We start from the raw sequence: 144,179 nt of genomic DNA, 5'->3' as shown, positions 1-144,179 counted from the left end.
CACAACCCATTATCACCTACAAAAAATGGCAAAAACACTCTACAGAGGAACGCCGTTTTTCATAATGAGAGAATACACAATTCTCGATTAGTATCGGCCACAGGCCTTGCTAAGCACACACGAAAAAGTGACCAAACAATCTTTTCTTTAGGAAAATAAAGTTTCTCAAGCGGTTAGCACAACCCCAACAACTAAGCCAAGGGTTACATCGTATCCCTACCACACAGTGACACAATATAGTGTAACAACATGTCTGAGAGGAGGATGAAGAAGTCCCCAGGGAACCGGGGGGAAACACAACCCTCCTACTTTACCCTTAATACGGCCAGTTAAACAGGTAAACCTGTTAATATGTGAACACACTGTTCATTGTCATTACAGGCTGAGAAAAGAATCATTCTTTACTCATATGTCACTAAGCATAGCTTTATAGGTTAGTTTAACCCCCTTAGTTGTGAGTACACGATACATGAACACACAATGTGTCTCAACACAACAAACCAGATCATTTCACATCTGTAACAATAACCCGATTTGCATGGAGACCAGTGACAAGACAATTCACACATAACTCGCGTCGTATCCTAAATGTAGTGCAGCAACACTCGTTTTGGAAAACATCGTTATTTACAAAACATTTAGAAGGGAAAGCAAGAAGAAGTGTTCAAGGTCTGGTCAGGACCTTGCCTACCGGGAGCGCAGATCAAGCGAATTGCAGTCTCTAACATGGCACCGAAGTAAACACAGCCTCCTGTGTTTGACGACACGGGCAGCTCGCTGCTCCAACCCGCCGCTACGGTGCTCCTTGTTGACGCAGTCCTCGCCGGCTGGCCCCAGGGTAGGTTCGACGAACATCCTCTGTCAAAGATGACGTCGTAGTCAAGAGTGTTAAAAACATGTTATAGTCACAGCACGTTCAACAGTGTAGCATTAAGCTAACGGCCGCTCTCGGCCGATAGCAGCAAGCTAACGTTTACCTAGCCTAGTGACACAACAGGCTCCTGGTAAACACAGCGAGCTAGCGCCGCAGCTAACAGCTGACTGGCTAACACAGTAGGCCACAACTAGCACGCAAGCTAAGCAGCTACCACCTGAACTCGTACACAACGATACAACAAGTCACACTCAGACAGGCCGCCGTTCTGAAACCCTCCTCACCTTTTAAGAGAAAAGAGAAACGAGATGTTAACACAGTTTTACAACGGTGATTTTACCAACATCCGGCGGAGCCAGCACAATTCCCATCTGGGCTGTAGCTGACTTGAACATGGATTCTCCGATAACGAACATCTATGCTCACATTTCCTCGTTTAGGGTAAACTCTCATTTGCATATGAGAGACGGGGCCTATACGGTGACAGAGAAGTACCCACGCGTCCAGAGATCCTGGGATCACCAGTTCTACTGGCCGTGGCCCACTAGTGTCTATATAACGGGCTTCAAACCAAGGTCCTCCGTCGTCGCCTAAAGGCTGAACAAAGGACCCTAATCTGGGGCCGGTTTCCGCAACATTGTCAACTAGCCCCCATAGCACTAACAGACAAGTGGAGCTCGCAAGCAAAACATTACTCACCAACCTGGAACCCACCGCTTCTCACAACAGCGGCGCGTCCTACAGTCCAGCTGTGTCGCTGAAAGGTTTTACCGCAACCAGCCACAGCAAGGAAGACTGCAGTTGGGAGGCATGTAGCGGCATGCTCCCAATATGAAAACCGGTGGAGGTTTTTAGAATGATCACCATCTTCCAGACACTCCAGTGACGAAGACAATATCGCCGTATTTTCTCGAAAATAGTGAGAGAGAAAATAAAGATATGATGTCAACGTATCTCTTGTTTTCCAACTCTTCTCCTACCATCACATCACGTCAAGTGGGGATCTACCGAGGCACTTCCTTGTGGTGAAAGCGAGAAAGGAAGGAGGAGAGCAGGTGACCACACACCTGCTTATGAAGGTAAGCTAACGAGGGGTGTGGTCAGACGAATACTGGGATAAAGGTACATTGTGGAATTTTATTCAGTGCGCATGCACATATGCGAGGATAGTGCATGAGTGACGCCGAGCGGAGCCACTATGTATACAGAATCATAGTTACTAGTTTTATGTGAGATATACCCACAAACCATAGTTACTAGTTTTATGCTAGATATACCCACAAAGGTAAGTGGGAAGTAGACCAAGGATGGATTTATGAATAAATATGTCATGAGATTAAAATAATCTGATTACAAAAACATGGTCACTGTGAATGGCTATAAATTATTTTAAAACACAGTAATCGGACAAAACATATTATAGCCTTCTTCTTTTTTTGTTTACTAAGAAACATGTTTGAAGGTGTGTAGAGGCCTTTCACAGAATGTTTAGAATACTCATCTGTGCTCCATGTTGGAAGAAATATCAACAAATATCAACATAAATGCAATAATTTGATGCTTTTCCAGTGTTTTACTAAGAGTGATTACCAATGGTTACAGGCAGCCATGTTGGAAGGGAGACAGCTACCCTATAGGCATTTCCCTTGTGTGGTTATGGATCTAAACACATTTATATATAATTTGAAATAATGGTTAATCATGGTTAGAAGATGATAATAATATTACTACTGAAATTGCAGTGAAATGAGTTTGTTTAATTTGATATGGCAAACATAGTGAGTCAAAAGTAATTGAAAACAATTAGATTAACATTACTGAGTTGGTGTACATCAAATGGATTATGTTAGCTATAAAAATTTCAAGCAGGTAGTCGATAAACTAATGGGTTACATTTTGAAAGTATTCTTCTTTTCGGAGATTCTTCTTGACACTGGTAATAAACAAACAAATAGAAACACATGCAAATTATGTAAACAAACAGAAATGATAAATATTAGGGCTGTACCGAATGTCATTTTTTAACATTCAAAGCTTCGATTGAAGTATTTGAACGAAGCTTCGAATGTCTATAAAAAAATTTTTACTTTTATTTTATTTTTTTAAACTGAATCCTCAATTTGAATAAAGTGATTAATCTGATTAAATTAGTCTTTTTCTTTTATTAAATCAACTTTCTTTAATGAATATAACTCATCAGTTTTGTCAACATAAATAATCCAATAAGGGCACGGTTGGTATGAAAGTGATGGTGATGTCTTATAGTATAATATTATAATATTAGTGTAGCCTAATCTTTAACTGCAACTGTGAAGAAAACCCCCATTGGTTTAAACAGATTGAATAGACACACAAAAAAAAGATTTAAAAAAAAGAAAAGAAAATATATTTTTTTATAAAAAATAAAAAATTCGAATGTTGATTTAGAATTCGAATGTCAACATTATGATCGAAGCTTCAAAGCATTCAGTACAGCCCTAATAAATATGATAACGAAGACAGAAAAATGGCACAACTGATGATACAGTGTGAGGGTCGGCCAGGACACCGATAATACAATATCTAAACGGCGAGGTTGTCCTCATGAAGCCTACTGTACCAGATTGATGAATGCAGACATTCTAAATAAGGACATTTACAGAAAACATTGAGAACATTCTAGCTTCTAGAATCTTCAGACAGGTCAAAGGGGTGAAAATTCCAGCCTGCATTTTGTTCTGTCGGCTCGACGCGGGAATGTTCCAATATGCAGAGCTATTTCTGTGCTGCTACAAACATGACTGGGCAAATTGAATCCACGCCGCCCATGGTTAGGAATCAAGTAAACGACCCAAGGTTCATCCATAAATGTACCATATTTGACAGAATAGTGTTGATGTTTTTGTATTTAAACGTTATACATCATTTGAGACAATCAAAACACCTCATTTCAGATATTTGCCCCTGGGGTGTGATGGCGGGATAGCGTATTCTTGCTTTGGTTACATATATGACTCCATGCGTAGATCCTGAAAAGAGGGCTGTATAAACTAACTAATTTGAGCTGATGAGAATCATACACAAACCCAGATCCATTTCATGTGTTTTGGTTCAACGTGTTTGACCATATATATATTTTTGACCATGTTTTGTTTGACCATGTAATGCAACCGTAGAAGAACCTTGCAGCAACTTAGCCGAACCAAAGTATCTCCAGATGTTGGAAACCGCATTGCTTTCGAAGACATTATGTGAAAATATAATGCAGCCATCTAATGATATTAGGTAGGCATGGTTTTCAGAGGTTAATGTTTTCAAGGTCAGAGCTCTAGGATAACTGTATTTTAAAGGTAGAATCCACACACTAACTAAAGGCTCTTGCATAGCCTGGAAATACAGGGTGCCTATACTGTACCATATGGACAAACAGTCTGCAGTCCTTTGTTTTTTGTCCGTTGTCCTTTGTCCCTAGTCCAGCCGTACCAGCTCTTTGATCCACCAATGTAATTTGATCAGCATGCATGCCAAGTCATATTTCATATGACACCAATACGCTAATATGTAAATACCAGGGCCCTCATTTATCAACAATGCTTAGAAAGTGTTCTATTTTCGTTCTTAAGCCCAGAATTTAGAATGTCTCTACGCACAGAAAAATCGGGATTTATCAAACGTGCGTGCACAGGTCCTACGCACACTCCGTGTTGATTAATACTATTTGTTCTTAACGGCTATGCTCGTGCACGATTATCCATATATGGTCATGAAACACCCCCATGGGATGTGAAATAATGGTCTAACCCGAGCAAACTCTGAGAAACTTCACGAGCGAGATTGATCACGAGGTCCGTCCAACCAACAAATTGAACGTATACAGCATTTCCCATTGTGAACAATCTTATTTGGAAACATGACACACAGAATAATAGTATTTAGCGTTTTATTTTAAACAATATTTAATCGTATGATTATAGATATTTTTAGAGAATAAATAAATCCAATGAAGTTGCCAAGTTCACAGACAACTCCGCTGAGGAGGAGGGAGCGTGTAGACTATCTTCGGTGCCAAGGATGTTGACTGACCCAGTCCTGCTACAGAACCAGCACATTGACAGAAATAAATGACAAGCTGACCCGACATTAAGCACTGTAATGACTGAAATTAAATCAATTTCAGCAGGCCAACTCTGCGCTCTACAATGCCTATTGTGCGCTCGTGAGCCCGTGGTTATGGTCATTATGGCTTCAGTGGATAACCCTGATCTGCATTTAAGTGATGTTTTAATTATAGATACCCCAGTAATAACATTACAATTGAATTAAATACAATTAGGCCTGAATGAGACTCCGGCCACATTATCAGCCAAAATGCGCATCGCAGATTATCTGTACATTGACCGAGTGGAATCCCGTTCACATTACTGGATTTGTTTATTGATGGAGCTTTAAAAGCTACATGGGTACAGTCTATATATTGCTCCGATGATGTTGGGTAACCTGGCGTAAATTAGACATCCAACACTGCGTTTTGCTCCACGCTCCAATGTGGGTCTCAAATTGCGGTACAAATCAAGGAGAATGTGTCTCGGGTAGCGAACTCTACTTAATATTATTATGTTCTCTCTCTGCAAATAGACATGCCCTATATCTCTGAAAACATCTGAGCGCACACCGCGAGAAGTATTCCTATAATAACGCTAGGAATTATATCTGAATTCATTCGGAAATACCTATTCCACATGCTATTTAGGGTTTGACAATAATTACACTAATGTCGCTATTTTACAATGAACTATAGTGAATTACGGGTCATACAAAACACGTCATTGTTGAGACTAATGCATGAAACTAATGAAAGCATAATGCCGTCCGTCTGCAGTCTTCATATTCTACCGCTGGGCAGGTACGCATGGTCAGAGATGTGCGTATATATACGCACAAAGTCAAGCACACGTTCAAATTGATAAATCCCACACTTTGCTTAGAAATGATCGTAAACACGGGTTACGCACATATCTGTGCGTACGCACCATTGATAAATGAGGGCCCAGGTATGCACAGTCAGAAATAAATAAAAAAAATATCAAAAGGGATGGGGGAGGAGGGGGTAGCTGTAGCTCAGGCCCACATCACTCCTCTGCTAGTATCAGGGTCTGTCAGGGGGATAAAGGGTCACCAATAATTCTCAAACTTGGCTAAAGAGCCTTTCAATGAGAACCTTATTTCTGCTAGTTTTAATCCGACTGCTATGTGTAAGTAGGGAGTGGTTTCTATTGTTAACCCTTATTCAACCAGGCAAGTGAACTCTGAACACATTCCTATTTACAGCAACACCATGGGGGAGTAGTTGCAGATGGAGGGAGGGATGGTTCAAACAGATTAATGGCACACCGATTAGTTTTAGAGGGAAATAACTAACCTCTGGGGGAAAAATGATATATGCAGCCTTAATAAGTGTTATAAGAGAAGAACTGGATCCCTGGAGCATTGTTTGAAACTAGAAACGATCTGATTGGCTGTGGTGCACCTACCCTTCCACCACCTTTACCATACAAAGAAACATCCTCTAAGTGCCATTTTGATTCACTTGGTTTCAGTGGGTGATTTTTTTGTACTTGTGTATATTATTATATTATAATATTCAAGCATTTGTAACAAATTATTGTAGAGGTCATTCTTTCTTCTCAAAACTACCCGCTGCTGTTTTGAAAAGCTAGAGGGGGTTAGTTCCCATCTACACAGTACAGCCAATACAGTCTCTATCGTGCCGTTAGAGGCAGATTCTGAAAACTCCACCTGTTTTCTACCCAGAAGACAACACTGCTTCTTCCTCATTTGAGATTCAATGTTGATTGGAATTTTGAACTTGACACAATACTGCCACTTAGTGAAAATAGTGGTGGGTTTCTGTAACAGGATGAATCAGGAGCCTCTAGGTGGAGGTATAGACGTGAGGACAGTCAGTTTCTCCTACACAGTCAAATGGTGTTGTGTGGTTAAAAACAGGATATTTAAGTGCACTCTCTATCTATCTATTTACACACACATACACATACAACCAGAGGTCACCGGCATCAGGCAGGTCTTCACTGCTGGCCCTCTGACCGCCTTTGAGCCGCAGACCCTCCGCTTCAGGGATGTTCAATCCGGTCTTCCTCCAGAGAAGAATCAAATTCAGGCAGCGAAGCAGGGGGTATTTCAACTTAGGAGTTCACATGAGGGGGCTATTATATTACTATTATATTACAATAATATTATCATATAACTATGTGGTTTCAACCTCGTTGCACACGCACTCATACCTGGGAGCTGTTCGGTACAACCACAGTCAATACAAGCACTGTTCAGCAGGGAGGGGATCTGGGGGAGGTGGCGTGAGTGAGCTCAATGAATGAATGAATGAATGAATGAATGGATGGATGAATGGATGAATGAATGAATGAATGAATGAATGAATGAATGAATGAATGAATGAATGAATGAATGAATGAATGAATGAATGAATGAATGAATGAATGAATGAAAACTTTATTTAACAGATTGCAGAATGGGTGCAAAACAGTACGGCTCAATACATACAATTGTTAAGGGGATGCAGACCAGAAGACGTTTGTCTTGTTTACATCAGGGTCCCCCATTTTCAATTCATAGTGACAGGGAGGGAATTGTCATAACAACTTGGGGGATGGGAGAAAAGAAAGTGTGTGTTTGTGGACACAGTGGGTCGCCAGGTCTGAGCAGATGTTCTGTTAGTGCTGCAGTGATATGAAGCTCATTTGGATCATAACATTTGATAAAAAATATTTTGAATCCAACAAAATCACTCCTTAATTAGTTGTCAATGAAAGGTTCCAGGGTTTTGTCTCGCTGACATTACCGCTTTGGTTCTTTGATGTCTTGCTTTGGGAAAGAGGGATTTATTGACGTATTGGTTTATTTGTACCATGTGAAACACATTCCCCTGGGTGTTTTTAGTGTCACGTCACCTCCGTGCCGTCGTTCCTAAATCATGCTAGTGGAGCAGCTCTACACATTGCACAACACAAATCTACGATTTAACAATGTGGGAGAGAGTTGTTCATGTTCGCTAATATTTTTACATTGTCACAGATCATAGGAATAACATGTATGAATTCTTGAACGTTTCTTACTGGTTGTGGAGGAGTCTGTTAACACTTTGGGTGCCAATCACGTGTTAATACGTTTCTGGGTCGATATTTGTATTCATTATCCATCCAGGGAGCCTGTTGTTACCATAGGGAATGAGTCTGAGGTCGCCAAAGTGCAATACCGGCCGCATCCAGCTAGACGGCGGTATCGAGCACCCTTTGAAACCTTGTATCTTGGCCTGTGTGTCGATCTAATGTCTCCGGGTCGTTTTTTTTGTGTGCTCAAGCTGAGCGGTTATAACGGTCGGATTGAGAAGAATCAAATGCTTCCGATGCATGATGTGTGGTGGATTATGTTGGCGACACGATGGACATCAATACTTGGAATCGCGATCAGATAATTGGAATATTCTTTTTGGGGTACATCCTAGTCAAGGTAAGGGCTATATGATATCAATCTTGCGTTGATCCAAGCATGTCTTCACCTCGATCCGAACGTGTGTGTGTGTGTAACGTTAGTCCACAACGTATGCCGCTGGTGGCGATTAAAGCATAAAAAAACTACCCCCCCCCCTTTCATGCATTCATGATGAAACATAATACCTATGATATAGATTTGATTTGAGAATAATGGCGGGTCCAGGCAAGAAACGGAAACGGTTATAGTATAATACATGCATAAGGCTATTCCTCAGCATTTCAGGAATTACCCCGGACCGATCTAAAAACATACTTATATTCACCACGGTATAACGCGCGAATGTATGCATGGAAAAATTATCTCTTTTTTGCATCTTGACCGGAAGAAAGTCACTGTCAAATGATCATAGTATTGTATCCATAGCTATAATATAGAATATAGTTATAGCCAGTGGTGCAGTGCTGGTATAACTCGGTATAACGGCGTTATACCTCGGTCACTGAGGCTGAAGTACGCGCAATCGCTTTTTACATGGCATTATCCAACCGGACTCCCGGAGAAGCATGCAGCTGCAGAGCCGCAGAGCCAGCGGCGCTCTCTGGGCCGCGCGCTGACGGCCGCGCTGTGAGGCAATAGTATCCAGCTGCAGGACGAGAGCAGCCAAAAAAAACTGTGCGTGGAGCGTTTGACCTACTGTCAATTTGCCACTGCACCACTGGTTATAGCTCTACAAACAAGGTGATGGACTCCTATCTTTTAAAGCGTGGCAGTGAATAGATGGGGCCCCGAAAAAGGTGTGGCACCCAATGTGTTAATAACGGCGTTTTCAATTAGATTAGACACTTCAATTAGATTACATTCAATAAACTCTTTAATGTTCCCTGATGGAGCTGCTGTGGTTGTTGCTGAACAGGTATTAAATACCAGTTTCTAAAAATGGATGGTTCCGCAAATAAAGATCCAATAGAATTTTGTACAAGTACCGGCATGCATGACACATTATTAACTGTGTTAAAGTTGTTGGTTGGATGTTAGCAGAATATTCAACCCTAAGCGCAGGGATAGTGTATCATTCATCTTAAAGGAACACACCAACATTATGGGGAAATGCGCCTACGGTCTTCTCCAGAGTCAGACAAGAAAATAGATGCCAATTTCCTCTCTGTGCGTTCAGTAGAAAGCGGCTGCAAGCTAGTCTAGCCTAGTCTAGAACCAAACTGACGCACATTAGTCTGTTATTCCCTATTTGATAGGGTTTTATCTCTGGGACCCCCTCCCATCTGTGAAGACGTGTATTGTTACATATAACTCCACAATTCCATAGCTGTCTATAGTGTAGTTTAGAAGATCAGTGGATGAAGTAGAACCTACAATTAGAACACTGGGCTAACTTCTAGTGAATTAAATCGATTAACTTCTTGTGAATTAAATGGCTAACTTCTAGTTAATTAAATGAGCTAACCTCTAGTGAATTAAATGGATTAACTTCTAGTGAATTAAATGGCTAACTTCTAGTTAATTAAATGAGCTAACCTCTAGTGAATTAAATGGATTAACTTCTAGTAAATTAAATGGCTAACTTCTAGTTAATTAAATGAGCTATACATATATTTTTACATCTATGCAAATGCATATGCAATATGTATAACTTGAATAAGTAATACATACAGAAACAACATGTTTAACAATATGTAAATGAGTAGCTACATTTATTTTACATTACATTAACATTTATACGGTCTTTGGCCCTTTGAGTGCAACCATAATGCTGATGTGGCCCTCTGTGAAAATGAGTTTGACACCCCTGCTCTAGTGAATTAAATGGATTCACTTCCAATGAATTAAATTGATGAATGTCTAGTGACTTAAATGGGCTAACTTCTAGTGAATTAAATAGACTAACTTCTAGTCAATTAAATGGAATAAATTCAAGTTAATTCAATGGGCTAACTTCTAGTGAATTAAATGGGCTAACTTCTAGTGAATTAAATGGATTAACCTCTAATTAATTAAATCCCCATTTTCTGGGGGACCCCCAGGAATCCCCCCTCAATGGCCCCTGGGGGTCCACAGACCCCACGTTGAGAGGCACTGAACTAGACTTCAGTAGAACACAGACAGTGTTTATACAGTAAACAAACTCCCTGTAGTGGAAACACACAACAACAAACTTTTCTAGTTTTCAGGTTACGCAACATCCCTTTGTTTGACTCTTCCCTCCACCTCATCCCCCTATTCCTCTCTCCCCGTCTTCCTCCGTGCCTCCTCACTCACTCACTGGACAAGGCACCCCAGTATTTGTTGTGTGCGTGCATGCATGCGCGCGCGTGTGTGTGTGCATGAGAGAGAAAGAGAGAGAGAGAGAATGTGTGTGTGCATGAGCAAGTGTGTGTGTGTGTGTTTCTTTCTTTCTTTCTTTCTTTCTCTTTCTTTCTTTCTTTCTTTCTCTTTCTTTCTGTCTCTTGCTTACACATCTCAGAGGCTTTCATCTTTTTTATATTTCTTACATTTGCTCTGTCTTGTTCATTTCTCTTGTATTGCTGTGTAGTGCTGCTGACATCAGTGGCATTTCCCCGGGAGTACAGTAAACAATGTCTCTTTAAAGGTGCAATACGAAGCAGGGCTCTTTTACCTAGTAGCACTTTTACTAGTACTAATCGACCACAGGAAAAAGGTACATAATATACATTATGTTATAGCCATAAGAAATATATTTACGTAATGTAACATGTGTACGTATTACAAATAAGTAAATATATTACATATTCAAAGGTTTTTAACTTCCCCCTGCTGGGGAACCTAACCTTACTTCTTCTTGTCTTAACCATAACCGTTAAGATACTAACCTAACTCTAACCATAATCACAGTTAAATAGTGACTGCAATGATTGTTTGTTGTTGTTGTTGTTGTTGTTGTTGTTGGTTGGTTGTTGGTTCAACTCCTGGTTGCAATGTTTATTTTGGACTTTTGCCAATACAATACGTAAATATATTACTTATGGCTATAACATAACGTACATTATGTACCTTTTTTCCTGTGGTCGATTAGTACTTTATTTACGTTTTCTGATGAAATTGTGTTGTGCCTAGAGGTCACTGTTTGATGGCATTACAGATTCTACCTTTGAGTAACAGTATAAAAGGATTCCATATTAATGTTGTGTGGTTAAAGTTGACTTGAATGCGGCAAGTTATTTGATCAATTATTCACATGTTCTCTATGCTATGTACTAGGGCTGGGAAATTAATCAAACTCTATTTTCAATTATGATTTTGGCTTTCAGCGATCATGAAAACAAGATTAGTTAGGTCATGTTTTTGAGCCAGGTCATGTTTTTGAGCCAGGTCATGTTTTTGAGCCAGGTCATGTTTTTGAGCCAGGTCATGTTTTTGAGCCAGGTCATGTTTTTAAGCCAGGTCATGTTTTTGAGCCAGGTCATGTTTTTGAGCCAGGTCATGTTTTTAAGCCATGTTTTTGTTATTCAGTTGAATGATATTTAAAGATCAAGGAAATCCACTGTTAAAAAACATGTTTTTAAAACCTCTTAACATGCAAGCACATGTGGGCCCTTTTTAGGACGATTTGCCCACTGGCACTTTGGCGACCACTAGTGGCTCGGGTGTGCATATTGTAATACAATATAGATATGGAATTGAAGCCCCATTTGTTGCCTGTCGATAGCCCTTCCAGGTGACAGAATCCGTTCAGTGGTTCTCGAGTTACATGCCGGTATTTGAGGCTTGTGCAAAGTACACGGTATTGCGCAAAATACCACTCCCGACTCTTGGGGCTCTAGTTCCGTCAATCATCTGGCGATCTCGAAAATGATTGTGGAGGGTTGTAGCCAATGAGTGTGGCTTTCCATTGATACCCCACCTGGGGATGTATGAATCAGGGATCTAGGTGAAAAACTAACGAGCGAAAACAGGAAAAGAAAACAGCAGAATGAATTGAAGTCTAGTTTTTCTTTTGTACACAGTTTACCAAAATCACTCCTAATCACTCATTTCTGAATGGATCTTTATGAAATTTGGACATGTACTACATAAGGCTTCAGGCTATGGATCTCTTCTTAACACTTTGATTGCCATGGGTTAAATTCATGATATACCATAGATTGCCAGCTCTATTTGTCTATGGAGAAGTACCCCTTCTTTGCATGGCTATAACTTTTTAAATTATATTGCTACATTGCCATTATTAGGGCCCATTCAAAGTCCTATATGTATTGTTCATTGTGTAGCAACGTTAAACTTTTTCATTCACATATTCATAGTAAAGTATGGTCTAATGCAGGGGTCAGCAACCTTTTTGACATGGAGTGCCTGTTTGAAATATAGTTGTAACTAGTGTGCCTCAACAATATTCCATGCATCGTAAATATTTTTTCTCATAATCAGGTATTTTTAATGATAATTTTTACATTATTACATCATTATCGTTATTGTTATTATTAACAATATTATTATGATGGTTGTATCAACCCTAAATCTGAGTTGGGGGGGGGGGAATGCAATGCAGACAAACAGCTGCATACAGTGCGACCATTTCACTCACATTTGCCCATTCATTTTTGGACACATCACACACCATCGGTGTGTGTACTGTACGTGTGCTGTCATAGCTCCACCTACAGGCCTAATGGAGAATACCAGGAGAACACCAGGATGTGAATGGAGGGTGAATGTGAGGTATATCGTGTAAATAAGTTTTGATTGATCGCAAGACTACACTGTAAAAAATATATAATAATAAGTTACCAGAACTTAAAAATATTGAGTTCAGTTCACATTATTTCAACCTAATAAAACTATGTTTATTGTCATTGTTTTAAGAACACAAGTTGACTTGGTAATACTCACATTTTGAGTAAAAAATATGGCTTTTAACATGTGCAATGTTCAATGAAATAGAAAAATAAATAATAAAATTAGTTGATTAATCCCACTGGTCACAATGGTGACCATAATAATGTTTTTGTTATTATGCTCTGCAAATGTTACTGAATGATGTAGCAATGTATTTCCAGCTAAATTGAAATAATAAACAAATAAAGGGTCTCAATTAAATATGTGGTAGTAAAAAGAACCTGTGGGAGGATTTCAACAAGATAATGCGACAACAGTGCAAAATATTTCACTATAATATTTCAAAGCAAAAAAAAATATATATATAATTTTTTATTTTTTTTTAATGCTGCCCCCTGTGCCTATGCAAATGCCCCCGCGTGCCTATGCAGGCACGCGTGCCTAAGGTTGCCTACCCCTGGTCTAATGTATAAGTATGTTTTCATCTCTTTCTGCAGCTTTCTCCAGAACGTGATCTATAGCCCCAAATGCATTATATTGATGATGAAATACAGTTTGATGGCAATCGGGGCGATATAAAAAATTTCAATTGGACGTACTTCTAGAATGATCTACGTATGATCTGATGATGACCGGATGGGCGGGGGATAGTTTATAATTCCGTGGGCAGCGTTATATCATTCATCTAGTGTGGGTCATATGTTCATCATAAGTTTAAGTTTATATGGAACACGTTCAAAAATAACGCTGAATCTTACCGGATCTTCCTCGCGCCGTTGGACGATCAGCGTGGTGTAGACCGTTTTCGATTATGGGATGTTTATCCTGATGAACCATTTCCAGCTTGTATAATACTATATACGTCCAAATAACGTTGTTTATTGAGTTAGGGCGAGCGATTGATCATCCAGTGTGTTGAGATGGAGTCCGGCTACCGGACGCGAGTGCCCGGAGCTCATATGGATGAGCACTTCCTGTTTGGGGCGCTCCTCCCTCTTGGCCGATCTGCCGATCGGCCACCAGATGGCGCTCTCGAACCGTTAGACAGTTGGTGGGAGCCCACCAGCACATCTCAGGGCTCCGGAAAGAAAATATGATTTCGATCACAGATTTTTGAAATATTGATATCAAAGACGAGTTACGGCGTCCTCGGCACCTTTAGCATGGCTCTGAATGACGTGAAAAAGCGTTTTCCGGCAATCAAAGTGTTAAGCCATACCACCTTCTGGGGAAATACTACCTCTGGACTACTAACTACTACAGAAGAACTTGAGTAACAAGTTTTTCTACAACTCAAGTTCAGACCTATGTTACTCTATTTCATTAGCACTAAAAGTGATCTTTCTTTATTGTATCATAAACTTCAGAATGTTATCTTTCAAAGGAGACCAGGCCCATGCTATAAGTATAAAGTATAGTATTTTGGTTTGCAAAAAAAGTATGCAGTCCTCAAAAACGAAAACTAAAATGGCCACTTTTGGGGGCGCAGGTTAAGAGGTATTAAGTTAAGTATTTGTATTGTATTTGTATTTATTTATTAACACAGTTAAACAAAAGTAAAAACAATACATAATACGTTATAACCATTGTGAAGGAGAAGTTAGAAGCCTAGAGGCTTATTGAGAACTTCCCCTGTTTTATTAAATCAAACATACAAAAATATACATATTATAAAATACCAGAATACATTAAAAAGATACGTGTTAATACAAACATACATACACAGAGTACATACATGCATATACTGTATACTGCATACATAATAATAATATAACAACCCACCACCCACCTGCCTACAAACCTACCCACCCACATAACCAAAATCATACCTACATGTATGACCTATTTATCTATCTACTCTTTTTGGATATGAGAATTTTTTTGTAGTTTGCTTAAAAAATAAGCAGAGATGGAGATTTCCTCAGCATAGGATCAGCTGCATTCCAAAGATTGGACCCTCTATACCTCACTGAGAACTGCCTAAGTGAAGTACCACAATAAGGTATATGCAGGTCCCTGGACTGACGTGTAACATATGAATGAACATCTGAATTAAAAAGGAAAAAAAACTATTAAAACCATTTGGTAGATTGTGATCATAAATGCATTTGTACACAAATATACATATCTGTAAATAATTCACCTCAGACACAGTCAGAATGTTTAGTTTCTTGAAAAGAGGAGCAGATGGTTCAAATCGATCTGAGAGGGTTGCCAGTCACGGAGTTTAAAATACCGAGGCGCCTCGCCGAGGTCAATTATTTTGCGACAATGATCGAGTATAGCTATACATTATCCCGTTTATTACATGGCTAACTTACTAACAATATACCTAATTCATTTTACATCGACAAGACGAGATCAAATGCAGACGCAGTTCTGTTCTGTCGCTCCCACTGTCATCATCACACACACTCCGCTGTCAGTGCAGCCGGCAGGTGTGTCTGATTGGCTGCACTGATGCAGTGTGTCAGTGGGCTTGATTGCCCAGCGGTCATTATTGTTCGGCAGAGGTCCGTTATCGAGTAATAACGGACCTCTGATGAGCGCTATTGACCAATCACAAGCAAGCTTTTCGGCGAATGTGAAAACGCCATGTAATAAGTTACAATAAGATATGTAAGGAAAGATAAGACTATAATACAGGATTAAAAAACAACTTCTATTTATCAATGAACACACCTTCCTAATTATACCTACTGACTTCATTGCTTTTTTACAAACATGATCAATGTGTTTTTTACAATTGAGTTTATCATCAACCGATCCCTAAAAACTTTGTTGAAGTTACTTGTTTGATTTCGGTGTTACCGATTAATAGCTTTGCCTCCTTTTTCGAATAACTTTTACCTTTATTACAAAATACAATCAAATTCAATTTTTCTACATTTAACGATAGCTTATTAGTCTGGAACCAATCTGAGACACAAGATAAACCATCATTGGCTTCCCTAATTAATACTGCAAAATTCTCATGTGACATTATAATGTTGGTGTCATCAGCAAACAAGATCGAGAATACTCTAGGCGGAGATGTATTTGGGTGATTGCTGGACTGTGTTGATGATTGTAGCTGTGTGTTTCTTTGTAGAATAGATTGTCCCATTGAAGACATTAAGGTTTTCTCATTCAATCTAATCTAAACTCCCTCACTGTCTGTCTTTGTCTTTTTGTATCTATCTATACCTCTCTTCCCCCCCCCCCTCTCTCTCCCTCTCTCTCTCTCTCCAGATTGTCCTTCCTGCCCAACCGGAGTTACAGCGACAACGGACTCAGGATCCTGGCCGACGAGCAGGAATCACAGGACTCAGTCGGACCGGGACCGCTATGATATGACGGCAGCACTATGATGATGTCACCTCCTGCACACAGGGACACGCTGTGATGATGTCGCCTGACGCCTGTAACTCGTCCCCCAGGCGTTTGCGTGCTATGCCGACGTTGAAGAAACACCTTGCTATGGTGTTGTGGACATTATGGCCTCCTCTTCAAAGGACGTGTTGAAGGAGTTTGAAGAGGAACAGAATGTGTTTCCTACTGGCACACAGCATCTGCTTTAGACTCGTTTCCTGTGAAAAGCAGAAAAGGATATTGTTGGGCCATATGTTGCCATGGTGACCTGACATGTGCATCCATGAACCTGAATCCCAGGGTCTGCTTGGCCTGCTATGATGATGACATCATCACCTGACAATGTTTTTTGTCTCATATTTCCATGTTATTTGATTGTTTTTAACCTCATTGTCCTCACCTGTAAAAAGTAAATGAAAGTCGTCTCACTTGGACGACTGTGCTTCTGTGATGACGTCATTCTATCACGATGTTTTTTTATTTTGTTTATTCCCCCTGGGAACATTGCGTGAGCACATTTGCTATTTTTCAGAAACACCCCGCTTTATACTCATACTTCACACATTCCTGGGAGCTGCCAAGTACAACCACAGTCTGTCTACTGTTGGCCCACAGATAAGGTTGAGTGCCTTGCTCAAGGACACCTTAAAAGGTAGTTGCTGGAGGAAGGGGAGAGAGCCTCAGTAAGAGAGACAGCTGTCGATATAGAATCAGAACCTGCACAATGTGGTACAATTTAGACTGATCAAATAGCAAATCAATAAATAGGTCTGAATGATAACATGGTGTGCATGTAGTCAATCCTTTGCTTCATGTAAACATACTTGTTTTGATCATGAAAACGGCCCTATGAAGACGCACAGCAGGAAGTGAGGCGTGAGACGGAGGAAAGTGACTTCAAACGTGAATCTCCCACTAAAGGTGCTGTTGGTAACATACCCACGGGAAGATGTTTTGAGTAGGGGGTGCCGACCATGCAACCCCCGGCAGGGGGAAAAACTGTGTTTTGTATCTTGCTGTGTTGTATCACGTGGTGGCACTGTATAGAGGCTGTATACACTAGTATAAATGTGACCTTCAGCACCATGGACAGCATTCAATCTCAGCATCCAAATCATCCGTCAGAGTTAGCTGTTCTATTTCATGGTCAGGTTCCAACAAACTGTCTTCTTTAACTCCCAGTACATCCAATAAAGTGCTCAAGTGATCAACATTCGGAGTTTCCTTGTCAATTTCAATGTCCATCTGATTCAAAACTTGTAACGCCTTTGATTGCACCCTGCTTTTGTCTCATTCTTTCAATTTCAGTCCGATGTTCGTCTTCACCCATTCTAGAGCTATCCAAAACGCTCATATCTCCCGCCGGGTTTCGGCACCAAAATACTATTATAATAATGTGACATTTATTTTGCATCAATATCCGTTTGTGCCGCGAGGGGGTGCTGCACCTCTAGGTGGGGGTGCTGGCTCGCCCTCAGCACCCCTACTTCCCGCGGCTATGGTTGGTAAGAATAGTAGCCTCCTACTACTGTTGTACCTTTGGCAGGACAGGAGGTCAGCTTTGAAGTCATGTTATTCTGTTTCACAGTCACTCCTGTTTGGGTTTGTAGGGCAAGTGGACCAACGGTCTCTCGGAATTACAACGGACTACAAGCTGCTAGACTTTTGTCTACAATGGGAGACCCTGATGTAAACAAGACGAAAGTCTTTCTCTGGTCTGCAACCCCTTAACAATTGTGTGTATTGAGCTGTACTGTACTTTGCAATCTGTTAATTAAAATGTTCAATCAATCAATCAGGTGATGTTGAGCTCTTTGTTTTTATCTTTTGCCTCTTTGATGTCTCTCCACCAGATCTCAGTATTAAAATGCCGTCATCCCATGATGTCATGTTGTGAACAGAATACATACTACTGACATGAGCACAGCACACACCATCATGTTTGAAGGTGCACTGTAACCTTTTCATGGAAAAACTTAACCCCTTAGTTAAGTGGTAATGAAAGGGTTAACCCTTTGTTGTGTGGCAGTGAAAGGGTTAACCTTCTGTATTGTCACAGTGAAAGGGTTAACCCGTTGGTAGTGTGGTAGTGAAAGGGTTTTAAAGCAAATCAAAATCCCTGAGTTGGGCTGAACAAGAACTACTTCACCCATCTGCGTTGCATGGAGTCCAGTCGAGTTGCAGATACGAGCCCCTCTGATCCGGCAGGACCGGTGCATTAAATCTCTTCTGCAAACAGAAAGTATCTGACTCGTGTATTGGAACTATGCGACATGTTACAAACCCTATAGGGAGGAGGTGTAGTGGTTACGTCATTGTTGTTTCCAGCCGGTCCACCTCGCTTGAAATTGCAATGTATTTCCAATGGACACATTTCAAAATCTTCTAGTAAATAATAGCATGAACATTGGCATGGTCGAAAGTCATGGAAAAAATAGTATACGAACAGATCGAAAAGTACCTCGCGGAAAAAAATCTAATCTACGAATTCCAATCTGGCTTCAGAACATCCCACTCCACTGACACATGCCTTCTCTACTTGAACGACCACATCAAACAAGAGGTGGACGCGGGCAAATACTGCAGCATGGTCATGCTGGACCTACAAAAGGCCTTCGACACTGTCAATCACACCATTCTGATTGACAAGCTAAAAGCAATTGGTTGATAGTTTATCAGTGAGCTGGATACAATCCTACCTGGAGGGGAGGGAACAGATGGTGGAAGTAAACGGTACCCTATCCCCCCCCCCTCACAGTGAGCTGTGGTGTTCCACAAGGAAGCATACTAGGACCGCTACTATTCCTAATTTATGCAAATGACATGTCGTCAGCTTGTGACTGCAACTTGTTCCTGTTTGCGGACGACTCAGCCCTGCTGGTCTCTGACAAGAACAAGTTACAGGTTGAAAAAGCCCTCAGCTCGGAACTAGGCAAAATCTGCATATGGCTCGCCGACAACAAACTATCATTACACATGGGCAAAACAGAGTCCATTCTCTTCGGTTCAAATAACAAACTCAGCAAGACCGACGGCTTCTCGGTTACAGTGGGTGACAATATTATCACAAGGAAAGATGAAATTACCTACCTGGGTTCCATCCTAGAGGCTAATCTTTCCTGTGACAAAATGGCATCCAATGTAATAAAAAAAGTCAACCAAAGAACGCGATTCTTGTACCGGATCTCCTCTCTGGTAAACAAGAATACCCTGAAGACTCTAGCAGGAGCACTCATTCAAGGGTACTACGACTATGCTTGCACCTCATGGTACCAAAGCACCTCAAAGGCACTAAAAAACTAATTACAAACATCTCAAAACAAGCTAGTCAGACTACTACTTGACCTGACTCCTAGAACCCACCTCACCCCTGCCCACTTTGACAACCTAGGATGGCTTAGAGTAGACGACAGAGTACAGCAACTTGCAATGGGCCTGGTCTACAAGATACACTACGCGACCAAGGTACCCATGTACATGTCAAAATACTTCCCAAAGGTCAGTGAATACCACGATCACAACACCAGAGGGAGCTCCACAAATCATGTAAAACCCAGATTCGGCTCAAACAAGGGACTAAACACGTTTCGCAATTATGCCACATCAATGTGGAACGCCCTGCCTAAAGCTGTAAAGGAATGTGAATCACTACCCACCTTCAAAAACACTCTCAAAAAACACCTACGTGAGACTGCAATTCGAAACTGGCCCCTACAAATGTCCTAACCTAGTTGTACAGTAAATGACCAAGTAAGGCTTTGTCAATATTCCAATGTACAGTGTAAAATGTGTGTGTGTCCCCTACCCAACCCCCCCCCCCCACCTCCAATGTACAGCCCTCACCCAACCCACCCAACCCACCCAACCCCACCCCACCCAACCAACCTCCTCCAATGTACAGCTTCTATGCCAAATGTATATACACTCCTTTTCTGGACACTTTTGTATCACAAACAGTACTGTATTTGCAAATCTGATATGTCATAAATGTATAGATGTAGCAGTACTGTCTATCTGTATGTCATGTATGTCATATATGTTATGATGAATTGAAAATGGGGGACCCTGATGTAAACAAGACGAAAGTCTTTCTCTGGTCTGCATCCCCTTAACAATTGTATGTATTGAGCTGTACTGTACTGTACCCATTCTGCAATCTGTTAATAAACTTTTCAATCAATCAATCAATCAATGGTGTACCTTTCTACGGAAGCCCGAAGAGGCCATACATTCATACATTTTATTTACTCCGTTTTCCCGTGATAACGAGTTAATTTCATTTTTTTCTCATAACGGGATAATTTTCTCGAGATACCAAAGTCCGTTGTACATTGTAAAAGTGCTACCTACCACTTTTAGAAGGCTAAGTGCACCTAAAGAATGAAAGAATGAAGAACACCTGTCCATGCCACCTGATTCATTGCAAGCTATATGTAAAAATGAATGTATGATCACTGCTCTCTGTGAATAAAAGTTGAAGTTGAAGCAGCGGGAGTGCCTTCAGGAGAAATAACATTTAAAAACACTATTTACCAAAAGTCTTTACATAACCGAAAGAGAAAAGTTATGAAATGTCTTATCGTAGGCTATTGTGCATCGCTTAGCTGATTCCTACCTGAAAGTCTCCTCCTCTCCTCCATGCGCGGCATATTGACCGTAATGACTGGAATAATTATGTGGGCCACCGCAGGGAGTAGGGGGTATCTGCAGCGCCGCAGAGCCAGTCTGGACGGGTATAAATGGTCTGGAGAAGTATAAGTGGTCTGGACAAGTAGTTGCGAATGGGGGGGGGGGGGGGGGGGGGGGGTTCGTCTCGTTTACATAGGTACATTATACAGAGGGTTCGTCTCGTTTACATAGGTACATTATACAGACAGTAATGTTACATCTAGACATGTAATAATAGAGTAAACTTGTACCCATACAGTGTTACATCTAGACATACCAGATCTAGTAATAATAGAGTAAACTTAACTTTCGTCTCAGTAACAATGTTCATAAAGTGTTGAGTGCTACAGTGTAGGTTCGTTTATTAGGACAATTCCACCATTGTGGGGCAAGGACTAAGAATAGGCGACTTCTCTTTGATGACCCTCCCGGAGCTTGGATAGGAGTAGGAATAAACTGTACATATACAGCACTGTTTGAACGTGGCACACAACATACTTCACATGTCATTTCTCTTTTTGTTATTCCACCATTGTGGGGCAAGGACTAAGAATAGGCGACTTCTCTTTGATGACCCGACTTCTCTTTGATGACCCTCCCGGAGCTTGGATAGGAGTAGGAATAAACTGTACATATACAGCACTGTTTGAACGTGGCACACAACATACTTCACATGTCATTTCTCTTTTTGTTATTCCACCATTGTGGGGCAAGGACTAAGAATAGGCGACTTCTCTTTGATGACCCTCCCGGAGCTTGGATAGGAGTAGGAATAAACTGTACATATACAGCACTGTTTGAACCTGGCACACAACATACTTCACATGTCATTTTTCTTTTTGTTATTCCACCATTGTGGGGCAAGGACTAAGAATAGGCGACTTCTCTTTGATGACCCGACTTCTCTTTGATGACCCTCCCGGAGCTTGGATAGGAGTAGGAATAAACTGTACATATAGAGCACTGTTTGAACCTGGCACACAACATACTTCACATGTCATTTTTCTTTTTGTGGAGACGAAGACGGTGGATGTGTGCCCCTCTCACCCAACGTGGATTCTGCTATTCTCCAAGGACGGTGGACGTGTGCCCCTGTCACCCAACGTGGATTGTGCTATTCTCCAAGGACGGCGGACGTGTGCCCCTGTCACCCAACGTGGATTCTGCTATTCTCCAAGGACGGCGGACGTGTGCCCCTGTCACCCAACGTGGATTCTGCTATTCTCCCAGGACGGCGGCCATGTGCCCCTCTCACCCAAACGGCAGAATCTGCTCCGATAGAATGTTTAGTTAATAGCTATCAAAGCCTTTTAGTTTATAATTCCTTATAAACAGATTAAGTTTATAAGACACGCATTACTAATTTCACTTACACATAGCACAAAGTGGTTTTCGGTCCAGGCTGGAAAGACTATTGCATGTTTCATCTTCATGTCAGCCTAATATTTATGAAACATGAGTTTGCCATTAGAGTAGGGATGTGCCGTGAACATGGGAAATAATTGCGACAGCTCTGCTGTACACTGGGAACCTTGGTTGCTATGCCCACACAAAACCGCAAAACTTCACCCTGGACTCCGGTTTTCAAAGACCGGGGTTGCAGTGTAGCAAATCCCCGGTTGTGTGTGGCCGAACAGTGCAACTGCGCACATACAATCATGGTTATATTAAATCCAGCGCTCGTGTGGACTGGGCAACTTGCCTGCCATTACGTTGCGTTCTGAAAAGCGAAACTGACCCTGAAAACGAAACGAAAATGGCCCTGTGTGTAACTGCAGCCGTCTCTGTGCTAACAGTCACGTTTTCAGTACGAGAAGACAAGACGAAACTTCTTTCTCTGGTCTGCATCCCCTTAACAATTGTGTGTATTGAGCCGTACTGTATTGTACCCATTCTGCAATCTTGTTGCAATAAAGTTTTCATTCACACTCAAAATCTGTGTTCATTTTTTATTTTGCATACTAATGTTCTGTGTCTTGAGTCGTACTTGTATTGAAAAACTGATTTTATGTCTGAGGAGAAGACCGGTACTCATCATCTTCGTCTCCACAAAAAGAAAAATGACATGTGAAGTATGTTGTGTGCCAGGTTCAAACAGTGCTCTATATGTACAGTTTATTCCTACTCCTATCCAAGCTCCGGGAGGGTCATCAAAGAGAAGTCGGGTCATCAAAGAGAAGTCGCCTATTCTTAGTCCTTGCCCCACAATGGTGGAATAACAAAAAGAGAAATGACATGTGAAGTATGTTGTGTGCCACGTTCAAACAGTGCTGTATATGTACAGTTTATTCCTACTCCTATCCAAGCTCCGGGAGGGTCATCAAAGAGAAGTCGCCTATTCTTAGTCCTTGCCCCACAATGGTGGAATTGTCCTAATAAACGAACCTACACTGTAGCACTCAACACTTTATGAACATTGTTACTGAGACGAAAGTTAAGTTTACTCTATTATTACTAGATCTGGTATGTCTAGATGTAACACTGTATGGGTACAAGTTTACTCTATTATTACATGTCTAGATGTAACATTACTGTCTGTATAATGTACCTATGTAAACGAGACGAACCCTCTGTATAATGTACCTATGTAAACGAGACGAACCCCCCCCCCCCCCCCCATTCGCAACTACTTGTCCAGACCACTTATACTTCTCCAGACCATTTATACCCGTCCAGACTGGCTCTGCGGCGCTGCAGATACCCCCTATTGACCGCAGGACCAATTCTCGAAGACACTCTGATGTCACGAGACCGCCGCCATCTTGGTATAGGGGGACCATACGGATTTCTACCATCAAATCCATGCATTGAGCTCCGTTTTTAGTACATGTTTAATCACATTCTTGTTCATTTCATAACATTTTCATACGATTTGTTTTGAAAATATTGAGGCCAACATGGCATTTCACTATTTCGAAAGCCTTTCTGGTGATTCTAAGGCGAGATATGAGTCAAAGATCTCCCCCTGATTGACTTGACATAATGTCCATACAAAACACAGTCTGCAGACATGGCCATCTCTCGAATGCCCAAATTGAAGCTGCTGTGTTACGTTTTGTACTAATAACGAACACAGAAATCCAAATCGCAAGTTTTATATAATACCAGCTGTTATACAACGGCATGCAAATTTCTCGATTCTGATTGGCCATTCACACGTCTTTATTGGCAACAATCCACGCTGCTGGCCCAGGACCCGCCCACAACCGACCCACATCACATCACTCCGCCGGATCACAAGAAGGTGGCCAATAATCTTTACAAATGGATATGTTAATGGCGACTAAACGACTAAATATCAAGCGATTCTGTCAAGGGGAATGTGTTAGCCCTTTAAACAATGTTGGATGATGTAATTGATGGGTCTTGAGTCTATCTAGAACAAAAGAAAAATCGCGGATTGTTTGATTGATTAATTGATAGATTTAAATTTCTACTTCCTCCCCACTGACTGCACTGCAGCGTTCACTCTCACTGTCCGACGCTGGCGTACCCACAAACACACACACACACATACACACACACACACACACACACACACACATACACACACACACACACACACACACACACACACTGTGACACACACACACACACACGCACACACACACACACACACACACACACACACTCCTGTCTGCAACAGCGGGGGAATCAGACTGAGAGAGAAGCAGCGCTGTTTTAAGTGAGCATGGTCTATTGAATTGATTGATTGGTTGATTGCTAATTTTATTACTGTACCCCTGGTTTCCAACTGGTTAAGTTTAGGCTAAAAGAAATAAATAAAAAAATAGGGCGAAGAAAACGTTTTTTTCCTATAGGGCAAAGAAAACGTTTTAATTTGTTTTACCTACTTTATATTCTGCATCTGGTAATAAAATTTTCAATCAATCATTCCAATAATACACAGTTGGATGTGTTAGTTGGTTGGATGCACTTCAAGCTGCTTCCACATGAGGCAACTTCTCTCAATCATTCCAATAATACACAGTTGGATGTGTTAGTTTGGTTGGATGCACTTCAAGCTGCTTCCACATGGAGTTGTGGGAACTACTTTTTCTGGCGGATGGTTTTTTCAATAAATCTTCGATTAATGTGTGTTTATTGTATAGAAATAAGGTTGGATGAATCTGGCAGTTGTATAAAAGCTTTACACCACGTGCAGTCGTGATTTGTGACCAATAAACCATGCCTAGGGGGGTCTAACGACCCTCGGCTGCGCCTCGGGCCTAACAACCACCCCTAGGCATGGTTTATTGGTCACAAACCACTCCTGCGTGTGATGTAATGCTTAATTATGCATCACGGAGGAAAAGGTGGCTGGTGGCTAACGTTCGGCTAACTCGCTCTGTGTTGTGGTCGTGGTAGCTACATGCTAAGCTAACGTTAATTACATAATATCGATCCGATAGGAGCTTATCTTATCTAATCTTACGTGGTGGTACCACGTGTGCCACTACCCGATCAAACATCCACGTAAGATTAGATAAGATAAGCTCCTATCGGTTCGATATTATGTAATTAACGTTAGCTTAGCATGTAGCTACCACGACCACAACAAAGAGCGAGTTAGCCGAACGTTAGCCACCAGCCACTTTTTCCTCCGTAATGGTATAAAACTTGCGATTTGGATTTCTGTTTTTGTCATTAGTACAACGCGTAACACAGCAGCTCTTTGGCATTGTGAAGGACTGAAGAAAATTCCGCTTGATAGTCTTTAATTTGACGCTTTAACGATCCGTTTCTGCACTAAATGAACCGTACACAATGTACGAGGCGGGGCAGTTACCCCCCACGCTGCAGTTGCCTAGCAACAACAGGCAGGAAGTTGACTTCGAGAATTTCCATCACCCTATAGCGCTTCCAAAATGCTTTTCAATACCTTACATTCATAGAAAAAAAGATAAGAACATGTAGTTCGCCATGAGTCCAGCAGGTGACACTAGATTATGTTTTCCCCCCATTCATTCATTCCTTGTGTAGAAATGAAAGAACAGTTGTAGACAGTAGCCTTGCACTTAGAAATGGCTCCTTACCTCTAAGATCGATTTATTATTATTATTGGGAAACGAGGCCCAGTCCAGATCCAACCCTTTTCTGTCTTAGAGCAGTGGTTCTCAACCAGGGGTCCGGGAGGAGGTTCGAGGGGTAATACCTTTCACTATTTAATTCACTAGAGCAGGGGTTCCCAAACTTTTTCAGCTCGAGACCCAAAAGAGAAAGTCTGACCTGACATGCTAGAAGGGGTATAATATTTCATCTATATCACAATGAAATCTAATGAGAGGTATGTGGCTGGTTGAAATTTTCAACCAGCAGTTCGGGCTTGGTTTTTGAAAGTGCTATTATGAGGTCATGCTGAGCATTTAGTCTGTTTCTGTATTCGTTTTTCAGGTATGCTAGAGTAGAAAACCCAGATTCACATAAGTATGTGGTGCCAAACTGAATCAACACATCTACATCTAAAAAAAAACAAAAAAAAACACTGCAATAGAGAATCATAGATCTCACCCTCTCCCCCACCTACAGTACACAGTTGTGGCATTCTAGTCACAACAACAACAAATATCTTCTCAGATTGGGAGTCCCTGAGACTAAATCTAATCAAATAGGGGTCCACTGCCTAAAAACCACCGTCTTAGTGCCTGAAACAGTGACCTGTGCACATAATTACCTGAACACATCCCATGTTTGTATGTAAATTATGGAATATTTGCTAAATAAATATATAAAAAGCACTGAAGATATATAAATGACTATTTAATATACATATCACTGTTTTCAGATGAAACACTCATCTCCCCAAAAAAGTCTACATCTTGCAGAAATTACTGTTAAGTAAAACAACCTTCTATCCAGTTTGACATGATTCTTTAAGTTGTTCAATGTGTTGGATCTTCTGTGATCATAAAACATACGTACTGTAGCACATACAAAAAATTACAAGAAAACGTTCCCAGTCTCTTAACCTTTTCATTCTCTCTCGCTCTCTCCAAACCTTTTATGTGTAAGTCAAGGTTAATAATGTTAGCTTCACACAGGTTTGTAGGTTGCTGGTTTAAAAGCTTGATGGACTGCTTCTCTTTGATATCATATCTCACCATAAAAACATGTCAACAAATTCCAGTTGACCTGCTAATGATAAGGCAGTGATACACAGGGCAACTTTCCTTTTTTATCAAGTCTGATCAAATATATATAAAATGCAGTCCATTATGATGGGCAACAGTGTCCAAGAGGTTGCCTCAATGTGGTTGCTTTAATTACACAGGACAGTCTTCTTGTGAAACATAGAAAGACTTTCTGATGCTGTGGTTCACTTATATAATTTGCCTGGTGTAGATTCACCACCCATAGAGCAATCATTCTCAATGGTTTAAGGTCAGATTAGGGACAGAAGACATTTCTACAAGGTTATTCAAATTCAAAGAAAATCCACCAAATTGATTGAAAATTTGACCCCAACCCTCACACCAATGTCTACCTCGAGTCTCGTCAGTCAGTCCAGCATTATGTTGTCAGTGTCCTGGCGGACCTTTTGTATTGCAAAAAAGTCAAGAATTTAGACATTGAGAATTAGATTTTTGGTACCATTACTTTAGGAGGCACAAATAATGATGAAGTGTCTATATGAACTAATGAACCATACGAAGCTCACCAGGAAAGGGACTAAATATTGCTCCAAAATCTAGCAACATTTTGACAGGGGACATTTTCAAGGGGGCCCCTTGACCTCTCTTCAAGATATCTCAATGGAAATTGGCTCCATTTAAAACAAAAGTTAAATGTTGTGTGTGTGTATATATGTATATTTTATACAACGGCATGCAAATTTCTCGATTCCGGTTGGCTGAAACAGTCCATTTACACGTATGTATAGGGCACATTCCACGCTCCTGGTCCCAGGACCCGCCCACAACTGAATCACATCACTCCGCCGTGCTGATTCTTCGGAGAAAACAAGATGGCGGACAATAATCTTTAACAAATGGATATGATGATAGCGTCATAACCAGTGGTGCAGTGCTGGGCAACCGCGGTCAAACGGCGTTTGGGCTTCGAAGTGCGCGCATCCTATTATTATGCAAAGTCTAGGTGATAAGTGCCTAGACTTTGCATAATAATAGGATACCGTTTGGCCTCCGCCCATATTACGACTGCACCCCTGGTCATAACGACTAAATATAAAGCGATTCTGTCACGGCGAATGTCTTAGTCCTCTAAACAATGTTGGATGATGTAATTGATGGGTCATGAGTCATTGTAGAACAAAAGAAAAATCGCGGATTGATTGATTGATTATTTGCAATTTTATTTTAAATTTCTTCTTCCTTCCCCCTGACGCAGCGCTCACTCTCACACTGTCAAGACGCTGGCGTACCCACCCACCCCCACACACACACTCCTGTCTGCAACGGCAGGGGAGAGTCAGACTGAGAGAGAAGCAGCTGAGTGCTGCGCTGTTTTAAGTGAGCATGGTCTATTGAATTGATTGATTGCCAATTTTATTACTGTACGCCTGGTTTCCAACTGGTTAAGTTTAGGCCCTCTAAAGTAGGTTTAAAAAAATAAATAAAAAAATAGGGCGAATAAAACTTTTTTTCCCTATAGGGCAAAGACATTTTTAATTTGTTTTACCTACTTTCTATAGAAGCATCTAAGAATGAAGTTCTATAGAAAGTAGGTCTGCATACCCTTAACAAGTGTGTATTGAGCCGTACTGTATTGTACCCATTCTGCATCTGGTAATAAAATGTTCAATCAATCATTCCAATAACACACAGTTGGATGTGTTAGTTTGTTGGATCCGTTGGATGCACTTCCGAGCTGCTTCCACATGAGGCAACTTCTCTCAATCATTCCAATAACAGTTGGATGTGTTAGTTGGTTGGATGCACTTCCGAGCTGCTTCCACATGGAGGCAAATTGTCTTTGTTGTTGTGGGAACTACTTTTTCTGGCGGATGGTTCTCAATAAATCTTCGATTAATCTGTGTTTATTGTATAGCAATAAGGTTGGATGAATGTGGCAGTTGTATAAAAGCATTACACCACTTGCAGTCGTGATTTGTGAACAATAAACCATGCCTAGGGGGGGGGTCTAACGACCACCCCTAGGCATGGTTTATTGTTCACAAACCACTCCTGCGCGTGATGTAATGCTTAAATACACACTGGTATACTGTGGCATTTAGGTCTGGCTGGAAAACTGAGATTCTTCTGGATCCAAAGAGTCCACTCTGGTCAAACCATTTATTTATCGATTTATTTTTTAAACTTGACCTCACAGTATGACCCCGTTGTGACCTCTAGGATCATCACAGCCTCATGACCCACTTTACACCCAGAGACTAGAGACCTACAGTAGGACATTCAGATGATGTAGGGTTTGTAAGGTAGAGACGAACAAAATTATCGATAAATATTGATTTTATTATTATTTTGCATGTGTAAAAATAATACATTTAAAATACTTTTCTTAAATTTTTTTATTACGTTTGTGTGTGTGTCACATGCACTCACTGTAGTTTTTGCGGTGCTGTAGTTGGCCCATGACAAACTAACGTTAAATAAATGTTTACACATGCAAAAAAAAAAAATCGATAAGTGGTCTCAGCCTTAAGGGTTTGTCAAAGTACATGGAATTTTCTGAGCCATTTTCAGAAAGGAGCACTCGCCATCCCATCCCATGCGTTTGAACTGTTGGTTAGTATGTGTGTGCGTGTTCCTGTGCGTCACACATCTTGCATGCGTGTGTTAAACTGCATAACAAATAAAGACTTCCGTTTAAGCCTGGCATTGGCCAGATATCCAAGACACCCAGTTTATACATGGCAATACAGATCTTGTTTAAGCCTGGCATCAGCCAGATATCCAAGACACCATTTAAGCCTGGCATCGGCCAGATATCCAAGATACCCCGTTTAAGTATCAGTGCATCCTTATTTTCATGTTGTATTTCACACTTATGATTCATATTTATATTTTGTTAAATAAGCTTACCACAATAATGGAAGCCCAATAGCTTAAAAATCAGCTAGATATCCAATGTCTGAGGACAACCAGGCATACTTTTCAAAATCACCCACATGGCAAAATTATACATCTTCCATAACTTTACAAATTGATAATACAACAGGTTCAAATCTTAATTGTCTGGTTTCGGTCTTAGAAGAGATGATATTGATTGGAATGTCCTCCTGAGAACAGAGATGATTGAACACTTCACATGCCACATGAAGTGGCAGCCTGCAGGTGCTAAATAAATTGTTTGCATGAAACGACAAAGACAAGTGTTTTCCGTTAAATAAAAGATTTTGGTAACTGCAATTCTGCCTCTACTTGATTCCCCACTACAGCATACCGATGTCATGGTAGACAAAAGAAACAAATATATAAAAGTGTGGTTAAAACAAATACAAAGCACACAGGTTCATGTTTTAGAATAGCTAGTAGGTGAAAATACCATAGGCCAGAAAACAAATGCTAGCCAATTTGTTGGACGCAATGTAGAGACGTGATAATACGTTGTTGGTTTTGTTATTACACTACCATTGACGCAAAGTTGCAATATCCAGTCTATCGTTTGGAAAGTGCAATGTTTATAATCCAAGCACCGTTTGCATGTGGCTTTTCCTCAAGCGGAGCTACGCAATCCGACGTGATTGCATTCGAGGTGACTGGCCATGAGTGACCTGGCAGGTAACTTCAATTAGCGAAAACCATAAAAACCCTAATGTTGGCATGGCGGGTCACCTGAAAATGCAATCCTGTGTCAGATTGTGCAGCTCAGTTCAGTTTGAGGAAAATATAAATATCGCCCTTTCCAAACAATGGACCATATTGCAACTTCGCGCCATCAAACGTGACCAAGTTAGTAAAACTGAAACAAAACCACAACATGTTAAATATATACAAATTCTTTATTTAAACGAAATCTTAAAAATAATCTTAAAAAGATGGACAGAGTGGGAGACACAGACAGCCTCTTTCAGATGTGGTCTTTTACAGTGGAGCGTGGTCTTTTACAGTGGAGTTTAGGATGGCGTCACTGGCCTTCCTAGACAGATGACCCTGTAGGAAGAGAAACACCAGACATTATTATTCGAGCTGGGTACAAATAAATTATATATACATACATACTCTCACTAAATTCAAAATCGAGGACGAGCACTTCATTGAGTCCCTTCACTCCATTCGCTAGTGGACCAGGAAATTACAGTTTAAATGGCGAATCGAATTAATTGATTCTATTGTCGCACAGTCTGAAATAATCAAATCTGTTAAAGGAATTGTTCTTCCCACTACAGAAACGCAGTTCACCAAATTAAATCTTACAATAGCGGATGCTGCCCTCAGCACCATCAAGCCTAACTGAATATTGAATCTAAATAAAAATATCTTGTAATCAGTGCCGATACCCAGCCCTATCTATATATAACATAAAGTACTTACAGTGAAGTCAGTGTAGCTGACGGCTACCATTGGTAACTCCTGTAGAGGGGGGTTCATACTTCCGTTGCCGTTCTCTGGGGCCGTCAACTTCATCTGGACACACACATACATAGAGAAAGCCAGTCAGAGGAGAGGTGAGACACTGTTAAGTCTCACTCCTCTAGAGCCATATGAAATCCGTTTTATTTTTTTCCAAATTCCATTTATTTTTTTCCAAATTCCGTTTTAATATTTCAGAATTCTGTATTTTGCTTTGTACGCTCATTTTACCATCAGAAATAGTGTCTAATAAGTGGGAATTAATAAATGTCCACAATTTAATAAGATATAACAGTCCATTTAATAGGGCCGTCTTAAATACTTTGAAGCTTCGTTCGATGGGCATGGGATTCGAATATGAAAATAAAATTTGATTATTTAAAAAAAATATATATATTATATATATTTTAGCAAAATCAACTCTGCCTCTCTTTGTTAACTACAACAAGCAATGCTGTTTGTTATTTAAGATGACGGACTCGGCACTGACAGATTTGTGTTCATTGTGCTGCTTTTATAAAGCCTCAAATGACGGCTTACAATATTTCATGAAAGCAAAGTGTTTTGTTTGTCTAAGATTTTAAAAGGTTTAAACTTTACAGCACTGACAAAGTTGAACAAAGTGCTGTACAAGTCCCACAACATAAATTTTTTTTTTTTTATAGTGGATTCCATTTTTATTGCTCAATTCCGCGATTCCGTCCGCGATTCCGTGATCGCGGATTCCATATGGCTCTACACTCCTCCTGTAGAGGACCTCTCACCAGGGACAGACCAATATATCCTTTTGATATACAGGGCCAATAACGGCATGTCAGTGAATGTGATTTTGGAACAGTGTCCTGGTGTGATCGGATGATAAAAGTCTCATTGAAATGCCAACTGTAGCCATAGAAGGGGGCAGACCTAATAAATACCACACATGCCCAATCTGGTGAATAAAGATCTTCTGTAGCGTTACAACCAGGGCTGGGCGATAGACTAAGTCACCAAACCCAGAATCTGAAAATGAGGTTGTTGGTCTTAAGATAAGGCCAGTGTTACATTTGTATTTTTAATAATTTCTATGATAGCATTTGTTCTACCGTCAGTACTCTTCCTCCCCTCTTCAACCCCTAGGAGCCATCAACCACGAAGCCATACGTTCCCATTGTAGGCTAAAACATATGCTTTCTGTAGGCTATGTTGCCTTCAACTCCTGGAAAGCTGGAGGGAGTGGTGCGTGTGTGTTACTACCTTAGGGGGGGGGACAGTGGAAGTTTGCTGGAGGGCAAGATGAAAGTGGAGCTGCTACTGGTGCTGTTGCACCGTTGCAGAGGAGTCTACACACGCACGTTAATACTTTGAGTGCCACGGACGTGTTTTGTCGTTAGTTCATGCCGACTGTTGAATGCCACCAACGCTATATAGCGTTTGTTGGTCGTATTTTTTTTTTATTTCATCAATCGAGCCTCACGCTAGTGCTGCAGACTCAGTGTGCGCGATCAGGAAATGAATATATTTTTCAGATCGCTTCTCTAGCGTGCATAAGTACACATATACTATCGATAATCTAGCGTTTATTTGAAAACGATAAATAGGCCGAAAAATGACAACGTTTAGTCATAGGGCACACACACAAGAAGGCTCTCGAGTCTCTCGTTTTCTGTAATTTACATTGGGTCCTCTCTTTTACTACTATAGCCTAACCTGTTTTCTAGCTGCTCTTGTTAACACTATGGCCGCCAAGGACGCCTTACCTCATCATTCCCCGCCATGCTAATTCTGCCAATGATGCCGTAACACATCATTGAGATCAATATTTCAAAAATCTGTGATCGCAATCATATTTCTCCCGTGGAGACTTGAGACCTACCGTTGATCCCCTCTCAACTCTCCAACGGTTCAAGAGCGAAACTGGTGCTCATCCAAAATCGGTCCGACCACTCGATAGGTCGCGGGACTCGGGCTCGACACAATGGATAGCGATCAGTTACCAATAACTCGATAAACAACATGATTTGGACGTATATACTATTATACAACCTGGAGATGGATCGCATATTTCAACATCCCATAATAGGAATATTTTTGCTCCACGCTCATCGCCCAACGGCCCGAGGAGACTGGGGTAAGATTCAGCGTTTTTTTTTTACCGTGTTCGATACAAACTGCTCTAATGATCATATCACCCACACTAGATGAATCATCTAACGTTGGCCACGGAATTATAAACGACCACCCCCCCCCCCCCCCCATCCGGTCAACATCAGATGATAAGTAGCAACTTCTAGAAGCACGTCTATTTGAAATTTTTTATCTCGCGCCGATCGCTATCAAACTGTATTTGATCATCAATATAATGCATTTAGGGCTATAAATCACGTTCTGCAGAATGCTGCAGAAAACGATAAAAACATATTTATACTTTAGACCGTATTTTTGTATGAATATGTGAATGAAAAAGTATAACGTTGCTACATCCTGAACAATAGATAATTGACGTTGAATGGGCCATAGTAATGTCAATTTAGCAATACAATTTAAAAAGTTATAGCCCTGCAAAGAAGGGGAACTTCTCCATAGACAAATAGAGCTGGCAGAGGATGGTATAATGATGTACATAAGCCTGGCAAAGAAAGTGTTAATAACCCTAAGCCAGCTATATAGTCTATATACTACTATAGCCTAACCCGTTTTCTAGCTGCTCTTGTTAATAACCCTAAGCCAGCCCTACTGTATCCATGTCTATATACTACTATAGCCTAACCCGTTTTCCATCTGCTCTTGAGCAGGGATTCTAACTGGCCAAATCCAACAGTAGCAACACAGTACACATGAACACGGCACTAGACAAGTGTACCTTTCTGATCTCGGTAGGCATGTGTGTGCTCACTCCCATGGGCCCTCTTCTTACTGGGGATCCCCAATAGAGTGGCCTCCCCTTTCTTGGCAGTCTGCAGGAGTCACAAAGACACGTTGAATTAGGGCTGGGAGGTATACCCAATATGAAGGTCTAACATCAAAGATCCATGCAAGGGTATGGACTTTTACTATACAGTCATCCACGATATACACATATTGTAAAGAAAATGTATGCCAACGGGACCCCCCGCCCCTTCTGAAAACAAAAAGTACTTTCCGTTCTTTTCCAGGACTATTTTCTTATCTACATTCCATTTCCATTGTATATATTTTCTCTGTTTGACAGGAACCCTCTGTAGATCAGTTTTATTACAGAGTAGGGCCCAAAGCCTCTCGCCATAGTCATGACCCATGCACTGGCATAGGGAATTGGTCCCTGGGCGCCGCACTGTGGCTAGCCCACTGCTCTTAAAAGAGATATGTGTTAAATGTAGAGGACAAATTCCTTTTATACGCTCTCTGTAATAAAGATATTCTAATTGTAAAAAAAAAAAATATATAATAATCTCCTCGTGAACCCACGAACGACTCTCTCCTCACGTTCTCCTCTTTCACTTGGATCTTTTTCCATTTATGCTCCTCCCACTGTCTGCCGATATAGGCCAAAACCTTTTCACCCCTCACATGGAAGTCAGAGCCATGGCTGGTCAGCCATAGCTCTGTCGCCAAACGAAGCTCCTCCTCCAGCTGATGACAGAGGTTCAAAAGGTTAAAATATATTTGCTGTAGTATTCCTTTATCAAATCAGAAAGTGTCAACGTACCGGTATATTGTTTTGCATTCTCGAAAATGATGTGACTCAATCAACCATCCATTCTGGCAATTGGTCATTCCATTGCATTACCCAACTACATGGCAACATTAAACCCAAACCTAAGATCTGCCACAGAAAGCACAACATTTACCCAGGCACATATCTATATATTTATTGCACTGCACTATTTTACTCGTCTATTCTATTTCTCTTTTTATTATTGTCCATTTGAAAACTGCCATAGAATCAAACTATAAACAAGATGGCATATTGGGATGTTTGATCCCAATGTGAAAAATGATGATTTGTATGTCTGCACTTTGTGCCCATCTTTTTTGCTGCTGTGAAGCACTGAGCTGCAATTATTGTATGAAGGTGCTATACAAATAGAGTATTATATATACACATATCCATTTCCCCAAGGGGATTGATAAAGAAACACTTGACTTAGTCTACCATTTAGAAAATAGTATTTTCCTCGACATCCTTGACCATAAGATGGAAAATAAAATTACATCACAATAAAGGGAAGCAGAAGTTAATTGACCAGATTGAAAAGAAAAAGAGCAGACCAGCTGTGGACAAAGTGGTGGTTAGTGTGCTTGTCTCACCTTTGGGAGCATCTTCTGAACCTTCGCCCTCTCCTTGGCTTCTTTGAGAAGAGCTCCCCCACGGTTGGAGAAGCGGTTGGGGTCGTTGGCCCTCTTCTACACAGAAATAAAAAAGACAGGAGCGGTGGGGGGGGGGGAAAGAGGGTTTTCAATGCGTGGTTCCCAGGCTCAAGCTGGTGGGAAAACAAAGGTTATCCTATAACCCTAGTTATACGAGTAGATAGCGAGCGCTCTGCTCTGTTGGAATATTCACCATCACATACTGTGACTAATGAAATATAACAAAGATTATCCTATAACCCTAGATAGCTCGGCTCTGCTGGAATATAAGAGCGGAGCAGAGCGGAGAGCCCGACAAATGTACCCGCTGAGGTCCTCTACAACCATCAGAATACCGGGGAGGGTCTGGGACAGGACACAGACTGCGAAAGAGGGGACAGCACCCAACAAACGAACTTTGGGTGGCTCCCACCCAAAGTGGAACCCAATCTGAGCATGACATAAGAGCAAAATGGCTGCCGTGTGAATATGGTCAATTCTCTGCTTCCAATAACTCAGAAAACGAACACTGGTATTTTCCAATTTGTGACTAAATCAAATGGGCTCGTTAATAAAAAAAAAATGTGGACCATCCCTTTAACTTAAACCACCTGCCAACTGTTCCATTTTGGCTGTGGCTGTTAAGTAGGGCAGTCCAGCAAGCCATTTCGGCCCACAGCCAGCCTGTCCCAATAAGACTTTGTATTTTTTTTTTTTAACGACCGTGGTTGCTAAGAAATGTAATTTGCTGGTGAAATACATGGCGAGTCCATAAACAGTGGTGGTTTAATTGAAAAGTGAGTTTTATAAACCCCCTCCAAAGAAGCCTGATCAGTTACCTCAAAGTCCTGGAAGAGAGCGAAGTTCTTCTCCCAGCGCTGCAGCGTTCCCAGTAGGGGTTTGGCCTGGTCGTAATAAGCCTGGACCCTCAGCAGTTCAGCGTCATGGAGCACCAGCAGCTCCTCAGTGAAGCTGGCTGTGGAAAGGAGAGACACAGGGGGTTAAGAAGTGAGCATTTTAGTGATGTCACCATTAAATGACTGAATCTAATAAATCGTTTACAAAAGAAAAATCTGCAAATGATTAAAAATATTTCATTGGTGGCAGTTAACCCCTTAATCCGGTACGAGATTTATTTCACGTCATAAATATTAATTAATGTTCCTAACGGTTAACCCCATCAAAACAGCAGTGTATATTTTCAGCCCTACGTTTGTTTAGCTTATGATTCTAAGAGTTCTAAGATTCTAGCGAAATATGAGCTTATAAAAATCTCTGCGCATTGCACCAGAAACCGGATGATTTAGACGCGAGGAAATGACGCAGTCATGAAATCGGTGTACTCTAAGAAAGAGGAGACCCAGGGCTTTCGATGGAGATCGAAATTTCATAAAACTACACACTACAAAACCTGCACCAGCCGCTGTCAAAGCTGCAGCCGGCTGACGTTCATTGACGTTTTTCTCCCATCCCAATGTTAGTTGTTATGCCAATTCCCAATCCCCTTCCTGGTCGTTGCGCACTCTACCCCCTACCGTCGGTCCGGGAGGGCGGAGACTAACACATGCTTCCTCCGACACATGTGTACCCAGCCCACCGCTTCTTTTCACCTGGCAGCGCGGACTCTCACTGGGAGAGTGTAACGCGTGGAAGGTCACACTACCTCTTAGATCCTTCCCTTGCTGTGCAGGCGCCCCGACCGAACTGTAGGAGTCACTGTTTACAACAACCAGGACACACCCTCGCCGGGTTTTCCACCCGCTAACACTGCAAATTGTGTTAGTATGGATGGTCGGCCAACCCGGAAGCACCACAGCTGAATTCGATCCCACTGTCTCTGTGGTGGTAGACAGACGCTTAGTCCGCTGCTCTACCCGGCCGCCCACATTGACGTTATTTTTGCGATTATATTATTATATGAACGTTTGCCATAAAATACAACATAGTTTCTTTACCTTTCTGTGAACGTCTAGGAAAGAAACTAGTCACAATCTGGTGAAAAGTGGCAGAGCTATGGACATTTTTAGTACACTTGATTTCAAGAAGGTGCTGAATTTCTCACGTCTGGCCAATGTTAGCATGGTGTTATTCACCATCAAAGATGCATATTTATTTTAATAAAATTTATATTCTCCTTGGATTAATTACATTGTCAAGCATAGTAACAGACACAATATTTCTGACACTGGGAATACATTCCCTGAGGTCCATAGATGTCCCTAGAGAACATGCGAATGGACCTTGTAGAAGTGGAGCAATCTTCCATTTACTTAAGGCTAGGGCTTAACACTTTGAGTGCCAGCCACGATAAATCTCGTTAGTTCATGCCATGTGTTGAGTGCCAAGGACGAGAAATCTCATTATTTAATAGTTATTGCTTTCATTATCGAAATCCATACATTTTTCATCATTCTAGCCTCACGTCATCATTGGGGCCGTCTATGAGCTCGAACAGTCTCCCTATAGTCTCCCGGATGGTAATGCACCCATTGGATTGAATGAAAATGCATGGGGGGGGGAAATCCGGAATCCACATTTTACTTCTCAGGCATGTAACCCGAGCCTACTACAGTCATCGCCGACCCTCAGAACAGCGTGGATTATGCGTTTCGAGTACCCAGCGTTTGATAAATAAACGCGATCGATATTTGGAAGCAATCCGGAATTGGAATAATCTTTTTGCAGAACATCTGAGGTAAGGACTTCTTTATTTTACCAGTCTTGGGGTAATCAAGAGTTTTTTTTCACATACATCGCAACGTGTCCCCCATGTGTGTATGTGCGCTGACCAGGAAATAGATTTCCAGCCCGCTTCTCTAGCGTGCATAAGTACACATACTATCGATAATGGATAATCTAGCGTTTATTTGAAAACGATTCATAAATAGGCTGAAAAATTACGTGTTTTGTGTATTCCACTAAAGGGCGATTATCACAGAATGTTACATTTCTGAAAATTTTCAAAAACGTTTCTAATGGTATAAAACGGAAATGTACCGATGTTGAAAAAGCGACGGGCGTTTTAGACAGCCATATAGAATATAGGAAAATCTGGCATTCAAGCTCCAATTATGGCGCCCCCTGCTGGCACTCAGTGTTAAGAGGTTAAATGTTCCAAAGCATCTAGTCTGGTGGAAATACAAAAGAAGAGTGTTTTCATTCAGAGGCACCAAGATTGTGAAAAAATTCTCTAAGAAGACCCTGGTATACTGCATTCATGGGGAAAACAAGACACAAGAAAACTTAAACTATGGACTCACTGTCACATAAGTGTGGCTTGAAGGCCTCCTTCTGTTCTTCACTGTAGGAGCAGAGGTCCCAGAGAGCCATCAGCTCCAGTCTGACTTCCTCCAGCTTGGCCATCTGCTGCTTAGCACGGAGCTCCACCTCCACACACCACTAGAGGGAGACAGACGACAGTGAGACTATGGACGGACAAAAACTGATCATTTACACCATATTTGGAACATGTTCCCTTCAACGATTATGAACACAAAATACCATAAATCCTCAAATATAGGACGGGTCTTCTATTTACCTCAGCTGCAAAGAGCACCAGGCCTTTATTTCATTTTTTTTTTAATACGTACATAGTCGGTCTACATTTATTTAGACTAGCATTGGTATTTAAATATTGAGTGCAGTAGAGTAATTGTGGGATTAACGTAATTCACACACTGAAGTTGGAACCGTCTATACTAGGTTGCGGGGTCCGGGACGGTTTAGCGTGTGGTACCTTCTCGACTTCCTCAGTCGAATAGAGTTGTTGACATGCAGGGAATAGCTTTAGCTGACGCCATCATAGATCTGTAATGCGTCAACTGGACAACGCCAGCCTCGTCTGCCAACGCCATATAGATAGCGAACGTTAACGCATGCAAACAAAGTCAACGTCATCCAGCTGACACCACAGATCTAGATATTATGAGAACGTTAGCTAGCGCTAAAGCTAACTAGAGGGAAATGTTAATGTACGCTAGTCAGTGTAGCGGGAGGCAGCACTTGATTTCCATGGCAAGTTTCTCATTCTACATCACGGCAAAAAAAAAAAAATTTAGCGACCTTATATTAGAGACCGGCCTGTGTTTGTCTAAATGCATCAAACCCCCGGCCATTATAAGAGACCCCTCCTTTATTGGAGGTCCCTCCTCTATTAGAGGATTTACGGTAATCAAGTTTTAAGCCAGGTCATGTTTTTAAGACCGGTCAAGCCTTTGAGCCAGGTTGTGTTTTTAAGCCCCATTTCCCTTGCCGTCTAAAGAACTACAGTTTGAGTCGTAGGGGGGGGGCTGAGTACTTTCACTCTCAGGTCTCGGGGACAGACATTGGCGGTGTGAAAATATGCAGAGAAAGCTTAATATATTTAGAAAAGTGTACATCTCCGTAGCATAAAGACAGTGCACATCAGGCGGAAAAGTGACCTCAGCGTAGGAAGCTCTGATCGACTCAGGCTTGGTTTTAAATTGTTCGGGAGACTAATTTACGCAAAGTGGAGCAAAGCCTTGCATTGCCATTCCCCCTGTGTTTGGGTGTGCGCGCACACCGCATAATACCTCCGGGAATAGGCGTTGGCATGACGCATTTACCGGTAAGGGTAGGTGCGGAGAAGTTACCATATCTCAGCGTAGGAAGCTCTGATTGACTCACGTTTGGTTTTAAATTGTTCAGGAGACTCATGTGCACAAAGCCGCATTATGATCATGTCTCTAAAACAGGCCGAGCTGTGAGTGAATTAGGCAAAGGGGAGCAAAGCCATGTCAATGCTGGTCTATTGGTGTGCTAGGCAGTAATTCGTAGGAGGGGCCCCCAACCAGTGTTCATCTCCATTATGTTACAAATAATCTGATGCGAAAAAATGTATAGTAAATACATTTTGTTACAAATGTGCAACTTTCAAAGAGTACAGTCCATTATGATGGAAAAGTATTTAGCTTGTTTCACCGGTTTGACTTCTCACTTATTTTGTCTCCAATCAGTGCTATGATTTCATAGAGTCATTGAGCATCCGGATGGCCTGGGGATAAAAGCAGGGGTCTGCTATCGGACTGAATGCGTCAAGTTGAACCCCTGGTTGTGTGCCAGCGACAAATAGTTGGCAAGCTTCGTCTCTCCTCCTCATAACATGGGATCTGTAGTCTTATCTAGAGTGTTAAGTTGTAGTTTTCGTAACCCGAGTGATCTGGTCGTTGAGTGTGCCGGTGACAGACTGTAGGAAAGCCTGTCTCTCTTCCTCAGGAAGGTCTAGACGGCTCCAGAGACGCCGAGCTCTCTCCTTCAGCTTCTCCACCTTCTTCAGGAGGGAGTCTCGCGTCACCTCCAGCTGAGTGGGGCAACAGAGGGGAATTGATTGAAAACCGAGGGGAGATTCAGGTGTCCATCACAGCATCAACAGCCATTTAAAAACAGTTAATACATAACATACAATTAATTAGTACGTGTTAAAAACAAAGATGGACATAATACGTAGGGCTAAGAAAGAGCTAAAAAAAAGAAAAAAAGCTAAAATAGAGCTACAAGCGGTGAAGGGAAAAAATAAGTCTATTCAGGTTGTTAATTAATTAGTCCACAAATCAGGTCCTCTAGTCCACAGCAGTTGGTCCGTCCTGGCCCTGCCTGGTTGTGGAGCCTGATTGCCACTGGCACAAAGGACTGCCCGAAACGCTTTGTGGTATGTCGGGGCGGGGGGGATAAGTCTGTGGCTAAACAAGCTCCGCATTGCGGTCAGCTCACCATGGAGGGGGTGGCAGGCGTTCAAGGATAGCGTACAGCTTCTTCCTCGTCCCCTCTGCCACCATCGAAAAAGAGGGCACTAGCCACCACAGACTGGTAGAACATCTACAGCAGTTTGCCAGCTCCTCAGTGCACGCCCCGAGCACTCTTTGGGGTTGATGTAGTCTGGTCCTCTGACCTTATTCACCTTGGCCCTGGAGAACTGCAATCTTACCCGATCCGTTGTTATAAAGGTGGGTGTGGGTTATCTCCAGGTGTTCGGTCTGGGCTGTAGTCCTGGGGGAGGGTGATGGGGAGGCGGGTGAGAAGGATGAGGGGACGGGCTGTTGCCATCAGAGGTATGGGGGGGCTAGCAAGTGTGGGGAAGAGGTGGAGGGGGCAGGCTATGGCCATCCAAAGTAGGGGACAGGGGGGCATGAGGGGCTAAGGGGAGCGTGCAAGTGGGGGGGAAGGCTGTGGCCATCTGAGGTAGGGAACATGACCAGGGGGACCTGGCTGCCCTGCTGAGCTCATGGGGGTTGTTTGTTCAAACCTATTAAAGAACTGGTTTAGCTCGTTTGCCCGTTCCAGGGTCCCCTCAACAGCCGCATTTTGCTGCTTGTAGCCGGTTATTCTCCTCTCCATGGACACTCTCAAACATCCCCCAGTCAGTTGTTCTAAAGAACTCCTTCAGCTCCTCCTCCACCTCCTCTGACCATTGTTGGATAGTCCTGGTGGTGGCTGGTATCTTTTAATAGGCTTGTATGTAGTTACAAGCCTAATCGGGTTGTGGTCAGATGCCCTTAATGGAGGGAGGGGGGGTAGATCTGTATGCCTCTTTTGTAGTGGCATACAACATGTCCAGAATTTTATTTCCCCTTGTTTTGCAGGATACATATTGTGTGAAGTTTATCAGAGTCCTGGTTATTTTGACATGATTAAAATCCGTTGATTAGTATGAATGCATTGGGATGTGTCGTCTGTATCCCAGCAACGGTAGAGTGGATGATGTCACATGCGTGCGCCGCCACTGCGCTTGGTGGAATGTAAACAGTGACGGCGACTACATGTGAGAATTCTCTCGGGAGGTAATACGGTCTCAGTCCTACCACTAATAGTTCTGTCTGGGGTACATATATGTTCCTTGACCGTAACATGTCCGGGATTACACCACTTGGGAGTTAACAAAAATAACCACCCGCCACCTTTCCGCTGGCTTCTGTCGGCTCGCACCATGGTGAAGCCATCCAGTTCCACCGCACAATCTGGGATATTTACATGCAGCCAGGACTCTGAAGCACATTCCACTTTTTTTTTACCAGGGACGAAAGTTCATCCGTCTTGTTGACCAGTGATGATACATTTCCCATGACAAGGGAGGGCAGGTATGTTTTCCTATCGTTGTTCTTCCTCCTTTCTTTAACGATGGATCCAGCTTGTGTACTTCTCCTGTGGATTATAGTCTCACCTGGCAAGTCCCTCGGAGGAGCAGCTGCTTTACTCCTGAGGACAATACGTTTCTTTTGTGGCTGTATGTTGTTAGTCTGCTGGTCCGGTCCATTATTAATATCAGCGGTTAAAAGTAGGTTAAAAACATTAAAAAGGAGTTCAAATAAGTTAAGATAACGTTTAAAAGAGTTAGAACCGTGGCGGTCAGGTGGCATAGCGGAGATTGCGTTAGTCACCAACGCCGGAGACGCTAGGATTCGCCTGTTCGAATCCAGCTCCCGGCGTGTCACCAGCTTGGCTGGCCGTTCACACTAATACAATTTGCAGTATTAGAGGGTGGGAAAGCTGGCGGGGTGGGTCCGGGTCGTTGTAAACAGAGACTCCTACAGTTCGGTCGGGGCGCCTGCTCAGTGCGGATAGGATCTAAGGGGGGGGGGGGGGGGGGTAGTGTGATCCTTCCACACGTTACACCCTCTTAGTGAGAGTCCACGCTGCCAGGTGAAAAGAAGCGGTTGATTGCTAGACGTGTGTCGGAGGAAGCACGCGATAGCCTCCACTCTCCCAGACCGACTGTGGGGGATAAGTGCGCAGCGACCAGGAAGGGGATTGGGAATTGGCATAACGACTAACATTGGGATGGGAGAAAATCGGAGGAAAAAGGATAAATAAAAAAAAGGGTTAGAACCAAGAGGGAGTCACTAAACCCAGTTAAAACAGTAAATTAGACTAGAAACAAAGTAACACTGCAGAGCTGCTTGGACAGGCTGCCACCTCAGTGAAACCATTCGACGAATGTGACAATGAATGGAAGTAAGTAGGGATGTTCAATATTGGATTTTTTACCGATATCAGATATTGTCCAACTCTTAATTTCCGATACCAATAGATATATGCGGAGTTTCCTCCCCAAAAACGGAATAATTTCAGTTAATTAACATTACATATCTCTTCTCGTGGAATTACGACACTGGTAACGTCGAACCGTCCGACTACATGCCAGCTGGACCAGCTACCCTCCCCACTCCTCCAGACCATAGCACCGGACATCCTCCCATTCCTAACTGCAACCATCAACTCCTCCCTCAACTCAGGGGTGGTCCCCACCTCCCTAAAACAAGCTAGAGTCACGCCCCTCATAAAAAAACCAACCCTGAACCCCACCGTCATAGCCAACTATCGTCCTGTCTCTCCTTCCTTTCTAAAACACTTGAACGTGCTGTATCCAACCAACTTACTGCTCATCTCTTACAGAATGACCTCCTAGACCCCAATCAGTCTGGCTTCCGGACTGGCCACTCCACAGAAACGGCCCTCATTGCGGTCACAGAGGCACTTCACTTAGCAAAAGCGAAAGGCCTCTCCCCTGTCCTGATTCTCCTAGATCTATCTGCAGCCTTCGACACAGTCAACCATCAGATCCTCCTCGCGGCCCTCGCAGGAATGGGAGTGGCTGGATCTGCGCTGACATGGCTGACATCATACCTCAACGACCGCTCCTACCAAGTGTCATGGAGAGGGACTCTGTCGGCCACCCACCCCCTCCGGACGGGTGTCCCCCAGGGCTCGGTCCTAGGACCCCTTCTCTTCTCCCTCTACACTAAATCACTGGGTAACATTATCACGTCTCATGGCTTCTCATATCATTGTTATGCCGATGATACTCAACTCTTCCTCTCCTTCCCTCCCTCAGATATCCACGTCTCTGAGCGGATCTCGGCCTGTCTGTCCGACATCTCCGCCTGGATGACGACCAACCACCTCAAACTGAACCTAAGCAAAACAGAATTGCTCCACCTGCCGGCCAAATCCTCCCCCCTGACCGACCTCTCCATCACAGTCGAGAATGCAGCTGTGACCGCGTCCCCGACCGCCAAGAACCTTGGTGTTGTCCTCGACGACCAGTTGAACTTCTCTGCTCACATCGCAGCGACAACCAGAACCTGCAGATTCCTCCTGAGCAACGTCAGAAGGATACGCCCCTTCCTGACAAAAGAAGCCACCCAACTCCTCGTCCAATCAACAGTCATCTCCCGCCTCGACTACTGCAACGCACTGCTAGCTGGCCTCCCGGCCACTGCCACCAAGCCTCTTCAACTCATTCAAAACGCAGCGGCCCGCCTGATATCAAACCTACCGAAGTCGGCCCATGTCACCCCACTTCTTAGGGACCTGCACTGGCTCCCCATTGCTGCACGTATCCGCTTCAAGGCCCTCGACCTAGCATACCGTGCAGCAAAGGGAACCGCTCCCGCCTACCTCCGGTCAATGGTCTCTAACTACACACCCTCAAGACCCCTACGCTCTGCATCTTCTGGCCGCCTCAGACCTACTCCTATCCAAGCTCCCGGAGGGTCATCAAAGAGAAGCCGCCTATTCTCAGTCCTTGCCCCACAATGGTGGAATGAACTACCCATCCCAGTTAGGACAGCCGAATCCCGTCCAATCTTTCGCCGTCGACTAAAGACTCACTTCTTCAACCACTCTGAAATTATTTAAAAAAAAGAAGAAAAAAACGAACCCCGACTAACCTTACTGTCATGCACTTGTCCTAATAAACTAACCTACACTGTAACACGCAACACTTGATGAACATTGTTACTCAGCTGATAAGAGTTGTACCCTTCTTGCTGTCTTGTCATACAGAACTTGTAAGTCGCTTTGGATAAAAGCGTCAGCTAAATGACTAAATGTAAATGTAAACATTATGCATACTTTTGACAATAAAATAATTTGTTCTTTATTTTTTTTAAACAGATACCGTTAATTTCCGATATGACATTTTAATGCCAATATCGAACATCGCTAGTAGTAAGGTGTTCCTTTATCAATCCCCCTTGGGGAAATTCAGTCATAGCAGCACGGGGGAGGGGTACAGATACAGGGTAATAAAAGTGACTATACAAATATTTAGAGTAGAGATAAAGAACAAGTTAAATATGAATAAAGGTGAGGATTGCTCAGTTGGACAGTCAGCAGTAGAGCCTTGAGGGCCTGGGTGTAAGAGTGTGTACCTGGCAGTAGAGAGCCTTAAGGGCCTGGGTGTACGAGTGTGCACCTGGCAATAGAGAGCCTTAAGGGCCTGGGTGTACACCTGGCAGTAGAGAGCCTTGAGGGCCTGGGTGTACGAGTGTGCACCTGGCAGTAGAGAGCCTTGAGGGCCTGGGTGTAAGAGTGTGTACCTGGCAGTAGAGAGCCTTGAGGGCCTGGATGTTTTCCTTTGTGAACAGGAAGACGTCGGGGTCGGTGCAGATTGCATCCCTCTCCATACTGGTGTCAGGTTGGTGACCCATCTCCGTCATCAGCTCGCTGATGTCCTGCCGCAGCCCAGAGAACACACCCCGTCGCTGGGTCTACACACACACAATGAACCTTCATCAAAATACACTTGAAAAATGTACAACCAAAATTAAAACAAAAACATAGGCAAGCAATACTACACTAACTAGTTGTTAAATTGTGCAATAGGACCTGCTGTGTGCATGTCTGACACAGGGCTCGACATTGAAACCAATCGACACTTTAGTTCTGCTTTTTCCAACCTTCCTCAGGTAATCCTACCTTCTCCGTGGTCAGTGTGGAGATGTGCTGCCTGAGCTCTGCCATCTGGGAGAGTGAGGGCGTGGTGGCAGAGGGGATGCAGTAGGGGATGAGACACAGCTCAACACACAGCCGCTCGTCCTGCCGAAGCAGCCCCCGGAGCTCCCTCAGACGCTCGCTCCTCGCCCTCTCCATTGCCTCCACCATCACGCGCAGATTCTTCTCAGTCTTCAGCACCGACAGGCCCTCCTCCAGCTGAGTGATGGAGATGGTTTATATCAGTTTAGTTTCATTTGGAGAAGGAATTCTGATTTGTAGCACAACATTTGAGCTTTTCTAAATTTTTCCAATTAATAGTTCTGCCTGGACCCTGCAGGGATATAGTATATGTCTCACCCGTCTGACTGACCAGACCCTCACCTGTATCTTTTTTTATTGTTTTTATTTCAAAACGCATCTTGTTCTACACCGGCATCAGTCAGGCAGCCATGTCCCGCCTCAAAATGGTCCAGCACTCTGCAGCTAGGTTCCTTACCGGCACCAGAAAGAGAGCGCACATCACACCAGTCCTAGCCTCCCTACATTGGCTCCCAGTCCCACTTAGAATAGACTTCAAAATCCTCCTCACCTTTAAGGCACTATCGGGTGCAGCACCCCTATACATCACCGAGCTCATCACCCCCTACGCAGCACCCAGGTCACTAAGATCCTCCAACCAGGCTCGGCTGGTCCCCCCCCCCCCCCCCCCCCCCCCGCACCAGACTCAAAAGAGAGGCGATCGCTCCTTCAAGGCCGTGGCCCCCAAGCTATGGAACCAGGAGGGAGGGGGAGATCCGCTCTGCCCCCTCGCTGGAGACATTTAAAGCCCAACATCCAGGTTAAACCCTACTGATCAATTATGGGTAGTTTACATCATTGGTATATAATTTCATTATTTATTTTTTTCATCCGACACCGGAAATGCCACTCTGCAAGAGTTAAAAAGGTCCACGCACGAATAACATGCACGCGCGAATCAAAAAAGCTTATCAAACGCCGACGTCACTACAGGTGCATATTAATGAGCCGAATCTAAAAGCTTATCAGACGCTAGCACGGCCGTGACGTCACTTCAGGAAACGTATGCCTTATGCCCGTCCGGGTCATAGTACTACTCGATATATGGCGCTGGCTAACGTTAGCATTATGTCTACTGTCGTGAACCATTTGAGATCGGGGCATGTAGAGGAGTTTGGGGAACGAGTAAAATCATGTGCAGGTCCTCTTCTCAGACCTGTGTGGCAAAGCACTGCACACGCATCATGCAAGCTACACGTCGCTGCATGTTGATCAATGCTGGCCCACTCGGTGCATCACAGTTAGCCTATAGCTCCGCCGTCGCTGCTACAGTCGGGACCACTACACTGACTGAGCTATAGTGGTTCTCTCCACTTTGTGTGCCCCCGTTCTCGCGTGTGTCCTGCCGGGGAGCTTGTGGACGCGACAACAGTAGCGTTAGTTAGCTCATAGCTATCGTGTACCACTAGCGTTACGGCGGGCTCGAGCACCCTACGGCTGCCGCCGTTGTCGCGTCCATGGGCTCCCCGGCAGGGTACCCGTGGGGACGGGGGTGTACAGAGAGGAGAGAACCATTTTGTGTCGGGCGTTCATGCCGGCCAGCGAGCCGGACATGTTGTTAGCACAATAGCTACCAAGCTAAGCTATGTTAGCTTATAACGGTGTACACAATATGTACAACGACACAATGATTTACATTATTACAAATATGGTAACGTGGTTGTGGCTTTTACAAATAGTGGTTAGCTTTAGAGATGGATGGCTATGATCACGGAGCAATAGTGTTGTTAGGTGAAACGGATACATTTTCATTTCGGCTAGTAGTAGCAAGGCTCTCAGTGCCTGCCACTAGTTGTGTGTGACTCAGCGCCCCCTGGTGAGCCCCCTGGTGCCCTGCACCTCTTGTGACGACATCATTTCGATTACACACGCACGTTATGAACCATTGATTAAAATATCCATGTGCGTGGTGATTGTGTTGGGCAGACAAAATGTTTGATAAAAACGCTAAAACTGGGTCAATTTCAATACTTTTTTTTCCCTTCTTCATGAAAGTCACTGTTGGCCTAGTCCACATTGTTTATTGAACAAAAATACAACATGAAGGTTGGCCTTTAAGGCCCGTCTAAAAACCCACTTCTATTCCCTGGCCTTCAATAAACCCCGATTCTCCCACACACTCATGTAATTTTATCCTGCCCCCTCCCTCTTGTATCTCTTCTTATGCTCCTCTGTGCTACCGTCCTATTCTCTGAAGGTACCGTCTTGTCCTGCTGTGCCTTTTTGTATTTGTGTATTTTATATTAGGACATTGATTTTAAGCTTCGATTGTACAGCACTTTGGTTGGCTCTTGTGCTTTTAAATGTGCTATATAAATAAATTACTTGATTGTACCTCTACCCCTTGCTGCTATGACAGTGTGAGCATTTTCCATTGACTGACCTTGTATGGCTCCATATCCATCTCCAGACAGAGGTCGGTCAGTTGCTCCTCAAAGAGAATGATCTGCGTGTTGAGCTGCACCCTCCTGGCCTCCTCTTCTTCAATCATGTCAACCATAGGGCCCTGGACAGCATGCGGAGATAAAGGCATTGAGGGAAAAATCATGGGTGGGAATAGATCCATATATTATCTATTATACATGTTATATATAGTGAATAGGGCTGTCCTTGACTCAGTTAATTAATTTGTAAACAGATCCTTAGCATGAGAGAGCAGCATGTGTTTAACACACAGTAGTGGGTATGGCTGGGCATCTGCACCATTACCGGATTCAATTTGATTTAGATTGAATTAGGCTTGATGGCACTGGTTTCAGGGGGCCAGTGTAACAGTGGTCACTAGGTACTAGCAGGCACTTCACACTACACCTGTTCTCAGACAGCCTTGAACCCTCCACTCACCAGCACTACGTGACCTGACCACGCATGTTACTGTAAATAACAGTCTTATCCATTCTGCCACCTGAGAAGGATATGTGGTAGAAATAGTATGTTCCATCCCTCCCATTTGTCACCCCCCCCTACACCTACTAGTCAGCCTATTGTTCTGCAATACCCACGTCCTGTCTACCCATCTCCCTTGATCTATTGATGATTTATTGCACTGTAGAACAAACGGATTTTTATATGTTTGCACTTTGTGCTCATTTTATGTCTATTCTACCATTTTATTGCACTGCACTATTTTACATTCTCTTACTCTTTTTATTATCGTCTATTTTTAAAACGGATTCAAACCATAAACAAGGTGGCCTATTGGGGTTTTAGATCCTAATGTGAAAAACTGATTTTATATGTCTGATGCCTGTCTTTTTTCTGTTGTGAAGCACTTTTGTATGAAAGGTGCTATACAAATAGTGTTTTATTATTATTATCAATCCCTTTGTCCCCTGATCAATCAGTCTCAACTAAAGGCCCCCCCCCCCCCTTCCGGTGTGACCTGGTCAACTGGCCCCACCCCTTCCTGTCATGTATACATATCTACGTATTCCGTGTCTCGGGGAGCTCATTATGGGACCCCCCCCCCCACCCCCAGGGGCTTGATTGGTCTTCTCAAACCAAATCTATTTGACCTAATAAATTTGTAACAACCAGCCATCTGACCAGCAAATAATTTCCTCCGGCATCCATGACAGATCCAATCCAGGTGGCGAAGTGGGGAATTTAGGAGTGAGTTTGCACCAAGGGGCTACCACTACAAGGTTTCAATCTCACTCCACAGCTACCCCAGCCCAACCATATTGTCCATGGCACGGCACCATTTGTAACGGTGGTTGGCTGGTCGCTATGTACTAGCAGGCACTTTGTGCTCCACACCTGTCCGCTGACGAGGTTTCAACCTTGTTACAGCAGCACCCTTGAGTGTTTGGACCTGACGTCTAAATAAATAACATTCAAGCAAAAGTCAGAATGGTTTCCTTTGGTCCGGATTGAAACAGTTGATCGCCTGCACCCTTCCAAAGGGGAGATCTAGTTGACGCATTGATGGTGACTGCTAGATATTTGGACAGTTACTCTATTTCATTAGCACTAAAAGTGATCCCTCTTTATTGTATCAGAAACTTCAGAATGTGATCTTTCAAAGGAGACCAGGCGTATGCATGTGCTATAAGTATAACGTATAGTATTTGTTTGCAAAGGAAGTATGCAGTCCTCAAAAACGAAAATGGCCACTTTTTGGGGCACCTGTTAAGAGGTTAAAAGACGTAATTTGGTCAACCGTGTTTCCGTAGTAGTGTTTCCGTAGTAGTTCAGTAGAAACTCAACACAAGGCGAACTAGACACTTGCAGGACAGGAGGTGCACTAGAAATAACATCAATCTATAGATATTAAGAATAGATTACATTAAAGCTGTATCCCCCTCCCGGCCGTAACAGATGCCCTTCATTGTTTAATGCTGAATATTACCTCCTGTTGCAGAGAAGATCTGGCTGTGCAGATTATGATATCCTGTCAAATGAAGAACTAAAGGCATCACCTCTTGTTCTTGCTCACCTTAATGTGTTTCTTCAATGTCAGAATCCTCTCCACCCTCGCCTCTTCATCCATGCCGATGCTGTCCCAGATATCGATCAGCCGTGCCATGGTCATGTGGATCTCCTCCGTCACCAGGGAGATGGCCAGGGCCAGGGCCTGACTGGATGGACAGGACCACAAATCAAAACTAAATAAATAATTGTGGGGCTAGAGTGCTAAAATTATGACAGTGAAATCCTGAATAAATAAATTTACATAAGCATAAAACATCACTACACTAATGAGGAAGAGGTGATGGGCCTTTTTTGTGCATTTATAGGAAATTGTTTTTAATGTGGCATTTCCTGTGGCGTTTAGAATTATTTTTTTATATTGTTGATATATTACAGTATTATATCACCTTGAAATAAAGTGACTAACTTTAACGTTACCGCTCGTTGCTTTGGGAATTGGGAGACACCATTACTGTTATGCCAGAGCAGAGTATTTCACGTACCAATCAGGGGCTGTGTTCCACTGCAGGACAAACAGCAGTTTTGGCTTTGGGAGAGTAACTCATGTTGAACTTTCCTAGACCATGGAAATAATATAGCACGGAATAGTACATGGTACAAGTAGGCTGGTAGCTATAGGCAATATGTAAATAATAAAATAATTACAGTTTATAGTCTTGAGAAGGCGTCTGCCAAATCTACTGCTGGTAACTTGTATCGGGATTATCAATCACCCGTGTTAGATATGTTAGATTGATATTTCAATTTTGTAGAACTTCAGGTTCAAGGTCAAGCAGTCTTACTTCCATCCAAGAACATCTACAAGTAAGCTAGTGACCACTGTCCCTGTTGCCCATTCCTCCCAGGAATCAGGGTCCTCCTCATTAATTAATTGTGGGGACCTAGTCTATTAACATTATATCATATCATCAACATTTATTTATACTCGGACAATTGAAGTCACCCTCATTTTCATGGCATTGAGACTTTAGACATTTCAATGCACACATTTCTACAATATAACAAAATATTAATAACTATATAGTATAAAATAAACAGGCATAAAATCAGCACGCATATGTCTGAAGTATAAACAAACTACTGATGTGCAAATTTCAATAAAACAGACACTTGAGTGGAAGGTAGGCTATACAACTTGGTATTTCACACAGATGGGCATGGTTTTGCAGGAAGTAGCAGTGCTAGCTTCAGTGAGCTCTGTGACCATCTCAGCCCATGCTCTCAAGTTTTCCACATGTTACTTGTTTTGACAAGCACTAATATATATCCAAGGATTTGCAACATGCGCCGTCTCTGGTAATTGCACCAACTGAAGAAACGAGTAACATAAGCATCGCAATTGTATCACTACCAATTAAAAATCCATCCACAAATTCCAAAAATCTATTGAAAAAATTTAAATGTTTTTAATCTATGATGTAGGCACCATAGATTAATATGCATCTCCCCCGGGTGAAAAACCAAGTTTAGGGAGTCATGTACCGCAACGACGCTTTGCTCGCTTCATATCACGATCATTAACTTTAGATAATTTCAAAATGCTTCTGAGCGACCAGAAAACAGACGACTGACATTTTAAGAAGTTGGAGCATTTCAATGCAGTCGCCCGGGAGATCTAAAGTTCATCTCAGTCTGTTAATTTGCCCGGCTGTGGTATGAAGCCTGGTCAAATAATCACAGAGACGGCAGTGCGGCTCTGCAGAACCCACCTCACCCCTGCCCACTTTGACTACCTATGGCTTAGAGTAGACGACAGTACAGCAACTTGCAATGGGCCTGGTCTACAAGATACACTACACAGGTACCCATGTACATGTCAAAATGTGAATACCACACCCACAACACCAGAGGGAGTTCCACAAATCATGTGCAACCCAGATTCGGCACAAACAAGGGACTAAACAAATTTCGCAATTATGCCATAACAATGTGGAACGCCCTACCCACAGCCTTAAGAAGATGTGAATCCCTACCCACATTCAAAACCGCTCTTAAAGAGCACCTACGGGAGGCTGCAATTCGAACCCCCCCCCACCCCTAATACAGTCTCCTCCCCACTGTATGTATATATTCTCCCCCAACCGTATGTATATTTTTTTCTCCCACCCACCCCCTCCTAATGTACAGTCTCTTCTCCATCATATGTATATATATTCTCTGTTAGGATCTATGGGTATTGGGTAACAGTGTATATTTGCATATCGTATATGTCACAAATGTAACAGTACTATATACCTGTATGTCATGCATGTCCCTATGTGCCTTAGGTCTGCAGATGCCAACCTCCTAACACCTCCCACGACCAAGCTCCGGAACTGGGGCGACAGGGCCTTTGCTGCTGCCCCCTCCCTCTGGAATGCCCTCCCCAGCCATATCCGTGATGCAAACACTCCGACATCTTTTAAATCAGCCCTCAAAACTCACCTTTTCAATCTTGCTTTTGACCTCGTTTTTATTTTATCTTGTCATGTATTATTTTTTTCTCTGTTTTTGTTCAGTTGTTTTGCCATAGTTTTGTCTCTCCTACCCATGTAAAGAGTCTTTGAGCACCTGGAAAAGCGCTATAAGATAGATGTATTATTATTATGTCATAAATGTCACTGAATTGAAAATGGGGGACCCTGATGTAAACAAGACAAGCGTCTTTCTCTGGTCTGCAACCCCTTAACAAGTGTGTATTGAGCCGGCCCGTACTGTATATTATACCCATTCTGCAATCTGTTAATAAAGTTCTCATTCAGATATACCCTCATTGTGGCGTTCGGGGGAGATCAGCCATACGTTCTTCGCTGTTTACACGTTTAGAAGAAATATTTAAAAAAACGCAGAGCTTTTAAACCATTCGTTTCTCTGTCCAAGACCCTCGTGCAACTGCGAGTACCTTTGACATTTCTCTGCGATACTTGTAGAACGAGCGCTTCGCGTCGGACCAGTTCAGCGTTATAATAATATGGTGGTTTCCTATACTGCGGTCAAGTGAGCCGTCTTTTGCTTTTGCGTGGTCAAATCAGCCGCTCTTGTTTTTCGAGTGCGCGATTAGTTCCAGGTTTACGGTAATGCATTAAAACAAGCCTGGGACGCTGTTGTAATGAACCGACGTGACTTTTGAACACAGTCTCACAAGTAGATCTTACAGAAATACTTAATATGACATTGAATGCGCATCGAATCAATAGGACGTTTAGTCTAATCAATAGGACGTTTCGTATGTGCAGTATTATTGAACATCGAATCAATAGGACGCGCAGTATATTCGATCACTAAACTAAAGCTACAGACAATTCCACAGAGGAACACTTCCGGTGAGGATTTCAAAGTAAAGGATGGCATGTGGTTCATTTCTATTATTTCATAAGTAGTTTATTACACTGCCATGTTTGTACTTAATACTTCTCAAGACTACTTGCACAAATAATATTAACTACTTTTACTGTGTACTTTGAGTAATTTGAGTTTCAAAGTCCTTTTTATAGAACAAGGAGTATTTTCGACCAACTTTGATGTGGGATAAAAAAAGATTTTCCCATAAGCACTTTATGAAACTGCCATGGTTGTACTTAGTACCTCTTAGACTACTTGTACAAATTATATGAAATATTTTTACTGTGTACCTTTTGAGTAATTTGAGTTTCAAAGTCCTCAGAATCAGCATTTTCGACTAACTTTGATGTGGGATAAAAAAAGATTTTCCCATAAGCACTTTATGAAACTGCCATGGTTGTACTTAGTACCTCTTAGACTACTTGTACAAATTATATGAAATATTTTTACTGTGTACTTCGAGTAATTTCAGTTTCAAAGTCCTCAGAATCAGCATTTTCGACTAACTTTGATGTGGGATAAAAAAAGATTTTCCCATAAGCACTTTATGAAACTGCCATGGTTGTACTTAGTACCTCTTAGACTACTTGTACAAATTATATGAAATATTTTTACTGTGTACTTTTTGAGTAATTTGAGTTTCAAAGTCCTCAGAATCAGCATTTTCAACTAACTTTGATGTGGGATAAAAAAAGATTTTCCCATAAGCACTTTATGAAACTGCCATGGTTGTACTTAGTACCTCTTAGACTACTTGTACAAATTATATGAAATATTTTTACTGTGTACTTTTTGAGTAATTTCAGTTTCAAAGTCCTCAGAATCAGCATTTTCGACTAACTTTGATGTGGGATAAAAAAAGATTTTCCCATAAGCACTTTATGAAACTGCCATGGTTGTACTTAGTACCTCTTAGACTACTTGTACAAATTATATGAAATATTTTTACTGTGTACTTTTTGAGTAATGAGTTTCAAAGTCCTCAGAATCAGCATTTTCGACTAACTTTGATGTGGGATAAAAAAATATTTTCCCATAAGCACTTTATGAAACTGCCATGGTTGTACTTAGTACCTCTTAGACTACTTGTACAAATTATATGAAATATTTTTACTGTGTACTTTTTGAGTAATTTGAGTTTCAAAGTCCTCAGAATCAGCATTTTCGACTAACTTTGATGTGGGATAAAAAAAGATTTTCCCATAAGCACTTTATGAAACTGCCATGGTTGTACTTAGTACCTCTTAGACTACTTGTACAAATTATATGAAATATTTTCACTGTACTTTTTGAGTAATTTCAGTTTCAAAGTCCTCAGAATCAGCATTTTCAACTAACTTTGACGTTGGATAAAAACAATTCTTCCCATAAGCACTTTATGAAACTGCCATGGTTGTACTTAATACCTCTTAGACTACCTGTACAAATTATATGAAATATTTTTACTGTGTACTTTGAGTAATTTGAGTTTCAAAGTCATCAACATCAAAGTTAGTCGAAAATGCTGATTCTGAGGACTTTGAAACTCAAAAAGTACACAGTAAAAATATTTCATATAATTTGTACAAGTAGTCTAAGAGGTACTAAGTACAACCATGGCAGTTTCATAAAGTGCTTATGGGAAAATCTTTTTTTATCCCACATCAAAGTTAGTCGAAAATGCTGATTCTGAGGACTTTGAAACTGAAATTACTCAAAAAGTACACAGTAAAAATATTTCATATAATTTGTACAAGTAGTCTAAGAGGTACTAAGTACAACCATGGCAGTTTCATAAAGTGCTTATGGGAAAATATTTGTTTTATCCCACATCAAAGTTAGTCGAAAATACTCATTGTTTTATAAAAAGGACTTTGAAACTCAAATTACTCAAAGTACACAGTAAAAGTAGTTAATATTATTTGTGCAAGTAGTCTTGAGAAGTATTAAGTACAAACATGGCAGTGTAATAAACTACTTATGAAATAATAGAAATGAACCACATGCCATCCTTTACTTTGAAATCCTCACCGGAAGTGTTCCTCTGTGGAATTGTCTGTAGCTTTAGTTTAGTGGTCGAATATACTGCGCGTCCTATTGATTCGATGTTCAATAATACTGCACATACGAAACGTCCTATTGATTAGACTAAACGTCCTATTGATTCGATGCGCATTCAATGTCATATTAAGTATTTCTGTAAGATCTACTTGTGAGACTGTTCAAAAGTCACGTCGGTTCATTACAACAGCGTCCCAGGGTTGTTTGAATGCATTACCGTAAAGCTGGAACTAATCGCGCACTCGAAAAACAAGAGCGGCTGATTTGACCACGCAAAAGCAAAAGACGGCTCACTTGACCGCAGTTTTCCACTGGGGGAGCAAGAGACTGTGGATTCACTCGGCCAAACCTTGTTGGCGTGCATCAGTCACGAAAGGGGCTATGTACGACTCCTACCCTGGCCTGGCCAATTGACACATTTTAGACGTAAATGGCATACACCCGACAGTCACATTAATAATAAACATGCCAGGGACAAAAGCGACGTTGACATTAGCCTAACTAACGCAACGACACTGAATACAATTTTAAAAGTAACGTGTATATCTGGCTAACGTCAATCCAAGAGGACGCTAACCATACGATAGTCGTTTTTAAAACCAACGTCGTTGCCTTTTAAGGTATTCATCAACTTACCTCGTCCGTGTTGTCATTTTGTCTGGCGATTAACTTGTTGTCTGTTTTGCACGAGGCTGACGGGGGGTGAAGAAGCAGGCCAGGTTGATGCATGGAGAGATCTTCGTCTAGACCCTGGCCTTCTTATAGGTGCTGTAGAGTCACACAGTGATTAGACGGCAGGTGTGGATGATTCGCTGTGCCGTAGAGCGCGCGCCGAAGTGCAGGGAGTGTATATGATTGATTGATTGATTGATTGGACATTTTATTTAACAGATTGCAGAATGGGTACAATACAGTACAGCTGGGTAAGCGGGGCGAGGTAACTGTACATTGGCGGGGGTTGGGTTAGGACATTTACTGTACATATATGGAGTCAGACACGGGGATTGATTGATTGAAAACTTTATTAACAGATTGCAGAATGGGTACAGTACAGCTCAGACCAGAGAAAGACTTTCGTCTTGTTTACATCAGGGTCCGCCATTTTCAATTCATCATAACATATAATATGACATACACGACATACAGATAGACAGTATTGCTACATCTATACATTTATGACATACCAGATTTGCAAATACATACTGTTTGTGATACAAAAAGAGTCTAGAAAAGAGTATATACATTTGACGTAGAAACCTACATTGGAGGAGGTTGGGTAGGTGGGGTGGGGGGTTGGGTGGGGGGGGGGGGGACTGTACAACTGTACAAGCAAAACTGTACATTGGAATATTGACGAAACCATACTTGGTCATTTACTGTACATTGGAGGGGGTTGGGTTAGGACATTTACAGGGGCCAGTTTCGAATTGCAGTCTCCTGTAGGTGTTCTTTGAGAGTGGTTTTGAAAGTGGGTAGTGATTCACATTCCGCAGCTTTGGGTAGGGTGTTCCACATTGATGTGGCATAATTGCGAAACGTATAGTCCCTTGTTTGAGCCGAATCTGGGTTTAACATGATTTGTGGAGATCCCTCTGGTGTTGTGATTGTGGTATTCACTGACCTTTGGGAAGTATTTTGACATGTACATGGGTACCTTGGTCATGTAGTTGTAGTGTATCTTGTAGACCAGGCCCATTGCAAGTTGCTGTACTCTGTTGTCTACTCTAAGCCATCCTAGGTTGTCAAAGTGGGCAGGGGTGAGGTGGTTTCTAGGAGTAAGGTCAAGCAGTAGTCTGACCAGTTTGTTTTGAGATGTTTGTAATTTAGTTTTTAGCGCATTTGAGGTGCTTTGGTACCATGAGGTGCAAGCATAGTCGTAGTACCCTTGAATGAGTGCTCCTGCCAGAGTCTTCTGGGTATTCTTGTTTACCAGAGAGGAGATCCGGTACAAGAATCGAGTTCGTTGGTTGACTTTTTTTATTACCTTGGATGCCATTTTGTCACAGGAAAGATTTGCCTCTAGGATGGAACCTAGGTATGTAATTTCATCTTTCCTTGTGACAATATTGTCACCCACTGCAACTGAGAAGCCGTCGGTCTTGCTGAGTTTGTTATTTGATCCGAAGAGAATGGACTCTGTTTTACCTTTACTCTGTTTTACTCTGATAGAGACAGACACAGAGGTGTGTGATGGAGGCAGAGGGTTGTGGAGGTGAAACCGTAACATAAAATCCTGGCTGAATTTTTGTTGTTGTTTTGGCTCTGCTTCACTGCAGTGCATGCATTGGATTTGAAATGCACTGGAGCAAGCAAGACCAAGCACTCACTCACATTCACTCTGCCAAACCTTGTTGGCGTGTATCACAGTCACGAAAGGGGCTATATCCTGGTCAGGGCCGGATTAACGACCGGGCCATTTGGGCCTCTAGGCCCCTCGTCACTAGAGGCCCAAACATTTTTTTGATTTTTTTTTAACTTTTATTTCTTTGGCCCCTCGTCACTAGAGGCCTTTTGGAGGCCCCTCGTCACTAGAGGCCCCAAGTTATTTTTTTTTTTATTTTTTTTAGGCCCCTCGTCACTAGAGGCCTTTTGGAGGCCCCTCGTCATTAGAGGCCCCAAATATATATATATATATATTTTTGAGGCCCCTCGTCACTAGAGGCCCCACATTTTTTATATATTTTTTTATTATAACTAAAATATTTAGTCAACAAAAATATTTCATCAACTAAAATATACAGTACGTCACACCCTGCCGTCTGCAAGTGGCTAATCTTGAGTATTTTTTCTCCTCTTCATAAGAGTTTGAGGTTTTCCGTTTGAGGTAAAAACAGCAATAAAAAGTCAAAACTTGCATCTCCACATCCCAGCCCCGACGCCTGAATACTTTTACCAACGGATTTCCAGTTCCGCGTTCTGCGCTCTGATTGGCCACTGACATTTCAGGTAGCGCCAATCGTGTGACGCCGCTTTCTTTCACCGCTTAAGCTTAGGCACTCTTTCGAAGTTGGTTAAGGTTAGAGTTTGTCTTAGAGCAGGGCGATAGAACACCAGCCCTGATTCCATACGCTAACCTTAACCAACTTCGAAAGAGTCGCCTAAGAAACGTCAGTGGCCAATCAGAGTGCAGAACGCGAACGTGGAACTGGAGATCCGTTGGTAAAAGTATTCAGGCGCCGGGTATATAAAAATATATATGACACAGGCAAAAGGTTTTCACATATGGTTGATGAGCCAGGTGCGTTTACAATTGAGTAGGGCTATCAGCTCTTGATACTGGATACTGAATAATGCAAGGTAGTGAACAAGGTGTGTCATAACAAAGCCAAAAAAGTTATTTCACGTCTTTACATTACGTTGTGCCCAACTGGCCTATGGTATTTTTACCCAACCCCATAATATTGGGTGACCCAATATTATGGGGTTGGGTAAAAATACCATAGGCCAATTATCTATGCCAATTATCTATACCATTATCAATACCATAGGCCAGTATCTAACGGATAGTCTATCTGTTAGATACTGGACTAACACTAGAAACGGGAAATATGAGTTTTTAAAGGTGCTATAGATAACACTTAGCCACTAGATGTCAGACTAGAGCACCAGTATATAATTTTCTCCAATCGGATGCATTCCATGTGGGGAAGGGGATACATTCACGCAACATGTAAACAACAACGTTCATTTTGGGCCTGCAAAAAATTATAAATGAATTAATCAATCTTTTCTTTTCTTTCTAAAAGCACTATATATACAGTATGTATCTTCCATCTAGAAATTTCATCAACGACAAAACTGAGGAAAACAAAAACAAACCCTGCGAACTTTGGAAATTACTCAATAATCAACTAGGCTGCAGTAAAAAACTTAAAACCAGATTCTCAAACATAAACATAAAGACGGACAACACGCTCATCACAGACAAGCTGGATGTAGCCAATTACTTAAAGGTGACATGTACTATAAATGTCATTTTTCAGTCTCTAGCATTGTATTATAGTAATAGGAGTTCGTATCAATGTGTTTTAGTGTCTAAATACCATATTGGCGGATTGCTCTGATTCAGCTAAGCCCCTTTCCTCCTCCAGTAAATCAGGCCATTTTGATTTGAACGTCTGAGTCACGTCATTCGGACGTTGGGTAGCGCACAGTGATGCGATTGGCTCTGTGGTTGGAGCTAATGCCCGCCCCCATTCTACCTAGACTAGACAGCGAGTGGAAGCCACTTTCTCATGCTGCGAGGCGGAGTGGAGCCCGACGCCTCTGCGGAGTAGGGGGTATCTGCAGAGCCGCAGAGCCAGGCGTGGACGGGTTTGAGGCGGGGCTTCGTGGCGTAGACAAGTATTAGTGGCCTGGACAAGTATTTGCACTACTGATTGGTCATATTGTTGTGACATGTAGCCAGCAAACAATGTATGGACATACATTCCCAACCAACTGTTTAAGTTTGTCATGACTATAGCCAGGTTTACTTCAAATACTAAGTAAGTCAGCATCATGATCGCCCAATTTAACAAAAAAACAGAGGACGTCTCCTCTGTTTTGAGGCAGATGGAGGAGGGCAGGATAATTAATTGCTTTCTCTGCATTGCTCAGCGGCGGTGATTATGGCCTATTTAAAGCAGCTACAACTAGGCAAAAGTTCCTCAAACACCCATCGATCATTCTGTCAAGCGCCACGCCCCTTCTCTTCTCTGTATCGGTACTAAATACCTGTATGTCCCTATGTCGATATGACCCTGATGTAAACAAGACAAACGTCTTTCTCAGGTCTGCATCCCTTTAACAATTGTGTGTATTGAGCCGTACTGTATTGTACCCATTCTGCAATCTGTTAAATAAAGTTTTCATTCATTCATTCATTCGTTCATTCGTTCATTCATTCATTCATTCATTCATTCATTCATTCATTCATTCATTCATTCATTCATTCATTCATTCATTCATCAGCCTTTTAAATATTGTAACTCATAGAAATAGAGGAGACATTTGCTGATGATAGAGTGGGATAAAAATGCAGCCATCTTACCTGGGTAAACTATTCCTTAAATCATCAATCTCCATAACAACCAGTATTGTTTCATCAGTAATAGACTGCTTGATTTAAGCTAAAACAAATATTTGCCTTCAACCAGTTAATCTCCATCTCCAAAAATAATTCATATTTAAAACTAGAAAATCTGATAACTGGGACAAATCAAATAGTCTACTATTCGTTTACCTAAGAAAGTGAGATATGGGGGCGGCTAAGTGGCGCAGTGGGCAAGGCGCTCGCCACTAATGCCGGAGATGCTGGGTTCGAGCCCAGCTCTCAGCATTGCTACCACCAGCTGTGAGAATGCTGTTCATCGATTACAGCTCAGCATTCAATACCATAGTCCCCTCCAAACTCATAGCCAAGCTCAGGGACCTGGGCTTGAACTATGACCTCTGCCAGTGGGTCTTGGACTTCCTGATGGGTAGACCCCAGGTGGTAAGAGCACTGCACCTCCTCATCCATCACGCTCAACATAGGGGCCCCCCAGGGCTGTGTTCTGAGTCCCCTCCTCTACTCTCTGTACACACATGACTGTGTGGCACAGCGGAACAACAACACAATCATCAAATTTGCTGATGACACAGTAGTGGTGGGCCTGATCCAGGGGAGGAAATTAGGCCACTTTACTCGCCAAATGCGAGTATTGTTTACGTTTGGCGAGTGATTCATGAAGAGCACTCGCCAGTCTGGCGAGTACTAGTAATTACAAAACAAAACAAAAAAATCATTCTGCAATCTTCTGATTCGCTCACTGGCACAAGCCGAAATCTGACTCCCCCTTGATTCTTCCCATTTGTGCCTCATAATAATCCGACCATAACCAATTAACATCATCGTTGTACAGATGCGCTCTAAGCTCCTCCAATGAACACTCGTTTTCTAGAAGATGTCGCGCATCTAGGGGAAGTGGACAGACCACTGCGCGCAGACCTACAAACTCCTGTCACCGGCTTGACAACGTAGACACACTTAAAACACATTGTGGATGAAAATAATTGCATGTAGAGTCGTCGCTTTCGGATATCAGTGCGGTCTGACATGGGGACGAACAACAGCACACGACGTTCTCCTTCGAGTCGGATGAGAATGACAAGTGGACGTGAGGCTAACCAGCATTAGCCGGCTAGCTACCTAGCATCAAGCTACCATAACGCGCATTCAACATAGTGGACTATACTGAGCGGCTTTGCTTAAATGCAGCCGAGTGACATTTTATTATTACCGGGTTTCACCCCATATCACCACTCGCCCATATGCCCTTCACAACGGTGATGTTGTCATACTTGGCATTCAGAATACACCTGCTGAACCCCTAGCGTTGTCAACTTGTCATGAGATTCGGTTCCAATGTATTGTCATCATACAGCACAAGTACAGTACAACCAGAATACGTTTGGTATCCAACCAGAGTGCAAATGTAACAAGTCAAGTTGTTTTATTTAGCTATTACATTACAGTGAAATGCTTGGTTCTTTCACTGCCCAACTCAGTCCAACCTAGACCAGCCCAACCCAGCATCTTTCACTGCCTAGTTCAGCCCAACCCAGTCCAGAATAGTTCCCTCTTTCATGTTAATATGTGATATCCTAATATTTTGAAGAGTAGAGACAGTGTGATTAATACATGTTGTATGCTAATATTGTGAAGAGTAGAGACTGTTATTAATGTTTTATGCTAATAAATATTTTAAAGAGTAGAGACACGGTGTGATTTTTACTATGATTGAAAATCAATTTAGACGAAGACATACAAAGAAGTAATTATCACAATTAGCGATTTTTTTTGGCTGGTAAAAAATCAGTTTGTCTGGTAAAAAAAATCAGATACTCGCCAGTTGGCTGGTAAGCCAAAAAGTTAGTTTCCTCCCCTGGCCTGATCTCTGCCAACGATGAGAGGGCCTACCTGGAAGAGGTAGAGAATCTGTCGCAGTGTGTTGTGAAGGGCCAGATTAAACCGAATATATATTTATTTATATATATATATTTAATTGTATTTGTATATTCTCTAATATTCCCTGATATCCCTTGTATATTCCTTGTACAATATGCATTGAATATCCATTCTAGCCTACTGAACATCCCATAATAGTCTCCATTCTACTATTGGTCGAGACCTTGGTGCCAGGCTGCCATACCCCTCAGACCCAGTTCAAACGTACCGCTCGACATGTACGAACAAGTCCTAGTTCCGCGTAGGAATTTGGCTACCGCACCACTAATGGGACTATTTGTTCATAGTGCGTATATATACTGCGCTACTAAAGTAGGACTTTCTTTTCAGTCCAGTTTCTTACCCTCCAATAGAGTCACAGACGTAAAGCCTCCCCGCGATGCCACGTGTGGGAGTAAGGCCAAGTTCGGCCTACCATCGGTATTGAGACATCGTGTATATTAATATTTGAATAGTCATATTTGGCACTATATCGTCGAGTTGGACGTAGTCTATTAAGCTAATAATAGTCTGTTAATATATAGTGCTTCGTGCGGTGAGAATACTACCGTAGTCAGTACCCCATCGTTTCGGGCAGAGAACTGGCTGCTTACCCAGGGTGGTTGACCCTATGTGAAGCTGCACCCGAGGAGCCCCAGAGCCGACGAGCGAGTGGACCTGTATACCGGATTATTCTACCGACGACAGCCCGCCTTCCCAGGCACGGATTATGCTTTGGATACTTTGATTATTCTATGGATAAAGACCCCCGACACTACCGTGTGTTGGAACCCCCCCCCCTGGAGAGGACGCAAGGTGAGGAGACGCTCTGCAAGACGAGGTCTCTCCACATCTCTCCCCCGTGGACCGGAGAGAGCCGGCCCACAAAGAGTCCACCTGCTTTCATCTGTGGTCCAAGGATCGCCGGCGCATTGAACGGCACTACAGTGGGTTCACCTGGGATACCCTTGGCCGGACGAGGCAGCTGGATTCTACCCCCCCCCCCCCTCCTACTCCTGTCGGCTTACAAGCGACCGGATTAACCCCCTCTAGTGTATCCAGCCTATAATCATTAAAGTATCATTGCTGTTATTCCTTAACTATTCCAGGTCGTATATTTACCGCCTGCGCCTTCAGAGATTGGACATTATCTATTGATATACCGACGAATACTCCTTGCCATAAAAGTGCATACTATTTCAATTCATAAATGTAATTAAGTGATTAAGTGCTTATTCTACACACCATCGCTGTGTAGGAAATAAAGACCTGTTTCTAATTCGTACATTTGTGTTGGATCCGTTTCATCTACGTGAGAGTGTTCATGATAATATATTTATGCCGTGTACTGGGTGGCCGAATATTAAGTACAAAGGTAGTGGTAGTAAGTATCATATCTAGTAATACAGTCAGGGAATTGTACCCCTCAGTTACAATTGGTCCTTCGAGCCGGAGGGTAATTAGTGTAATATTAATATAGTGTTATTAATATTGAAATGGCCTATGATGAACACTCCACGAAACGATCCTCCTAACCAACGCCCGCAGCGCGGCTCCCTCAGTACTTAGAGGCTTACGCTGTCAGTCAACAACCTAGTCTTCTACTAACAGTAAACGCGGTAAAACTAGAAAGTAAAAGTATGTCTAACCCCAACGCCCAGACTACCCCGACCATAGAGGCCCCTACGGGCTCTAATGTAACTGACCAAGTTCACGGTGGGGACCAGTGGGAACCAGACATGACTTCACACCCCGCCAGTACTGAAGAAGTAGTCCCCGATGAGTCCCAGGAGGTCCGGTACAGCCCAGGCTATACTCCCGCGGAGCTGCGCTACAGACCCCCGACTCTATACACGGGTGAGCACGACGCACGACCCGCACCGAGGAACAGCACCTGGACAAGCGGGCCATGGTACACTGCCGGTACCAGCCCATACCAAGGAGCGGGAGGAGACTCGCCTAGGAGGCCTCTCCCCCAACGCTCGCCGATGTATCCACAGTCAGCGTCATACATTGGCACGCCTATGGTACCCGACTTCACCCAAGAGAACCGGGCCCAGTATACAGAACTCTGCATGTGTCTGGAGACCATGTTGGTGGATGTATTGGATGAACGCCACAAATACGCCATCCTACTGCAGCACTTAAAGGTGCCCCGCGCACATAATATAGCGCTCGCCTACGCGACTTCCACCACCCCATACACAGCAGCGCTGGTAGCATTGGACCAGAGGTATGGGCGCATATGGGATTACGTGATCCAGGAGATCCGACACATCGACCGCTTACCCCCAGCAATAGACAATCGAGCACTGGACGACCTGTCCATCAGAGTGCAGTCCCTGGTAGGGATGTTGGGAGCGCAAAGAGAGAAGGGGAAGTATGAACTTTACGCCAACTCAAATGTGGAAAGGATTCTGGAGAAGCTGCCGCCCGCTCGTCAGGAGCGCTTTAGGCGGCAGAGGGACCACAGAGACCCGAATGGCCCCGAACCGAACCTCCTCGATCTAGCAGACTTCCTGGCGAGAGAAGTCAGCAGCCTACGGCTAGATACATTCGGACGGAGCACCCCTGGCTCCAGAGAAGGAACCAGACGACTAAATGATGGAAGAAGATCGGTGACTGTGATGCACCAATCGGAGTCAGTACCGAGCAGCAGGAGCCACAGTACCCCCTCCAGAACGGAGAAGTGGAAGATAGTGTGCCCCTACTGTGAGAAAGAACACTGGCTAGCGCAATGTGACTCCTTCCCCAAGCTGAACGCGGAGGAAGCAGGTCAATGGATAAAGTCCAACAAGCGCTGTTTTCGCTGTGCGCGCTCACACATGGCAGCCGAATGCCGCTTAAAGAAAAGGTGCACCAAGTGCGATGGAGCCCATCTGGACATACTTCACGACAGTAACAGACGGCGCCCTTCACCTGCACCATCCAGCCGCAAAGCGAGCGTCATGTACATCGATCCCGCCAGCAGCAGTGGAGCCCGAGTACTCCTAAAAGTAGTGCGTGTGACACTAAGCTACCAGAACAAAGTCCTGGACACTTACGCCGTCCTCGATGACGGGTCAGAGAAGACCCTGCTGCTCGCCTCCGCTGCGGCCCAGCTAGGGCTGCGGGGAAGCGAAACCCAAATGACAATTCGGACAATAAGACGAGATTTGAAGACGATAAAGGGCGAGAATGTCTCATTCTCTATCGCAGCAAGCGGCCAGCCTGAGCGACGGTACCAGATTGCAGACGCTTTCACCAGCCAAGAAATAGGACTGTCGCGGTACACATACCCCGTCGCCAAGCTGATGGAGAAATATGCACATCTGCGCAAGTTACCGATCCCGCTCATAGACAATGCTATGCCGACCCTGTTGATAGGCTCCGACCATGCAGACCTCATTGTCCCGATAGACCGGGTTCATACCGGACCCCGAGGCTGTCCTGCAGCAGTCGAGACCCGTTTGGGATGGACTCTCCAAGGCCCGCTCGCCAAATCTCTCAACCGAAGTACAGCCACTAGATGTCTCCACTCCCGAGTCACAGAGGGAGAAACCGCACTCCTGCAACACGTAGAGCGGCTATGGAGCTTGGAACAAATGCCCTTTAAGAATGGAAAGAAAGACATTCGCTCTAAAGATGACATTTACGCCATTCACCTCCTCGAGACAGGGACCAAGAGAGTCCCGGTCAACGGCGTGTTGAGATACGCCACGCCACTCCTGCGGCGAGAAGGAATGCCTACTTTCCACGCCAAGACAGACGCCATAGAACGGTACCTGCTGAACACGGAGCGGCGCTTAGCCAAGAACCCCGCCCAAGAGAGTGTATACCGCGCTGAGATTGAGAAGCTCATCACAGCGGGACACGTCACAAAGATGGACATTAAAGAGGCTGACCAGACCACTGAATCGTGGTACGTGCCCCACCACAAGGTCCATCACAACGGTAAAGACCGCATAGTATTTAACTGCAGCTACCAGATCGGATCCCAAAATCTGAATAAAGAGTTACTGCCCGGTCCCACACTCGGCCCCTCCCTACTCGGCGTTCTACTCCGCTTCCGCCAGGAAAAGGTGGCCATCAGCGGGGACATTAAAGGAATGTTCCTGCAGGTGAGATTAGTAGAGGCGGACAAGCCCCTGTTACGGTTCCTATGGAGAGAGAAGCCAGGAGATGAGCACCCAGCCATCTACCAATGGGAAGTCCTCCCCTTCGGAACGACGTGCAGCCCCTGCTGTGCGACATTTGCACTACAGAAACATGTAGCAGAGGACCCAGCAGCGGACGAAGAGGTCCGACACAGCGTAAAGAACAGCTTCTACGTAGACAACTGTCTACAAAGCCTTTCAACCCAGGAAGAAGCCGAGGCTCTCCTGATTAAACTCCGCGCCTCATTGATCAAAGGCGGCTTTGATCTCAGGCAGTGGGCCAGCAGCGATCCGCAAGTCCTGCGCAGCCTCTCCTCCGAGGACAAGGCAGCCAGCAGCGAGACCTGGATGGCTACAATCCCGGGAGAAGCCCAGGAGATGACCCTGGGATTGGTGTGGCGATTCAAAACAGATTCGCTTCACTACAGACACAAGCCCCTGACTGCGGAGCAGGGAGGGCCGGCGGCGGCGCCGACCACCAGACGGAGTGTGTACACAACACTCGCCCGACAATATGACCCGCTAGGATGTATTCTACCGTACACCACCAGGGCAAAAATGATTGTACGAGCATTGTGGGACAAGGACCAGGGCTGGGACGACCCCATTCCCGCGCACCTTGCATCCACCTGGAGAGAGTGGGAGATGGAGCTCCACTCACTCCCAGGCGTTAATATGCGCCGAAGCTACTTCCCACCCACGGTGAGGCCAGAGACATGTAAAATGGACTTACACGTCTTCAGTGACGCCTCAGAGGTCGCATACGGATCAGTAGCCTACTTGCGGGCCCAAGACCAGGGGGGAGAGATCTACACAGCATTTGTCCTCGCCCGCTCGAGAATAGCCCCACGCAAGCAACAATCGATCCCACGTCTAGAGCTCTGCGCAGCCCTAGCCGGAGCGCACCTAGCCACGCTCATCCAACGTGAGCTCACCATACCGGTGTCTAGAACAATCCTGTGGTCAGATTCCACGACGGTACTCGCCTGGATCAAATCGGACTCATGCAAGTACAAAGTCTTCGTGGGAGTCAGAGTCACCGAGATTCAAGACTTAACCGAAGAGTTAACCGGAGAAACAGAGTGGCGCTACGTTGATACAAAACAGAACCCAGCTGACGTCATCACCCGGGGGATGCCCCTGGATGACCTCACCCGTCGCAATGTCTACAGTGACGGCCCCGCATTCCTAAGACTCCCGGAAGGACAGTGGCCCATGCCTATCCCGAGGGAAGCAAGTCCAGAGGAGGTGGAAATTAAGAAGTCTGTGTTCTGTGGATTGAGCACCGTAGCCTCCACCGACCCTAGCATAGACGATTGCACGTCCATAGAGAGTGCACAACAAAGAACATTCCTGCGGTACCACCCGGAGTGCAAGTCCCCCGCTGATATGTCAGCAGCTAACTACGAGGAAGCAGAATTGCTTCTACTGCAGCGAGCCCAGAGAGACTCGTTCCCCGATGAATTGGCCTGTCTACAGGGAGGAAAGCCCGTCCCATCCGACAGCAGATTAATTCACCTGGCCCCCGAGAGCGACGCTCACACCCTCATCAGAGTGGGTGGTCGCCTACGCAGAGCCCCCAATCTACCGGATGACATTAAATACCCGATCGTATTGAACAGTCGACACAAGGTCACAGAGCTGATTATAAAGAAATACGATGAGGATGTACATCACGCAGGAGCAGAAACATTCCTCACGGAGATTGAGGGAGTACTTAACTCGAAGCCCCTCGGATATGTCTCCAGTGATGTGGCGGATATCGACCCAGTTACCCCCAACACACTCCTGATGGGGCGGCTAGATCCCACATTACCCCAGACAATGTACCGGCCTGAAGAAGCGAACGGCCGACGAATGTGGAGGTACAGCCAAGTATTAGCCGACAAGTTTTGGAACAGTTTCCTACTGCACTACCTACCGTCTCTACAGACCCGCCAGAAGTGGGTAAAGGAGAGAGACAATTTGACAGAAGGAACAGTCGTCATGATTATTGATCAATCACTGCCCAGAGCTATGTGGCCGGCCGGCCGCGTAAGCAAAGTGATCACCGGTGCCGACGGCAAGGTCCGAGCAGCTGAAGTGCTCGTCCAGGGTCGCACTTACACCCGTCCCGTGGCAAGGCTCATAGAACTGCCTCGACTCCCAGACACAATCGATGATGACCATGACCCTACAACCCTATGACTTTGTGAAGTTGACTGACCCCTACAGCAAACCCTTATGTGTAAATAGACAACGCGATTAATCTGTCTCCGTTTAACTGATTAGGTCTGGGACCTATTCAGGGGGTGGCTGTTGTGAAGGGCCAGATTAAACCGAATATATATATTTATTTATATATATATATTTAATTGTATTTGTATATTCTCTAATATTCCCTGATATCCCTTGTATATTCCTTGTACAATATGCATTGAATATCCATTCTAGCCTACTGAACATCCCATAATAGTCTCCATTCTACTATTGGTCGAGACCTTGGTGCCAGGCTGCCATACCCCTCAGACCCAGTTCAAACGTACCGCTCGACATGTACGAACAAGTCCTAGTTCCGCGTAGGAATTTGGCTACCGCACCACTAATGGGACTATTTGTTCATAGTGCGTATATATACTGCGCTACTAAAGTAGGACTTTCTTTTCAGTCCAGTTTCTTACCCTCCAATAGAGTCACAGACGTAAAGCCTCCCCGCGATGCCACGTGTGGGAGTAAGGCCAAGTTCGGCCTACCATCGGTATTGAGACATCGTGTATATTAATATTTGAATAGTCATATTTGGCACTATATCGTCGAGTTGGACGTAGTCTATTAAGCTAATAATAGTCTGTTAATATATAGTGCTTCGTGCGGTGAGAATACTACCGTAGTCAGTACCCCATCGTTTCGGGCAGAGAACTGGCTGCTTACCCAGGGTGGTTGACCCTATGTGAAGCTGCACCCGAGGAGCCCCAGAGCCGACGAGCGAGTGGACCTGTATACCGGATTATTCTACCGACGACAGCCCGCCTTCCCAGGCACGGATTATGCTTTGGATACTTTGATTATTCTATGGATAAAGACCCCCGACACTACCGTGTGTTGGAACCCCCCCCCCTGGAGAGGACGCAAGGTGAGGAGACGCTCTGCAAGACGAGGTCTCTCCACATCTCTCCCCCGTGGACCGGAGAGAGCCGGCCCACAAAGAGTCCACCTGCTTTCATCTGTGGTCCAAGGATCGCCGGCGCATTGAACGGCACTACAGTGGGTTCACCTGGGATACCCTTGGCCGGACGAGGCAGCTGGATTCTACCCCCCCCCCCCTCCTACTCCTGTCGGCTTACAAGCGACCGGATTAACCCCCTCTAGTGTATCCAGCCTATAATCATTAAAGTATCATTGCTGTTATTCCTTAACTATTCCAGGTCGTATATTTACCGCCTGCGCCTTCAGAGATTGGACATTATCTATTGATATACCGACGAATACTCCTTGCCATAAAAGTGCATACTATTTCAATTCATAAATGTAATTAAGTGATTAAGTGCTTATTCTACACACCATCGCTGTGTAGGAAATAAAGACCTGTTTCTAATTCGTACATTTGTGTTGGATCCATTTCATCTACGTGAGTTCAAGTTCAAGTTCAAGTTCTTTAATAGTTGTCATACAGAAGTACAGAATACTTTCATACAAAATGCTTCTTACTGTTACGCTCCAGAGACTGTGCTAGACAAGATAGTATCAAATAACATAATAACATAATATAGCATGAATTTAGAAGAAGAGAATGAGGTCACAGTGTTCGGTATAGACATATGTACAATGTTCTGAGTTACCATATAATATACAATACACAATACTATGCAGTGTACTAATGTACAGTACTATCTAGTGCAAAGCAGAAATGGGATGAGGTACAATTTTAGGTACAATTTACAGTAAGGTGTACGAGTTGTAGTGCAATCCTTCATCCATAAATATAAAGTGTGGGGAGTGGGTGCTACAGTGTGTTTGTTTAAAGTGGGTGTGTGCTATAAAGTGTGTGGAGTGGGTGCTACAGTGTGTTTGTTTAAAGTGAGTGTGTGCGTGTGGATGTGTGTGCTATGTGCGTTTGGTGGTTGTTGTTGTGTAGTGTTCATTCATTGTTCGTTTAGCAGCCTGATGGCCTGGGGATAGAAGCTACTTCTGAGTCTTTCTGTGCTCGCCTTGAGACTCCGGTATCGCTTGCCTGACCGCAGCAGTTCAAAGAGGCAGTTGTTCGGGTGACTGGAGTCTTTAATGATTCTCTTAGCCTTGCCCTTGCAACGCTTGTAGTAAATGTTCTGGAGGGTGGGGAGCCCCCCTCCAATTGTGCGTTCGGCTGCACGTGTCACTCTTTGTAGTCTGCTTCGGTCTTTTGCAGTGCTATTCCCAAACCAGGAGGTGATGTTGCCGGTCAAGATGCTCTCTATTGTACATGAGTAGAAGTTCTTAAGGATCTTCTGGCTGACTTGGAACTTCCTTAGGCGCCTGAGGAAGTAGAGGCGTTGTCGTGCCTTCTTCACCACACTGTTAATGTGTGTGGTCCATGTCAAGTCCTCGGATATGTAGGCTCCGAGGTACTTGAAGCTGTTGACTCTCTCAACCGGTGCCCCGTCGATGCTGAGGGGGCTGTAGTCCTTGACCCCCGACCTCCTGAAGTCCACAATCATCTCCTTTGTTTTGCTGACGTTCAGGGAGAGGCTGTTTTCCTGGCACCATCCCGCCAGGACCTTGACCTCTTCCAGGTAGGCCCTCTCGTCGTTGGCAGAGATCAGGCCCACCACCACTGTGTCGTCAGCAAATTTGACGATTGTATTGCTACTCCGCTGAGCCACACAGTCGTGTGTGTACAGGGAGTAGAGGAGGGGACTCAGAACACAGCCCTGGGGGGCCCCTATGTTGAGGGTGATGGATGAGGAGGTGCAGTTGCCTGCTCTCACCACCTGGGGTCTGCCAGTCAGGAAGTCCAAGACCCACTGGCAGAGGTCATAGCCCAAGCCCAGGTCCCTGAGCTTGGCTATGAGTATGGAGGGGACTATGGTATTGAATGCCGAGCTGTAGTCGATGAATAGCATTCTCACATAGTTCCCCTGCCTCTTGTCCAGGTGTGATGCTGCTGTGTGCAGCACATGGGATATGGCGTCCTCCGTGGACCTGTTGGGGCGGTATGCAAATTGCAGGGGGTCCATGTTGATGGGGAGGGAGGAGCAGATGTAGCCCTTTACTAGCTTCTCGAAGCACTTCATGGCTATGGAGGTGAGAGCTACAGGGCGGTAGTCGTTGAGGCAAGCAGGCTTGGATTTTTTGGGTACAGGGATAATAGTGGACTTCTTCAGGCAGGTGGGGATGACAGCCTGTTCTAAGGACAGGTTAAATATGTCAGTGAATACTGGGGCCAGTTGGTCGGCACAGACTTTTAGGACGCGGCCGGGGATGCCGTCTGGACCTGCTGCCTTCCTGATATTCACTTTTTTAAAGGTCCGCCTCACCTCATGCTCTGTTACCCTGAACACTGCGCCTCCATCAGCAGCCGACCCCCCCCCCCCCATTGCCGAGGCTTGTGAGCTGGTGTTGTTATTACCAGCATCAAACCTCGCATAGAAGGTATTGAGGTCATTTGCTAAGGAGATGTCACTGTTCAGTTTGAGGGAGGCGCCTTTGTAGTCTGTCATCGTTTTGAGCCCCTGCCACATAGCTCTAGAGTCAGCTTGTTCAAACTGGAGTTCAATTTTATCCCTGTAGCGTCGTTTGGCCTCTGACACAGTCCTCCTTACGTTGTATCGCGCCACCTTGTGGTCATTCATGTTGCCTGCCTCTAGGCCGTCGTTGTATGCTTTGGTGCGCTCTCTCAGAGCTTCACGGACGGATTTGTCTACCCAGGGTTTTTGATTTGGGTAAACTTTCATTTTGGTAGTGGGGATTGTTTCTTTCACCCTAGTACAAACATAGTCCAGCACTGTCTCCGTGTAGGCATTAATGTTATCTGTGTCGCGGAACACATTCCAGTCTGTGTTGTGAAACACTGACCGGATCGTATCCTCTGACGTCACATCCCATTTCTGCACCTCTCGCGAGACTACGGGAGTACTTTTAATTCTCTGTCTATACTTTGGTGAAAGAAAAATTGATGCGTGATCTGACTTACCGAAGCCACTATCAGAATGAGCCTTGTAGCCACCTTTAAATTGCGTGTAACAGTGATCTAGGATGTTACCGCCTCTGGTGTTGCAAGTCACATGCTGATAGAAGTCGGGCAATACCTTTCTCAGATTGGCGCTATTGAAATCTCCCAGTACTAAAATGGCGGCGTTAACGTTAGCCACTTGTATTCTATTTACCTCGTCGTGTAGTCTGGAGAGCGCAACCTTGTTGCTGGCTTGCGGTGGAATATACACTCCGATCAGGACGATCGCCGTTAACTCCCTCGGGAGGAAGAAAGGACGACACTTGATGGTTATATATTCCAGTTCTGGGGAGCAGTGGTTGGATAATTCCTTCACGTTCGTTGGATCACTCCAATTTTTGTTAAACATGAAGGCAATACCTCCTCCACGTTGTTTACCGGACTCTGATGACCTATCTTTGCGATGGATAAAGAAGTGATCCGCTGGTTGAATCGCGTGATCTGGAACCTCCGGTGTGTGCCATGTTTCGGTGAAGCAAAGGACATTGCAGTCCCTAACGTCTCTTTGATATTGAATCCTTGCTCGGATGTCATCCAGTTTATTGTCTATTGATTGTACATTGGCTAGCAATATACTGGGCAGTGGTGTGCGGTGGCGTCTGGATCTCAGCCTGTTTCGGATCCCAGCCCTCTTTCCTCGTCGTCTTTTCCTGGGCTCTGGGAACAAAGGGTCTGGTCCTAGTCTCCGGAGAATTTCTTCAGGCCATTGATGTGGTTCGGAAAGCTGATCCAGCGAGTAATCCAGTTGGTAAGTTTCCCGTAATCCAATGTCTATGAGTGACTGACGGTCATATACATTAAATGCACCAACAGTTGGTACGCACAAAACTCTAAAAACTATAAATATTAACAAAAGTAAACACAGTCTCGACGGAGCGAACAGAGAGGCAGCCGATCGGAGCGGCGCCATCATACACATACTGACTGACTGACACTGAGAGTGTTCATGATAATATATTTATGCCGTGTACTGGGTGGCCGAATATTAAGTACAAGAGATGATTGTGGACTTCAGGAGGTCGGGGGTCAGGGACTACAGCCCCCTCAGCATCGACGGGGCACCGGTTGAGAGAGTGAACAGTTTCAAGTACCTCGGAATCCACATATCCGAGGACTTGACATGGACCACACACATTGACAGTGTTGTGAAGAAGGCACGGCAACGCCTCTACTTCCTCAGGCGCCTAAGGAAGTTCCAAGTCAGTCAGAAGATCCTTAAGAACTTCTACTCATGCACAATAGAGAGCATACTGACTGGCAATATCACCTCCTGGTTTGGGAATAGCACAGCACAAGACCGTAGCAGACTACAGAGAGTGGCCCGTTCGCGTGAATATTAAAGGCAACCAACTTGTGTTCGGCTTTTCTCTGATTGGCCGCGCCCCCACGCGCAGGCAAGCGGCAGTCGTCCCACGTCCCAAATGAAATCCAAGGAGCAAGCGAGCGGCAGCGCGGGCAACCAACTTGTGTACCAACGCACTTGAGTTGGGCTGCTGTACCAACGCACTTGTGTTGGGCTGCAAATGCGCTGAACTAGAAAGCGTAACGTTATTATGTTTCGCGTTTTATTATGTTTCGCGTTTTTAACAACCAACTACCAGATTCACTCGTGTATAAACAAAGCCCATACAGTTATGAAATGCGCTGAACTAGAAAGCGTAACGTTATTATGTTTCGCGTTTTTAACAACCAACTACCAGATTCACTCGTGTATAAACAAAGCCCATACAGTTATGAAATGCGCTGAACTAGAAAGCGTAACGTTATTATGTTTCACGTTTTTAACAACCAACTACCAGATTCACTTGTGTATAAACAAAGCCCATACAGTTATGAAATGCGCTGAACTAGAAAGCGTAACGTTATTATGTTTCGCGTTTTTAACAACCAACTACCAGATTCACTTGTGTATAAACAAAGCCCATACAGTTATGAAATGCGCTGAACTAGAAAGCGTAACGTTATTATGTTTCGCGTTCCATTGATTAACGCCATTACCTGCTGTGCTGTAGGAAGCAGAGGTACAGTAAGTTACAGTAGGTGTAGGTTACATGTTTAATCAAAGCCCATACAATTTTTTAGATGAATGATTGTGGATATAATATAGAAAACACATCATTATGATATTGTCAGATGGTGCAAAATACAATGGTGAGTGAGAAATATATCTCCAGTGATAAAACCCAGTGCTCTATGTCTCTATCTATTGTCAGATGGCGCAAAATACAATGGTGAGTGAGAAATATATCTCCAGTAATAAAACCCAGTGCTCTATGTCTCTATGATACACAGCGTGGATGGGCTTTCAGAGGGAGAGGCATGACTTTGCGACAGCCATATTAGACACTCACTGTACATCAGTGTGGAACTGTAACGTTATATGTTATTTCGCCCGTGGAGGCTGCTGAGCCTGAAGCGCAGCGGGGCGACGCGGTGGTTTATCCCCGGCTTCCGTGCGCCGCCCGCGGCTTGACTCGGTTCAGCTCCAGCAGCAGCAACGGCCGTTCCTCCGTTGTAGAAGCCCTTCAATGACAGCGGCTCTCATATTTTGCGAATGCATAAACTATATCTTAAATTATGGCTATGTGTCTAATATGGCTGTCGCTTATCAATGACTTCGCGACAGCCATATTAGACACATCGCCATAATTTAAGATATAGTTTATGCATTCGCAAATATGAGAGCTCTGTCATTGAAGTGGGTGGTGGCAGCATTACTAACAGTAGCGATTTTTATTGTTTTGTCATGACCAAACATAATCCCAACATAGATAGGAGGTGTACTGTATGTCAAATGTCGGTCATGTGGTGGAAGAGTTTAGTACAGTCACACAACAGAACACCGCTGTAGTACAGTCACACAACAGAACACCGCTGGTTCGACCAGCGCTCGCGTCTCTCTTGCCGCAAGGGCGTGTGCTAGTGGATTGATTGATTGGCCGTGTGGCCAATCAGAGAAACGCTGAACGAAAAGCTGAACACAAGTTGGTTGCCTTTAATATTCACGCGGCCCGTTCAGCCGAACACACAATTGGAGGGGGGCTTCCCACTCTCCAGAACATTTACAACAAGCGGTGCATGGGTAAGGCTAAGAGAATTATAAGACTCCAGCCACCCAAACAACTGCCTCTTTGAACTGCTGCGGTCAGGCAAGCGATACCGGAGTCTCATGGCAAGCACAGAAAGACTCAGAAGAAGCTTCTATCCCCAGGCCATCAGGATGCTCAACGAACAATAACACTATGTAACAACCATCAAATGCACTCACAGCACACACATCCACACGCACACACTCACTTAAACAAACAACTCACTGCAGCACCCACTTTACACACTTTAGAACACCTAAACACACTTTATATTTATTGGTAAAGAATTTGCACTACAACCCATACCTCATTACACCTTACTGTAAATTGTACCTAAATTGTACCTCATCCCATTTCTGCTTTGCACTATATAGTATTGTATATTAGTACACTGCATAGTATATTGTTATATGGTAACTCAGTTACGTCTATTATGCATCGAACATTGTACATATGTCTATACTGAACACTGTGACCTCATTTTTTTACTTCTAATTTACATGCTATACTATGTTATTTTATTTCATACTTATCTTGTCTTGCACAGTCTCTGGAGCGTAACAGTAAGAAGCATTTTGTATAAAAGTATTCTGTACTTCTGTATGACAACTATTAAAGAAACTTGAAACACTATACAGTATATTGTATATTAGCATATTGTATAGTATATTGTATGGTAACTCAGTTACTTCTACTCTGCATTGAACATTGTACATATGTACATACTGAACACTTGTGTCCACGTACGTGACTTCTATTTTTTACTTGCTATACTTATTTTATTTTATACTTATCTATTTTTGTCTAGCACAGTCTCTGGAGCGTAACAGAAAGAAGCATTTTGTATAAAAGTATTCTGTACTTCTGTATGACAACTAATAAAGAAACTTGAAACTTGAACTTGAGCTTGGCTGGTCGTTCATACTAACACAATTGGCAGTGTTAGGGGTGGGAAGCTGGTGGGTCGGGATCGGACGTTGTGGACAGCGACTCCTACAGGTCGGTTGGTGCGCCTGCGCAGCAGAATCAGGACGTGCTACTCCTCGCCACTGAGAGATCGCGCTGTGCAGGTGAAAAGATGCGACGGCTGCCTCCTTGTGTACCGGAGGGGACGCGTCTATGCCAAACGCAACGCAGTTCGGTTTCCGGGTTCCTCTGATTGGCCGCGACGCCCATGTGACCCGCGCTAGCACGCCCCCTTATCCACCGCTGCCGCTACAGCTCGCCTGTGTGTTGCAGCACGAGCGGCAGAGCGGCTTTGACGCTCGCTTCCTGGCCCAACACACAGGCGAGCTGTAGCGGCAGCGGTGGATAAGGGGGCGTGCTAGTGCGGGTCACGTGGGCGTCGCGGCCAATCAGAGGAACCCGGAAACCGAACTGCATTGCGTTTGGCATAAACGCGGAGGGTACACGTGATGCAAAGCTTGGTCCACATTGCAGCCGGTGTTCTGCAAAATTCTACTCTTCCTCGAATTCTGCTGCCAGCGCTCCTGCGCTTGCGCACGCATGCGCATGACCCACAATCGTTCACTCTACAATATTCTGCCACCTTGCTGACGAACGTCATGTTGAGTCTTGTTGATATATCTTAAACAATATCTTAAACATATGTTTTTCGGCCAGTGGGAGGCATGGCCTAACAGCGTTCGAGACAGGGGAATCAATGAATATACATTATACATATGTTTAAGAAGCAAAATCCTGTATTAGCTACTACACAGACCAACAGATCAATGCAATTTTTAACAAAGTGCAGCAATTTTAGGAATATATATATAGCTCAAAGCAGGACCTTTTGTAAACTCAAGCGCTTTCGAGGTAAAAGTAAAACGCAGTACTTTCAAGTATACATTCCAGAACAGTTGACCATTGGAAAAAAACTCTTGATTGATCTCAAATATATCGCTTCATTCATGAAGATTTCGTTCTTAACTAGCATTTCCTCTTATTTTGTTCTTACGGTTACCTGGGATTCAGCAATGTTTTCTTATTGTTGCTTTTCTCTCAGGCAAGACCAAGTTCTAAGAGTGGTCGAGAGCACTCTTACCCAGATAAGAAACTCTTACCCAGATGAGAAACATTTAAAAAAGCCTACCATTCCTAATAATAATACATCAGATTTATATAGCGCTTTTCCTAATGCCAAAGACATTTTACAAAACAAACAATACAATACAATACAGTTTTACAATAAAAATATATATATAAAAAGGTGAGAGAGGAAGGAGTTCATGGGTTGAAAGCAAACCATTGGTCAATTGCCCCCAAATACGACTTTATAAACCCAGACCTTTTCAATAATTATTATTATTATTATAACTTATTGCGTGCATTCTGCATCCCCTTTAATACCACTGAACCTCCCCGGAAACACGTCACGCCTCTGTGCTTCTTGGGTGAGGAGTGACAGCTCAGCACCTGCCTTCAAAGCAAAGGATCAGTTTCAATTTAAAAAAGGACTCATAGAAGATACATTTAGCTACGTCAGTGTCATCGACTGTGTTGTTGAAGTTAGCAGGTGAACGAACGCCGACGTTAGACCACTGGTCTTTAACTTTTCTGCCCTTTTCCATACTGATAGCTAGGACACATTGAGTCCAGCTAGGGAGGCTAACAAGCTAGCGATAGGAAGTGGGACACCCTCCCTGGCTGCTCTCTTTGTTGATGAACAGTTAGCTAACACAACAGTACTGTGTTAGTACACAAGAGAAGATATTCCCTCGGATTATTTATGCAAACAACAAGAAATCCACGAGTCTGTCTGCATTATCTTCCACCAGGCAGGGATCCATTCGTCTCCTGGATTTCTTCACAAACTAACGGTAGCTGTGGTGGGAGGAGCAGTTTAAAGAGCTAACGTTAGCCGCTTTGCTAATGTTGAGTTTACAATTCAGTTAGAATTGTCACCTTCCATTGCCCGTCGATATGTAAGGTCGTGGCATTTACAGATGGCCTTCATATCATCATCTAATGGGTGAGATCTGGGATGTGTGTGTTGGGTTGTTGTTAGCTAGCTAACGCGAAGCCAATTCTCAACTTTGAACTGTGTGGAACAAAACAACAAGACCAAACATGAGGATCCGTGTTCATGGGGGGGAGAGCTGGGCTTCTGCTAGGACTGATTGATTTGAGCGTGTGGGTGTTTTGGCGAAGGACAGGACAGGGTGTTTTTCTGGATATTTTAGTATTGAGATCAAATGGGGCAAATGGGACCTGGGCTTTGCCGGGCGTCGTGCTGGCTGCCTGGTGTCGGCGTGGTGTTGAAGACTCTACTCCTCACCCACCTCGTCGGCTGGACAGACTGTCAGGACAGTCAGACCATGACACCGGAGGAGAAGGCTGATATCAGGTGAGTGGCATGTTCAGAGTGAAACAATAGTATTTTAAGACTTCTAAACGACCTGATTAGACCCCCTAGCCCTGAATCACAACCCCACTGATTGACTGAACAATTTCGCCTAAATGCAATACATACAATAATCTGTCTCTGTGGCAGTACTGCAGGGAAATCAACCATTTCGAGTTGTACACAGTATGACAGGCACACTTACATTCAAAGCCAGGCAGTAGGTTCCAGTGCAGGGCATGACATAGCAAACTAGGATGGCTGCTTAGAGTAGACAAGAGTACAGCAACTTGCAATGGGCCTGGTCTACAAGATACACTACACGACCAAGGTACCCATGTACATGTCAAAATACTTCCCAAAGGTCAGTGAATACCACGATCACAACACCAAAGGGAGCTCCACAAATCATGTTAAACCCAGATTCGGCTCAAACAAGGGACTAAACACGTTTCGCAATTATGCCACATCAATGTGGAACGTCCTACCCAAAGCTGTAAAGGAATGTGAATCACTACCCACTTTCAAAAACACTCAAAGAACACCTACGGGAGACTGCAATTCGAAACTGGCCCCTGTAAATGTCCTAACCCAACCCAATGTACAGTAAATGACCAAGTATGGTTTTGTCAATATTCCAATGTACAGTTTTGCTTGTACAGTTGTACAGTGTCCCACCCCACCTACCCTCCAATGTACAGTTTCCACGTCAAATGTATATACTCTCTTTTCTGGACTCTTTTGGTATCACAAACAGTACTGTATTTGCAAATCTGATATGTCATAAATGTATAGATGTAGCAGACTAGCAGTACTGTCTATCTGTATGTCGTGTATGTCATATATGTTATGATGAATTGAAAATGTAAATAAGACGAAAGTCTTTCTCTGGTCTGCATCCCCTTAACAATTGTATGTATTGAGCTGTACTGTACTGTACCCATTCTGCAATCTGTTAATAAAGTTTTCAATCAATCAATCAAGCCCCTTTTGTGACTGTGATGCACGCCAACAAGGTTTTGGCCATGTGAAACCACAGTCACTTTCTCCTCAATAGCAAACCAAGCAATGTTGAGCATGAAGGACTGGTTCTGGCCGAACCGTTCATTATACAAGTATCACAGAGAAATTTCAAAGGTACTCACTCTCACTCACAGTTGCACGAGGGTTTCGGACAAAAATACGGGATGGTTTGAAAGCTCGGCGTTGCTAATAAACATTTTAAATCATTTTTATAAACGTGTAAACATCACCGAGGTCAGTGTTGCGTCAAAATGGCTTATTCTCTTCTTCCACTTTGTGACATGCCGGAGCGCTGTGATTGGCTTCTTCTCTTCTTCCGCTTTGTGACATACCTGGTGCGCCCAGCAATCACAGTGCTCCGGCATGTCACAAAGCGGAAGAAGAGAGTAAGCCATTTTGACGCAACACTGACCTCGGTGATGTTTACACGTTTATAAAAAATATTTAAAATGTTTATTAGCAACGCCGAGCTTTCAAACCATCCAGTTTTTTTTTGTCCGAAATCCTCGTGCAACTGTGAGTACCTTTGTAATTTCTCTGTGATACTTGTATAATGAATGGTTCGGCCAGAACCAGTCCTTCATGCTCAACATTGCTTGGTTTGCTATTGAGAAGCAAGTGACTGTGGTTTCACATGGCCAAAACCTTGTTGGCGTGCATCACAGTCACGAAAGGGGCTAGGCATGACAAAACTCTGCCATATTGAGTGAGTGAGTGAGTGACGATAATAAAATAGTTCGAATATGGCCATCATTGGGGACATTGAATCCTCATGTGTTAATTACAGCTCAATGAAATGATAAGGTAGCAGTCCCTATGAGACTAGATATTCCTATTTTCTCATATACATCATTTTACAGAGCTGTAATTAACACAACACAATGATTAAATGTCCCTGATGACATCACTTGTGGCCGTATTCAAACTAATGTACTCTCAATAACTGTCAAACTAAATGCATGTAGAGTTTTAGGATGTGTGAGATTATGTGCAAAATAAATCAGCAGTTGTTTTTTGGTGAAGTCACCCTTTAAATCTCAGAAGAGGAGCATGACCAATGGCAGAATTTCATAAAGCTGCTGTGACGTCAGGTGGGTCATGTGAGCCAACTGTAATGTGGATGTCTTCTTCTAGCCATTACCCCGGTCTTGGTACACTTGCCCTAGCATCTCAATAGTGTCACATGACCCACCTGACATCACAGCAGCTTTATAATACTGTCATTAGCACGGAATGCCAAAGTGTGAAAAATGCAGAATGTAGGGTTTACTCTCATAAGTGTCTCGGTGCAATCAATTGTTTGTGGCCAGACTGTAATGACATGCTTAAATTACAGTTACATGTTACCTAGATCCACTTCGTGCCTAGTGGCACATAAGGCCTCACAGAGTTTCCACTTCTCCCGGTCAGCTGCCGTTGTTCTTGCTTCAGGCCATAAATATACAGTACTTTGTACACTGAATAGGCCCTTTTCACAGCAGACATTTTTACTTTGTCATAGATGGGTAAACATCTGTGTAACCAAACTCAATAGACCATTATTCAACGTATATGGTTATGCCTGTGTTTACGCATCTATGATGAGTCAAAATATCTGCTGTGAAAATAGTCTGTTGTAGACAACTTATTCTTCCATGGTGGGAGTAGGGGGTTTAAAGTACAAAATACAGATGAAAATCCCAGTTTTTAGCACTTTGTCCAATGTCTCCATTTCAAACTGTTCTCAGAGTTGGCACAACCTGTTAGAGGAGCATGCACATCTTTCCTTATTCTACAGTTGTATGCATACTTTAACTAGGGCCAGGTAAAAATGTAGAAAAGATCCATACCCAATATCAATATCTATATCGATTGATAATATATTTATATATAAAAATAATTATAAAAAAAACATCCACAGAGCTTTTAGAAAGGTGTGAAATAAAAGTATCGCTTTACCCCCCCAAAAAAATATTATGATTGTGAATAATCATTTAAAAAATTTTGCCTGGTCCAGAATTTATGCTGTCCAACTGAAGGTCTGCATGTTGTGTATTTCTAGTGATTTCTCAAACTGGAGGTCTGCACATCATGTTATAATTTCTCAAAATGCCACTGAGTGACTGAAACACTAGCTGGCTATCACATACAATTAACGCTGATTTCAATGGTGAAATCTGCTTAGTACTTACTGATCAGTTGCTGAATAAATAGTGAATAACAACAATTTCGCAAACCAGAAGTCTCAAGTACTGAATGTTATCTATAGCACCAGAGATCAATCTTTTAATATACAGTATGCCTTTTTTTCAGAGTATGTAGGGCTGGAAGGTATATACTGAATGTGAAGGTATACTGTCATGGATCCATGCACTGGTATGGATTTTTATTACCGTCATCCACGATAGACCTATATATATAACGTAAAAATGACATATAACATGCTGTACATTTAAGTTAATACAAAAAAAAAATCCTTGCAGCAGTATTAAAATGTTAAATAAAATAGAGCATTTTGAATGAGATTCAAGATTCAAGAGGTTTATTTGTCACATACACACCAGGGCATACAGTGAAATGCGGGTGGTCATGCCTGCATCGATTGTGCAATAATACAATAATAAAATAGACATATGAATATGAATGAAATAGGACCATGACAATTGCATTACAAGATAATGACGTAAAATTGTGTCATATCACATTGTAATTTGTACTGAAAACTAAACCACAGTGGACCAACTTACATCTTTTGACAACAATGGCAGTAACTCTAACAGGTTTATGACCCCTTTGGAATGCAACACACACAATAGACGGTAGACTGTGTGGCTTTTCCCCACATACTTTTTAGTACTATATACTATCAATGTTAGGAGCATGTTTATTTGTGTGGGGGCTAGTTAAATCTGAATCAACAGGGTAATTCCATTCATTATGCCTAGAGCCATATGGAATCCGCGATCACGGAATCGCGGACGGAATCGCGGAATTGAGCAATAAAAATGGAATCAACTATAAAAAATAATTTTTTTTTTTTTTTTTTTTTTTTTTTTTTTTTTTGGGACTTGTACATCACTTTGTTCAACTTTGTCAGTGCTGTAAAGTTTAAACCTTTTAAAATCTTAGACAAAAAAAACACTTTGCTTTCATGAAATATCGTAAGCCGTCATTTGAGGCTTTATAAAAGCAGCATAATGAACACAAATCTGTCAGTGCCGAGTCCGACCTCATCTTAAATAACAAACAGCATTGCTTGTTGTAGTTAACAAAGAGGCAGAGTTGATTTTGCAAAAATATATATAATTATTATTTTTTTTTTTAATAATCAAAATTTATTTTCATATTAGAATCCCATGCCCATCGAACGAAGCTTCGAAGTATTTAAGACAGCCCTATTAAATGGACTGTTATATCTTATTAAATTGTGGACATTTATTCATTCCCACTTATTAGACACTATTTCTGATGGTAAAATGAGCGTACAAAGCAAAATACAGAATTCTGAAATATTAAAACGGAAAAAACGGAATTTGGAAAAAAATAAAATGGAATTTGGAAAAAAATAAAACGGATTTCATATGGCTCTAATTATGCCCTGTGTGCATAATATATACTATACTATACTATATAATAATCTGCCAAGACAGTAGCTCTTGGCAAAGGAAACACAATTGCAGTGTTTTGAAAAATAAATGCATAAATCACACCTATAGTTTAGCAGATTAGTGAAAGTTTGTAATCTTCCCTGCATAGCACCCTACAGGTCCCTACTGATTGAATTTTATGTGAGAGGGAGAGAGAGATATGTCACCACTTTTTACTTTTTTTTTTTTTTTTTATCCACTTTTTCTCCCATTTTCTATATTTTCTCCCATCCCAATTTCGTATCATCCAATCCAACCCTCCCCTGTCACGAACGCTGTTTCTTGCCTCCCACAAGCCGGCTGCAATGTGGACTAAGTCATACATAGCACAAGTCCCCTCCGGTACTTGAGGTAACAGCAGTCTCATCTTTTCACCTGCGCAGCTCGATCTCTCAGTGGCGAGGAGTAACGCGTGGGAGGCTCACGCTGCCCCCGACACTTCCTGATTCTACTGCGCAGGCGCACCAACCGACCTGTAGGAGTCGCTGTCCACAACGCCCGATCTCCACCCATCAGTTTCCCACCCCCTAATACGGCCAATGTGTATTAGTATTAACGACCAGCTAAACTGAAAGCAATGTGGAGCGCTGGGCTCGAACAGGCGAGCCCAGCGTCTCTGCATTCGTGGCGAGCTCCTTGCCCACTATGCCACGTAGCCGCCCCACTTTTTACTTATTTTAAGGAATGAATGTGTTGATGACTAGCTAATGGAAATTAAGCACAGTATTGATCAGTGTTTCCCCTTCATCATTCAGCACCTTTGGAAATGTGCCCTCACTATTAAAGGGGAACTCCACTATTTTGGGAAATTTGCTTATTTAACATCTTCCCTGGAGTTAGACAAGAAGATACATACCTTTTTTGTCTCTGTGCGTGCATTTTAGCTTTGGGAATAGACGCTCCGTTAGCATAGCTTAGCTTCATCACTGGAAGTGAGGCAGGACAGTAGCCTTACAGTGCCTTACAGTGTATTGCAAGGTCTGACATTGACCAAATTTGATATGCATGACCTTGGTGGGCTCTAGGTCAACTCCTGAAAAGGGGGTCAATGTCAGACCTTGCAATCAAAAGTTAGGGGGTGCACTGAAATTATGGCAAGGGTTATTAGCCCCCTAACTTTTGATTGCAAAGTCTGACATTGACCCCCTTTGCAGGAGTTGACCTAGAGCCCACCAAGGTCATGCATATCAAGTTTGGTCAATGTCAGACCTTGCAATACACTGTAAGGCACTGTAAGGCTACTGTCCTGCCTCACTTCCAGTGATGAAGCTAAGCTATGCTAACGGAGCGTCTATTCCCAAAGCTAAAATGCACGCACAGAGACAAAAAAGGTATGTATCTTCTTGTCTAACTCCAGGGAAGATGTTAAATAAGCTAATTTCCCAAAATAGTGGAGTTATCCTTTAAAGAAAATGATAATATGTCTTGTTTACTGCTAAAAATAAATAAAATAGGCTATATGACGGCACACTTGGCCTATGTATCATGATATACCCTGCCTGTACCCCCCCCCCCCCCCCCCCCCCCCCATTGTGCTCTGCTATGGCCCCGGAATTCCCCCAAGGGGATTAATAAAGACCCATTTTATATTATCTTAAAGTCATGTTCAAGCCATAAGAGCTGGGATGATCCTGGGTTCCATAAGCAAATTTGCCTCAACATCTACAGCTACAATAAGTTCTAGGGGAAACATTGATGAAGTGATACATGTATATGAACCTATAAAGCTATGTGTGCAAGTTAACATGCAAGAGAGCCTTCACTAAGACACCATGACAAGACATCACTACTTCTGTCTTATTTGTTGGGTATGATGTGCTATGGCCTAGTTTTGGTCTAGGCCTATCTCTGTGGGTTTCTCCACATGACAAGAATAGCAATTATGTCTGACGTGACGGGGCCTTTCCCACTGACTACAGCCAAGTATAGCAGCGTGGCTGCATTCAAGTAATTTCCAATGTAGAGGGGTGTATGCAGTACTTTGTGGCTGCATACACTCCTCTACATTGTAAATGAATTGAATGCAGTCGTGCTGCTGGACTTGGCTGGAGTCGGTGGAAATGCGCCTTAATTCCAGCTTTGATGTAGTGGTAAAATTAAAGGTGGGTAAACTGATCTCCAGTTCAAGGTAACATTATCATGTGAACAAAATAACAAAATACATTTTCAGAATTGGGTAATTCTGAAAGGCCAATATTGTTTTTTTCCCCGTGGGTAAAGAAGCACAGGGTTATATTAGTATAAGTTATTAGGAGGTCGACGGAACTCTTCCCGGACCACTTGTGTACTGAATGATGTTGCTCTCCGGACACATTTACTCTGCGCAACCACTGGAAGAAGCGCCGCATTATAACAAACATGGCAGCGCAGGTGAGTGTTGAGCCGTGCGGCATCTTTAATAACTCTTTTATTCTTTGTTTCTGGAATGGTTTCCTTCATTCGCATATGCTTTACAACAATTACACGTCTTGTAGAGAGAACGCTAAAACACAGCAAGTCCTATCATATGACTATATAGCTAACGTTAGCGTAGCTAACTTTTGAGTAACGTTAGGCCTTGTACACACTTGCATGTTTATAGCTAACGTTCCGTTAACGTTTGATAATAGTTTTGTTTCCTTTTAAACCAGTACTGTTAAATCCACTCTTCCACGAGTTGTGTAAATGTTTTATTTTGAACCGCAACCTGGTTTTGAAAATGTCAAACTTATTGAATGTTTTTTTTCTTTTATGTTCGCTAACGTTAGCTGTGGTGTGCAGCGTGAACGGTCGCACACACGCTGTCATCCCCGTCATGGCTCTTGCATAGTACATTGCAACAATAATACACGTGTTTATTTGTTTTTACTATCCAATCATTCAACCAGAGAATGTATGTGAAGGTTTCAACACATCAATAATTGAGGAAATAATAACTGATAGCGGCTGCCGGTCAGTTCATCATGCTTGCCTTGTTGACTGACAACGTTGCTATGGCAGCAGTGGTAATAGGCAACACGAACCATCGTCTTCTATTGTTTTCGTACCCTGGAATAATATGAACTCCATATCTAGACCATGAAATTCGTTGCTGCAGTCAATGTAAACTTGTTTATAATTCACATAATATATTTGATCAATGCTGTCAAATGATATCATTAAACGTGTAGGTTGTAGCAAGCAAGGCTTTTCTTGAAGATTCCTTGAGACAATTTTGATTGAAAACTATTAACAGATTGTAGAATGGTACAATACAGTACAACTGTATTGTACAAAATAGAAATAACAAAATTAGACAATTACTTGTGAGAACCAATAAACCAATAGGCAATACTGATTCCACAGGATACTTTTCTGTTGTGTATTGTAGATGTGAGACCAAGTAAGATTATTAAAAACGAGCTAAACATCACATCCTGTGTCATTAATGGTAGAATCTGTAATGCTGTCAAGTGTCAAACAGTGACCTCTAGGCAAAGGAGACTTGCTTGGTATTGTACTTTATTAAACAATTTAGTTTTGATCTGATGTGTGGGTTGGAGTTGAGTGGGTATAAGAGAGGGGTTGATATAGCTGGCCACACCCCAGGCTCTGCCAAGAGAGGTCTGGAGAAATTCAGTCACATAAGTTACTAAACTAATCTCCAACCCACACAACAAAAGAAAATTTAAACAAAGTGTAATACCAAACAGGGCTTGTTTGCCTTGAGGTTGCTGTTAGACAGCATTACAAATGATAATGTGTAACTAGCCTACTTGCTAGCTAATGTAATGGGGCTGTCCCGTTACTATGTTTTGGCTTCAAAGCTTCAGTAGTAATTATCAGCAAATAATCAAAGTTTCATTCTTCCTGTGAACAGTTTCAATCCTGTGGGTGAATGAGAGCACTGTAGTAGAGCTATTTCTTATTTTGATGTAGGCACATTTCTGGAGTGTAAAAAAGCAAATAAAATTAAGCGTTTGAAAAATTGAATGGTGATCTTGAGACTGATAAACATGGCAGCAATCACTAAAACAGCCAACTGACCAGTTTGGCACTATTTTTAAATTATGTTTTTTTTGGTAGATTTGTATTGTTTTTACTACCGGGCAGTCCGGTAGAGGGAGAGAGGAAGAACGGGAGACAGAGCGGGGGGAAGACATTCGGCAAAGGACGCCGGGTCCGGGAATCGAACCCGGGTCGGCCGCTTCGCGACGCAGCGCGTTACATGGTTCGCCACTTGGGCGCCCACAGCCTAGGCACTATTAAGTTAGCTAGTGTTAGGCACTGTTAAGTTAACTAGCGTTAGCCACCAAACTTGATCATAACTATGGTATTAAATCAGTCTTGTTTGTTGTATTGCATTGAATTATATATCTCTTGTCTCTACAGATGGCGGCCACGAAGGTTCCTGAGGTTCGTGACATCACAAGGATTGAGAGAATTGGTGCGCATTCTCACATACGTGGTCTTGGATTGGACGATGCTCTGGAGCCGAGACAGGTGTCCCAGGGGATGGTGGGCCAGCTGGCCTCCCGTCGGGCCGCAGGGATCATTCTAGAGATGATTAAAGATGGCCACATCGCTGGCAGGGCTGTACTGATCGCCGGTCAGCCTGGCACTGGAAAGACTGCCATTGCTATGGGTATTGCCCAGTCTCTTGGCCCTGACACGCCCTTCACGGCACTGGCGGGCAGTGAGATTTTCTCCCTGGAGATGAGCAAGACTGAATCGCTCAGCCAATCTTTCAGAAAAGCCATCGGAGTGCGGATCAAAGAAGAGACAGAGATCATTGAGGGAGAGGTGGTGGAGATTCAGATCGACAGGCCGGCCACCGGAACGGGCGCCAAGGTGGGCAAGCTGACCCTGAAGACCACGGAGATGGAGACCATCTACGACCTGGGCAACAAGATGATCGAGAGCCTCAGCAAAGAGAAGGTTCAGGCCGGAGATGTGATCACCATCGACAAAGCTACAGGGAAAATCAGCAAGCTGGGCCGCTCCTTCACCAGGGCCAGAGACTATGACGCCATGGGAGCCCAGACGCAGTTCGTCCAGTGTCCAGAGGGGGAGCTGCAGAAGAGGAAGGAAGTGGTCCACACCGTAACACTTCACGAGATAGACGTCATCAACAGCCGCACTCAGGGCTTCCTTGCCCTCTTCTCAGGAGACACCGGGGAAATCAAGTCTGAAGTCCGTGAGCAGATTAATGCTAAGGTGTCAGAGTGGAGGGAGGAGGGCAAAGCTGAGATCATTCCAGGGGTAAGTTGAACATGTTGGGTGCATCAAATTGCAATGCAAAAATGTAATCTCAACATATCAATCTGTCTGGGGTTGAATTTTGTTCGAGCAAACATAAAAATGATTTGTGCAAAGTTTGGGAAAGATTCGTTGAGATTTAGAGGTAGCACACAGCATGTGAAATATATGAAAATGGGCCTTTTTGGGCGTTTTACTAGATAACATGACAAGGCAATTTCAAAAACGGCAAATCGTTTTTGAGAACAACATTTATTAACCCTAACATTTAAGAACAAAATGTTTGATAACAACATTGAAATAGTCTTTCAAACATGTCTCAAGCTTGCGCTTGCAGCAGCGAAGATTTGGCCGTGTTGAGCGGTCATGCTCAACTGCCTGTAGCACATTCTGCAGGTGCTCCTGGCTGCTGCCACAAAGTCTGACGTCAGTTTGACGCCACGCTCGCCACAGTCATTCACAACATTGATGGCACGTACATTCACTGCACCCATCTGAAATGCTGTACTGGTAACCCAATCCTCTACATCCAGTGAAAGAAACGCGGGATCGATGTGCAGCAGGTGCATGCCGAACCAGCAGTCTCGGTTGGCAAGGTCAGCCAAGCTGGTGGTCGGCGAGAGGGTTGGAAACTTTGGCTTGCCGAAGCCAGTGCCAAAGCGGAGCTGTGGGGCTTGCATGGATATATCAGCCGGCTTGTGCTCCAATATAGCATCTGCAAGTGCGCGCCGCTTGCCAACTGGCACCTTGGTGCTGAAGAGTGCCAGGGGCAGCATCTCGCCTGACGGGTACCATAGGTGCCGCTCCAGCGCCTTAACTGCTGCGATGCCCTCGTCAACAGACTTGTATACGTACAGGTTGTGGTACAGTGTAAGGTCATTCCATGCCGCATCTACGGCCGTGTCGCAGGTCAACCACCACGTTGCGTAGATGTGCGTGATGAAGTTGGCAAACGCCCGAATCTTCAGCACCTGCTGCTGTGTGGTGATGGTCCCCTGAGGAAGCAAGGCAATGTGCTGCTCCATCAAGGCCAACTTGAGAGTGTAGAGCAGCTTAGCCATCCACCGCGCCTTGTGCAGTGCTCCCGGTCGTTGGAAGTTAACTGGAGTGTGCTCTGCACTGTCTGCACTCAGATACACAAGACATAGCTGCACGAACTCGCGATAGTCGCCTCGCTTGTAGTCGAGCACTCCTGCAGCGCATACAATTAGTTCAGCACGCAACTTGCCCAGGAACGGTGGTTCGGCATCGCCAGGAATGTAGCGGGCCAATGGGCCGCTGTCCTTGTGTGGCAACAGGTTCCAGTTGTCGCGCAGACGTGTAAACAATGTAACCTCTGGCGAGCGTGACGTCTCCACCTTGAGGTCAGTGAAGATGTGGCGGAGAAGCACCTCGCCGATGTGGTGCCGGCACCCGGACCAGAGCAGTGGTCGACCCAGTGAGAGCTGGATGGCAATGCAGGCTGCCGTGAGATGGCCAGTGTTTTACGCGGTGGTGTCAAATGCCATGTTGACAACCTGATCGGTGCAGCACCAGTCCTGCAGCAGCTTGCATGTCAGCCGGGCAATGATCGTTCCACATGCCTCATCAGTCCCCTTCATGTATGCTGGCACACCAAGCAGTTTGAGCCGCTCCGCGTCTCCGATCACCACTGTCAGACGCTCCTCCAACTGGCGCACATTGTTGAGCATTGGCGTCAACTTGCTGTCCCAGTGCAAGGTGCACATGGGAGGTGGTGTCCACTGTTCTTGCTGGTCCTCACTGATGGCCTGCAACACGTGGCGGCGCGCTCGGTCTGCTGTTGCGTAGGATGTGGATACCTTTGCCGAATTGCCACCGGATTCCTCTATCTTCAGACCGCCTGCTGCATTGGTGTGATCTTCAACCGTGTAGCCAGTGACACAAGACTCGGCCGGCTGAGTGTCTGATGGAATGAAGGCTGTGGTGCCAGTCTTCTTACGCTCACGGGTGGGTGTGTTCTCAGCCGGTGGAGCAGCTGTTTCATCTGCATTGCTGTCTTCATCACTTTCGCTTTCCAACACCACCGCTATGCTGGACCTCGCAGTCATCTCCTGCTGCTCCTTGGTAAAGCATGCCTGCTGCGCTGCTTCACGCTCCTGTCGCCGCTTCAACTTGGATTGCAGATTGGCATCCAATGCTCCAAATGTGGCCACTCTGTCACCCTTCATGCTGGCCAGGAAAGCAATGTCCTCTGGATCACAGATCAGCTCCCCTGCATTTGGAGACCACAGCGGGAATGTGGCATCCAGCTTGTGCTCCATTGCGTCCACCAGTCGAGCTGTAGCCTCACTGGAGCGCCTGGCCTTTGGAATGTGCCGCAGCTTGTTGCTAGCATCGACGAGCGCTACCATCTTGTCGCATGCTCGACGATCACTCACCATTGGAATATTGGCCTTTCCATAAAATGGCCGCACCTGCTCCAAAACGTCCTTAGCCGCATGGAACCGTGACAAGGCTCCGGTCAAACCTGGCCGCTTGGCATGCAGTTGCGTGTTGCAGTTGTACAGCATGCACCGCAAGATCTGGCGACCACTTGGCAGTTTGGCACCAGTGATGATGGCATCTGCATTGGTTATGCTGGCGCCCAGACCTAAGACCAGGCTGCGGCTGCTCTGGCGGGAGCCTAAGGGCGGCGACGCCATCTTGTGAGAGCTGGATCCTGTGGTGGGTGATGGTGGCGTTGACTCCGTTGAGGGATTGAGTAAACTGATGAATTGCTGACCAGAACTGACCAGAATTGAGTAAACTGCGATGCAGAGCCACACAGGCAAAGCTATTTATAGGCCCACCCCCCCCCCAAAAATTGCAGGTGCGAGATGTAACAATGTTGCAACTCACACACACACACAGACACTAACAGCAGGCCATGTTGGGGGAGGACAGCATGAAGGGACACTTTGCCATAAAAACTGATGTACCGTTCCACCTCTAAATCACCTCATATTGCAAAAATATTTAGCATGTATTGTTTTTACATGGATGGTAACACTTTTCGCACCCAGACAAATCAATACGCTGGACATGTGTATTTTGATGCACCCTTGTTGGTCATATTATATAGTTCTACTAAAAGTCTTAGTGATATTTAAGTGATATTTCACTTTTGTAGACTACATTCAGTAAGCTCGTCACAATATCCCATGTGTTGGATATGTATTTTTGGAGATGTGTATTTTATGCTGAAATTGCTATATACAGCTATTTTTGTTCAAAATAAATCTATTTAATTCAGTGGAGACCTCACGTCCCACCTTAACATAAAATGGAGATGAAAAGATAAATATATTTTGTCTTAAATTTTCTAACATATAGCAATTGTTTACCTTGCAGCTTGGCCATTTCATGCAACCACGAGTGCATCGTTTAAAAAAGAAAACTCGCTTTTCTGAGTTACCCCAGTGGGAATCGAACCCTTTAACACTGGCTTTTGTGTGTGTCTAGGTGCTGTTTATTGATGAGGTCCACATGCTGGACATGGAGTGCTACTCCTTCCTGAACCGAGCCCTGGAGAGTGACCTGTCCCCTGTTCTCATCATGGCCACCAACAGAGGCATCACTCGTATCCGGGGCACCAACTACCAGAGCCCCCACGGCATCCCTATAGACCTGCTAGACCGTCTGCTCATCATCGCCACGTCCCCCTACACGGAGAAAGAGACCAAGCAGATACTCAAGATTAGGTGAGAATAATCCACATGGATCCCACTCAACTTTGTTACGTTTAAAGAAACACTCCCAACATTTTGGGAAATACACTTATTTGCCATCTTCCCCAGTCAGACGAGAAGATTGGTATAAATTTCATCTATGTGCGTCAGTTTTGAAGTTGTTGGAAGTATTTCTTCACTTTTGATTGCGCTAGGCTAGCTGCTCCCTACTGCTTCCAGTCCTTGTGCTAAGCTAGGCTAGCATGCACCTGGACCTCTCTCTGGGGCTACTGGATATGCAGAGATGACACTGATATCAATCTTCTTGTCTGACTGGGGAAGATGGCAAATAAGTGTATTTCATTTAAAGGTGCAAATTCATGAAATGCATTTTGGTATTACACGTGCCAAGAAATGTCCCCAAAAATGTAATGGGACATCAAAAAGTACAGCTTATTGGACAATGTAAACCCATGGGAAATGTAAAGAAAAAATATCTACTCATAGTATTTTATTGCAGACATCTTAGTCGGAAAACGGGTAATTGTAATCAATAAGTTATTATCATTAAATGACAACTGTGACAAACGATTAGCTGTGGCATCGCACCATATTGGATATGGATATACATTTTATACCGTAATCCCTGTAAATGAAGTCTAATCAAATCTTGATTGTGTCTGTGTCCAGGTGTGAGGAAGAGGATGTGGAGCTGAGTGAGGAGGCCCACACGGTGCTGACCCGGATTGGCATGGAAACGTCCCTGCGCTACTCCATCCAGCTGATCAGCACCGCCGGCCTGGTGTGTCGCAAGCGGCGGGGGACGGAGGTGCAGGTGGAGGACATCAAGAGGGTGTACTCCCTGTTCCTGGACGAGTCCAGATCCTCTCAGTACATGAAGGAGTACCAGGACTCCTTCCTCTACAACGAGACACCAGCAGCTACGATGGACACCTCGTAATGAAGATATACGTTTTATTGTATGTCGTCACTTTGTAGATGCTCTTATGCAGGGTTTGGGTCATCTCAGAAAATTGTCCGATGTGATATCCTATCTGGAGGATTCAATTAAAATTGTGGGAGAGGGAAATTACTTCCTACATTATTTAATTTCTTTTGCCAATTCAGATTTGAACTAGATTGGACTTCACTCACAAATTGACCACAACTTTGTTCATCGTTGAGGCCTTTTGGCAGGAATATGCATTTGTTTGTTTATTTTTAGATGCAGTTTATTTTCATGAAATACTCGTACTTGGTTATTTTCTTTGTTTATTCTGTTTTCATCAGTTTTGCATCCTTGCTTTATTTTTCCAAAGTTTATTTGATGTTCTTTTTTTTAATCTACTTTTTCTCCCCATTTTCTATTTTTTTCTCTCATCCCAATTTCGTATTGTCCAATTCTACCCTCCCCTGTCTCGAATGTTGTTAGACCATGCCTCCCACTGGTCGGCTGCATTGTGGACCAAGCCTTGCATCACGTGTCCCCTCCGGTACACGAGGAGGCAGCTGTCGCATCTTTTCACCTGTACAGCGCAATCTCTCAGCGGTGAGGAGTAACGCATGGGAGGCTCACGCTGCCCCCGTTGCTTCCTGATTCTGCTGTACAGGCGCACCAACCGACCTGTAGGAGTCGCTGTCCACAACGTCCGATCCCCACCCGCCGGCTTTCCCAGCATCTCCTGCGTTAGTGGCGAGCGCCTTGCCCACTGTGCCACTTAGCCGCCTTTATTTGATGTTCTCCAAAATAAAACATGTGTCAAGCAAATTTTAAGTTGTGTGTTTTTTTTCTTCATGAAAAGCGTGACCCCCAAGCATCAAACGGAGTTCTAATGCATATGAAAATCCAAGAATATTTCTGAATTTGAAAACTGTTTCCCAGGCCTGAAAAGCTATGGAAAACGCTATTAATCCAAGCAGTTTCTTCCATATAATTTTGTTAAGAATTTGTATCCAAAATCAGCTGCCAGTAATATCTAGGTACTTCTGAAGGAATAATAATCCCTCACAAATGTACACATTATACCATCCCCAAATGCAAGTGTATTTAGCTTAATCGGAGTCCTTTTGTGAGATTCAGTTTTTCAACCAAAACAAAACATCTTAACATTTGAACATAATGCTGACAAACGATGGCCATGGAAACTGCTGTCAAAGAATTGAAATGTGTAGAACTACATTGCTGTTGGTAATATGCTTTCAGATCTGGCTGCATGGTAAAATTCATTATTTTATTTATTGTCATATGGTTTCAATTAACAAAAAAAATTGGGTAAACCATTTTACAAATAAAAATAAGAGTAAACAGGGTTTGACTGAAATAACCCACCCCTATATTCCAGATCCCGGGATATATCTGCTGTGGCCCCTGGGATAGAACCTGTTTAAAGAATGACTGCACACTGACCTATATGGGTCCCGCAGGCTCCTTTAATGCATTTCCCCCTTATGTTTACTTTTGATGTTGCAGGGACCAGATTGTCGAGATGTTCGATCATGCTTACGGCAGTTACATGGTAAGGGCTTAACAATGATAACATCTGTTTGACTCCATATGAAAACCTGTGCTGTTGTATGATCTATGTAGGCCGGTGGTTCTCAACCCTCACATTGATATACATTAGACCACAGACCCCCATTTTATAAGATATTTGCTTTTAGATACTGTATGAATTAGTCCAGAATTCCATAGCTGTTTATACTGTAGTTGTGGAGATAACATTGGAGAGAGTGAAACCCATGATCACAATAGTCATTCTTATATATTCTCTCATTGGCTAACTTGTAATTTAAACAGTGAAATTAAACTATCTTTCTGGCGAGAGCTTGAACCTTCTCAAGGACCCCTGGGGGTCCCCAAACCCCTTGTTGAGAACCACTGATGTAGGCTTCTGGTCACTACTGGTATGGCAGGACTAGAGACGGGGAAGTAGACATTGAATGAGAATGATGGGTATTCTCTATGTGCTTGTACTGGTCAATCTCGGGTGTGTGTTTTACCTAGTAGATCCATCCAGTGCACTTTGAAGGAAAAAATAACCCAGATATCAAATGTACTAATTCATCTCAAGTAATAGTTGTAGCTAGACAAAATCAAAGTTAAAAAAATATATTCTTGGCTACATTGTAGGACACATTTGTTGTCTGTTGCACGGTTGCCCCATTTGATGAAACTGCAGCCAGCAGAGCTGCAGCCAAACTCAAGTTCCCAGAAAGACGCTGCTTGTTAATTCGTGTTACAAATGACAAGATTTTGTTTGGAATGGACCAGTGTAATACCAAGATGATGGATAAACAGATTGAAAAATAACCAGAGTGTCAGTAGAGTGACTGCGTCCTCTCTGGTTGTGCCCCAGAAATATGCCTACCCAGCAGACGAGCTGATGCCGCTGAGCTGCAGGGGGAGGGTGCGCGGCATGGAGCCCAACCGCGGAGACATAGACGACTCCCTGGGGAAGTGAGTCCAATGCACACTAGCCTTCTAGAACGCTCAGCTGTCATCCCAACCCAGGAACAAGTTACATCTTGATTGACTGTTGATGATGATGATTATGGGAAAAGATGTTGAACCAATATTATTGGGACTTCCAGATATAGAATAGGAATGTTTTTTTCCCCAGCTAAACTGTTCATCCTGGCCACAATTAGATTCCTAGAAACATTGCAACAGACCTTGCTGGTCCTCAGCTGTAACATGTAATGCTACGTCGCACTACAGTGCGGCTACACTAAGAAGAAGAAGAAGTCTTTATTTGTCATGCAGATTAACACATGCGAGATGGGCGACCCACAGGAACACACACACACACACACATGCACTGAGTCGCCGATGAAATGTCTCTGCACTTTTCCCATCCCGTCGTCCTTCCCCCCATGGGCAGCCAGGAGAACACATGGGCTGCGGAGTGGGCCGCGCCTGGGGGACCAATCCAAGTGCTCCTGTCTGTCTTCGTCAGGGACGAGACAGCATTAGCGATCTGTTGTGCATGTTTTTCCATTGGGTTTATCTTATCGGGAGGGGAAACCCTAACTACTAATCACAGCCGGGCAAATGAACAGGTAGTGAGATGGACTTTGAGATCCCTCGGGTGACAGCATGTCATGTCATTTAATTGGACTTACTCAGTTAATTTGTCCTAAATAGGAAATGTGGGCCATTTATTCACTCTGACGTTGTTGAAATTGTCCACCTTGTAAAAATCTTCTTGTATCACTGATGTCTGCTTTCTGGACATTGATGTACTGAGTCGAATGCGACTAAGTGAAAATAACAAATTTTACGTTCAGATCAAGCATCATTATTGACATTCTCTATGTGCCAATCACACTGATGTGGCCTGACATTCTCTATGTGCCAATCACACTGATGTGGCCTGACATTCTCTATGTGCCAATCACACTGATGTGGCCTGACATTCTCTATGTGCCAATCACACTGATGTGGCCTGACATTCTCTATGTGCCAATCACACTGATGTGGCCTGACATTCTCTATGTGCCAATCACACTGATGTGGCCTGACATTCTCTATGTGGCAGTTAGACTGATGTGGCCTGACATTCTCTATGTGCCAATCACACTGATGTGGCCTGACATTCTCTATGTGCCAATCACACTGATGTGGCCTGACATTCTCTATGTGCCAATCACACTGATGTGGCCTGACATTCTCTATGTGCCAATCACACTGATGTGGCCTGACATTCTCTATGTGGCAGTTAGACTGATGTGGCCTGACATTCTCTATGTGGCAGTTAGACTGATGTAACCTGGCATTCTCTATAAGATAAGATATTCCTTTATTGATCCCCTTGGGGGAGATGAGTCTGTGACTGAACGAGCTTCTCATCTTGACTAGCTTGTCGTAGAGGGGGTGGGAGGGATTCTCCAGGATAGCAGCCAGCTTCCTTCTCATCCCCCTCTCTGCCATCACCTCTACCCAGCTCTGCCCAGCTCGACTCCCACCATGGAGCTAGCCTTCCTCACCAGCTTGTTCAGTTTGTTGGTGTCCCCCCCAGCATGCCACAGCATAGAAGAGGACGCTGGCCACTACAGATTGGTAGAATGACTGCAGCAGTCTATTGCAAACATTGAAGGACCTGAGTCTCCTCAGGAAGAACAGCCTGCTCTGTCCCTTCCTGTAGAGGGCCTCTGTGTTGTCCAACCAGTCCAGTTTATTGTTCAGGTGTACCGCAAGGAACTTATATGACTCCACCTCCTCCCCTCGGATGGTGATGGGAATGGGGGGGGGGCTCTTCTATGTGGGGGGGGCCTCTTCTATGTGGCAGTTAGACTGATGTGACCCGGCATTCTCTATGTGGCAGTTAGACAGTTTGGCCTGGCTTCAGAGAGATGGCCTACTTCTGTTTAATTCAAGTCAACAAATTGTACAAAGAAGTCGTGTTGAAAACCTTTTCAAAGATGTCCCAGTGAATGCATTGACACAGGACAGTGCACCAGAAACAATGTTAAACTATATTTTGCTATACATAGCTAACTGGTGTTGTGTGTCTGTTCAGGTTTTCTCTCACGCTGATTGACACCCTGGACACCCTTGTGGTAAGTACTGAGTTCTATCAGTAACATCACACAGTAACAAGATCAGTCCACGCCAACCAGCAAGTGTTACAAGACAAATAGAATAGAATCCCTCTAAACGATGATTGTTAATGAGCAAAGTTGCAAAATCGGGTAGCTTACAAATTCACATATGTAACAAACACACAAGTCAAACATGTACCAACATTCTTTGGGGTCAGTGATACAAGTTTTTGTATCATGTTTTAATGTTTGATACTGTGTCTGACTTCTGTGTGTGTGTGTGTGAGCAGGTGCTTAACAAGCTGGATGAGTTTGAGGAAGCAGTGAAGAAGACTGTGAGGGACGTGCGTCTGGACAACGACGTGGTGGTGTCTGTGTTTGAGACCAACATCAGAGTCCTGGGGTAGGTATCCTTTCTCTGTGTTTGAGACCAACATCAGAGTCCTGGGGTAGGTATCCTTTCTCTGTGTTTGAGACCAACATCAGAGTCCTGGGGTAGGTATCCTTTCTCTGTGTTTGAGACCAACATCAGAGTCCTGGGGTAGGTATCCTTTCTCTGTGTTTGAGACCAACATCAGAGTCCTGGGGTAGGTATCCTTTCTCTGTGTTTGAGACCAACATCAGAGTCCTGGGGTAGGTATCCTTTCTCTGTGTTTGAGACCAACATCAGAGTCCTGGGGTAGGTATCCTTTCTCTGTGTTTGAGACCAACATCAGAGTCCTGGGGTAGGTATCCTTTCTCTGTGTTTGAGACCAACATCAGAGTCCTGGGGTAGGTATGCTTTCTCTGTGTTTGAGACCAACATCAGAGTCCTGGGGTAGGTATCCTTTCTCTGTGTTTGAGACCAACATCAGAGTCCTGGGGTAGGTATGCTTTCTCTGTGTTTGAGACTAAGATCTGATTATTGTATTATTGAAAAACAAGCCTTAATTCACATTTTCTATAACGGCATGACCGTTTTCTTGCTCTGATGACCCACCAACGCTGAATCATTTTCATTCATGTCTTCAAGTGCCATCCCCTGGAATTCTTTGCAGTGCATCTTGATGTAAATGTATGATCCCTCTGGTTCCAGTGGCCTGCTGGGGGCTCATGTGATGGCCAACCTGCTGCGTGAGCGTGGAGAGAGGATGCAGTGGTACAGTGATGAGCTGCTCCACATGGCCACAGAGCTGGGCCACAGACTGCTGCCTGCCTTCAACACTACCAGTGGCCTTCCCTACCCTAGGGTACTGTCTCCACTCACTAGTGTCCTTCTCTATCCTAGGGTACTGTCTCTGCTCACTCTCCTCACTAGTGTCCTTCTCTATCCTAGGGTACTGTCTCCACTCACTCTCTGCTCACTAGTGTCCTTCTCTATCCTAGGGTACTGTCTCTGCTCACTCTCCTCACTAGTGTCCTTCTCTATCCTAGGGTACTGTCTCCACTCACTCTCTGCTCACTAGTGTCCTTCTCTATCCTAGGGTACTGTCTCTGCTCACTCTCCACTCACTAGTGTCCTTCTCTATCCTAGGGTACTGTCTCCACTCACTCTCTGCTCACTAGTGTCCTCTATCCTAGGGTACTGTCTCTGCTCACTCTCTGCTCACTAGTGTCCTCTATCCTAGGGTACTGTCTCCACTCACTCTCTGCTCACTAGTGTGCTTCTCTACCCTAGGGTATTGTCTTTATTTTTCTTGTTGGCAAACCTAATGATCACAACCTGATTAATTACCTGGCCTCTTTCACCTTTTACAGGAATTGTATGACGTGCTTCTATGTCGTCCATTTTGATGGAGCTGTGTTTCTCCTGCAGAAGGTCGGCCACATGGGCCTCTGCTGACCCGTCGTGCTCGTCTTTGTCCTGTTGATGTTCATTTTCCACCGCTCTGGCAGAAGATCTCGGCTTTATTTTCATTCCAGTCACCATCACATCGTTCATTCTAGAATATTGTTCCAAGTCAGCCACGCGATTTTCCAAGGAGTTGATTCTGGTTTCCTGCTGCTCATTCCTCTTCCTGAGCTCTTTGATTTATCTCATGAGGTCCATTATGTTGCTCATCTATCTGATTGTTCACTTTGGCCAAGTCCTGAGACAGCATGTTGACCGAAGTCTTCAGTTCTTCAACGTCCTTTTTAAGTTTTTTATTAGTCATCTTGCTGGCCTGGATGGTAGCTGGCTGCAGGTGAGGCCTGGATGCGTGAACACTTAAGGTAACTAACTTCCGTTCAGCGTTTCTCTGATTGGCCACGACACCCACCAGGCCACGTGAGCGGATCGGCGCGGGCGTGAAATCCGCTCTTCGCTCTAGACGGCTTGTTCCGCTCCGCTAATCGCTCATGTTGACCCCGCCCCCAAGTCGCTCACCGCTCACCTTGAATCGAGCGCTCCCCGCTCCACATCGTTCGGCAGATTTTTTTTTTTTTTTTTTTTTGAGCATGGTGTAAATTAGCTCAAACTACAACAGTCTACACCCCCTGGGCCCCTTAACAATTGTTTGTATTGAGCCGTATTGTAATTGTACCCATTCTGCAATGTTAAATAACGTTGTTTATCCATTCACTAGCTCTACTAAGCGATGATAGCTAGCCTAGCCACAATGCTATGGTCGCTGCCATTAACGTTAGCATGTAAGCTAACGACAACAACAATGGCGTCATATACTTTTTCTAACAGGATGTGAGTGACGGTTCACCCTTCTCATTGGTTGAAAATGGCCTTCATGTTTGTACATCGCCATCTGTTGCTTTGGCATTGTACTACATGTATATTACATCAGTGTTAAACTACTGTGAGCGGCCCGGAGTGGATTGGAGCGGAGGAGAACTCTCGCTCCGGATGTCGCGCCGACCCATTTTAAAACCCACTCCTCGCTCACGTCAAAACCGCCCGCTCCGCTCGCCGCGCCGCCCACGTGACCGCGCGCTAGCACGCCCCCTTTTCCACGCCTGCCGCTCTCGCTCTGTGTGTTGTGTTGCAGCGCGCGGCAGAGCGGCAGAGGTCCCTGCCTTCCTCAATTTATACGCATGGAAGTATTGACTACGGCGTAACCAATCATAAAAAATATATACCGTTAACTGGAATATGTTGTGCCTTTACACATATGTTGGATTATGTAATTGGTTTGTCATGACAAACAAATAAAAAAAATCGCGATTTTTTTGGTGGCTACAACAACACACAGTGACTGCATGTAGTCACTGTGTTGTTGTAGCCACCTCCTCAGAGGCAGGAATACTAAGCTCCCCCTTAAGCTCCAGGAGAGAGGAGAGAGGCTGAAAACCCGCAGTTCTTGCCCGACTGATGGGAGCCGAATCCCGGATCCGATTTGTCTGATGAATACCCCCAAAACATGGAGGTCCCGAATGCATGGAAGTATTGATTGCGCCATAACGAATCATTAAAAAAAGATACCGTTAACTGGAATATGTTGTGCCTTTACACATATGTTGGATTATGTAATTGGTTTGTCATGACAAACAAATAAAATATCGCATCGCCGGCTGTCTCTGGCTTGCTCCAGCGGACACCAGAGCTCAGCCAGCGGGGAGAATATGCTGCCGCAAGCGGCATCGCTGAGCTCTGGTGTCCGCTGGAGCAAGCCAGAGACAGCCGGCGATGCGATATTTTATTGGTTTGTCATGACAAACCAATTACATAATCCTACATATGTGTAAAGGCACAACATATTCCAGTTAACGGTATATTTTTTTAATGATTCGTTACGCCGTAGTCAATACTTCCATGCGTATAAATTGAGGAAGGCAGGGACCTCTGCCGCTCTGCCGCGCGCTGCAACACAACACACAGAGCGAGAGCGGCAGGCGTGGATAAGGGGGCGTGCTAGCGCGCGGTCACGTGGGCGTCGTGGCCAATCAGAGAAAAATCTGAGAAACGCTGAATGCATGTTAGTTACCTTAAGTGTTCACGCGGCCTGGATGGTGGCTGGCTGCAGGTGAGGCCTGGATGGTGGCTGGCTGCAGGTGAGGCCTGGATGGTAGCTGGCTGCAGGTGAGGCATGGATGGTGGCTGGCTGATGATGTAGCCTGGATGGTAGCTGGCTGCAGGTGAGGCCTGGATGGTGGCTGGCTGATGATGTAGCCTGGATGGTAGCTGGCTGCAGGTGAGGCCTGGATGGTAGCTGGCTGCAGGTGAGGCCTGGATGGTGGCTGGCTGATGATGTAGCCTGGATGGTAGCTGGCTGCAGGTGAGGCCTGGATGGTAGCTGGCTGCAGGTGAGGCCTGGATGGTAGCTGGCTGCAGGTGAGGCCTGGATGGTAGCTGGCTGCAGGTGAGGCCTGGATGGTAGCTGGCTGCAGGTGAGGCCTGGATGGTAGCTGGCTGCAGGTGAGGCCTGGATGGTAGCTGGCTGCAGGTGAGGCCTGGATGGTAGCTGGCTGCAGATGAGGCCTGGATGGTGGCTGACTGCAGGTGAGGCCTGGATGGTAGCTGGCTGCAGGTGAGGCCTGGATGGTAGCTGGCTGCAGGTGAGGCCTGGATGGTAGCTGGCTGCAGGTGAGGCCTGGATGGTAGCTGGCTGCAGATGAGGCCTGGATGGTGGCTGGCTGCAGGTGAGGCCTGGATGGTAGCTGGCTGCAGGTGAGGCCTGGATGGTAGCTGGCTGCAGGTGAGGCCTGGATGGTAGCTGGCTGCAGGTGAGGCCTGGATGGTAGCTGGCTGCAGGTGAGGCCTGGATGGTAGCTGGCTGCAGGTGAGGCCTGGATGGTAGCTGGCTGCAGGTGAGGCCTGGATGGTAGCTGGCTGCAGGTGAGGCCTGGATGGTAGCTGGCTGCAGGTGAGGCCTGGATGGTAGCTGGCTGCAGGTGAGGCCTGGATGGTGGCTGGCTGCAGATGAGGCCTGGATGGTGGCTGGCTGCAGGTGAGGCCTGGATGGTAGCTGGCTGCAGGTGAGGCCTGGATGGTAGCTGGCTGCAGGTGAGGCCTGGATGGTAGCTGGCTGCAGGTGAGGCCTGGATGGTAGCTGGCTGCAGGTGAGGCCTGGATGGTAGCTGGCTGCAGGTGAGGCCTGGATGGTAGCTGGCTGCAGGTGAGGCCTGGATGGTAGCTGGCTGCAGGTGAGGCCTGGATGGTGGCTGGCTGCAGGTGAGGCATGGATGGTAGCTGGCTGCAGGTGAGGCCTGGATGGTAGCTGGCTGCAGGTGAGGCCTGGATGGTAGCTGGCTGCAGGTGAGGCCTGGATGGTAGCTGGCTGCTCATGTGGCCTGGATGGTGGCTGGCTGCAGGTGAGGCCTGGATGGTAGCTGGCTGCTGATGTGGCCTGGATGGTGGCTGGCTGCTGATGTAGCCTGGGCCTGGATGGTGGCTGGCTGCTGATGTGGCCTGGATGGTGGCTGGCTGCTGATGTAGCCTGGGCCTGGATGGTGGCTGGTTGCTGATGTGGCCTGTGAAGCCCATTGTGACATGGAATGTGATTTGAGGCTATACAAATAAATCTGACTTGATTTGATTATAATCAGTTGAATAATCAGATTAATTGATTTTAGTTGACCAAGACTTTGTTAGTTGATTAGACATATTTTATGCTTTTTTCACTCCATGCCGAGTTATTTCCTGTATTCTAAGCAGATATCTGGTACTGAATTAAAAACAAATCCTTCTGCATGACTGCACTTGGGAAGCACAATTTTACAGACTTGTTGATTAAATCAACTAATGCATTCTTGTAAAGATACTTCAAGCAAGGTTCTCACATATTCTCCATTTACTGACTTTTGTACGTCTTTGTTTTCAGGTGAACCTACGGTACGGGGTCCTGAACCCACTCTCCCGTACAGGCAGTGAGTCGGATACCTGCACGGCCTGCGCGGGGACCATGATCCTGGAGTTTGCTGCCCTCAGCAGGCTGTCGGGAGAACCTGTGTTTGAGGTATTCACATCTCCCTCTCACACTGTACTCCTGGATCTAGGGAAGTTTTTAGATATACCATCATGGATCCATGCAAAAATGTGTTGATACAATACCGTCACCAACGACATATATTATTTCCTTTTTTTATAATTTTTTTTAATATACATAAAGATTGCACAGTGTTTTAAAGAATCTAGGCGTCAGCACAGGAGACCAGGCCACCAGCAGTAACATCACCAGCAGAGCAGCTCTCCCACCACACTGATGAGGGAGGATGCGCCAATACCACTTGTTCCACTGCTGATACTGATATCCAGTCCTGAACTTTCAGTATCGCTGAAAAGTGTAGACTTAGATCCGTTTGGGGTCATTGGATAATCCATTTCCAATAATCCAAATCCATAATCCCAATGGTTAGCAGAAAGAGGGTCGTTGAAGCATTTCTTCTATCCGTCTTGGATTATGGAGATGTGATTTATAGACATGCTGCTGCTTCCACTCTTAATTCCTCTCGCCATGGTTGGCTGGGTGGTCCTCCCTGGAAGAGAGATGTCATTTGCACTGGCATCTGTTTCTATATAAATCCATTGTTGGAGATCTTCCCCCTTATATCACTCTATTATTGGACGGGACCTCTGGACTTTATTATACTTGCTCCAGTGATTGTGTTCAAACCCCCAGAGTTTACACTGAAATCTGCTTTTAGCTTAATGTGCCCCGACATGTGGAACGTCTTGCAATGTACATTAAAACATAATACTCTAGTATCCTTTGGATAGTTTGAATATTTTCTAGCATGTTACACATTTTTCTTGGTATTTGATTTCATATTTTAGCCTGGTATCAGACTGATATCCAGTACCAGTATCGGCATTATTTTCCTTTTTTATTTATTTAAAATGTATTTAGCCTTTAATTATTGTTATTTCCCTACACTGTGTGTTGTGCAGGAACATGCGAGGAAAGCGATGGACGTCCTCTGGGAGAAGAGACAGAGAGGAAGTGACCTGGTGGGAACAGTCATCAACATCCACAACGGAGACTGGGTCCGCAGAGGTACACACACACACGCACACACACACACACACCACACACACGCACACACACACACACACACACACACACACACACACACACACACACACGCACGCACCACACACATACACTGGCTCCGCAGAGGTGTACACACACACACACACACACGCACGCACACACACACACACACACACGCACACACACACACACACACGCACGCACCACACACATACACTGGCTCCGCAGAGGTGTACACACACACACACACACACACACACACACACACACACGCACGCACCACACACACATACACTGGCTCCGCAGAGGTACACACACACACACACACTGGGTCCGCAGAGGTACACATACATCTATTCTCCACACATACACACAGAGAAGCAAACATACACTGTACATACTCATTCATACGTGTATTTACTCACTCACTCACTCACTCACTCACTCACTCACTCACTCACTCACTCACTCACAAATGCATACACCATATAGACGGTTTCACTGGAATTGCGTTGTTAGGTGGAACAGCTCGGACCCATGATTATATCTAGTCAGTTATTGATATCAGCAAACACTGCAACAGGAAGTAAGCTTGGGTCCATTTACAATGTTTATGTTGGAAAGCGTCTGTAACATGTTACGTGTGTGTTTTCAGACAGTGGTGTGGGTGCTGGTATTGACTCCTACTATGAGTACCTGATGAAGGCCTACATCCTGCTAGGAGACAATGTTTACCTGGAGAGGTTCAACACTGTAAGTTCCCTTTCTGGCTATTTATACCTGTATTATTAGCTAATATATATTACATTGCATTTCAGTTTGGACCCCCAAATGACAGGTGTGTTTTAATGAGCCTGGGTCTCTGGGTCAGTTTGGGTCCTGGACTGACGGAGTTATAAAATACATGGAGTAGGATATTCCTATGTAGCAGTAAAGGTTCAATCATAGTCCAGATGTGCCTTACATGGACCGAGTCCAAAATGATGCAATAGCAGACCTCGGCATACATCCACATAGGCACGTCCGCGCATCACTAAACCTTTCTGTCCGCGCATCACTAAACCTTTCTGTCCGCGCATCACTAAACCTTTCTGTCCGAGTGTAACTAGCGGTCTCGTACAACATGGCTCAGCCTGCGCTGATCGGTGGATCAAAGAGCAAAGGAAGACTTTCTGTCTGTCCGCACAGTGTGTCCGCCCTGTATTTCCTCACCATGTGATCCGCCTTTACATAACGTTTGGTGGATGATTTGATCCAAAAGCACGGTACAGTACCGTGAGGCCATTTGGGATGGAACCCCTGACCCCGGTAGTGTTCGTGCTCCTCCTCGTTGAGTTATAGGACCACTACACTACACTACACTACCCTACACTGCACTGCACTACACTACACTACACTACACTACACTACACTACACTACACTACACTACACTACACTACACTACACTACCCTAACACTACACTACACTACACTACACTACACTACCCTAACACTACACTACCCTACCCTACCCTACACTACACTACACTACCCTAACACTACACTACCCTACCCTACCCTACCCTACACTACACTACCCTAACACTACACTACACTACCCTACCCTACCCTACCCTACACTACACTACCCTACCCTAACACTACACTACACTACACTACCCTACCCTAACACTACACTACACTACACTACACTACACTACCCTAACACTACACTACACTACACTACACTACACTACACTACACTACCCTAACACTACACTACACTACCCTACCCTAACACTACACTACCCTACCCTAACACTACACTACACTACACTACCCTACCGTAACACTACACTACACTACACTACACTACCCTACCCTACCCTAACACTACACTACACTACACTACACTACACTACACTACACTACCCTAACACTACACTACACTACCCTAACACTACACTACCCTACCCTACCCTACACTACACTACCCTACCCTACCCTAACACTACACTACACTACCCTAACACTACACTACCCTACCCTAACACTACACTACACTACACTACACTACACTACACTACACTACACAACACTACCCTAACACTACACTACACTACCCTAACACTACACTGCACTACACTACACTACACTACCCTAACACTACACTACACTACACTACACTACACTACACTACCCTAACACTACACTACACTACACTACACTACACTACCCTAACACTACACTACACTACACTACCCTAACACTACACTACACTACACTACACTACCCTAACACTACACTACACTACACTACACTATACTACACTACACTACACTACACTACACTACACTACACTACACTACACTACACTACACTACACTACACTACACTATACTACACTACACTACACTAACACTACACTACACTACCCTAACACTACACTACCCTTACACTACACTACACTACACTACACTAACACCACACTACACTACCCTACCCTACACTGGAAGTAAGTGTCATCTATGCTCCCATGCAGCACTACAGTGCCATTATGAAGTACATCAGCCAACCTCCCCTGCTGCTAAACGTGCACATGCACAACCCCACCGTGAGCGTGCGCAGCTGGATGGACTCTCTGCTCGCCTTCTTCCCAGGCCTGCAGGTCAGTCTGTCTCCCGAGACACCAAGATATTAACAACTGTGTTTATATTTGTTTCAATGGTTTGAGGAGTATATGTTGAGTTCTCAAATGCATATAGATACAGCTCATGATACAATGATATGATCTTAAAACATGCACTGTAAGATTTTCGAGCTCCACTTGGATGACTTTGATTGTAAATCAAAGCTTTTAGATGACATATTGTAAACCTTCCTCTTCAGGTTCTGAGAGGAGATCTTAAACCAGCCATCGAGACCCATGAGATGCTCTACCAGGTCACCAAACAGCACAAGTTTCTACCAGAGGTAAGCAGGGTGGGACAGAGGTAAGCAGGGTGGTACAGAGGTAAGCAGGGTGGTACAGAGGTAAGCAGGGTGGTACAGTCAGAGGTAAGCAGGGTGGTACAGAGGTAAGCAGGGTGGTACAGTCAGAGGTAAGCAGGGTGGTACAGAGGTAAGCAGGGTGGTACAGAGGTAAGCAGGGTGGTACAGAGGTAAGCAGGGTGGTACAGAGGTAAGCAGGGTGGTACAGAGGTAAGCAGGGTGGGACAGAGGTAAGCAGGGTGGGACAGAGGTAAGCAGGGTGGTACAGAGGTAAGCAGGGTGGTACAGAGGTAAGCAGGGTGGTACAGTCAGAGGTAAGCAGGGTGGTACAGAGGTAAGCAGGGTGGTACAGAGGTAAGCAGGGTGGTACAGAGGTAAGCAGGGTGGTACAGTCAGAGGTAAGCAGGGTGGTACAGAGGTAAGCAGGGTGGTACAGAGGTAAGCAGGGTGGTACAGAGGTAAGCAGGGTGGTACAGAGGTAAGCAGGGTGGGACAGACAGAGGTAAGCAGGGTGGTACAGAGGTAAGCAGGGTGGGACAGACGGAGGTAAGCAGGGTGGGACAGACGGAGGTAAGCAGGGTGGGACAGACGGAGGTAAGCAGGGTGGGACAGACAGAGGTAAGCAGGGTGGGACAGACAGAGGTAAGCAGGGTGGGACAGACAGAGGTAAGCAGGGTGGGACAGAGGTAAGCAGGGTGGGACAGACAGAGGTAAGCAGGGTGGTACAGAGGTAAGCAGGGTGGGACAGACAGAGGTAAGCAGGGTGGTACAGAGGTAAGCAGGGTGGGACAGAGGTAAGCAGGGTGGGACAGAGGTAAGCAGGGTGGTACAGAGGTAAGCAGGGTGGGACAGTCAGGTAAGCAGGGTGGGACAGTCGGATGCAGTTTTAGCTGTGGCTGGTAAGTTCTTCTACTTTGACAGTTAAAGAACCATCATCTGGAGGGTCCTTACCTGTGTGTTTGGCAGGTAAATATTAGAGATGGACACTTTTTCACGGCAGATTCCGAATCCCTCACTTTTACTTGATACTATAGTATAGACTTAGACCATCAGTTTTACAATTCATTTTCTCAATTAGAGAGATCAAAATATATGTGTCCAGCAAATCAAGTCAAGTATCGGGAGAAATTCGGGCGGCTGATTGGCACAGTGGGCAAGGCGCTCGCCTCTAACGCAGGAGATGCTGGGTTCGAGCCCAGCTCTCGGCGTTGCTACCGGCTGGCCGGTTGTTCATACTAACACAATTGGCAAGTGTTAGAGGGTGGGAAAGCCGGTGGGTGGGGATTTGATGTTGTGGACAGCGACTCCTACAGGTCGGTTTGCTGACGGCGGTGCGATGGAAGCAGGAAGTGACAGGGGAAGCGTTACTCCTCGCCACTGAGAGTTCGAGCTGCTGCGGTGAAAAGATGCGACAGGCTGCCTCCTCGTGTACTGGAGGGGACATGTGATGCAAGGCTTCTGTCCTCACTACAACCGACCTGTGGGAGGCATAGTCTAGCAACGTTCAAGACAGGGGAGGGAAGAATTGGATATACGAAATTGGGATGGGAGAAAAATAGAAAATGGGGAGAAAAAGTGGATAAAAAATTATCTGATACTGATTTTAGCCTGGTATCGGACCGATATCCGCTACCTGTGTCAGCATTGGTGCATCCTTAGTAAATAGGAATTGACCACCCCTACTGTTACCAGTGAATGGAAAACAGTTTTCTGCCCTGGAAATACATATATTTAGCCCATAAAACATTATACTATTATACTATATATATATACTATACTACTGCACCTCCAGTGCTAAAAATAATGGATTACTCTTTAGTCTGATAGGCTATCTGTCCTTATTCCTCTCGTCTTATTGGCTGGCTGTCCTTCTCCTCCAGGCTTTCACCACAGAGTTCCGGGTTCACTGGGGCCAACACCCACTGAGGCCAGAGTTTGCAGAAAGCACCTACTACCTCTATAAGGTAAAACTGTCATTATCCAGCACCTACTACTACTAGTCATACTAGCTCACCGGGAAAGGAGCTAAATATAAGTAAATATAGCTAAACCTTCTTTACCGTGACCCCTTCTATCTCTAGAGTGCGGATGTAAGATGACACCCCTTTCCTCCGGTGTAATTTGCGTCAAAAAACACTGTCTTATAATATAATTTGGGACAATACAGTATAACGTCCTGGTATCTAATCTAGTCCATGACCTTTATGCATCATGTCGTCCTCCTCGCTCTCTCTCTCGCTCTCGCTCTCAACCCTAATGGTGTTGGGTTTAATGGTGTGTTGCTCTCTTTAGGCCACAGGCGACCCCTACTACCTCAGGGTTGGCCAGTCCATTGTGGAGAAGCTCAATGCCTACGCCAGGGTGCCTTGTGGCTTTGCTGCAGTGCAGGACGTCCGCACCGGGACTCATGAAGACAGGTGGGCTACAGGGCAATGGTGCATTATCAGCAGGACAGTACAATATTGGATTCATTCATTAAAAAAATATATATTTATACTGATAATAATAATATATATATTTATACTGATAATAATATATATATACAGTATATTTATACTGATGGTGGAAAATCACATTGATTTCTAGATGATTTCATTTCCAGCACTTTGAAGAAATATAGAGGGCAGAAAAAAAACAAGATGCTTATATAACAATAACTTAATGCGTCATGGTTTATTATGACTATAATGAAAAATGTTCTCCAAAGTCCACCTTGATTTGTAGAGCAGGGATTCTGGACGGCACCAGCATACTTTACTTTTGAAGCTCAAAGCCATTTGGAAATTGCAGTAGTCGGTATTGATATGTATTTAATTGTGTTACGTCATAATTTTCACCTTGAGAGTGTGTGTGTTTCTGTAGGATGGACTCGTTCTTCCTGGCGGAGATGTTTAAGTACCTCTACCTGCTGTTCTCTGAGAAGAGCCAGCTGCCCATTGACATCGATGACTACATCTTCACTACCGAGGCCCATCTACTTCCTGTCTCCCTGTCCACTACCCAGACTCCCTACAGACACAACACTACGGTAACAACACATACCTGTCTCCCTGTCCACTACCCAGACTCCCTACAGACACAACACTACGGTAACAACCTGTCTCCCTGTCCACTACCCAGACTCCCTACAGACACAACACTATGGTAACAACCTGTCTCCCTGTCCACTACCCAGACTCCCTACAGACACAACACTACGGTAACAACCTGTCTCCCTGTCCACTACCCAGACTCCCTACAGACACAACACTACGGTAACAACCTGTCTCCCTGTCCACTACCCAGACTCCCTACAGACACAACACTACGGTAACAACCTGTCTCCCTGTCCACTACCCAGGCCCCCAACACTATGATAACAACACACACACACACACACACACACACACACACACACACACACACACACACACACACACACACACACACACACACACACACACACACACCGCTCCTCCCAGACAGCGTGTCGGAAGTGTCCTTGAGCAAGACACTTAACCCCTAATTGCTCCCGATGTGCAGGTTGGCACCTTGCATGGTTGCCTCTGCCATCGGTGTGTGAATGTGTGAGTGAATGGGTAAAATGTGAGGAACAAATTGTGAAACAAAGCGCTTTGGATAAAAGCGTTACATAAATGCAGCCATTTACCATTTATATATACTGTACTTTAGCTCTGAGCCAGCTACCTAGTACCTGCCCAGTTTGTAAACATGCTTTTCTTTTGGATGAGCCAGGCAGGAAAACAGCATGTTGAATACAAGAGAAGACAGAGGTGCTGGAAAATAAATAATTGAAATTAGATTTAGACTAGGTTGTATAACATTGTTGAAAAGATACATGTCCCCTCATCTCAAAGGGGTTGAACCGTATTTAATATGTGTTGTATGTTCTATGTGTTGTGTTCCAGGAGGCTGTTCCCATGGCTCAGGAGGAAGACATTTTCACCTATTCCTGTCCCAGCACACAGACACTGTTCCCCAACAACCCCTCCTATGCCAAGACCGTCAGGGACAGCTACAAGTACCTCACCGGGGTGGGACGCGCCTTCCACGCATCACCTGTCAGGTGTGTGTGTCAACTGGTTGTTGGACGAGCTGGGAGGCGTTATTTTCTTTCCTAGCCGCATTTCTTGGAGACGCTCTCTGATTGGCCGACGCCTCTTTCTACACTGGTTAAGCTTAGGCACTCTTTCGAAGTTGGTTAAGGTTAGAGTTTGTCTTTAGAGCATGGCGATAGAACGCCAGGTAGTTTGCAGGCTGTTCAACGCGGAAATGGGCAAAGACACAGCTCGTCACGCGATTGGGCAAACATGTCAGTGGCCAATCAGAGAGCGTCAGTCAGTGGCCAATCAGAGAGCGTCTCAGAGAAATGCGGCTAGGAAAAAAAATAACGCAGCTGGGAGCTGCCCTTTCAGCACTGGCCTCTTTTCCTCATTCATTTAAATTATGGCAAAAGTACATCGTAATACTTTTTCTTAGTTTTGATGGTATAACGGTTTGACAGTATTTTAGTTTTCCAGTACAAATTACAATTTGATAAGACATGTTTTTTTATGTATTTATCTTGTAATACAGTTGGTGCTAGTTCATTGAAAATGATATACTTTCTTTAGCTTTTTTAATACTGCTGTAAGGATATATTTTTTTATGAACTTACTAAAAAATATACAGTATATTTCTGTATATTACGCATATACCGCTACTATATTATGCTCCCAAAAGGTGTTCATTTTCATGGATTTTTACAATACCAGTGTGTATCTTTTGGGAGCATAATATAGTAGCGTGTGGACTGTTGGATGTAGTGCAGTGTTTCTGAATCTAAGGGTCTGGGTTTCTGTTTCAATATGTGTATATCCCTGGGTGAGAGACTACATTTATCAAATGCAGGTCATGAACAAGTTTACAGACCCCATGATCTGGAGCCAGTGCAAATGTACAGCATGTGTGTTAAAGGAACACGTCACCAACATTATGAGAATTGAGAATGTGCTTACATCTTCTTTATGGGGTAGAACACATAGTAGCATACTACAAAAACCTAGGGGTCCGCAAAGACGACTTCAAACTGGAAATGGTAACAACCGATGAGGTACTCAAAAAACTGAGCGCCCTCCAACCTAACAAGGCCACTGGCCATGACAACATCCCCTCCAAATTCCTCAGAGACTCAGCAGCCGCCATCACCCCAGTCATCACACACATAATAAACCTCTCCATAAAACAGGGACACGCCCCCAAGGAAAATTGCGAGAGTGACCCCTCTGCACAAAAAGGGCAGCAAATTAGACCCAGGCAACTACCGCCCTGTTTCTATTCTTACCTCCATCTCGAAAGTCATGGAGAAAATAGTCTACGAACAGGTCGAAAAGTACCTGGTGGAAATAAATCTAATCTACGAATTCCAATCTGGCTTCAGAACATCCCACTCCACTGACACATGCCTTCTCTATTTGAACGACCACATCAAACAAGAGATGGACGCGGCATGGTCATGCTGGACCTACAAAAGGCCTTCGACACCGTCAATCACTCCATTCTGATTGACAAGCTAAAAGCAATTGGTTTTGATAGTTTATCAGTGAGCTGGATGCAATCCTACCTGGAGGGGAGAGAACAGATGGTGGAGGTAAACGGTACTCTATCCCCCCCCCCCCCCCCTCACAGTGAGCTGTGGTGTTCCACAAGGAAGCATACTAGGACCGCTACTGTTCCTAATTTATGCAAATGACATGTCGTCAGCTTGTGACTGCAACTTGTTCTTGTTCGTGGACGACTCAGCCCTGCTGGTCTCTGACGAGAACAAGTTGACAGTTTACAGGTTGAAAAAACCCTCAGCTCTGAACTCGGCAGAATCTGCACCTGGCTCGCTGATAACAAACTATCATTACACCTGGGTAAAACAGAGTCCATTCTCTTCGGATCAAATAACAAACTCAGCAAGACCGACGGCTTCTCAGTTACAGTGTGTGACAATATTGTCACAAGGAAAGATGAAATTACATACCTAGGTTCCATCCTAGAGGCAAATCTTTCCTGTGACAAAATGGCATCCAAGGTAATAAAAAAAGTCAACCAACGAACTAGATTCTTGTACCGGATCTCCTCTCTGGTAAACAAGAATACCCTGAAGACTCTGGCAGGAGCACTCATTCAAGGGTACTTGCACCTCATGGTACCAAAGCACCTCAAAGGCGCTAAAAACAAGATTACAAACATCACAAAACAAACTGGTCAGACTTCTACTTGACCTCACCTTACCCCTAGAACCCACCTCACCCCTGCCCACTTTGACAACCTAGGATGGCTTAGAGTAGACGACAGAGTACAGCAACTTGCAATGGGCCTGGTCTACAAGATACACTATACGACTAAGGTACCCATGTACATGTCAAAATACTTCCCAAAGGTCAGTGAATACCACGACCACAACACCAGAGGAAGCTCAACAAATCATGTTAAACCCAGATTCGGCTTAAACAAGGGACTAAACACGTTTTGCAATTATGCCACATCAATGTGGAACGCCCTACTAAAGCTGTAAAGGAATGTGAATCCCTACCCACATTCAAAACCGCTCTTAAAGAGCACCTACGGGAGGCTGCAATTCGAAACTGGCCACCGTAAATGTCCAAACCCCCCCACCCCCTCCTAATAGACAGTCTCCTCTCCACCGCATGTATATATTCTCTCCCCACCGTATGTATATTTCTCTCCCACCCACCCACCCCCTCCTAATGTACAGTCTCCTCCCCACCATGTATATATTCTCTCCCCACCGTATGTATATTTCTCTCCCACCCACCCACCCCCTCCTAATGTACAGTCCCCTCCCCATCATATGTATATACTCTGTCAGGATCTATGGGTAACAGTACTGTATATTTGCATATCATATATGTCACAAATGTAACGGTACTAAATACCTGTATGTCATGTATGTCCCTATGCCATAGATGTCATGTATGTTGTGTATGTCATAAATGTCACTATGAATTGAAAATGGGGGACCCTGATGTAAACAAGACAAACATCTTTCTCTGGTTTGCATCCCCTTAACAATTGTGTGTATTGAGCCATACTGTATTGTACCCATTCTGCAATCTGTTAAATAAAGTTTTCATTCATTCATTCATTCATTCTCCGGACAAGAAGATGGATACCAATTTTCTCTCTGTGCTATTCAGTAGAAAGCTATCCAACTGCAAGCTAGCCTAGCTTAGCACAAATGAATGGAAGCAGATACGGACCAGCTAGCCTAATTCTCTCAGAGAATTTAAGCTAGGCTAGTGGTCCGTATCCACTTAGTTTCTGCTAAGCTAGGCTATCTTGCAGCCAGATAGCTTTCTACTGAACGTACAGAGAGGAAATTGGTATCCATCTTCTTTTCTGACTCTGGAGAAGATGGTAAGCACATTTAGCATAATGTCGGCATGTCCCTTTAAAGTGTTGTCTGTGTGTGTGTGTGTTCTCTCCAGGGGAATTGAACTACCACTGCATGACAGCGGTATGGAGCCAGTAGAGTTTCTGAGGAGCATGGGGATCTCTCTGACGCCGCTGAACGAGGCAGCAGCAGTAAGTCAAGGGGTACGTACGGTATGACGAGTTTGGTACTGCTGCGCCGATTGGTACTTTTTCTGGTTGGAATTCTAACCGGGCGAATCAGTTGTGTTACTAGTTAGAGTGTACTTATACCATATCAGGTCTGTTGACAAGAGTACTAGAACCTGAGAAATCAGTTAGACTGGAAGCACTGGAGGTGAAACAGAATGTAATTCAGCGTGAGCATCAGACAAATTATGGTGATACTGAAAGGAAAGTATTACAATTGTACTGTATATTATCCTTGGGCTGTGCAACGTGGTCAAACTATGATATCACTTTTATTTCCCCCCCCAGTGTGTACAGTGTGATTTTATATCTATTTCATGTCTCTTTTTGTAATACAATTGTCATGGTGCTTTTTCATTCAAAAGGGTATATTTTATATCACATTTCTATCCCAAAACCTTCATAATCCTACCGCAATGAAGTTTTCTTTAGATGTGTGTATTTCTTTAAATAATTTTATGATTTGTATATCCTTAAAAATCCGTACCTTTGCATGGATCCGTGACTGTATACCCCCCAGGCCTAATTGAGTACCTCAGATTAAAAACCATGAGTCCATTTTAAGTTTTCAAACTTTATTATCTAAAGATGGTAAGTTAGAGTGTTGTGTTCAGTCATATTTAAAGCCAGTCGAGGTTGAGTAGTTTCTTGTGATATATTACATTCACACTCAAGTGATTTAGATTAATCTGCAAATACATGGGCTCTCCAGAAAATATGGTTTTTCAATGCAAGGGTTCAATTATATTGTGTTTATATTTCCCTCCACCCCTGATCCTCAGGCCTAATTTCATTGTGTTCATATTTGCCTCCACCCCTGCTCCTCTCAGGAGCATAAAGGAGTCTTCCGGGTGAAGCTGGTAGCGGAGGTGAGCCAGACTCCGGAGGAAGAGGAGGTGGTGCCCCTCATCATCCAGCTCATCTCCCCTCCCTTCCTGGGTCGCACGGTCCTGACCGCTGGACCCGCCAAGTTCGGAATGGACCTCACCAAGCAGGAACACGGGGTGAGCTGCTTTTTGCAGCGTTGAATAAATCTTAACCTCCAATGTCCACTTTTGTTAAAAATAAATACTAAAATTCAACAAAGTGCATTACAAGTGATATGTAGCATCTTTGTTAGAGCTTCGTTAGATGACCTTGGTTTCTCTCTCTCTGTCTCTCTCTCTCTCTCTCTCTCTCTGTCTCTCTGTCTCTGTCTCTGTCTGTCTCTCACCTCTCTGTCTCTGTCTCTGTCTCTTCTCTCTGTCTCTCTGTCTCTCTCCTCTCTGTCTCTGTCTCTCTCTCTCTCCTCTCTCTCTCCTCTCTCCTCTCTGTCTCTCCAGGTGAAGGGCAGCCTAGTGACAGTGTCTCCCTACACAGCGTGTGGTCCAATAGAGAACTCTGCAGAGCTGAAAGGCCGTATAGCTCTGGCTCTGAGAGGAGACTGCATGTTTGCTGCCAAGGCACGCCGGTTACAGGAGGCAGGCGCCATAGGAGTCATCTTCATAGGTCCGTATTAAAGCCCCAAATCTCCATTTATTATTATTTTTTTTAGCCACGATTACGGATTGGGCCTTTAACTACTAGACAGGATTCTTGTGCAAATCTGAAAACTAAATCCATCACCACACTGCCAACTGCTTGCCCCTGAGAGTGCTGGTGTTGGCCCAGAGTGAAGCAGTGAGTAAAGGATCAATAGAGGCCTTGCACGGAATGTTTGTGTAGGTCTCATTCTTCCAGCATGGCTGCCTGTAATTTAGCAACCATTGTTTTGTAAATGGCAATGGAAGAGGCAACAGTTGCTATGTACAAAACAATGGTTGCTTTGTGTTGATATATGAGAAATATATCAACAAAAACATAATCATTTGAAGTTTTATTACTGGATCTTGTAAACAAGACACAGTAGAACGGTAATGTGCTTTTCCATTGTTTACACACAGAAATTAGGCATTTCCTTTTGAAAGTGGTTTACCAATGGTTTCAGGCGGCCATACTGGAAGAAAGAGAACTACACTAACATTCCGTGCAAGACCTCTATTGTCTACTCCTGACTGTACAGCACTAAGTGTTTGTAATATCAATTGAGGTCTGTAGTGTTATATTTATATTTCCTATGACTCCCGCTTGTTCTTCAGACCACCGAGAGGGCAGCAACAGTGAGGAGACTCCGCTTTTCCAGATGGTCGGAGACGGTGACTCCACCTCAGACATCAGCCTGCCGCTGGTGTTTGTGTTCAGCCGCGAGGGGGCCGTGCTCACCAGCGCCCTGGAGGAGCAGCGCAACGTGGACGTCCTGATGCTGCCCAAGGAGAGACAACTGGGACACGGTGAGAGAGAGGGACACGGAGGGGGGGGGGGGGTCTGTCTGCCACTGATTTCTCTTTCATTAGCTACGATTAAACTTTCCATTAGGGATGGGAAGATATATCAAAATTCAAGAAGATATATCAAAATTCAATCAATTGTAAAACATGAAAAAAGAAAAACATGACAATACATACACTGGGGCAGAATAACATGTTGTGATTTCAGCTACACAAATTAGAAGACTTGCCAGTATCACTTTTACAAACTCTGTCACCCATTGTGGGGAGGGGGAATGGACCTATCTCAAACCCTGCCCTCTTTTCTTGATCCTCCAATCACAACTGTCGCTTACCTCGGACACACAATGTTTGTCCGAGGTAAGCGACAGTTGTGATTGGAGGATCAAGAAAAGAGGGCAGGGTTTGAGATAGGTGAGAGACAAAGGTGGATGAATGGGGGAGGGTTTGAACTAGGCTGGGAGATTGTTTGAGGGGGGAGGGGATAATTATTATACACAACGTATCCCTACTTTCCATTTGATTTTATATAATCTTGACGCCTCCAGGGTGTATTAACTGCTACCAAGTCAGATTGTTGTGCCTATTGTGATCCGATGAGCTGCTAGACCACATCTCCAGGTGGTCAGGCTTACATCACGATCCACATTAGAGCAAAGAAAAAGAATACAGACACAGTTTCATATAAATACAGCCATGTGAGATGTATGATGCCTATTTTCAAATGTCAGATCTTTATGATAAAATCTCAGATATCTAGCTTAATTAAAACCACAATGATGATATGAATGTAACGGCCCAGATGTCCTACGCTCAAACCTATTTTCTAATTGATGGTCTGGTGATTGGTTGGGATGTCTTGTCGTGTTGGGTTGTCTTTTTCCAACTTATCTGGACTATCACTAACTTGTTGTCTGACTTGTTGTCTAACTTGTTGTCTGACTTGTTGTCTAACTTGTTTTCTGACTTGTTTAACTTGTTGTCTAACTTGTTGTCTAACTTGTTGTCTGACTTGTCTAACTTGTTTGACTTGTTGTCTAACTTGTTTGACTTGTTGTCTAACTTGTTGTCTGACTTGTTGTCTAACTCCTTGTCTAACTCCTTGTCTAACTCCTTGTCTCACTCCTTGTCTAACTCCTTGTCTAACTCCTTGTCTAACTCCTTGTCTCACTCCTTGTCTCACTCCTTGTCCAACTCATTGTCTCACTCCTTGTCTCACTCCTTGTCTAACTCACTGTCTCACTCCTTGTCTAACTCCTTGTCTTACTCCTTGTCTCACTTGTTCCCCTCCAGACAAGCCTCTTGGGATGAACATCAAGTTCCGTCTAGCGGAGGAACATGAGCTGGACACCCAGGGGCCCACCTTGGAGTTTGTCCTGGAGAAGGGGGAGGTGGTGCTGGAGGAGGAGGAGGAGGAGGAAGAGGAGGAGGAGGAGGTGGAGGTGGCGAGAGGAGGAGAGAGACCATCGCAGCAGCTGGAACAGCGCTGCACAGCTACGCCATGTGGTGGCAGCACAGAGCCATGCTCAGTCACACAGACCTCATCCCATTACAGTGGACCAGACCCAGACCCCTGACTATTGCTGATCCCAGAACAACCAAGTTCCTGTGATCTCCCCATACTGACAATAAGGCAGCAGTTTCCTGACACTGATCCGCGGTCAGTTGGTAAACGGTGCGTGCCTGAGAGCCCTCACTGCCATAGAAGGGACCGGGACTGATTCCCGTTGATCATTATAACCAACACAGGAGGGTCTGGTAGTGTGGCTGCAGTCAACCCCTCCCTGCTATAAAAAAAGTAATCTGACTGGAGTAATTGTATTGGAACTCTGTGTTCTGTGAAGATGGATCTATAGTTAGTAAGCTGATAGGCATATGGATCTATAGTTAGTAAGCTGATATGCATATGGATCTATAGTTAGTAAGCTGATAGGTGTATTGGAACTTTGTGTTCTGTGACAGGGAATGGGGTCGATTCACTTTCAATTCAATCAATGCAGAAAATTGGATAATTTGTCATGGGAGGATTTCCTGTTCAACCCTTTGCACTCTGGTTAGAGGCCAACTTTATTTTGTTGTACTCTGTACTTGTATTAAATTGATTATATTATATTGAAAATAAATTGAATCTAATCTAACAAAGAATTGAATTAATACTCTGTGTTACTAGCTAGCAAATAAACAATTCCTGTTTTCCTTTCAAGTTGATTGGATTGAAAGTGGACCTGCTCAGCCTGTCCTGTGTGTCTGTAGGTCTCTCTCGAGGGGGGGGGGGGGGGGGTTATCTTGTTAATGTAACCTGAGTAATTAAAGGCTAAATAAATGTAAAAGACCAGACCATAGGTTGACAAGGGCCGGTGCTGCCTACTACAGTACCTAGTGGAGACCGGCTATTGTCAAAGTATATTTCAAGAGCACACATATTAGGAGAGAACTAACGATCCTCATCTTAAAAAGGTTAAACTAAAAGAAAAACAAAAGCAACACCTCTAATTAGGCCCTTTCTGTCCGAGAGGCTGCTTGGTCGTCATACGGCATCTTAGGCTGGAAACGGCGAGACGGCTGCACCAGCTGTGATACACTTTTCACTTCTTCACAGGACAGAGGAGGGGAAGTGGTACAGAGAGACTGGCCTCCTCCAGTGGACCTGTGTTGCTCGGGGGAGAGCTGCTGGAGCCCAGGTTTACTTCCTGTCAGACATTGTCTTGGCAAACACTGCGACAGGAAATACACTTGGGCCCATTTATAACGTTTTGATGTTGTCAAGTTTGAAGAGGTCTTCACAGCACAAATGATCTCGACGGCTCGAAGTTGCCACGCAATCAGCGCAAGAATATCGGGACGTCTGCTTGGAAAATGTTGTCTTGTGTATCACACCCCCACCTCACCCTCCAACATGGAGTTGTGTCAACTTTGAAATGTGTGTGGTAGTCTGTTTAAATTCAGCGTGTGCTGTTTTTAAACAGGGTAAGGACGAGGGATGGGATTTCATCTGGCCAGTCGATGGCAGCATTAGTTACTATTCATTATACTACTATTACTGGTCTGGCCACTGAGTAATGTGATGTTGTCGTCAGATGAAGGGTGTTTTGGGGCCAATTTGGAAAACAGGTTTTATTATTTTGTACTGGTAGCCAGTGGTAGGCTACTTCAGGGATACTCCACAGAGTGAATACAACTTGAACTTTGTGTTGCAGTGTTGTGTGTGTGTGTGTGTGTGTGATATCACTATTACACACCTAATAATACTATGAGAGGTCTAAGCTCTACTGATACGTTTGTACCGTTATAGAACTCTTTGGTTGGTACTCAATCAGGTTAGTCTCCAGTCCCAGAATGCTTTGCATTTGGGAACATGGCAGGCACTTTCTCTATTGCCCGTTACAGCAGGGATGGCCTTGCAGCGTGTGTGTGTGTGTGTGTGTGTGTGTGCATAGATAGAATGGGAGGGGTTGTTGTGATTGGATAGAGGGGGAAACCATTGCCCATGTAAGGAGTCTTCCATGTCATGCCAGTGTTAACATTCATGTTTCCTTTGACTGAAGCTGTAATCACTTTTCTTGTATTCTGACTTTACATATAATATATCTGATTTGTCCTGTGTCCCATACCTGTATTTATGTTGTGTCACGAATGCATGACTATTGAAATCCATTTGTTTTAAATCCCTGAAATGCTAGATGGCTAACAGCAGCTAACAAAAGCAGGTCATGTTGAATGAAAAATAAACGAGATACCAGAAAACCTAACCCCCTGTCAGCCTACCTAACCCCCTGTCAGCCTACCTAACCCCCTGTCCGCCTACCTAACCCCCTGTCAGCCTACCTAACCCCCTGTCCGCCTACCTAACCCCCTGTCAGCCTACCTAACCCCCTGTCCGCCTACCTAACCACCTGTCCGCCTACCTAACCCCCTGTCCGCCTACCTAACCCCCTGTCCGCCTACCTAACCCCCTGTCCGCCTACCTAACCCCCTGTCAGCCTACCTAACCCCCTGTCAGCCTACCTAACCCCCTGTCCGCCTACCTAACCCCCTGTCAGCCTACCTAACCCCCTGTCAGCCTACCTATCCCCCTGTCAGGTAAACAAGAAACAGAAAGCCTATCCTACTGTCGGGTAAAGAAGAAACAGAAAGCCTATCCTACTGTCGGGTAAAGAAGAAACGGAAAGCCTATCCTACAGTACTGTCAGGTAAACAAAACAGAAAGCCTATCCTACAGTACTGTCGGGTAAACACGAAACGGAAAGCCTGTCAGCTTACCTGGCTATTGATGCCAAAATAAGGTGACTGTCTCTGGTTATTATTGTGTGAGCCTCAAACAAGTAATTTTTTATGGTCATGCAGTCATTTGACAATGGTAACAGAAAAATATGTTGCTAATAACAATACAACAATGTTATATGATTAATTAAGAACACAGAAAAGTGATCACAGATGGAGTCCAAGGTGTAGGAAAGTAGGCTTCACATATACTAGAGCGCTACCCCCTCTATCCAGCTCCTAACGACCCTCATAATATATTATTATTGTCACCAATCCTTTTTATTTCATTATGAAGAGTAGCATTTTATAATTAATATTATCATATTTACATAGCATGACTGAGTTTTATATCCCGTGTCAGTAGGTCATTATGGGAAAATTCCAATCGTTTTGGTTCTGAAACATAAATGAGGATTGTTGTATTGTAGGATTGTCTGAATAACTTCATGCAACACAGAAAGGACCCTGTAGCAGTGTTTCCCACATGTCCTTGTGTTGTTTGTGGTGGTGGGTAAGATATACATGGCAATGGAAAGGACTACTATAAGATGTATTGTCCATGTGTTCTTGTGTCTGTTTGGGGAAAGATGTTTGCGGTGGGCCTGCCTTGATACCGTGTCGGCACGCCACAAACAAATGTGTGTGCGGAAAATCTAATTTGTACTATAGGAGCTGAACAATTCTATTTAACTGGTAAGTCAAAGAAATGTATATGGTATTGCTTCCAGAAATGATTGATTCCAGTTGGATCGTGGCATATTTGGGGAATCAGTCCTCGTTGGATTCTTCATGGGTAATTTTGAATTCTCTGCTTTCATATGACAGTTTGACCTTTCACCCTTCACAAAGTATGATTACCATTATCTGGGCATTATTGTGTGCAATAACATAATATGTGAGATTTCAGCAAGATGCAGTAGTTCTCTCCATGTTCTGTTCTTTTTGGAATTCTATTTCAGAATTCTATAACTCCATCGCTTTTTTACATCATCATTCAAATGTTTAGTTAAAAAAGATTCTATCTCACATGTGAGATTGTTCACCTGAAAGGGTTACCGTTCATTCCTTCGTCTTCTTTGATCTCACTAATACCGTTATCTCACAAATACTTTTATTTTGCACAAATTTCCAGTGGTATATAATCCTATGTTGTATGAATGTGTGTAGGGATACACAGAGACCGGTATCGGAGAATCAAGTCGATACCAGACTAACATTGCCATTGCCATGTTCAATTTCACACTTAAGTAAAGGCAAAGTGGCTTTGATTTTATGCCTTTTTCATTCATTGCTGGATATTAGATCTCTCTAATCGAGAAAATGGGTTTATATCTATCTTTTTAGATGCAAAAGCACCTTTATGATCAGCTATGGATGTCCCAATGCATTAATTAATTCAGTAATTCCTTTGCACTCTGGTTAGATGCCAACCTAATTTCGTTGTACTCTGTATTTATTTTGTACTTGTGCAATGACAATAAATTCACTCCCACTTAGCCACTCTGCCCCTAGTGGTCACTCACAGGCATGGCACTTTTGTGTAAGACCAGTTCACTCTACGAGAATGATTTGCATCTATGACCTTTGTTTGAACAGTGACTGACCCTGAAGTAATGGTCTTTGTGGAAGCAAAGGAGCATGTCAGCTAATACTTCAAGACAAGGTTACTGACATGACAAGGTCAACAGTGAAGAAGTGGAGTCAGGCGTGACGTCCCTAACAAACAGGGTGTATTATTATTATTAATAAAAATAAACGCCATGGGAATGCAAGGTGTACATCGTGTATGTATTGAAAAGCAGTGGTCCGGATAAAACATAATCTGGGGCTGTCCACCACCATTTCATCATCACTGTCATCTTGTAGGCAAAGCGCTTCTGTCTCTAAGATCTAGAGACTGGGGACATTCTGGAGACAATGCGAAGGTAGTTAGGTGGTTGGACGTTGCCCAGTTCCATCCAGACTGTCCCTGGAGACTTCTGTAAAACAAAATCACACACGCATCCCAAAACGCTGTCATTGTTTACAGTAATGGGTACTATAGTCATAAGATTTGTTGACTTAATGGATTAGTTGTAGAGTTTCCCCACATGCACAGAGGGATCTCTTAAAAGCTAGTGATTGATTGATTGAATATTTTATTAACAGATTGCAGAATGGGTACAATACAGTACTGCTCAATACACACAATTGTTAATAGTGCTGTGGCTTAGCACCAGATTTGAGAAGGATGTGGACACGCTGGACAAAAGCACCAAATTTTCCCCACGTGTTCCTCATCATCATAGCTTTCATTTTGGGGTAGGGGCCACGTCATCATGATGGATTTCAAGATAGCCGCCATATAAAATCAAGGTTCTGCCCATTAATAAATATCTTGGTCCATAGCACGCTCAATATTTGAGTGAACACAAATGTATTGGTATCCCTGTAAACTAGAGAAGCTAAGCTTTCCATTGGTATCATTTTCATTAAGCCCAACTGTTGGGAAGGGGGTTTTAATAGGCAATGATTCAAAATTATGTTAAATTTTCGCCTATAGAAAAAACTGCCATGCTCATCTTCCAAAAGGTCCCTTGGCTGTTCACATGAATATATCAGAGTGCACATTGGTTTTATAGGTACCCACAAGCCTCTTCTTTCCAGACATACCCACTTTGTCCAACTTTCATGCTATTTGGGGCGTGTCTATGCCAAATACAACGCAGTTTGGTTTCCGGGTTCCTCTGATTGGCCACTAAGCCCCCGTGACCGCGCGCTAGCACGCCCCCCTTATCGCCCGCTGCCCAGGCACGCGGGAACTATAAAACGGCAGGGGGTGCTGGGGGGTCGCCAGATTGAAAAACAGTGTTTCTATTTGCACCAGCGCAATAGTTAGATAACCTAGGTGGGGAACAACCAGGAGATCACTGCAACTCACACAAGTTGGAGAACTATCTCTCTCTCTCTCTCTCTTGCTCTCACACACACACAAAGGGAGCCGCATGTGATTGGTGGAGGCGGGATCCTTACGAAAAACTGCTAATCATTGACACATGCTAGCCTGTAATAATCCCCCCCAGAAAAATGTACTTTGCATTTGATATATTGCAAATATATGCCATCACACACACTGGCATTTAAAGGGTTAGAATTATAAAATGAATATGTGGTGTTATGATCAGGGCTGAAGTTGAATAAAATATTGTATTTATCAATTACAAAAAACTGAAAATCCATAAAAATCTGTGTTGTTGCTAATCATACATATGCTAGCCTGTTTTTTAACAATAAGTTGTGATGCCATCACAAACACTGGCATTTAAAGGGTACAAATAAAAAAAAATGCCTGCACCAGAATGCAGGAAATTAAGTCTTTGTAACAAAGAAATTCCTGGTGGGGGACCCCCAGACCCCCTGCTTAAAAAGTGGCCTGACTGGGGCTATATTTCCTGGCCTGAATGATTTCCCCAGTCCGGCCCTGGTTAAAAGCCTCCAATGCTTATTAGTGTGTGTGCGTTTGAACGTTTGCATGTTTCAACCATACATTTCCATTTAAACATTTAGTTTTACCTCCTATAATAGTGGGGGTCGCGGCTCTCTGACACCGTTTTTTTTGGGTCGCGGCCTGAAAAGTTTGGGAACCCCTGGTCTAGCCTGTACCCCCCAGACATGTTGCTGGCCCCGTCAAAACAGTATCCTATCAGCCTCTCCATGGGCAGGTCGAGGCGTAAAAGTATTTTATACACAAAAACAGCGTCTCGGCTGTTGTGTCTGGGCCGGGCATTGTAAAAACCCCAAAAGAAGTTCTGAGCTTCCAAGTTGTCATCGGCTAACTGTATATTACACAAGAATTGTTCTTTTCCAGTGAGTGACATCAGTGGTTCCGTCAGCGCTCAAGCCAAAGATTGGGCTTTTGGATGCTTTGCCTCTAATTTGTTGCTGAATATCATGGGCAAGCAGCTGTAAGATTTCGTTTTGGATGTTGTTGGACATCCAGTTGTCTCTCGTTTGGAGCCAATTCTTCAACTCGGGATCAGACTCGGTGCGCACTCTTTCCATCATGAGCTGCCATAACACCCCATCCCTATTTGCATCACCCCTCAGTGGAAGCCCCTGGCGCCCGAGGGGGGGTATAGGGGAACAGACTCAGTTAACTCTTCAATACCTGATGCTGAGGCTGAACCTGTCGTCTCTGTCTCTCTCTGACGTTTATCAGATTTAGTGGGACTGTCACTGGGACCGGCGGGACGTTTCGAAAATAAATCTGATATTTTTCTTTTCTGCGAGTGAGACATTCTGTGCTAGCAAAGTCTGACTACTAGCTCAAATCGACTGACTGCACAAGCACTGTATCACAGTAGCTCAGTGGTTCGTGGCGCGTGGGAAGGGCGGGAGACAGGAGGTGAATACAATTAGTTGTTTCACCTGTCATTCAATCAGTCTGTGACAGTCTGTCATCACTCGAAAATCTACTCGGTTTTACACGTATGATTGTGTACATACAGTAGTGTAATGAATGAATGAAAACTTTATTTAACAGATTGGAGAATGGCTACAATACAGTACGGCTCAATACACACAATATTAAAATGGTGACGTGCTTTGAGCAGGATAAACTTATAATATACAGTGTTACAGTTATACAGTTACAGTATATACAAATATATAAATACTGCAATTTTTTTTTTTTTTTTTTTTTTTGCAATAATTGAGAGGGGGTGCTGCAGCACCCCCGCACCCCCCCTTCCCGCGTCCCTGCCGCTGCCGCGCTGTGAAGCAGAAGAGCCAGCGAGGCGACGCGAGGCGGTGGTTTCAGCAGCAGCGGCCGTCTTCTTCCGAGGCGGCTCGTTCTTATTAATCCCTAATGTCATGTATGTTGTGTATGTCATAAATGTCGATATGAACCCTGATGTAAACAAGACAAACGTCTTTCTCTGGTCTGCATCCCCTTAACAATTGTGTGTATTGCGCCATACTGTATTGTACCCATTCTGCAATCTGTTAAATAAAGTTTTCATTCATTCATTCATTCATTTCTCCCCCACTACTCCCAAAGGTAACACTAAATAGATAAAGTACAACAACGCCAGACTCAAGAAACTGTGTTCCCTTTGGATGTGTTCTCATAAACAATGTTTGTTTACACTGCACACGACACTCAAGGCTGCATGGGTGTAATCTCTCCTCTAGCTATATTAAAGAGGTTGCGTTCAGGAATCGACGTTGTGATGTCCTACGGATCTTCCTCTCTAAAAGCCCCACGCAATACAGCATGTCTTGAATGTTCAGGCAGGAATTCACAGCAAGAAAGGACATCACAACGTCGATTCCTGAACGCAACCTCTTTGATATATGTAGCAGCCTGAAGATATTGCTTATTATTCATAGCTGCTGACTTGCCTTTTTGTCTCCCCTTTCTGCACCAAGACATTCTAATTAGTTTCATTGATATTCGCACGAACAATGACACAAGCGTCTCCTTCTTTCTATCACTGGAATACGGATTATAAACGACATTACTGGATCATATTCTACAATCCTTTTCCCTGTGGAGCTAGTAGGCGACCAGCAGGGGGCGGTAGCAGGCAGAGAGTGTCGGGGAGAGTTGGGAGGAGATATATGGAGGAGAGAGACGGAAGACGCTCTCTTCGGCTTTGGACTTGACCGTGAACGGTCGCAGCCACAGCGGGCGTGTGCTTTGGAATAGCCCCGTTGAAGAAGTGAAACTGGAGAGCCCCGTGGGATAGCGACGGGTGATAGGAAGTACTTGCTAGTTGACGCGATATCCTAGAGGTACCAGCGATAGTGTGTGAGCAAACGGTACAGAACAAGGTACTAACATTATCGGGTTACAGTAGTTACTGTGTGCGGTATAAGTAGCGTGCGGCTAATAACATATCTGAGTCCTTAGTAGTCGGGTTATAGCAGTTACTGTGCCGGTATAGAGTGCGAGCCCCGAGACGCGCGTTGGACCTACAACCAGTCTGCTCCGGCTGCCTGCAATCAGTCTGCCCCGGTTACCTGCGACCAGATCTGCACCCGGCTGCCTGCAGCCTACGGGAGTTTGTCCCGTCCAGCAGGGGTCGTCATCACCCAGCACACGCTCTCAGCCGGCGCTGCCTCTCTGCCCCGGCTCCGCCTGCTAGTGTCCTCGCCGAGAGTGCTCGACGCCATCTTGCCTCCCGGACAACAGTGGCGCGGCGAGGCGGCCATTTTAGATGAGTATAAACGAGCGTCTATGCTCCGGAGCCTTACACCGTACACAGTGTGGTGCAGCCCGCGGGCGAAGTTAACGTTGCTAACTACAGTTCATAAGGGGAACCCCAGACAATATATGCCGGCATTAGAATAGGACTTTTGCAAGGTATTAGTGGGCCCACACTTTTGTTTTCTTTCCTTTCCTTTAAGTGTGATAACATGTGTGTTTAATAATATTTTCCCATTCAGTGAACCCTTCTATTCTTCCCCTATGTCCTCCCTTCTTTCCCCATATTACGGAGTACTAGAGCAGTATATGTAAACCCTTAGGGAAGGTATTGATACTGTGTCTAGCCCAGACGTGGGAAGCACTTAGTCTGGGTACAACGAGAGCACTTGGTGCCTAGGGCGTAATTACATAATTATCAGACTGTAACTATTGTGTAACGATAACCATGGTGCAATAATCACCAGACGTAGCTATTGTGTAACTAGAAAATTGATGCAATAATAATCAGACTGAATGGGAGCACGGTGTGTGTGTCTTTTATTGAGCCTATCTTAACCCTTTGATGCGGGTAACATATATATAATTAACCCTTTCCTATTTCACCGTTCCCTCTTCATTGTAAGGTTTCTAGGGTCATTGAGGGAGGGTACTGCTTGCGGGGGGAACTATTTGATTACAATTCAGTCACGAGGTGTGGGAGGGTTTAAGGAGCAACTGGGGGGAGTGGGAGCGTGTTGGGGAGTACTGCTGACCGCCCTGCTGCAGGGAAGGAAGACCAGAGTACCAGACCAGGTTGGTAAATCCCGGGCCCCATCCACTCACACTACCAGCCTCCAGTCGACGCCCCAGGCCCAAAGACGAGGGTGCAGTCAGACAGAGTTCTACTGTGTCCAGCTACCTCGTGACTGCCAGCAACCGTTCCCACAAAGCAGGGATAATCCACCCTGCTACATTTGGCGTCACGAACAGGATCTACATCCTAACTTACTCCCTTGACCGGGACCCGTAGAGAGACCCACGATGTCTGAGGAGATGGCGGCGGTGTTGGAGACGCTAAAGAAGCAGTGTCAGACTCAGGCGGCACTGCTAAAGCAGCAAGCCGCAGCGATGAAGGAGTTGACTGACCAGGCCCTCCACACTCAGGCGGCCCTACAGGAGCTACGAGAGGGCCGGGACGCCGCCACCGAGATACAGAAAGGGGAGACTCACGCCGTGCAGGAAAGGGCGGCGGAGTTAGAGGAACTGCAGGAGGAGTGTCGGGCGAAGACGACACTACTGGCGCAGCAAGCCGAAGCGATGAAGGAGATGACCGAACGGGCACTCCAAGAGAAGCGCTACACCCAGGCGGCCCTAAAAGAGCAACGAGACGGCCAGGACGCCGCCGCCGAGGTAAAGGAGGAGGAGGCCGAAACCATGGAGGACTTGACCGCGCAGGTGAAGGCCCTGACGAACAGAACACACACGCACGCCGGCCTCCTGGACCGACAGGCGCTGGCCCTGGAAAAGACCCAAGCCACTCTCGACCGAGACGGCCGCGAATCCCGCACCGGCCCCTCCACCGTGTACGTCCAACGGGACCGAAAGTGCAGCGAGTTTGGAGGGGGAAAAGAGAGAGGAGAGCCGCTGGTGGAAGACTGGATCCGAGACATGAAAGTGCATTTTCGGAGCAGCAGAGTGCCCGGTGACGAACAGGCGGAGTTCGTACAACAGCACCTAAAAGGCGAGGCTAAAAGGACAGTGCGCTTCGTGCTAGAAGGGGCCACCCCAGAGCCGGACGCCGTGTTCCGGATGCTGCAGGAGACATACGGAGACAAGACCTCGGTCAGTGCCCGCCTGAGAGAGTTCCTCGACCGCCGACAAAGAGATGGCGAGACCGTGAGGGAGTTTGCTTACGATCTACAAGAGCAGATGCGTCGCATACAGGGCCGAGAATCCCAACGAGTCGCGGATCCTGCCGCCCGGCTGCAGGAGCAGTTTGTGGTAGGCCTGAAGGATGGGATGCTGCGACGGGAGATGAGGAAGTCCATAAAAAAGAACGGGGAGCGGACGTTTCTCGAATTGATGATGGCGGCGATAGACTGGTCTGAAGAGGAGATGGTCCTGCCCCCCACTAGGCGTGGCACCCAGGCCCTGGTCCACGCCGCAGCCGCAGAGGGACGAGAGGCCCCGATGTGCGGAGACGCAATACAGGAAGCTTTTAAGCAGCTCTTCGCAGGGCAAGAGCGGCTGGGCGCATCTCAGGAGCGACTCGTCCAGGCCGTCCATAGACGCGGGACGTGACCCAGAGAGGCGGCCCCGGACGGCGACGCAGAGACGACGCGCCCGCCGCTAACTGGGAACCGCCCCGCCGGGACGAAGAGGGTAGGTTGATTTGCTATGCCTGCAATCAGCCGGGCCACATCAGCAGGGATTGCCCCCGCCATGCCAGCGAGCTCCACCCAGCCTCGGCTCCCACCCCCGAAGTTCCGGGCTCGTCAGGGTACCGACCCGGACCCCGAAGGGCAGTCAACGGCGTCGTAACCGGAGTCGCCGACTCGGCCGCAGGGGACACTGGGACGCAAGACATGCAAGGGGAATGCCTCACCTCGCCTAGACGTCCAGATCGACGGGGTCGAGACCCGCTGCCTCTTCGACACCGGCGCCGAAGTCACCACCATGACCGAAAGCCACCTCCGCAGACACTTCCCGCGGTTGAGGTTGACCCCCTCCAACTGGATCACTCTCTTCGCCGCCAACGGGTTGGAGATCCCAGTGGTGGGGTGTCTCTACGCAGAAGTGAAGTGCCTAGAATCGATATGACATTTCCGGGGAAATGCATATTCATACTAAAAGACGATGATCGTCATAAAGAAAGACGGCTCCGTGCGGTTCTGCTGCGACTACCGCCGCCTAAATAACGTGATGCACCGAGATGCGTACCCCCTACCTCGCATCGAGGAGTCCCTAGACGCCTTGGGGCAGGCCAAGATCTTCTCCTCGCTCGATCTCACCGCCGGCTACTTCCAGGTGGCGGTGAAAGAAGAAGACCAAGAGAAGACGGCAGTCACGACGCCCGTCGGCCTCTACCAGTGGACCCGTATGCCTTTGCGAGCCGAGGCCTGCGTGGGTCCGAAAGGAATGACCAAAATTATAGTGCGTTCAAGCTGGAACTCCTCGCCCTGAAGTGGGCGGTCACTGAGAAGTTCAGAGACCTCTTGATGTACGCCCAGTTCACCGTGATCACCGACCACAACCCGCTGAGACACCTCGGCACGGCCAACCTGGGAGCAGTGGAGCAGCGGTGGAACGCTCAGCTTGCGGAGTACGACTTCGTGGTGTACTACAAACCTGGTCGCTCAACCAGAACGCAGACGCTCTGTCTCGCATGCCGATGCGATCAGAACCTGAAGTGGAAGACACTGAGAAGGACTTCCTAATGATAGCCGCGGCCGGCACCCACACCCGTCAGGGTCTCCAGGAACGGGCCGCTCCATTGTCCGTCTCCGCCCCAGTCGCCCGCGAGGGCTACGTCATGGTCCCAGCGGAGGAAGTACGGGCCCAGTTGTGCCCTGGGAGACCGACAGAGACGCGGGAGGTCTCGAGTGTCGGCGCACGACGGATAGCGGCACAGAAGGGGAACAGCGGATATGACTGGGCGGAAATGCGGCAGCTCCAGGCAGACGACCCCGAGTTGGGTCCGGTGTGGCGGGCGGTGACACAGGGGGCCCCCCCCACTAAAGTACAGCTGAAGGAAGGAGACCCGAAACTCCGCAAGTTATACGGGCAGTGGGAGCGGTTCCGTCTGCACCAACAAGTACTGTTTCGGTGCGTCAGCGATCCCCGCGACGGGGAGGAGGTTTTCCAGCTGGTGGTGCCCACCGCCCTGCGACAGCGGATCTACGAGACCCAGCACGAAGATGCGGGACACTACGGGGGACGGGGGACGGTGGACCTGATGAGGCGAGGTTATTACTGGATCTGAATGGCAGAAGAGGTGAAGAACTGGGTGCAGCAATGCAAGCGATGTGCATTAGCCTGCGATGTGTTCCCTAAAGCCCAGGCCCAGATGACCTGCACTAACGTGACGGCACCCATGGAGGTCCTGGCCATGGACTTCACCGTATTGGAGAGGTCGGCGGGTGGCTACGAGAACGTACTGGTGCTGACCGATATGTTCACCAGATTCACTAATGCCGTACCGACCAAAGACCAGACTGCGAAGACCACTGCCGCTGCCATCATCAAGTACTGGTTCGTGTACTACGGTTGCCCTGCCCGACTCCATGCCGATCAAGGGCGGAATTTCGAGTCGAGCGTCATCAAGGAGCTCTGCCGACTGTACGGAATTTCAAAGAGCCGCACCACGCCTTACCATCCCCAGGGGAATGGGCAATGCGAGAGGTTCAATCGGACAATGCATGACATGCTGCGTAGTCTGCCCGCAGAGAAGAAGCGGGACTGGAAGGAGCACCTACCCGAGTTGGTACTTACGTACAACTGCCACGTGCACTCCTCTACGGGATACTCTCCCTTCTACCTGCTCTTCGGGAGGGACGCTAGGATGCCCATGGATGTCCTGGGGGGCAGAGACGTCATTGAGGAGGGGGCGGCGGACCTAGACGAGTGGGTGCAGAGTCACCACGAGCGACTAAAGGTCGCCGTGGAGGCCGCTGAGGCCACGGCGAAGCAGGCGTCCCATCGATGCAAGAGAATTTACGACAGGAAGAGCAGAGGTGCACTCCTGCGGGCCGGAGACCGGGTCCTGATACGCGACCACCTAACCGGGGCCGTAATAAGATACAGGACAAGTGGGAGCCTACGTCGTATGTGGTGGTTAAGCAGAGCCACGAAGGGATGCCCGTGTTCACGGTCAGGCGCGAAGCAGGGGGTCCAGAAAGGACTGTGCATCGAGACCAGCTCAAGACCTGTCCCTTCCCGGCTTCTGATCCGGAAGTGCGGGGGAGGGCCCCGCGACAGATCCCGGTGGCACCACGGAGCTTGTCCGAGTCAGACATCGGAGGTACTTTCGGGCACCGGCGGGAACCGCATCCTAGGGCGTGTAACCACCCCGGGTCCCTGCGAGACGCCCCTGAGGAGGCCGTGAACGCCGAGTCAGAGGTGGAGTCGACCCCCTCAGGAGAGGATGGGGAAGGCGGCGGAGACGGAGTCGAAGAGGAGGCCGTGGGAAGTCCACCGATGGCCCCGGAGGGCGCGGCTGTGGTCCATGACCCGCCGACGGACACGGGGGAATCCGACACGGAGTCGGAGGTGGGAGAGGTGGAACCCCCCAGAGTGGAACCAGCCCGGCCCCAGAGGAGCACCAGAGGTCGGCTACCCGTTCGGTATCGCCAAGACTACGTGCTCAAGAGTGTGTCCAACTCATGAAGGAGTGTGTGAAACTGTTAGCATAAGGTGTGAAACTGTTGGTCTCAGGACCATTTTCATGCATGCGTTGGTTGGTGTTTTGTTGTTAACTTGCAGAGGGGAAATGTAGCAGCCTGAAGATATTGCTTATTATTCAGAGCTGCTGACTTGCCTTTTTGTCTCCCCTTTCTGCACCAAGACATTCTAATTAGTTTCATTGATATTCGCACGAACAATGACACATGCGTCTCCTTCTTTCTATCACTGGAATACGGATTATAAATGACATTACTGGATCATATTCTACAATCCTTTTCCCTGTGGAGCTAGTAGGCGACCAGCAGGGGGCGGTAGCAGGCAGAGAGTGTCGGGGAGAGTTGGGAGGAGATATATGGAGGAGAGAGACGGAAGACGCTCTCTTCGGCTTTGGACTTGACCGTGAACGGTCGCAGCCACAGCGGGCGTGTGCTTTGTAATAGCCCCGTTGAAGAAGTGAAACTGGAGAGCCCCGTGGGATAGCGACGGGTGATAGGAAGTACTTGCCAGTTGACGCGATATCCTAGAGGTACCAGCAAACGGTACAGAACAAGGTACTAACATTATCGGGTTACAGTAGTTACTGTGTGCGGTATAAGTAGCGTGCGGCTAATAACATATCTGAGTCCTTAGTAGTCGGGTTATAGCAGTTACTGTGCCGGTATAGAGTGCGAGCCCCGAGACGCGCGTTGGACCTACAACCAGTCTGCTCCGGCTGCCTGCAATCAGTCTGCCCCGGTTACCTGTGACCAGATCTGCACCCGGCTGCCTGCAGCCTACGGGAGTTTGTCCCGTCCAGCAGGGGTCGTCATCACCCAGCACACGCTCTCAGCCGGCGCTGCCTCTCTGCCCCGGCTCCGCCTGCTAGTGTCCTCGCCGAGAGTGCTCGAAGCCATCTTGCCTCCCGGACAACAGTGGCGCGGCGAGGCGGCCATTTTAGATGAGTATAAACGAGCGTCTATGCTCCGGAGCCTTACACCGTACACAGTGTGGTGCAGCCCGCGGGCGAAGTTAACGTTGCTAACTACAGTTCATAAGGGGAACCCCAGACAATATATGCCGGCATTAGAATAGGACTTTTGCAAGGTATTAGTGGGCCCACACTTTTGTTTTCTTTCCTTTCCTTTAAGTGTGATAACATGTGTGTTTAATAATATTTTCCCATTCAGTGAACCCTTCTATTCTTCCCCTATGTCCTCCCTTCTTTCCCCATATTACGGAGTACTAGAGCAGTATATGTAAACCCTTAGGGAAGGTATTGATACTGTGTCTAGCCCAGACGTGGGCAGCACTTAGTCTGGGTACAACGAGAGCACTTGGTGCCTAGGGCGTAATTACATAATTATCAGACTGTAACTATTGTGTAACGATAACCATGGTGCAATAATCACCAGACGTAGCTATTGTGTAACTAGAAAATTGATGCAATAATAATCAGACTGAATGGGAGCATGGTGTGTGTGTCTTTTATTGAGCCTATCTTAACCCTTTGATGCGGGTAACATATATATAATTAACCCTTTCCTATTTCACCGTTCCCTCTTCATTGTAAGGTTTCTAGGGTCATTGAGGGAGGGTACTGCTTGCGGGGGGAACTCAGAGTATTTGATTACAATTCAGTCACGAGGTGTGGGAGGGTTTAAGGAGCAACTGGGGGGAGTGGGAGCGTGTTGGGGAGTACTGCTGACCGCCCTGCTGCAGGGAAGGAAGACCAGAGTACCAGACCAGGTTGGTAAATCCCGGGCCCCATCCACTCACACTACCAGCCTCCAGTCGACGCCCCAGGCCCAAAGACGAGGGTGCAGTCAGACAGAGTTCTACTGTGTCCAGCTACCGCGTGACTGCCAGCAACCGTTCCCACGAAGCAGGGATAATCCACCCTGCTACATATAGCTAGAGGAGAGATTACACCCATGCAGCCTCGAGTGTCGTGTACAGTGTAAATGTATATCAAAGCAGGGTAGCCGGACCAGCACTCACAGGTTCAATGTTTTTTAATGGCAGCCTGAATAAAAAGCAGACATGTTTCGGACAATGTCCTTCTTCAGTGGTATGGCTAGTGGTATGGCATAAACATTGTTTATGAGAACACATCCAAAGCCAAAGGGAACACAGTTTCTTGAGTCTGGCGTTGTTGTACTTTATCTATTTAGTGTTACTTTTGGGAGTAGTGGGGGAGAAATGAATGAATGAAAACTTTATTTAACAGATTGCAGAATGGGTACAATACAGTACGGCTCAATACATACAATTGTTAAGGGGATGCAGACCTGAGAAAGACGTTTGTCTTGTTTCCATCAGGCTCCCCCATTTTCAATTCATATAGAATTTATGGCATTTATGAGCTGTACTGTACTGTACCCATTCTGCAATCTGTTAATAAAATGTTCAATCAATTCAATCAATCAATCATACGGTACCGGTACCTGTGAATCGATACCGGTACCCAACGGTACCCTTTTTCTGTACTTTAGTCTCTAAAAATGTAATCTACCTACCTTAGTCGTAAAAGAAAATCCAAACTTCAAATAACTAAACTTTCGACCATTTTCGGCTTGCCATTGCCCCGACTGCTTTGTTGTTGAATCAAGTCAAATCCTAGGTAAGTGTATTGTAGAGGAGCCAAAGCTATATATTTAGGTTATTGTATTATGTTTATATGTTTATTTTTATAACCTTACATTGAAACGGCATTAGGAATATTGATTGGATTTAGATAAAGTCATTGAACCGTATTATTTGTCATAACCTTCTAGAACATTCGTGATGTCACAGTATGATGTAATGGAACATTCTAGAGCATTTGTGATGTCACAGTATGATGTCATAATCAAACATTCTAGAACATTTGTGTATCTATATATATTCAACAATTCTCTCTGAAGAGCTCATTGTGCATCTTGAAACAGTGCTGAGCAGTACTGAACAGATAGACTAAACAAAATAGATTGAAGCCTGCATTTCTCAACCAAGGTGCCTTGCCAACCGTTTTGCTGTGGAAAGAGCCGGCAAGTTGATTTACGGCTTTCAGGTGAGGAGGAATTTTCATGTGTCGAGTCGGCAGTGATTTTGGAGACTGGGAAAATACAGTTTTCTTACCTTGTAGTGACATGAATATTTAGGAAAATAGCTTTAGGATCACTTCTGTAAAGAAAGACTTCGCTGTGGAAGAGAAATAAACCATTTGGATATCTTTGTTTTACACCGGAGCGGCTGTGGACTTTATTTATAAAGTGCAAAAAAAAAACGGTTTTTCTTTCTTTTACGGTATCTCACGTGAATCGATACTCGGTAGTACCGACGTGTTTACCGAATTCGGTACCCATCCCTAATAAGCAATGACGTTATAGTTTAAAGATAAACTATACGTTTTTCTCTCTTGTTAGAAGAGGGATAACTTCTTCAGTTAGATTTGATTTGATCTTTATTTATCTCGAACATTTTCAACCATAAACACACATTTGTAATAACAAAAAATAAATAAAAACGAAATAAAATACAAATACATTTAAATATATCTTCCTATGGAGGGAATAATCAACATAGCTCAAGACAAATGGTTTTGTTCGAGAAGGGTCAGAAAGAAGCAAAGCTTATCTGGTCCTGCCCCTTACAATATCATATTAATATGTAGTAAGTTATTTTTTTGGTTCGCCACTTGGGCGCCCAGGCACTATTAAGTTAGCTAGTGTTAGGCACTGTTAAGTTAACTAGCGTTAGCCACTAAACTTGATCATAACTATGGTATTAAATCAGTCTTGTTTGTTCTATTACATTGAATTATATATCTCTTGTCTCTACAGATGGCGGCCACAAAGGTTCCTGAGGTTCGTGACATCACAAGGATTGAGAGAATTGGTGCGCATTCTCACATACGTGGTCTTGGATTGGACGATGCTCTGGAGCCGAGACAGGTGTCCCAGGGGATGGTGGGCCAGCTGGCCTCCCGTCGGGCCGCGGGGGTCATTCTAGAGATGATTAAAGATGGCCACATCGCTGGCAGGGCTGTACTGATCGCCGGTCAGCCCGGCACTGGAAAGACTGCTATTGCTATGGGTATTGCCCAGTCTCTTGGCCCTGACACGCCCTTCATGGCACTGGCGGGCAGTGAGATTTTCTCCCTGGAGATGAGCAAGACTGAATCGCTCAGCCAATCTTTCAGAAAAGCCATCGGAGTGCGGATCAAAGAAGAGACGGAGATCATTGAGGGAGAGGTGGTGGAGATTCAGATCGACAGGCCGGCCACCGGAACGGGCGCCAAGGTGGGCAAGCTGACCCTGAAGACCACGGAGATGGAGACCATCTATGACCTGGGCAACAAGATGATCGAGAGCCTCAGCAAAGAGAAGGTTCAGGCCGGAGACGTGATCACCATCGACAAAGCCACAGGGAAAATCAGCAAGCTGGGCCGCTCCTTCACCAGGGCCAGAGACTATGACGCCATGGGAGCCCACACGCAGTTCGTCCAGTGTCCAGAGGGGGAGCTGCAGAAGAGGAAGGAAGTGGTCCACACCGTAACACTTCACGAGATAGACGTCATCAACAGCCGCACGCAGGGCTTCCTCGCCCTCTTCTCAGGAGACACCGGGGAAATCAAGTCTGAAGTCCGTGAGCAGATTAATGCTAAGGTGTCAGAGTGGAGGGAGGAGGGCAAAGCCGAGATCATTCCAGGGGTAAGTTGAACATGTTGGTCATATTATATAGTTCTACTAAAAGTCTTAGTGATATTTGTAGAGCAGTGGTTCTCAAACTGTGGTACGCGTACCACTAGTGGTACTTGGTGGTACTGCTGGTGGTACTTGAAAACATTTCCAAAAAAGCTAAAAAAAAAAAAATGTTTTTTTTTTTTTTTTTGCAGTCAGGCCACTGAATTTAGAAGCAGGCCAGGCCAGTGTTTCTGGTTGCGGCAGCGCGATAGTTAGATAATCTAAGTGGGGAACAACCAGGAGATCACTGTGACAGAGAGTAATGCAGTCTAAACAGTCATAAATCTTTAATTCAACTTCAGCCCTGATCATAACCATTTATTTTTAGATTTCTTGTAATGTCAGATAAAAAATGAAATACTCCCACTTTTCTGAAAAGAGTTGGTGTTAAATCTGACATTACAAAAAATCCATCAAAATATGTGTTGCTGCTAATCATTGACACATGCCTAGCCTGTAATAATCCCCCCCAGAAAAAATGTACTTTGCATTTGATATATTGTAAATATTTTACTTTTTGTGTGTTTTTTTTAACAATAATTTGTGATGCCATCACACAAACTGGCATTTAAAGGGTAAACATTCAAAAATGTATTGAATATGTGTTTTCTTTTCTTTTTTACAATAATTTGTGATGCCCATCACAAACACTGGCATTTAAAGGGTAAACATTCAAAAATTCCTGCACCAGAATGCAGGAAATTAAGTTTTTGTAACCAAATAATTGTGTGTGTGTGTGTGTGTGTGTGTGTGTGTGTGTGTGTGTGTGTGTGTGTGTGTGTGTGTGTGTGTGTGTGTGTGTGTGTGTGTGTGTGTGTGTGTGTGTGTGTGTGTGTGTGTGTGTGTGTGAGAGAGAGAATGACGGACAATTGCTTGCTGTGTGAGAGAGAGAGAGAGAGAGAGTGGGAGAGTGAGAGAGAGAGAGAGATAGAGAGAGAATTAAGTACATTTGCTGAAATACAGTTGTTCTCTGCTATGTGAGAATGTTAGTTATTATGTTCTCAATGCCCCTTGCATTGTATGAGTTGTGTGGAAGCGTTTGCTAGTTCTAGTGCTATCCCTTTGTACATTGTGGCTGTGTCTGACAAAAGTTAACAATAAATAATGGTATTAGGAATACATTTGCCTCCTGCGTGAACTGTGCATAGCTGAATAGACTGTATTTTAACGCCGGTCATATGGTGGTACTTGGAGAGCCAGCTATGTTCTCAGGTGGTACTTGGTGTAAAAAGTTTGAGAATCACTGTTGTAGAGCATTGTGTTAGTCCGATACACAAGCTTGATACGTGGAAGTAAACACCGGTCAGGATAGCAGCAATACGACTAGTCTGTATCGTGTCATCCCCTGAAAGCTACCTATATTAAATCACCATCTATGCTCACCTGCCTACCTCATCATTTCTACATGGTGTCAGACGTTGTGGACACAGTCGTCAACCCGCGTCCGAAAGTGAAAAGTGAAGGTTTAGGAGGTAGCCTATAACTAGGCTATATAACGCGCGAGAGGCTCCCGCCAACCGGAGACTCACATTCAGCATGGCAGAAGGATTCCGCAAACCGGGTCCACTCGTGTTTGATAGCCACGTTGCAGAGAACTGGAGAATATTCGAGCAAGAGTATGATATATTCATTGCTGCCGCACACTATGACAAGCCGCCTCGCTCTCAAGCTTTCATCTTGCTAAACCTGGCTGGCTCGGAAGACATAGAGCGGGAACGGGCATTCGTATATGCAGCAGCCGTGTTCGGTGGAGAAGAGGGGGAGGGAGAAGAAATGGTTCCCGCCCAATCAAGAGAAGACCCGGAGTGCATGAAAAGAAAATTCCGTGAGTTATGTAATCCACAAACAAACATCACAATGGAAAGGCACAAGTTTAATACAAGAAGCCAGAAACAAGATGAGACAATTGAAGCCTATGTCAGCGATATAAAAATCAAAGCAAAGAGCTGTCGATTCGGATATTTGCGCGAAGAACTAATCAAAGACAGACTTGTGTGTGGCATAATGAATGATGGCATGAGAAAGCTACTACTCCGTGACAGCGAACTAACTTTAACCAAAGCAGTCGAGATATGTCAGATCCACGAAATGCCAGAACAACACACTAAAACACTGGCTGCACCAAAGCAAAGCACAACCAACGTAGATAGCCTACGGCACAAGATGAAAGAACGTGCTTACAAGAAAAAGCCGAATACAGGGCATTCAACTCGGTCCATAGCCAGCTGCAGCAACTGTGGAGGCAGCCACGAGGCCAAACGAGAAAGGTGCCCTGCATTTGGCAAACAGTGTGATGTGAGAAAATGAATCACTTCAAGCAATACTGCAAATCCACTCCAAGAAGTCACAGAGACAATCAACAACACCAATACAAAAAAAAGCACGCTGTGAACCAGATTGACAGAACAGTATCGTCAGGCGACAGCGATGACTCGTTCTACTGTGATGGGGTCACAGTAGCGACGGACACAGTCAATACTGTGGGATCACCAGCGACACAGAAGAGTGAAGTATTCTGCAGAGTCCAGGTCCACGGAATCCCTGTCAAGCTCAAAGTGGACACCGGAGCCAAGTGCAACGTGATATCTCGCAAAACGTTCAACCAAGTGAAATACAAGGAGAGAGTGGATCGCTCCAGAACAGCGAGGCTGATTGCTTACGGAGGAAATTAAATATGCACCTTGGGGACAGCAACCCTAGCATGCTACATAGCAGAGAAGTCCTACTCCCTACAGTTCCACGTGGTGCCCACACCACCCAATGCGCACCATGGAGGAAGTAGCAGCGCATATGCCAAACTCAACCGTGTTCTCAAAACTGGATGCCAAGTGTTGGCAAATACCACTGGTCACAAATCATCGCTACTGACCACATTCAGCTCGCCATTCGGACGATTCCATTTCCTCAGAATGCCCTTTGGCATAAGCAGTGCCAGTGAAGTCTTCCAACACACAATGGAGCAAATCTTCGCAGGATACCCCTGTGCAGTGATAGTCGATGACATCATCGTTGGAGGAAGCAGCGAGAGAGCATGACAAAAATCTCAAGAAAGTCCTCGACAGAGCATGTGAAGTCAACCTACGGCTCAACTCCAAGAAATGCAGGTTCAGACTGAAGGAAGTCGGCTATGTTGGACACCTGTTCACAAGTCAGGGTCTAAAGCCAGACCCATCAAAAACGCAAGCGATCAGCGAACTGCCTGCACCAGAAGATGTAACGGCTCTGCAGCGGTTGCTCGGCATGGTAAATTACTTGGCCAGGTTCGTCCCAAACTTCAGTGAAATCTCAGCCCCTTGCGACACCTAACGCACCATGACACGGAATGGTGTTGGTACAAGCAGCACCAAGATGCATTCGACACGCTGAAACAGTGTCTCTCAAACCCGCCCACGCTGATGTACTACGACGTCCGCAAGCCTGTCACACTCACATGTGACGCTTCCCAGTATGGCCTAGACGCGGCGTGTCTACAGGACGGTGTCCCAGTCGCTTATGCATCCCGCACCTTGACGGAGACGGAAAGGCGATACACGCAGATTGAGAAGGAGCTTCTCGCAGTGGTGTTCGCATGCTCCAAGTTCAACGACTACATATACGGAAAGCACATCCAAATCGAAACGGATCATCAACCGCTGGTCACCATCCTGTCAAAGCCCCTACACACAGCTCCAGCCAGACTGCAGCGTATAATGCTTAGACTCCAAAGGCACGATTTCGAGCTGAGGTACAAGAAGGGAAAGGACATGTATCTCGCGGACACGTTGTCACGTACTCCCAGACAAACCACAGACCGGCTTAGTGGTGAAAAGACAGACTTTGAGGTCATGGCAGTGAGACACATTTCCTCATCACGCCTGAACAAGCTCAAGGAACACACAGAAAGGGACCCAACCCTGCAGGAAATATGCAACATCATCAACCACGGATGGCCTGCGAGGGAGTCGACGCTGCCAGCAGAGGCTCGCCAATACTTTGCATTCAGAGATGAGCTCACAATCGACGATGGCGTCATCATGAAGGGCTCAAGAGCCGTCATTCCCAAATCGCTGCAAATGGACTACATCACGATCCTGCATAGAGGCCACCCTGGCACAGAGTCAACCAAGCACAGGGCGAGGGACATTGTGTTTTGGCCTGCCATGGCAAAGGATATCGAGGAGAAAACGGCATCATGCCACGTCTGCAACAGCACAAAACAACACCAACAAAGGGAGCCACTCAAGCTGCATCCCATTCCAGACTTACCGTGGTCAACCGTGGCGACTGACATCTTCGAGTGGAATGGACGTCACCACCTGGTGCTGGTCGACTCATACTCAGGTTGGTTCGAGGTGGACCTGCTGCGTGACATCACATCCAACACAGTGATAACAAAACTGAAAAGACACTTCGCTGTGCATGGAACCCCACACAAAGTGATATCGGACAA

At 44.8% G+C, this 144,179-nt stretch overlaps 4 protein-coding genes across 6 annotated transcripts in view; 3 read left to right on the top strand and 1 right to left on the bottom strand.

The window, feature by feature from the left end:
- Positions 1 to 18,156, top strand: part of LOC311236357 (5-hydroxytryptamine receptor 4) — a 282,697-nt gene extending 264,541 nt beyond the window's left edge. For all 3 annotated transcript variants that reach the window (XR_014620207.1, XR_014620208.1, XM_084324008.1), the window contains one exon: positions 16,424 to 18,156. Coding sequence is in view for 1 of the 3 variants with exons in the window: in XM_084324008.1 (XP_084180134.1) it covers positions 16,424 to 16,523 (100 nt within the window). In the remaining 2 variants the exon portion in view is untranslated. The remainder of the gene's footprint in view (positions 1 to 16,423) is intronic.
- Positions 18,157 to 31,215: 13,059 nt separating this feature from the next.
- Positions 31,216 to 57,395, bottom strand: LOC311237108 (protein regulator of cytokinesis 1-like; the record flags this gene model as incomplete). Its single annotated transcript, XM_084324914.1, has 13 exons — positions 57,256 to 57,395; positions 51,263 to 51,404; positions 49,208 to 49,330; positions 46,729 to 46,962; positions 46,350 to 46,520; positions 41,183 to 41,332; positions 39,273 to 39,411; positions 36,852 to 36,988; positions 35,974 to 36,069; positions 35,149 to 35,295; positions 34,590 to 34,640; positions 31,666 to 31,758; positions 31,216 to 31,284 (listed from the first exon to the last, which is right to left on the bottom strand). The coding sequence occupies exons 1-13, from the start codon at positions 57,270 to 57,272 to the stop codon at positions 31,216 to 31,218; spliced, it is 1,569 nt and encodes a 522-aa protein (XP_084181040.1). The 5' UTR covers positions 57,273 to 57,395.
- A 22,011-nt stretch (positions 57,396 to 79,406) lies between these two features.
- LOC311236348 (ER degradation-enhancing alpha-mannosidase-like protein 3) lies at positions 79,407 to 121,468 on the top strand. The gene is made up of 20 exons (XM_084323997.1): positions 79,407 to 80,350; positions 96,352 to 96,397; positions 97,238 to 97,338; positions 99,401 to 99,440; positions 99,713 to 99,825; positions 100,498 to 100,651; positions 105,155 to 105,289; positions 106,222 to 106,327; positions 106,980 to 107,077; positions 108,847 to 108,972; positions 109,194 to 109,277; positions 111,176 to 111,259; positions 111,588 to 111,712; positions 112,158 to 112,323; positions 113,204 to 113,361; positions 116,774 to 116,882; positions 117,737 to 117,910; positions 118,229 to 118,394; positions 119,024 to 119,215; positions 120,506 to 121,468. The coding sequence occupies exons 1-20, from the start codon at positions 80,199 to 80,201 to the stop codon at positions 120,787 to 120,789; spliced, it is 2,613 nt and encodes an 870-aa protein (XP_084180123.1). The 5' UTR covers positions 79,407 to 80,198; the 3' UTR covers positions 120,790 to 121,468.
- Positions 87,331 to 95,643, top strand: ruvbl2 (RuvB-like AAA ATPase 2). The gene is made up of 4 exons (XM_084324531.1): positions 87,331 to 87,366; positions 89,347 to 90,216; positions 93,676 to 93,914; positions 94,572 to 95,643. Exons 1-4 carry the CDS (start codon positions 87,355 to 87,357, stop codon positions 94,840 to 94,842), a joined length of 1,392 nt encoding a protein of 463 aa, XP_084180657.1. The 5' UTR covers positions 87,331 to 87,354; the 3' UTR covers positions 94,843 to 95,643.
- Positions 121,469 to 144,179: the final 22,711 nt, after the last annotated feature.

The sequence above is a fragment of the Notolepis coatsorum genome (genome assembly GCF_963971535.1).
Source record: "Notolepis coatsorum genome assembly, chromosome: 11".
Taxonomy (NCBI): Eukaryota; Metazoa; Chordata; class Actinopteri; order Aulopiformes; family Paralepididae; genus Notolepis; species Notolepis coatsorum.
The sequence above is the reverse complement of the archived record's forward strand: the minus strand, read 5'-3'. Positions and strand labels throughout refer to the sequence as shown.

Excerpts from the sequence above, each read along its gene's own strand:
- LOC311236348 (XM_084323997.1), top strand. The coding sequence starts at position 80,199 with ATGGGGCAAATGGGACCTGGGCTTTGCCGGGCGTCGTGCTGGCTGCCT. Across the intron at positions 97,339-99,400 it reads ATAGACGACTCCCTGGGGAA|GTTTTCTCTCACGCTGATTG; the intron begins GTGAGTCCAATG and ends GTGTCTGTTCAG. Across the intron at positions 108,973-109,193 it reads CCTTCTTCCCAGGCCTGCAG|GTTCTGAGAGGAGATCTTAA; the intron begins GTCAGTCTGTCT and ends CTTCCTCTTCAG.
- ruvbl2 (XM_084324531.1), top strand. Across the intron at positions 90,217-93,675 it reads AAGCTGAGATCATTCCAGGG|GTGCTGTTTATTGATGAGGT; the intron begins GTAAGTTGAACA and ends GTGTGTGTCTAG. Across the intron at positions 93,915-94,571 it reads AAGCAGATACTCAAGATTAG|GTGTGAGGAAGAGGATGTGG; the intron begins GTGAGAATAATC and ends GTCTGTGTCCAG.